At 44.2% G+C, this 144179-nt stretch overlaps 1 protein-coding gene and 2 long non-coding RNA genes across 8 annotated transcripts; 1 reads left to right on the forward strand and 2 right to left on the reverse strand.

Annotated features, from left to right (window-relative positions):
* Positions 1 to 2747: 2747 nt before the first annotated feature.
* IRF2 (interferon regulatory factor 2) lies at positions 2748 to 87480 on the reverse strand. Of its 2 annotated transcripts, XM_082680503.1 has the most exons (10): positions 87284 to 87480; positions 87011 to 87161; positions 43512 to 43607; positions 35446 to 35545; positions 34035 to 34211; positions 33670 to 33716; positions 24612 to 24729; positions 13312 to 13476; positions 5465 to 5511; positions 2748 to 4165 (listed from the first exon to the last, which is right to left on the reverse strand). In XM_082680503.1, exons 3-10 carry the CDS (start codon positions 43596 to 43598, stop codon positions 3857 to 3859), a joined length of 1050 nt encoding a protein of 349 aa, XP_082536629.1. In that variant the 5' UTR covers positions 43599 to 43607; positions 87011 to 87161; positions 87284 to 87480; the 3' UTR covers positions 2748 to 3856. The 2 variants fall into 2 exon arrangements, with proteins under 2 accessions (XP_082536629.1, XP_082536628.1); XM_082680502.1 differs by lacking the exon at positions 87011 to 87161.
* Positions 87481 to 87735: 255 nt separating this feature from the next.
* On the forward strand, positions 87736 to 98576 carry LOC309838840. 5 transcript variants are annotated; one of them, XR_014298396.1, is made up of 5 exons: positions 87736 to 87768; positions 89759 to 89857; positions 90679 to 90810; positions 96941 to 97104; positions 97353 to 98576. It is a non-coding gene; the product is annotated as an uncharacterized lncRNA (long non-coding RNA). The 5 variants fall into 5 exon arrangements; XR_014298400.1 differs by lacking the exon at positions 87736 to 87768 and adding an exon at positions 87797 to 87924; XR_014298397.1 differs by lacking the exons at positions 96941 to 97104; positions 97353 to 98576 and adding an exon at positions 92645 to 92924.
* Positions 95221 to 119751, reverse strand: LOC309838839. Its single transcript, XR_014298395.1, has 5 exons — positions 119662 to 119751; positions 109355 to 109446; positions 107857 to 107928; positions 105650 to 105803; positions 95221 to 95557 (listed from the first exon to the last, which is right to left on the reverse strand). It is a non-coding gene; the product is annotated as an uncharacterized lncRNA (long non-coding RNA).
* Positions 119752 to 144179: the final 24428 nt, after the last annotated feature.

The raw sequence follows: 144179 nt of genomic DNA on the forward strand, positions 1-144179 counted from the left end.
CTTCCACATGTGGGATGCAAATGTGACTGACACACAACCTTGAGAAGCTTCCAGTCCCAGGGACTGGGATCCCCTCAGGGAGGGGTCTACTGCAGCCTGGGAACAAGATGGAGAGCTGGTTCCCAGCCCCCTTGGCTGGTCAGGTTCAGGTCCCACTGGCTCTGACCATCCTGGCCCTGGAGGCGCCAGGGTGTGGCATTTCAAGATGAGATGGCTGAACACCATCAGGTAAAAACCAGTTTCTGCCTCCTTTCTCTTTGTAAACCAAAACGGCTGCTGAGACACAGGGTACCTGACACTGCATGCCAGGACCCATTTTAGCTACCTGCGTGCAAACTTCTTCCTAGTGTGCTTTTTTTGTCTTGCCTCAGTAGAGATTCCGCAAAATAGCGGGCTTCTTATTCTCACCTTTTATCTGGGTCTGTTTGTCCATAGCTAGAATAACAGGGGGGCTTTTAAAACCTAATGAATTCAATGTTCAAAGAATGGCCTCAAGCAAATGGAATGTCTAATGTTCCATTAGGGCAGGAGGCCATTTGGGACTTAACATCGTTTTCATTCACATGCAAAATACTTCCAAAAGCTCAAATTTGAAAACTCAGAACCCTGAAACCCAATCACGTACCTTCCTCATTCCTAAAATTTTGATCTCAGTAGTGGTTACCTGATAGTTTAGTACACTTTAGATTTGGGAGGGGGGGAGAAAAAGGACACTATTTTGGGGTTCTGATGGCCAATGGATTTGTGTGCATTTCTTTTCCATGTGTATTTCTTGTTCTCTATAAATACATTTAAATAGACTAAACACCTCCTTTGGCAGTTACTTCATCAAAACATGGAAAAAATGTTATGGTTGAGTATGGATTTATTTAGAGACTTGCAAACGGCGTTCTGGAAGCCCTTTGTGGTTCAGGATGTGCTGGGTTCTCTCAACCTTCTGAGTGGGCATAAGTTCCTGTCACTGGATTCACAGTTCACATCTGTACCGGGTCCTTCTTACCAAGGGGTGACCTAGGTGCTGTCTGCAGAGAACAAGACGCTGAACCTGCTAGTTACACACACACACACACACACACACACACACACACACACACAAGCCCATCATAAGAGCATATCAGCTCACACAGACGCCAGACGAAAGCAGCACGTGTCCCCAGCACTTCCTGTAACAGACAATGAGGTCTGAGGCTGCAGTCCCCGAGTCGCCCCATCTCATTTGTTTTTCTTCCTCAGGCCAACCCTAGGCATGGGCTGACTAGCTTCTTTTCCTACACTCCTCGCAAGTAACACTGAGAAACATGACAGCCTTTCTCAGAAATAATTTAAACATGATTCTGTTTTCCGTGGCCTGCTTGGCAATGGACGGTCACCTTCAGTCTCTCAGTGGTGCATTTCCAGATCCCCCATCTTCTCTCACCTGGTAAGATGCTGTACTTCCGGTCATAACCGTGTAGGAGGAAGCACGTGAGGCGGCGTCTGGGCCCTGCAGAGCTGCTGACAGGGGTCAGGAAGTGAGCTGGGGGTTCCCTCTGTATTTGGAAGAGGGAAGGGGGGCAGGAATCAGGAGCTGGCCTTAACCCTTTGATCTCCAGGCCATGTGATGGAGAGCCACCTTCCATTATTGGTTTCTAATTTATCCTAAAACAGGATGACTAAGTAGAAGGATTTAGATACAAGTCGCAAAGAACTGGACCTGTTTATTCAGGATCTGGGAGAAGGGTAGGTCTCCAGTGAAGAGCACAGAAAGCAAGGCTTTCCGTGAAGCGCAGGTAAACCCAGAGTCACCAGGGTGTTCCTCGCGGAAGCAGCCAACCATCAACTCTGGCATTTCAACCACAGCACAGCAACTAGTAAAATGCTTCAGTTAATTTTTGTTCAGGGCTGGATAATTTTATGGCCGCTAATTGTATCTGCAGCCACCCACAGAGAGAGGCATTAAAATTAGCCCTTTGTCCTTTCACTGAAGGAACCTTTTCAAATATTAACCTAGCAATCTCCTCCATAAGCCCCCAGAGGTAGTAGGGGGGCAGCTAAGTTTTCGTAGGCTGATTTTTTGGACATCGTGGAAGCATGAGGGGTGAGCGCCGCGGCCTTCTTTCCCAAGGTCAGAGACTGGGTGGTGGGGGGAGTCTGGGGTGTGGAATTCCCATTTGTCACTAGGAAAGACATGCCTTAAGTTCTGAGGGCAGGGCCTAGGTCTCAGAAAGAAGACTGACTTTGACGAGGAACCCAACAAATGTTTCCTGTTCTCAAAAACATTTTATCTGTGAGCCCGGTATGTGACATAAACACAGAATTTTAGTCCTATGTTTAAGAACAAGAAAAACACAGATGTGGGTGGAATTTGCTGACTGTAGAGAGTAGTGGAAAGGGGAAAAAACACTCCTCCAGAGTCACACCAGCCTTGGATTATGACTACCTATGTGACCTTGAGTAAAGGCATTTTCCTTTTAGTCTCCATCTTCTCCCTGTGAAACGGAGATAAATCTCTATCCTGTGCACAACCTGGATGAGTGAACAAGTGGAATCATCATGTAAGACACGCAGCACAACGTCCAGCTCCGGGCGAGCGCCTAACAGAGGAAGCCATCTCACAACAGAAACCTCCAGGGTCGAAAGGGGGAAAGTTCTGGTCCACCAGTCCAATCCCATGACTGTGCTCTAAGGGACACACACACAAAGCCAGGCGTGATGCCCATTAAAAATCTAACTATATATCATATTCATTTATTATCAATCCACAGGATAATTTGATTGCTACATGAGCTCATAAAAGCTTTTTCACCTTTACAAAATTAAAAAAAAAAAAATGTGCCACAAGGATGTAATAACAACTGCCGATAAACAAGAAAAGGAATCTTAAAATTATAAATTTGCTGTAGAAAAGATAAAAAACAATTATATTTTCTTTAGAATTTTACCTTGAATAAAATATTCCCCGGTATAAAAAATAAAAAAGCTTGCTCTGGTTAGAATTAGAGTATTTTTCTCTTCAAATCTGGGAATTTGCATAATCTCTCCATGATAGTTTTCCTTTGTACCGCGTGGCATTCAAGCATAGCAGATTAGAAAGATTTTCTTTTTTTCTTTTCTTTTTTTTTTGTTTTGTTTTTTAAAGCAGTCTTTTAAAATGGGACATCTGTGGAGAAGTTCATTTTCTTCTCCTCCTCAGGGATGTGGAACACAGCCTTTGAGGGCAGGAAAAGGAGGAAAGAAAATGAAGGGGATAGGAGGGCCGGGGAGGGGAGGGAGGGGAGGCGGTGGGATGAAGGGGAGGCAAACGAGGGGAGGGGCTGGGAGGGGAGGGGCTGCAAAGCAAGAGGAGGAGATGGGAAGGGGGAAGGGAGGGGAGGAGGGAAGAGGGGTGCTGACTGTGCTATGAAACAGAGCAGGGTCACGAGAAGGTCTATCTGTAAGTGCTTTAAGATAAGGTGCAGAAGCAGACTGCAACGTCGCTAGTACTGCCCTATGTACATATTCACAAGAATAAAAAATTCCAGCTAGTTCACATTTTCTCCTCCATTCAGAGGCATCCGTTCCACCATGCTGGCCTTGACCGCAGGCAATGCAGCACCTCACTGCCCGTGTGGGTGTTGGTCCTATGACGTCCTTGAACTTGAGGGAGCAGCCCTGGGAGATCCAGCAGGCTCTAGAGATATGCGTCTACCAAGGGGCTGGAGTCCTGAGTTAAAAAGAAGCTCCAGTACTGGAGTTGGACACAGCAATCAAAGTTCTATTGTCAAGGCTTTTTCCCTTAAGATTCGTCTAAAATAGGTGTCAGAAAGAAAAATATAATACAAACAAACAGTAAAACAAAGCCAAGAAATCCCAACAACCACCAGGGGAAGTGGAAGGCTTAACAGCTCTTGACGCGGGCCTGGGTGATGTCGGAGGTCTTCTTGATGACGCTGGCCCGGGTCTCCCGGTCTGGCCGGCTGCTGCTGGGCGCTGGGGTCACGGAGGGGGCGAGGGGGAGGTCTGGGAACGGGGGCCAGGAGCTGTTGTAAGGCACGGGACAGCTCTCCTCTTTGATGGTGACCTGGAGGTCGGGCTTGTTGGAAGTGACGAAGGTCGCCATGCTGGGTAGCAGGTACGTGCTTCGTGTCCCCATGTTGCTGAGGTACTGTTTGCCTTCAATGTTCCTCTTCCGCCAGTGTGGTCGGCCCTTTCAAAGAAAATAATCATGATATACATTTCCTTTGCCTTCTCTTGAATGGCTTTTTAAACAATGTGCCACCCTTCCCATGTGTTGGTGTCTGAGTTTCTTAAGAGGCATGGAATAAATGAGAACCTTAGCGACTCCACACCCCTGAACTGAAATCCATTCCCAGCCATGCATGCCCCAAGCACAGTTTCTCTTCCCTTTTTAATCCATGCCCATTGGCTACCTCCCAGAAATCTAGCCAAGGCTGTTCTATGAAGGCAGGAAAACAAGGCAGCAGCTTGGTTTCTGGTTCCCCTCTACTCCGGCTGCCCGGCCTCATGGTTAGGTAGCTTTGAGCCAGGATGGCTGATGTGTCACGGCGACTAAGTCCTCACAGATGGCCCGATCTGATCTTTGAGTCAAGCTGCATTTTCAGAGTGCCGGAAGCGAGGAACCCAATAAAAGACAGGGAACGCCCCTGGATTGCTTTCAAACGGGTACAGCTTAGCGCTCCAGAGTGCGCTCCAGAGTGCATGCACATAGCTGGCTTCAAGGGTGGCGTCATTCAGAGAAGGAGCTGGAATTCTGACCTTGAAGAAACAGGTTCCGAACGTATGTGCGCATCTCCACCCACTGTCTTTCAGAATTCCTGGACTATACTTTAAAGTATTTAGTACATTGGGAAATTACTAATTCAGACAATCAGTAGTCAGTCTCTGTCTGTCTGTCTGTCTCTCACTCACTAACTCACTCAAACACAGACACAAAGCAGGCTTCGCAGGAATGCTTCCCCTCACAGTTCCAGCCATTTCCTGCCATTGTCTGAGCCTAGCCAAGAGGAGAGAGATCAGAAGCAAAGCCACTTGGAATCCGGACTGAACACATACCTGGCCCGTGGGCAGGGATCACAGGGCGGGCTGGGGGGAGGGGACACTCCCGGTATCTGGGGAGCTACTTTTGCTTAGCACTTTCCGACACTGACTTCTCGTCATTGCCTTGGGCCACTTGGACCTTCTATTTCTGCTTGTGAATTAGGATGTTTACGGTGGTAAGCATATCAGCGTTTCTTGGCCTTTTCCTGCCGTCATAGCCTCCTTTCTCACAGTAACATCTTACCCCCTTCCCTCCCATCTACTTCCCAAAGCTTCATTTTGTAAGTCAAAAGCACTGTAAATTTTATGTATATTTTACCACCGTCACCAAAAAAAAAAAAAAAAATCCAAAAGTGAAACTCATGCTCAAAAGAAAAGAAACTTCACCAGCAGCGGGGAAACCAACGTGCCAGTTGGGAAGGCTTTGCGCCGGCGCCACCAGGCTTACCTCCGAGCTCTCTTCATCACTGGGCACACTGTCCGTAGTTTCGCTTTCTGTTCACAGAGAGAAAAACACAGGCCCATCATTCCTGCCACTCAAACTGTTTCGAGGCCCAGGCAGTGTTTAAAACAATACATCAGCACGTCTTTCTTCAAAAGAGAAATGCATCACTAAACTCATAACCTCCGTCCCCTTGTGTCAGGTCAGACGCGTGTGCCTGGGAGATGCTAGGGAGGAATTTAGAGATGAAGGGTGGCTCGTTTTCCCAGGGCCAGGCTATGCTTATTCATGGCCTCTCTTCCCGGGATGGGGTGCCGGGCCCCCGGGCTGCCCATCCGGGTTCTGCCCGCCCTGCCCCCCGGCCCTCTGCTGGCTCCACGTCAGGCCCTTTCCTCACAGCTGCTCCACCACAAGCCGCTCACTGGTCTGTTCCCATTCATGGCATTTGGTTCATTTAAGTCCCAGCCCAGCCTCCCCAGATGAGCCCCATTCTCCTCAGATCCCTCCTTTCCCTCACGGCCCTTCAGTACTTATATCCTGGGTTAATAAAGTGGCACCTTCCCCCTGGGTTACTGTGGGTGCACAGATTCTAGGGTGGCTCAGCTGCTGAGTGTTTACCCTCTTGTGGGGTTCCCTGCTCTGGAGGGCAGGCGGGGCCTGTGACTTGCTTTGAACCAACAGAACACAGTGGAGGCGATGGGATGCACGTGATGACGTTATGTAACCCTGCAACCTGTCTAATGAGGAGACCATCTCCCTTGCTGGCTTTGAGGAAGCCAGCAGCCATGGCGGGGAGGCTCACATGACAGACAACTAAGGACCGCTTCCAGCCAACAGCCAGCAAGAAACTGAGGCCCTCAGTTTGACAACCTGCCAGGAACTACATTCTGCCCCAAACCCTGTGAGCCTGGGAGCAGATCCTCCCCGATCCCATCCTCAAATGAGACAGCAGCCCTGGACCAGACCTCAGCTGCTGGTCTGTGCAGAGAATGCCCTGAGCAGAGGACCCAGCCAAGCCATGTCTGCTCCCCCGACCCTCAGAAACTGTGGGATAATAAATGTGTGTTGTTTTAAGGCACTAAGTTTGTGGTTACAGGGTCACGCAGCAATAGATAACTCACTCACTTACCATCCTGATCCATCCTGCCACCTGTGAGACACAAAGCAAGTTACTTAACTTCACTGAGGCACACTTTCCCCATCTGTAAAATGGGAGTATAAACACCTTCGAAAGAGGATTACGTGATGAGTGAGGGAAAGGCCTAGTACGGCGCCTGGAACACAGCCCACACCCAGTAAATGTTGGTGCGCCTTTGTCCTGAGCCTCATTCAACAGGGGATCTGCACCCCATGCTAGGGTGACAGGGTCACACTCAACAGCTAGCGATTACACATCACCTGTACATAGAATATAAGATTCTTTTAAGTAAAAAAAAATTTTGACTTTTTTTTAAAGCAAACTAATTTTTTTTTTAAGTAGAAAAATGTTAATTGTTTTAAGTACAGAATTGATGGTGTGCAGTTTTTCAGGGTTCACAGCATTGAGAAAATGAAACACAGTGGGTAGAACTTCCAAAATACATGGACCCTTAGAGAGCCCTGAGTCTGGGTCATTCACTTCGCAGACATGGCCTGAAGGGAAGCTGTATTAGTGAACGTTTTGGGGGCCCGTGGGCTGGTGCTCTGCACGCAGGTCTTGTTCAGTCTCTAAGTCAGGGAGCAGGTCCTGTCACCCCTTGATTGTGCAGAAGGCCTTACGTGTTCTTGTGCCTTCTACCCCTTCCATCCCAAACCTACAGAGGGACTGGCCTCCAGCCTCACGTCTTGCTGGTGGTACAGCTGTGACCAGGTGGCTCCCAGCCCAGATAGAGTCCTTCTGACGACCCGGGGCACCAGGACCAGACCAGGCCCTCCATGAATTAAAGGCTAAGGAACAAACGGACAAACTGGGGCACAGATTCCTTCCTCGAACAAAGAAACTGAAAGTTACTACACGGGGCCCACCCTGGGGTCTCTATGCACGTTTCTCGGCCACTGTTCTCCAGTGGCTTCACCTGGGCACAAGCGATTGCCGAAAAACCTAACCCCCAGCAGCTAGAAGACGGGCCCGTCCACTCCTCGGACTGAGCCGACTTCCCTAAGCATCCCCAGCAGGGGCAGCAGAAGCCCGGCGAAGGCCCAACCCTAGTTGTCAGGGCAAACTGGCAAGGCCGGGCACAAGAGAGGTTTCCACACAAAAGCAAATTATACACAAGAGCAAGGGAAAAGGCCCCTCCACTCAACCTTCAGGCTAGCCCAGGACCCTGAGGAGGCAGCAGTCAGCGCTGCCACTCCCAAGAAAAATGCGGAACAGAGATGTTGAGAAACCAGCCAAAGTCGTCGTGGACTGAGTCAGCACAGAGGAGGGAAAACAAAGCAAGCTTCTGATTCCAGGGCCCCGGGCGCTGAAGCTCTCCTGCTGCTCCAGCCTCTGGTGAAACTTCAAGATCCCCTTTCCATTTTTATGGTTAGCTTTCTTAGAGCTCCGGAGCCAAGGTTTCTCTTCCCTTCCTGTAGGTCTAGGCCCCCTCACGCCTAATCACCCTCCATAAACACCATCATCTTCTGTTCCTCTCCCCTTCACATAAAAACAAGATGCCATCAGGCTTGCTCTGGGCGCTGGAAATAGGCAAAAATGGGCAGGTTAGACCAAGGTTCTGGGATTCCACAGCCCAATTCACAGTTGTGGGAGGGGTGGGAAGGCAGACCCTGGGGAAGACTCCTTGGTAAGGCCTGGCACGAACCATGAACAGAATCAGAATGTTAATCGCCTGTGAGCACCCAGTTTTCAACTTCAGGGAGATAGTCGGAGACAAGACAAGTTCACATGCTCTGAACTTCTGTTTCCAGCTGACACAAACGGTGGCTGAAGAGCACCGTTTCTAAAGGAAGATCAACTGCCTCTGAAGTAGTTTTGAAAACTCTCCATATAAGCAAACTGGGAGTTCTCATTTTCATCGTTTAAAAGAATGGCCTTGAGGGGCTTCCCTGGTGGCGCAATGGTTGAGAGTCCGCCTGCCGATGCAGGGGACACGGGTTCGTGCCCCAGTCTGGGAGGATCCCACATGCCGCGGAGCAGCTGGGCCCGTGAGCCATGGCCGCTGAGCCTGCGCGTCTGGAGCCTGTGCTCCGCAACAGGAGAGGCCACAACAGTGAGAGGCCCCCGTACCGCAAAAAAAAAAAAAAAAAAGAATGGCCTTGAGCGCCTTGAGCCTAGGAGCAGGAAATGCTTCAAGCTCTAGCCTGAGGACCCCAAACCCTTCTCTCTAGAATAACAGTGGTGCTCGCGGCCACCCCTGGGTCACTGGCTCAGGGTGCTCTGTTGGGGACACTCATGCCCATTTTCCTCTGTTTTCTTGGTTTTACTCCATCATTGCCATTTTCAAGATCGGTTCTTATAGAACAAATGAATTCATGGCAGCTCCTGCTTCCAGATCAATGTTACCACCGACACAGCAACATCAGTTGTTTCATTTTTCCTTCTGATTACTTTGGACTTGGTTTCGTATTTGCTTTGAGTAGAATGGAATTTAAAAAAAAATTTTGGAGTTGCTTCCCGAGCACGGTCTGAGTAAGTCGCAAGTGTTTACAGAGTAATAACAGGTACCTAAGCAGTTTGTTTAATCTTTCTGGTCTCCGTTTCCCAGAAAGCGACTGGGGTGAGAGGGAAGGAAGAGGCTTGGATTAGATGACCCCAAAGATGCTTCTTCCAGAGTTGCAGTTTTACAATGATGCTAGTCTCAGGCTCACACTCCACTTAGCCCAGTTTTTTATCGTCAGACCATCTCAGGAACATGATGGGGAGGGAGATGTCTTCTGTCACAGCCTTTTTGCACTACGACATCCTGGTACATTTTCTGAAGGCTCTTGTTCAACAAGTTTTATTAATAAGATTGACAAGGATTCCTTTCCCTCAATCATTTCCTTAATTACTTTCCCTAGAAGGCTCAATTAAGAGGTTCAAATCAGAGTCCTCTGACAGCACTTCTATCTTTGCCGCACCCAACAAAATGCAAGCCTGCTACGGTTTCCAGAAGGACCCAAAGTCTTTCCCACTGGTCACTGGTCAGGAGGAAATCTCCCTTCTCTCAGTTATCACCAATCAATCCTTCGTCTTATACTTTCTTCTCCATACTCTTGTCCAGCCTTCCCCAAAATACTACTGTGGCTTTCTTTCACTAAACCACCCACAACCTAATAAAATCCTGGTGCCACACAGCAGGCAAGAGGCCACTTTGCGGTAGATCTTTAAAAATAAAAATGACTCGTCTCTAGAGTTTCCCAAGGTTGGGCTTTGGGACATCCCTCCCCAGGACATAGTTTTATGAATCCAACTAGAATTTCATGTTGTCTTAAAACAATCCAATGCAAGTACGTGCACTCAAAGGAACTGTCCCTTTTCTTGCTTCACCGTAATATTTAGACCATGGAGAAGACAGACTTGCAGAAATGAATGTGGTTTTTGTAATACTACTGGGGTTATATTTCAATGATCAGTGGGGGGGGGAAATAGCCAACAACCGCTTCCAAATACCGGTTTCTAAGTGAATGAAGTGGTTTGAGGAGGCTGCAATTCAGTTCAGTAGTCCACACAAAGGGACCCTGTCATGAGAAACAGGCAAACAGCCTATTCTCGTGGGGAACGTAAAGTTAGAAAGTGAATACCACCAAAGAGTTGCCTTTCCTAGTAGCAAGCTATGGGATCCCTGACTGAAAGATTTTAGCTACCCATGGTCAGTAACAGATAAGTTTCTTATGTGTCATAGGCTCTAGAAAAGTAGCAGCGATGACTTGTCTTGACTCTATCCAGGAAGCTTCCCTCCACAGGGTTCTAGAAAATTCAGACAGTGAAAACAATCGAAAGAACTAAAGGCCAGGCTGAGACACCAGGCTCCAACCAAACCCGCACTGCCCGCCAGCCTGGCACCAAAATCCTTCTTTTCGAATCTTGCAAATGTCCTGAAAAGGGTAATGAGATTTTCATTTCTCTCTGCATGAATCAGCTGTTCTTGGGACTCTTCTGCTAAAGCAAAATGCCAGTGCTGGCAGAACAGCAAGAAGACGCCTTTCCAGAATCCCCAAGAAGACTTCAGAAAAGTCTAACTCAATAGATAAATAGAAAAGTCTATTTTAAAGCTCCAAGCCCTTAAAAAAAAAAAAAAACAAAACACTTGGGGTGTAATAATGCCTGCAGCAGCATGATATAGAGGAAAGTCACACATTTGCAGCCCTCGTCAGTGAAATGTAAGCACAGTGGCTTAGTGTTTCAAGTTTCAGTTATCTCAACTGTAAAATTAGGGCATAAACATTCTGCTCTGCCTCCTTTGGCTGGTCCTTGAGATTCTGGGAGGTGGACTGTTCTGAATGGCAGAGCCCCACACGGTCCTGCAGGGCAGCAGTGCAGTCAAGGGGCTAAGAGCAGGCCTTTGGCATCAGCCACGTATGGGTCTGACTGTGCTACGGGTTGTCTGTTTCTGGACATGCTGCTTCACCCCACTGACCTCAGATACCTAACATTTTTTTTTTCAAATAAATTTATTTATTTATTCATTTATTTAATTTTTGGCTGCATTGGGTCTTTGCTGCTCTAGTTGCAGTGAGCGGGGGCTACTCTTTGTTGTGGGGCACAGGCTTCTCATTGCGGTGGCTTCTCTTGTTGCAGAGCACAGGCTCTAGGCGCGCAAGCTTCAGTAGTTGTGGCACACGGGCTTCAGTAGTTGTGGCTTGCGGGCTCTAGAGCGCAGGCTCAGTAGTTGTGGCGCACAGGCTTAGTTGCTCCGTGGCATGTGGGATCTTCCTGGACCAGGGCTCGAACCCGTGTCCCCTGCTTGGGCAGGCGGATTCTTAACCACTGCACCACCAGGGAAGCCCGATACCTAACTTTTTTTTTTTTTTTTTTTTTTTTTTTTTGCGGTACGTGGGCCTCTCACTGTTGTGGCCTCTCCCGTTGCGGAGCACAGGCTACGGACGCGCAGGCTCAGCGGCCATGGCTCACGGGCCCAGCCGCTCCGCAGCACGTGGGATCCTCCCGGACCGGGGCACGAACCCGTGTCCCCTGCATCGGCAGGCGGACTCTCAACCACTGCACCACCAGGGAAGCCCCCAATACCTAACTTTTACAGAGAGAATAATGACAGTACCCAGGCTGACGGGGTTATTCTCATGATAATTAAATAAGCCAATCGATTTCAAGCACTTAGCACAGTACCCTGGGTACAACAAACACGCAACAAATAGTAATTATTACGAGGACTGGCAGATATGCAAGAGGGACTGGCACACGCAGGAGTTCAAAATATGTTTCATGAATAAATAACTGATGACAAGCTTATCCTGTCTGACAAGATTATAGGCTTCTTGTAGCCAAGGTTCGTTCTCACTTTCCTTTTATGTTCCCAGCACAAAAGAAAGTCAGGACCTTGAGGACATCCTGCGAAGTGAAATATGCCCATCACAAACGAACTAATGTTGTAGGATTCCGCTTATACGAGGTACCTAGAGTAGCCAAATTCAGAGAGACAGAAAGTAAAAGGGGGCTGGCCAAGGGGCTGGGGGAGGGGGAGGGGGAGTTATTGTATAATGGGCACAGAGCTTCAGTTGTGTGAGATGAGAAAGTTCTGGAGACGGAGGGTGGTGCTAGTTGCACAATGATGTAGGTCACTTAATGCTGCTGCGATGTGCACCGAAAAATGGCTAAAAGTGGTAAATGTTATGCTGTGGGTATTTTACCACAGTGGAAAAAAATAAGTTAAAATGAAAGAAAGTTGGGGTTCAGGAAATATGAGGTTAATTTAGGGGCGGATAATTCACAAACAACTTGTCCTTTGAATCAACCTAATTCTAACGCGGACTCTGTGCCGCTCACTGGGGTGGCGTCCTGACTGAAGGACACGTTATTTGGCAACACATAAAGGACACTGGGAAGAATTCCTGAACTATTTATTAGAGCGACTCTGGTTACCCATGATAGGGCCTCTGCTTTTTATTTGTAATATCTGCAAGCAATAACCCTGCCTCAGAACTTATATGTCAGAATTGTAACTGAGTCACCAAAAGTTAAGTGGAGACCATGAGAAGGAGTGCATAAGGTGATGCAATGTTGGTGGGAAAAGGAGCCGCCACTATATCCCGTAAGGATGGAAGAACCCACTGAACCCGGTGCTAATTCTGTGACTGTCGGGGCCAATTCCTGCCATTCTGTGGCCATTCCCTGGGGAATCTGCAGTGGGCTCAGTCCCTGGCCCAGCTAGAAGCTGTATGAAATTGAAAAAGAAGAGGAAAATACGTGGAAGTGACAAGTAAACTTGCTGAACGACAGAATGGAACTTGGGGTCTGAAGGTTTAGTTTGAGTCCTGACGCAAACACCTACTGGCCGTGTGGCCTGGAGGAATCCCTTCTATTCCAACACAGGAACCGGAAGAGGTGATCCCTAAGGTCCTATCCAGCTGGGTCAAACTCAGATTCCATTAAAAACATCCTTCCGAATTTCTGATAACTTGCGCAAATAAAATGGACTCAGATGAACTACTTCACCAGAGAAATCTTCTTATTCGTTAGTCATGCGTGAACATGTTACGGGTGATCAAGTGAAATGCTGTGACTGGGTCTTCGAATTGAGAACAAAAATATCCTAGAAGATGTTGGTTGAAGACATTAAAGCAAGACTAGTTCCAGACAGAATAATCCTTAGGAAACAGGAGAGGTTCTCTGCTATGTTGGTGAAATCAGTGAGTGACCCTAGACTAAAGGACCGCCCTCCCTGGTTCCTTGCTCAGTTCCAGAGTTTCCGACCCCCGCCCCGCCCCCGCCTTACCTGCGTAGGAAGACACGGGGGAGATCTGCAGGGGGTAGAGCTCGCTCATGCTGACCGCCTGTTCATCACTCTCAGTGGTCACTTCCACAACTTGGCAGATGTCTGGTGGATTAGTGACAATCTCTTGATCCTCAATGTTGCTGTCCAGATGTGACTGTCCTACGACTTCAAAGAAAAGACAGCCATCATGCACCAACATCACCTGCCTTCACAATCCTAGCACACACTCTCGAGAAAGGAAACCTCCCCCCAGAGAGGCCAAGAGTCAGATTCCTGGTCACCAAATGTCATCTGCCATGAAACAAGAACAAGCCTTAGCTTTGGGTTAATGTCCCTGGAGAAGCAACTTGCCAATAACCTGGCTCGCCAGGGCTGTTTCCAGTGTGCCTGTCAATGGGGCTTACGCGTGGCAACATCCCAAACTCAACCCGGCCACAGCCAAGGCTGCAGGATGAGAGCTGCATCCAGACCTAGCCCCAGGGCCAGAGAGATAAACAGTGCTTTGAACCTGACCCATTTCTGTTCTCTGCTCTCGCTCTAAAGGAAGCTGCTGTGCTAGTTTCTGGGTCCTGGGGTCCAGAGAGACATCATCAAACCTTAATAATGAGGGAAGGGGCTTCCCTGGTGGCGCAGTGGTTGAGAGTCCGCCTGCCAATGCAGGGGACACGGGTCCGTGCCCCGGTCCGGGAGGATCCCACGTGCCGCGAAGCAGCTGGGCCCGTGAGCCATGGCCGCTGAGCCTGCGCGTCCGTAGCCTGTGCTCCGCAACGGGAGAGGCCACAACAGTGAGAGGCCCACGTACCGCAAAAAAAAAAAAAAAGAGGGAGGACCACCAAAATCCACCCTATTGTGTCATTTCTAGCTGTGGGACGCTCCGTTCATACTCCCAGCCTGCCTCCTCCTCTGCAGACAATGGATGTCATATCAAAACAATGGAAAAGAATGCTTTCCCAATTTTCTGACACACCTTCGGAGCATCAACTCCTCAAAACACTGATAATATGAATTCTGACCACCCTGCCTCTGAAATCCTGACTCAACTGTTTTTTAATTAAACTTTTCAGTCTGAGATCACGTGCAGTTGTAAGAAATAATACACAGATCCCACGTGCCCTTTACCCATGTGCAAAACTATCATACAGTATCAGGATATTGACATTTGACAATCGATGCATCTTGTTCAGGTTTCCTCCGTTTCACTTGTACCCCTTCGTGTGTGTGTACCTAGTTCTGTGCAATTTCATCACATACGTGGTTTCACGTACCCACCTCCGCAGTCAAAACACCAAACAGTCTCATCATCACAAGCATCTTCTGTAACTGTATCCACCTTCCTTCAGCCTCCTCCCCTTGTCTCTAACCCCTGACAACCACTCATCTGTTTCCCATTTCTATAATTTTTGTCATTTCAAGGATGCTTCACAAATGGACTCACACAGTAACCTTTTGAGATGGGCTGTTTTCACTCAGCAGAATTCCCTGGAGATTCATCCAAGTTTTTGGGTGTATCAGTAGGAACTGTAGGTTCCTTCAATTGGAGGAACCCAACTCAATTCACCTACTGAAGGAATTGTAGGTTCCTGTCCATTCTTCGGCTATCACGAATAAGGCTGCTATGAACATTCATGCACAGGTTTTATCTGAACATAAGTTTCCATTTCTCTGGGACAAATGCCCAAGTGTACAATTGCTGGAACACATGGTAATTATATGTTTAGTTTTACAAGAAACTGCTAAACTAGTGTCCAGAGTGGCTATACCATATTACATTCCTACTGGCAATGTATGGACAAGCTAATTTATGCACATTTTAGCCAGCTTTTGGTGTTGTCACTACTTTTTTTTTTTTTTTTTGCTGTACGCGGGCCTCTCACCGTTGTGGCCTCTCCCGTTGCGGAGCACAGGCTCTGGACGCGTAGGCTCAGTGGCCATGGGTCACGGGCCCAGCCGCTCCGCGGCATGCGGGATCCTCCCGGACCGGGGCACGAACCCGCGTCCCCTGCATCGGCAAGCAGACTCCCAACCACTGCGCCACCAGGGAAGCCCTGTCACTACTTTTTGACTTTAGTCATTCTGATAGATGTGTGGTAATACCTCATCGTGGTTTTAATTTGAATGCCCCTAATGCCCTGTCTTACTTTCAAACAGAGCTGACCTTATACTTCTGTTGACAATTGATTGGATGGAATATCCCTGAAAACTGGCACCCATAAACAAATGGGACCAATAATGTTTTTCCCAAGGGCCTCTCTCAAAGCACTTTGCCCTCATAATCAATGTTTTACTCATGCCTGTATAAGTTATTTTAACATTTCAACACATGGGAATGACAGGGAAAGCATCATTATCCTGTTATAAATGAAGAGTGTCAGGCACAGAGAAGTACAGTAGCTCGTCCAAAGTCACACAGCGTGGATTATGGGCTGTGCTCTACGTCCCGGGCCACCTGTAAAATGTTCAGATTAGGCGGGAAAGTGGCCACATTCCAGTCTCCTTGAGAAGTTAGCATCATGGGCCAGTTCCTGTTTTCACTGCTCAAAGTATAATATTTTGATTACTCAAGTATTTCTGTTTATACGTGGGTTTCTGTTTTAACTGCTTGAAGGGGGGTGATGAAGTGACTAGCAGTAAGGTAGGGAGAACATTACCTGATTTCTACTCAGGTAAGGTTTTAGAAGGCAGTGAGAATTCATGGATTTTCTAGCAAAGAAAAAAAAAGCACCGAAGAGGCTGGGAAAGGAGATTTGGGGATGTGATAAAAGACTCCACAAAGCCACAGCATACAGAATGGAAGGGAAACTGGATGCCGTGTGGGTTTTCCTGGAGGGGATAAAATTAAAGAAAAGGAAGGCAGGCTAAATATGGCAGGCAGACTCCCAAATTCTTATTTTATCCTTTGGACTATACTACTTGAGCCTGAGAGCATCAATTATGCAGCTCACCAGACACAGACTGAGCGCTGACACTGACCTCTCTCAAGTTTCTTCTGCCTCCTCTCCCAAGTAAAATAAGACGGCAGGAAAACAAGATGGGTCCTGTCCTTTCCCAAATTGGTGGGTGGAGATAGAAACCAAACAGGACGTGTGTGTGTGTGTGTGTGTGTGTGTGTGTGTGTGTGTTTGATGAGGGGGTGGATAAAACTGATACCTTACATACTAAGAAAATTAAGATCTTATATAGATTTGATTTAAATCAAGGCCCCTTTAACTTCCAATCCTCCAAAATTCATTTCTCCCTTGCACTGTCATTCCTGGGAGTATAAACTATGGCAGCCATTCAAGCATCTTCCTAATTATGTCCCTTTGTTCTGACCAGGAATTCTCTCCCTCAGTGTTTTCCCCCCATAAGTCCCAACTCAGTCATTCAACTAACAGAGATTTCCTGAGCATCCTCTTTGTACAAGGCACTGTTGTCAGGTAGGAAGGGTACAGGAAGTGTAATCTAGTCCAGGATCTGGCTTGTAAGAAGTCCAGTAGGGCTGGAGGCCAGCACACAATGATCTAGAGAATAAACTGAGGACAGTAGTGAAAAGGAAAAGCAGGGAGGGCGGAGGGCCCGTGATGAAAGTTCAGGAAGTGGGATATTTTTTTTCCAGTTACAGGAAATCAAAGGCTTCGGTGAGGCGGCAGCCCGGTGGGTGGAAGGGGAGAGTGAGTGGCAGGCAGGAGTCAGATGCCTCTGCTTTCGGGGGGCCTTTTCCTGACCCCCCAGAACAGACTGCCCTCTCTTTCCTGCGGGCCCCTCGCTTGCTGTCCCCATGGCTTGGCCAAAACGACAGCATGACGCGACCTTGTGCCGTGCCTTCACTTTCAGCCTCGCGTGCCCAGTTAAGGCAGCGGCCCTTTATTTAACCCTTTATTCGTACGTGTTGTCTCCCAGCCACACTGTGGCTCCCGAGAGTTGAGACCCTGCGTTAGAACTTTTTGTCTCAAGTCACAGCACACGTTCACGGCTTGTACCGGAGAGCAGCTCAGTGAAGCTTTGCTGAGGAAAGAGATGAATAAACAGAGCAGGGCTCCCAGACTGCAGCCAGAGGCCTGCAGGAGTTCAGGACCGCTAGTGAATACCAAATGGAACGATGAACGTTTTCTAGAAAATTTCCAGACTCCTGGCAAGCGGGCTTTTTAAAACCTAGGTGAAGGGATAAAGACATAGTAGGCCATAGCTGCCAGCGGCTGGAAGGAGGGAGAGGAAACATTTACGGGTGAGGAAAATGTCCTATGTCTTAAATGTAGTGGTAGTCACACCACTGAGGATGTCTGTCAAAAATCATAGACCTGTACACCTAAAGGGGGTTAGTTTTACGGTATTTCACTTAACATACATGCCTTAAGACAAAAAGTAGGTGAGCATCTCTATTCAAATTTTAAGTGTATCCCAAATGCTGGTGACCAGGATAGAAAAATAAGTTTTCGTTTTCTGGGCTACATCTGGATACCCAGTTAATATTACATGATCTCTAGGGCCAGACATTGCCCTAGGAGCATGTGGCTTTGTGCCTGGGACAGGGACGACCGCTGCTCTCCATCTGAACACGACTGAGGGCACTTTAGAAACTTCTGAACTCGTAAGTCGCAAGTCCAAGAGAGAAGCTGGGAAATCCCAGCATGTGAGATGCTCTCTGGAAGGGCTTTACGCACCAGCCCTAATCCATCTCTCTCTCTTTATCCATCTATGGAGATAGATGAGAGCTGATTTCCCCTGAACCACCAAACTTCGCCCTAAGGGACAACACAGACAGTGCCACTGACTCCTAACAAATGGAAAGTCACAAGAATAGCAAGCTTAGCAAACTGCTAGTAAGGTCAGAAGTGGGAGCCCTCTAGGTGCTAGAGTCTCATGACTGATAACCCATAATAACAAAACCTAGCATTTCCTGGGCCCTGAACTTTGTCTTTCCCACCTTGACCTATCACCTGCCAGACCTCACAATTCCACGGGGAAGACACAGTTATCACTCCATTTTAGACAGGAGGAAAAGCATCGTGGAGAGTTAAATAACTAACGAAGAGTTCAATGACTAATTCAAGGTCAGACAGCCGGAAGGTGGCAGCCTCAGGAGGCAAATTCAGCGTTCCCCTCTCAACAGCACCAGCACCGTCTCCCTGAAAGAAAGAGTTAAGGAAGTTCAAACTGAGTTTCCCTGGGCTTTCTAAGCCCCTCTTAGGATAAAACCTTTCAAATCTCACCTTAATAAGACTCTGGGCTCATAACCAATAGTGAAATTGCTTTTCAACAGTTCTATATTGGGTGCCAAGGAAATTCCTGAACGGTTAGGGAACTAGAAATCCACTAAGCTTCTCCAGATTATGAAGGTCAGCGCATCAGGAAGAGTCCCCCGCAGGCATGTAATTTTATCTGGACCTCGGTGCTGAGACTTACAACAATATTATTCATGGCTGGTTACTGATGAACTGGTTTGATTCCTTAAAAGGTCATTCTTACCTTATTAACAATTGTTGACAACGCGGGGCTCCACCTGCGAAAGTACTTGCCCCCAAGCCTCAGAGAAAGCTCTTAAAAGTAGACTATTAGGAACCGGAAAGTTCTGTGAAGGTGGGTTGGTCCTATCACTTTGCAGCTGAAACCCAGGGAGGTTGGGTAAATTGCCAAGGTCACTCAGGCAGCTGCAGGGTCAAGATAAAAGCCTATAAAAGCCGGCCATCTGCATGCTGCCATGGAGAGAAATTTCTTCTCGCCCTGATCTGAAACTTCGAGAATTTAAACTGTGAATACCAGCCCGATGACGCAGCACAGATGGAGGCAATGTCTCTTAATCAAATGTATTTTAATATGATTTGATAATACCACAATCATAATATTAATTTTACTACCTTCTAACCACACAGTGAGTTTTCTGTTCCACCCATTTGGTCCTCACAACACTCCTGTGAGGTAGGTGGGATCAGTTTTTATCATTTCCACTGTATTTAATTTTTTTAAAAAGATTTTGTTTTGATGTGGACCATTTGCAAAGTCTTTAATGAATTTGTGACCACACTGCTTCTGCTCTACGCCTTGGTCCCTTGGCCGCGAGGCACGCGGGATCCTAGCTCCCTGACCAGGGACTGAAACTGCATCCCCTGCATTGGAAGGCGAAGTCTCAACCACTGGACCGCCAGGGAAGTCCCCTCGTTTCCACTTTAGATAACGAGGAAATTGAGTCTCAGAGAGGTGAGGGAGTTTGCCTAGGATCATGTGATAAATAAAACCCTGCAGAACTAGTTCTAGAACCCCAGTCTTTTAACTTCTAATCTGGTGCTCTGTTTTCTTTTTTAAAATAAACTCTGGCCATGATTCGCTTTAGGCATCCAAGGGCGACGGTGGGAGACACAAGTCTCTACGGGGTTAGTACTTTCAGAGAAGGGGCCAGCCTGCCTCAACAGTGACAAGTTGACGTGGGTGCAGGGTGTGGTACACACACTGCACTTCCACGAGTAAACATCATCACATGCTGCTCTGCTATAAAGGGGGGCAAATAATATGTTCTAGTAAAAACTCAGTTGAGTTCATCACCGTGTCTCAAGGGTCAATGGTCCGGCAGCAGATACCTGCCTAAGACCTCACGGGTTGGCAGCATACCCCTCCCGACGGACCCGCCGAACGCCCCTTCCTTACTCTGCTGGGTTGACAGAGCTATAGCGTCCACCCCACAGTAACAAAACCCACAACCCAAACCTCTCTTTCTCGCTGGATAGGCACATGGAAGTCCAACTGTTCAGAGTAATTCGACTTCAAAAACAGGTATAAAAGAAGTGGACAGGGGCCAGGTCACCAGGACACTGGGGACATGCGGGTCTTTGTCCTGGGGGTTGGGGGCAAAGGTGACATGGTAAGACTGGCATTTTTTAACAAATGACTGTGTCTGGAGAAGGGGCAGCATGGAAGCAGAGCTGAGGCAAGCACGAAGGTGACTGGGAGTCGCATCTGAAATAGAAAGAAGGGGACGGATTTGAGGAATAGGACGGGGGAAGACAGGATTCGATAGTTAATTATAAATAAGGTGGAGATGTCAAGGCAGAAAAATATATACAGCCTCGTAAAAAGTTGGCAGCTTTCTCGGGTAAATAAAAACCCCTTAAAGGTTGAAAGAACCTCCATGTCCACTGCCCAGGGTTGCCGGTGCATGTGGTGACCGAGGGCACATCCCATGCAGCCTCACCTCTGTGACCTTGGCTTCTCCAAGGTCCAGTTCACCTAAGAAAAACAAGATGTATTATTGGTTGTGTCTGGGTTTACTGTGAGATCTGGGTTCACACCTCACATGGACTCTCCTATTGCTAAGAGTTTTCTAGGGGTCCTGAGAAAACTGGATGCCTTGTCGCTGGACCCCGCTCCTGAGGGATGAACCAGCATGGAAAGCCTTCACTCGCTCCTTCTCAAGAGGGGTGCCTTCCATCTAAACAACCACCCCAAATCTACTTTTTATCTTGTAGATGGAATTTTTCATATCTTAAGCACCAGAGAAAATGGCAAAAAACAAAAGCAAACACACAAAACAGGGAACAAAGGATCTGGAAAAGTTGAAGACAGTTCTACAGCCTGGCATCACCTTTGGCCATCCTCAAGTCACTATGAATTCTGGTACCAGAGGCTGCCAGGCTTGAGTTATGACCGTGAGGCCCTGGGGGTGCCCTAAGTTTGGTCTCTTAGTTGTGAATCTGTTTTCCTCCTTTTTTTTTTTTTTTTTTTTTTAACTTTTTTGTTGTTGTTCTGCTCCTGTCGATATTCAAGTTTCTAAGCTTGGCTGAAAAACAGCTACTCAAGGTTTACTTTAGATAAAGTTGGTCAAATTTGGAAGTAACTACCAGAAAAAGGTACATCCTAGAAGGTGCATTTTGGGCCACCAAAATCGACAGAATTCAAATTACATTATTTCCTAATTGTCTCTGTCTAGTCCCCTAAGGCCAGCTTGATTTACTTCAGGGTCATGAATAGCCTCCCTCATTTCACAGCAATCTTTGCTTTCTTGAAGGGTGGGGTTACCTTTTATCAAGAAACACAATGGGGTTATGAAGCCCCGCCTAGGCCAGGGAGAAAGAATGTCCGCACCTGCTAACTTCTCACACTGGCCTGGAGGTGATTTCAATACTGCTCAGCAGAGGCCCTGCTGACCTGGGCAAGAGGCCAGCAGGGTATTATCAGAACAATCCAACATGTTGCTGGCTTCTTCCGCTTCCTAAAAACAGAAGTTGCCGCACACACAAAATAATTCAATGTGAAAGAAAAGTAAAAATAAAAATGAGTCTTTTTCTCCCTCCCCTTAAAGGGATAGCAGGGAAGATCTTTGGAGGTGCTGACCTGTGCATTTAAACAGGAGGGAGAGATGAAACGTGAAAAGACCTGTTTTAAGCAGAGAGATGCTGCCCTCCTGCTTGGAGCGCACAGCCTGCTAAATCTGGACGTACATTCAGCTGTTCTGGACAAGAAGGCAAGACCAGGACACTGCCCATTGACCATGGGCGTGTGCACACTCGTGCATGCGTGTGTGTGTGTGTGTGTGTGTGTGTGTGTGTGTGTTTTCCTGCCGTGATTTGCCGCAGAAATAAAAGTAAAACACAGCAGCAATCCAGCAGGAGTTCATCTGTCAGGGTAACAGGACATTTCGTGCTTTACACCCTTACTGGATTCACTTACCAAACAGCACCCCTCCTCCAGAATAAAAGTGTACTGGGTGGCTGGCCTCCAAGGGATTAAGATATTGATTTTCAATCTATTTCCCTAGTGACAGAGCCTACTGACAACGAGAAAAATGCTCTCATAGTAAGGACTCGTTTCAGCTCCCATTTTTAATCTTATAATCATGGGCTTATAAGAGTAGAATGAAAACATCTTGAGGTTTTCATCTTGGTGCCTGGATACAAAACTGGCCGGAACTCTGGGTTTAGAGACAAATGAATGGAAAGCAAGAAATGGTTTCGTTTTTAAATAAAGCATTTTTTAAAAAAGTAAAGAGAGCCCGAAAGAGAATCTCTCAAATGCCACAGTGGCCTTGGAATCAGAACCCCTGTGCTTCTCATCTCGGTCCACACATCGCAGAGGCTGGGATGGCTAATGACTGGTCACTTGGGAGAGTGGAGACAAAGCTCTGCGAAGGGTTTAAAATCCGAGCGAGTGCTACTGTTAGCAATAATCACAAATGACCCACTCCTTTAAAATACGTGCATGGATCCACTTCCTCTATCATTACATACCTTCACAAGGGTCACTGACTAATGAGAAAGAGACATTCAAACTCATTTTACTGCCATCCATTATGATTTTATTGTCAGGAAGAGAATCATTTAATCCAGTAGGTGATTCTCTAACCAAACCTGGCCTTTGTCTTTGCCCCAGGATAATGACTCATTAAATTAGTACCAACACCATGTAGCCCCAATCATACCATAAGGGCAATGAACAATCGACCTGGCAGAGAATTTACCTACTGAAGGCTCAACCAAAATGTTAAAAAAAAAAGTAAAGAAAACTGGTCCAATTCTGGCTTTTGTTTGGCATTTTATCTGAGGCTGAGTTCACCTCCTCAGCGAAGGGGAGCTCCAAGAGCCAACCAGCTGCCTCGAAATAAGCTGAATCTTAAGAAAGCGTGCCTGGGAGATCGGCAACTATCTTCCTCTTTCAAAAGGGCTCAGTGGGCAGAGGCTTTCTGAGGACAGCCTGCTGAGAAAGGGATGATAAAAGCCCAGGTGCTGGGGAAGCAGCTCTCAGCCGTGGAAAAAAGGGCCCAGGAGGGAGGAGAGCTGGGCTTCCGGTCAGGCAAGTGGCCTCACTCCAGAGGGGAAGTGAGAAAGATACTCTCGGAGAGTCCGCTGGGCTGAAAATGACTGTAGGGCCATCTGTCTCTATGCAAAAGCACCCCATTCAGACGTGAGCCCTGCGAGGAAGCCATGGCCATCCTGACATGAGATACAGCACGTGCTGAGTCTCAACCCAGGCTTCATTCTTTCTTCACGCTGCTGGAGACCTCAACGTGCAAGGGAGACCCTGCACATGTGATTCTACTTCCAAACTCCAAAGCCCAGGGGAAGGAGAGGAGGCTGCGGCCTCCTGTCCCTACTCAGCTGAGAACCCACAAATGAAGGTCCTCGGATATGAGGCCTGCTCTTGGAACAGGATTTTTCCTGTTCTTACCAGCATCAGAAGCCCTAATTGTTTACAAAATGGAACAAAAGGTAATGAACCAAAAGGTATTGAGGGCAAAGAAACCGAGGTTCTGGATTCCAGGGCTGGGGTCAGAATACAAGGTCAAGCCTGGGCCTCTTCCACGCTTGCAAAGAGTCCCTACCCTCCGTGCTTGGCAGCATCCCAGCGGGACTTTATTGAGATATAATTCACACTTGTCACCCACCTGCCTAAAAGCCTCCAGGGGTGGTGTTTCCATGGTGTGTGTATGGAAAACATTTGGGCACTTTACTATCTGCTATACTTCAAGTTTTTAAAACTTAAAAAAAAAAAAAAAGAAAACCAAAAAACCCACACCCTCCAGCAGTCTGGGGATAAAACCCAACCTCTTTCCCAGGATCTTCGAAGGTCCCCATAAGCCCGCCCCGCCTCCCTTCTGAGGGACCTCACACGCCCTCCCCACGAGCACCGGCCTTCCCTCTAGTCCTTTAAGCGTGTTCCTGCATCGGGACCCACACTGCAGGTCCTCAGCCACTGGTGTCATCTCATCTCTCCACTCTTCTCCTCTGGCACATTTATCACACACGGTAACGCTGTTGTTACGTGCAGTTTTTATTTGTTTATTATGTGTCTTCTTCCATGAAACTAGGGATTGGGCCCGCCTTGCTCCCCAACCTGTTTCTGGCTCACAGCGCTACGTCTGGTATACAGAAGGCACTCAACACTCTTTGTGGGATCACAGGGTGCCCTCTGTCCACGTGCCTCTGTTTCCCCATCTGTGAGATGAGCACCTCTCTGTGGCAGGCCCGTCTTGGAGCAGATGCTGAGAGGACCCACAGGGACAGTCTCCCCCCTCCTTGTTCCCAAGTTAAAGAAATAACACTTTTGTCCACGTGACCAATTATTGAAAGACTGAGAACCGCTAATCCTTAGCCGCTGGGGGGAGCATCCCCATCTCATCTGCCTATTTTTTTGAGGCGGATCTGCCTCAGTTCCTTTACCTGATCCTCAAAGGCCTTTATTCTTCAGCCCTGAAATCTGGGGGCCTGAACTTGCATTTTGAGATCGTTCCAAGACCTCCTCCCGCTGACTATGTTATTTCAAATCACGTTTTACAAATTCTCGACCCCAGGGAGCTACTCGTGCGTATAAAAAAATGAGATGTCAAAACAGTTTACCTATGATGTTCACCGTACTATCCACTTCATTTTTTATAGCTGAAGTCAGGGCCGCATACTCAGGAGAAAGATCACTTACTCCATTACTAAGCCCCAAAGATGACTCAACTGGTTCTTGCTAGGAAGAAGAAAAGAAAAAAGAATTGAGAACACTTCCTTTTCCCTCCCTGTGCTTAGCTTAAATTCTACCCTCCGTCCACTTTCTTTAATGCCAAGGTCACGTTCGTCTCCCAAACGCATTCCCTACGTGTTTTAAATCAGCCTGGAGCTTAAGAAGCACATTTCTGCGTAGAGTGTCTCGCCAAGGGTTCCCTTTCTTTCCTTTTCCTTGGAGGAGACGGTATCCGTGCACCTGGCTTGCCCTCCTGAAATGCTTATCCCTGCGCAAGGTAGCCCTGGGGTTAAGCGGAGCTGGGTTACTGCCTAGGTAAAGCACCTTGCTGCTGAGATCCCAACTCATCCGTCTCTGAGGGAGGGGGTGCGTGTAAGACTCAGCTCCTGGCTTTCTCTCTAAGGGAGGAATCTTGCCACCTCTTTTATAACTTCGGAGGAAAAGCTCTGCCTCAACTATCAGCCCAAGGACGAAATCCAGAGGACGTGGTGGATGAATTCTTCTTGGATAGGGTTTGCTCCGGATTCTGGCCACTTGAGCATCCTGCCCCAGGGTCGGGGGCAGGTGGCCGGTCACACGGGCCAGACTCATAGCCAAAGCCTCCGCCACCCCGTGGAGTCCAGTGAGACAGCCCACACCCATGGCTCCGCAGGCATGCCTTCCGAATGCCCATGCAGCCCAAGAGGCTACACATTCATATTAATGAAACTAGGAGAGCAAACTCCTCTTCCTAAGCTTGGCTCTCAATTCTGCTTTATTCAAGTGCACCAGAGCCCTCCAACCTCTGAACGCGCCAACGGCTCTGGGAGAGCCAGCGCTGGAGTACAGACTGACTTTCAGCGTTTTGATGAGAGAGCTTCTCCTCAAGGGGAGGTTACACTGGCGTCTATGACAGCAACACAATCAGACAAAAAAAGCCACACGTGACAACTCCTGGGGAGACCAAACTGGAGAGGAGGGTGGAGGGGTGGCAAGAATAGAAGACAGGAGCAGAAGATCATGTGAGATGGATATGACTGTGCTCTGAAAAATTTAGAGAGGATGCTGCAAGACATGCAGGGTGTTCTTATCAATTTATGTGCTGCTTGGAACCAATGATGAACCCCCCCAAATCTTAGGGAAGGAGGGGGAAATTACCCCCTCCCTCCCAATCCCATCTGGCAAATTCCCGCCATGATAACCACGGCTTCAAAGACATCACCTCACTGTACAGCTCAGTTCTCAAAAAAATAAACAAACAAAAATCACACATGGCAGGGTTGACCAGATGTACCAAAGGTTGAATCCAGGAAGAACCCAGGACAGCCCCACTGGGCAGAATGTTTATCCCTTTCTCCTGCAGCATCTCTCTGACAAATTCCGAAGAGTTTATCCTTTCTGGGAAGAAACTCCCTCGCCTGTGACTTGAGTCACCACTTTTCTCTTTCTTTAGAGGCAAACTCCTGACAGTGCACCTGCCTTCCCAGCATCACCTCCTCACTGCACCACCATGAAGCCTGCAGTCTGGCTGCCACTCCACTTGTGGAATCAAGCTCCCAGCTCCTGGGGTCGGGGTGGTGAGACAGCCTGGCTTTGGAGTCACATGAGCCTGGGGTCCAAGTCTTCCTCTAGTTATAGAACTTTAGCCTCTTTAGTGATCTCTTAGGATGCTGCGGACAGCTGTAAACTGAGGACAGTAATAGGACCCATGTCATAGGGATAATGGGAAGATTAAATGAGATAAATATGCACCTGGCACCTATGATTAAATAAGCACTCACTATTATCTAAGGTCACCAATAAAACGCTACTATCCCAAATCCAGTGACCTTTGCGCAAGTCTCTTTCCCTCAGCCCCACACTCTGACATCCAACAGGAAGGCCTGTACTCTCCATCCTTGGTAACAAAATCTATCTGTTTCTCCACCTTTCTGATGGCATCCTTCTCCCTGGCTTCCTCAATGGCCCCCTTCCCACCCCACCCCCCATCATGCCCCACGTGTCTTCTCCTCTCCCTTCCACCTCTTCAATTCCCCAAAAGGAACTAAGAACGTTTTAAGGAATTATGGAAAGAACTGCTCGTTTTCGTGGGTTTCTTTCGTTGCCAAGTTATTATTCACTCGTTCTGCTTCTAGGCTTCTTATAAAGGTAACGAGGCAGTCAGACTTGCGTATATTTAAAAACCTAAATTATTCTGATTTCCCAGTTGGAGACTTCAAAAGAGTTTCACATGATCTACAGTGTAATTAGTGGCAAGTGATACTTCTATCACACTACACTTGAGAAAACTATGACTCACAGATGAAATTAGTTTTCCAAGACCACACTGCTTTTACTCTGAGGAGATACAGGAACTGAACTCACATCTTTGGTCAGGCAACATGGTCCAATTCCAGTAGCTTCTGTCTTAATAAACCCTTGGATCCTGTACTAATGCCAATGGAGATTGAGACTGAACTATTTTCAACATTGTTCTACTCCCCAGATCCCCACCTTGCCTCTTGCACTCCTGTAACGAAACAGAATACTCTACCAATGGAGACTGAGCTGGACTGCTCCGAACATTGTTTTACCTCCTCCCATCCCCACTTCCAAAATAACCTGCCGATCTCCAAGTCTTCAGCGCAAACCTTCTCACTGGTTTTAGAAGGACAATATAGCAGATTGTACAGTGAAATGTAGCCAGCACCTCCCTGAAAGGGCTCCATCCAGGGTGCGGAAAAACAGGGATCTTCACTACACTCAGTTGAAATTTTTGAAATGACTAGAATAGGAAGATCGAAACCTAAACTATGTTTTTTGTTTTGTTTTGTTTTTGCGGTACGTGGGCCTCTCACTGTTGTGGCCTCTCCCGTTGTGGAGCACAGGCTTCGGACGCGCAGGCTCAGGGGCCATCACGGGCCCAGCCGCTCCGCAGCATGTGGGATCTTCCCAGACCGGGGCACGAACCCGTGTCCCCTGCATCGGCAGGCGGACTCTCAGCTACTGCGCCACCAGGGAAGCCCTAAACTATGTTTTTTTTTTTTAAAAGCAAGGAACACAAATTAAGAAAATGGGTGAATATTTCTCTACGGAACATGTACAGAGAGATCCTGCAGGTCACGAATGGCCTTTGCCCACAGCGTCTTCTACTTCTCTGTGATACCCACTCCTGCCCTGTCCCCCGCCTGGCTGTACCATGACCTGTCCTGGTGAATCCTGAACTAGCCTCCTCTTTCTGTTCCCTTTCTTACTTTAGCTGTAGGCTCTCCTGTAAATCACCTTGCCCCAAAGAAAACCAAAAAACAGATTGTACTTGGGTTCAGACCGCTCCATGATCTATTAACTCTGCCAAATATTTATGCCCAAGAACCTTTCTTCTCATTATAGAATCCAAGGTTTGTTCTACAGTTTAAGGGACTTTAGGCAAAAGCAAACCAGCTCAAGAGAGCGTGCAGGGGCAGGGGCAGGGGCAGCCTTCCTTAGACCTCTAAAATAATATTCCTTTGGTTGGTCTCAAAGCCATGCTTGCTGGAGGGGCTTGTGGGTGGGCCGAATAGAGGACAACCAAGGCCACTCATTCTGTTGCCACAGCCCTTGTCTACATGTCCCCTCCTTAGAGGCCAAATATAATGGCTGTAAGACCATTTCCCATCCCCAACCTCCAGAAAGGCCCTAATTCATCTGTGCAAAGCCAGTCTCCTGAAAGCCAAATTTAAGGGCATCTCTAGGTCTCTCTACCAACAAAATCTCAGGCTGACAGCTGGGCTTCATGAAAGTCAAAGTCGGCCCGGGGAACTGCACACTCTATACCTCGGAGGCCCCGAGGCCACTAAGAACAGGAGTGCAGCTGAAACAGGCTGCGGCCTCCTGCCCAGCCCTAGGACACCTTCCTCCCTTGGAACTAGGCCGTCTTCATTCTCTTCCTCGCTGCTCCCACTGCAACTTCCCCTTAGACTTCTTTCTTTGGCTGGCTTTTCTCCTCGTCTTCTCCTTGGGTCTCCGTGTTCATTTCATGTAGCTTCCCTCTTGGGGAAGGCATCTGTTCCCACGGCCTCCAACATCGTTCTTGGGCAAATGACCACACACCTGGCGTCCAACACTCACCCGAGCTCGGTGCCTGTCAGATCCAACTGTCCACCTGGTGTCTGCTTTGGAGGGCCCTCTGCCCTTTCTAGCCCACCACGTCCACAGTTAAACTCACCCTCTTCTCCACAAAACATGCTCTGCTCCCAACAACCCCTCCAGGAAGCTTGAGAAGTCAGGGTCACCTCTTAGATCCACACCTGGCTTCCTCCTCCCACCTCTTCTTCCAGGGAAATGTCTCCTCTCCATTCCAACTGCCACCATCTTCACCTGAACTCTCTACTGCAGTCTCTGCCCCCATCTGCTGCTTCCCATCACGGTGAGAAAAACCTCCCTTAAATATCGACCCCTCTGTGCTCCAGAGCCTTCCCAAGGAGTTCAGCTGTGCCTTGTCTCACAAAAGCATCCACGGAGGTTACTCTGCCAACCAGTTTGCAGACTGCGCTCTGAGCAGTCCTCCCAAGAGCTACCAGGAGGAAAGCGAGGCACCAGAGTGGGCAGGACAGGCCCCCCACCTGCTCCCTCCAGGGCAGCTCTGATTTCATCTCTTGAAAGTTCAGGTGGGTTGCCGGCGTGAGGCTTAAAAAGTGAAGACCCCTTGCAACCCATGGACAGATCACTCCAGTATCAGCCCTGACAGGTGGTCGGTCATTCAGCCTGTCTTTGGACAGTGACAGGGAGCATATTGTTGCATACTCCAGCTCAAGTCACTGTGGGCGGTGAGAGCTCTATTAGAAAGTTCTGCTCAGCCAATACCTGCTTTTCTGTAACCTCCACCCAGAGGCCTGCACTCAGAACTAATACAGATCAGTCCTAGTCTTTACCAAGTGACATTAGAGACAGTCCCGGATCATGTTTTCCATCATCACACCGATGTTTTAATCTGGAAGCACTTCACAGCTTCGAAGCACGCATATGTTCTCTGCAAACAATCCTCTGAGGCAGGAAGTATTAATTCCGAATCCTCCCTACCTACATGCCTCTGTTTCCCCTTGTATCCTCACTCAGGCTCTGGCTCTAATGAAGCCGGTGTCCTGACTCATCCAGCGAAGACCAAACAGCAGCTCTGATCTCCAGGGCTTTACGTATGATCTGGTGCTGGGGAATGTCCACCGATATACTGGAGAGTCCCCCGAGGCCTGGATCAGAGCCCACAGCTTCCGAGAGGCTGAGAGGCACTGAGGGCAGTGAAAGAGCACAGGTTCTGAGGTTGGACTAACCCGGAATCAAATCTCAATTCCATAAAGTGGAGCAACTCTGGGAAAATTACTCAACATCTTTGTGCCTCCATTCCCACGTATGCGAAAGAGAGAAACCCTGCCCATCACAGGAAGAACTAAATGAGATAATAATCAGAGCTGAGAACCGGGTAGGGGCTCCAAAACGTCAGCTACCACCTCGCTGCTTTATCCACCTCTGTCCTTACTGATCTTGGCCTTGTGACATTTTCTGAAACACCAATATGCTCTGATGATGTCCCATCTCATACAGCTCACTACTGTGTTTCTTACTCTTATTTCCTTAGACAGCCAGTTACCTCCACGCAGGCAGGGCTTAGTTCAACTAAAAGATGGCTCACTGAGTGCACAGCATATACTCCCAAAGAGAACATCAGGGGATATAGGGGCAGCATTTCTGCACATATTACATGGTCAAGGAGCCTTGGGTCTCCCAGTTTCAGGGAAGCTATTTAGGGAGGACACAAAGAGCACGGAGATAAACTGCCTGAATAGCCCAAGAAATATTCTGACAGTGGGCCTGCGTGCTCTAAACGTCCTTTGCTAGTTAAAACTTCAACTTGATCAACTCTACTCCAATAAAAAAAATTAATTAAAAAAAGATTAGGACTTCTTCAGGTATCTTAAAAAAATTTAACTTGAATTAAAGGAAGATTGGGAAGAGCTTGTTTTAATAGCAAATTTTCATACCTAGTTACTACATACAAGACAAATTTTCTCTGCGGAAGAAACCAACCTAGTCTATCCAGTTGCACATATATATATATATATATGCACGGAACAGAAAACTCAGAGCTTAGGTGTTTGACAAACAATAAAAAGTAATGTATTAACTGCTCAGTAAGGATAAGGTCCTTTATATATATAATTCCAGAAAACCTAGAGAACTAACTTTGAACCACTCTACAGAAACATTAACACTATGCAGTCATGAACCACAGAACCTGGGGAGCCCGCTCGCCTTATCCACGTTCTGAGGCTTCGTCATAGGACAGATGCGAGATTTAAATTCAAAAGTTTTCCGATGAAAATCACCTGTCTTCTGCTGAAGGAACAATGTCTCTATGAGGGCCATGTTTCGGACACTGACCATGTCTACATCACAGGAGGATTTCTCACTGTACTCTCTGCTGGGCCCCACATGGCTGCACCTAAGAGGAAATCTCTCACTTGCTTCCCTGGGTCAGTGCGGTGTCTGGCCATGTGGAACACACTGCCATCGGTGATGTGACTGCAGATGTCCTTTACTTACAAGAACACCATGTGTCATCAATTCTAAGGGGCACATTCCTCACATTTCCACACCCCTGAAATGGGACGTGCCTTCTAATCAATTCTGTGTCATGATTTCACTGCAAGCAGTTTTTTCTTGCTTACAGATACATAAAATAATGGTGCCTCTTCCAATCGATGGCATCTGATGTCCAGTGAAGTCTGGTGGTTATGTTTGAGCAAAGCTGGTTGAAAAGTGAACATCTGTTACTCCATTTTCATTTCTCCATTAACTGAGATTGCAAAATTAATCTGCATTCTAAACCCCCCACTCCCTCCTCCCCATATATTACATTTATTTATGCATCTATTTAGTCAACAAATCTTCATCTATTCAGTGATCATATATGTATTAATTATCTGTTCTGTACCAGGCACTGAGCTAGATGCTGTGAAACTAGTAGCAAATATGATATAGTTGTACTTAAGATTATAGCAGATTCTTCAAAATCACATATTTGTGGAAGTTACACTTTTCTGACTAAACAACAATAATCAGAATGTAGGCCCTAAAAAGATCCAAACTGTGGGGAACTTGATACAACAAATAACAGGGTTTTTTCATTCCAAGAAAAAATAAATTTTTTTAAAGTAATCTAGGGGAAACCTATAGGTTAAAAAAACTTAAGAGACATATCCAAAAATCACAACATGTGGACCTTATACAGATCCTGATTCAAATAAACAGACTGTATCAAAATTATGACACTTACGAGACAAATTGGAAATTTGAACACTGACTGGATATTTGATGTTTTTGAGGAACTACTGTTAATTTTTTCGGATGCAATAATGATACTGTATTATTTTTAAAGAGTGTCTATCTTTTAAAGATATATACTGACGTAGTCATGAAAGAAATAAGATGTTTGGAATCTGCTTTAAAATATTGGGCTGAACCATATGAAATTGTTTTTGTAAGTCAAAAATGGTTGAACATCTGCAGTTTCATATTGGATGTATGGAAGTGGAGGGAGGTACTAATGAGACAAAATGGCCACGAGCTGATTAATGCTGAAATCGGGGTGACGGTCTATGAAGTACGTTTGACTCACTTGCCTCCTTCCTGTGTATAAAGTTTTTCCATAATAAAAACTTATAATAAAATGAGGCCTATACTATGCTATATTTAAAATAAGTCACCAACTAAAAATACTGGAAGTGGAAACTGGAGGTCTTACTGCTAAAACACTCTAGCTAAAAAATTGATTTTCCGTTGCAGGAGTAAATGTGTCTGAAACTTTAACAATTTACCTAAGTTTTCCCTCTACCTTCACAATTCAAACTGAAGTACATTTTTTGGGTATTTTTTCCTGATTATTTTGACTAAGTGGCTTGCTTTTAAACATTGTGCCGTCTGGGCAATTTGGTTTTTCCTTCAAGAGTTATTCTAGAGTAGAAACCGGAATGCTTGGCATCTCTTTTAAGTTCAGTTCTAAATAACCGTGCGAACTTGGCCACATGTTCCACTGCCCTTGGGTCCATGTCACTCAACTCTCTCGAGCCTCTGTTTCTTCATCTGCAAACAGGGCACGGTGAAACAATCTTCTCTCTGATGGTCTATGAGTCTGGACTGCAGTGTCTGCTCTTTGCTTAGCAACTTGAGCTCACCCTCGATTTTGCATGGGATATTTGGCAGTTCTCTGGCTATCTGACAAGGGCCACCTAATCTACACACAAAGACCCTCACACTGCAGTGGATTTCAGACTACACAGCCCACTGAAAAGCTCACACACACAAACGCATCCCTATGGAAAACTTTTGGAAGTTATGAAAGCTGGTTCTATAGTGGAGCAGGAAAAAAACTATTGAGATCCACACGAACAGAGAGCTTGAACAGACCTCTGTGTCCCCAAACTAATGGCTTGTCATGGAATATATGCATACATACATACATGCATGCATGCATACATACATACATACATTCATACATACATACTGGGTTGGCCAACACAATACATATATATAAATATAGGTAATACATTCTAATGTAAGTATACACTATTTAATATACTTTTAAAAATATTTAATGGCCTGAAAATCTACTTAATATCATCAGATAGTAGCTGGTGGCTGGAGCTTAGCTGGAACTAAGTGACATGCTGGCAACAGTTGCAGGGACCAGATGGAGGCTTGAGACTGTCAAGCTCAGCCTGGATTTGTGAGTTCATTCATAAATTGCTCAGGGAAGTTGGATGAAGCAGGGGATGTGTGTACTTGAGTCTACAAGTGGGTACATGCCAAAGAGGAGACGTGTAAAGCACATGAAACGCAACAGCAAAAGAAGCAAGATTAAATACTTCACAGAGATCACATCACTTATTTTTATGAGACAGAATATGAATCATTAGTATGATCACAGCTCTGGCCTCCTCTCTGAACAAAGATTACCTTGATGTGCTTCACTCTGTCTTCTTTTTCTGTCTTTGGTTTCTTTCCTGTGGCAACAAAAATAGTTCTGGATTAATTCATGAAGAACAGAGAGGCATTTTCCCTAAGTTAAATTCTTTCTGAAACTCTCAATGAACTCATTGCTTTAATCTGTACATGGCCAAGATCCCAAATGCTTCTTTGACTGCTTCTGGGGGGCCCTGAGAGTCATTTTCCCCAGACAGGTAAGAGCAGAATTATCATCCACAACGGGAACGAGGGTTGTATCCTTGCTGTGACTACAGATGTGGAAATAAAGAAATCACAAAGGCACTATAAGATATATCAAGCCATCATTGTTTCAGTCACTAAATATCGTTATCTACCTTTCTTAGAAGGTCGTTCAGATAAAGGCAACATTCGGTAGACTCGGAAGGCGTTGTTTCCTTTCTTTATGCTTTTATCTTTGACTTCTTCAATGTCAGGCAGAGAGTTCATGGCACATCGAAAATTCGCCTTCCATGTTTTTGGATCAGGTTTATCTACTCCTGGTTGATGCTTTCCTAACAAAATAGTTGAAAGAATCAAAGTTAAGAAAAAGAGGGGAAAAATTATTTCTAGAGTAAAAATGTCTGGAGACAGGATTGCTGGCAGGTAGTACAGAGAACCCTTTTAATTCTAGGCCACACCTACAGTGAGCAAACCTCCTGGTTTATTTGGGGCTGAGCAGGTTCTTGGGATGCAGGAATTTTTGTTTTAAAACCCGAAGGTTCCAGGCAAACTGGGACAAACTGGTCACCCTGGCTCTACGAAATAGCTTGAGAGAAAATTATAATGGTAGAAGAACGGAGAATCAGGGTAAGGAAAAGACAAAGCTAGGAGGCCAGTAGCCCGACAAGCACAGGCAACTGGAAGGTCTCTTTTTCATCTGACTCTCAAACATTAAGTAAAAGTCCGTTCCTGCAAATAGCTGGCTAGTTAAATTTTGTTATAAATAAATATAATCTTGACTACCTTTGGGGGAGATAAATTTGACCCAAGTTTATACGACGCAAAACAAATAAGTTCTATATTCCCCTGGTACACACCTGGGGAACTTCATCAGAAAACCACATTTACAGGAAATTTAAGGACTAAGTTTTCTATGGAATGGGTTGAGCATCACTTCTTTTTTTAAAAAATAAATTTATTTATTTATTTGTTTGTTTGTTTGTTTGTGGCTGTGTTGGGTCTTTGTTGCTGCACATAGGCTTTCTCTAGTTGCAGCGAGCGGGGGCTACTCTTCATTGTGGTGCGCAGGCTTCTCATTGCACTGTCTTCTCTTGTTGCGGAGCACGGGCTCTAGGCGTGCGGGCCTCAGTAGTTGTGGCGCACGGGCTTAGCTGCTCCGCGGCATCTGGGATCTTCCCAGACCAGGGCTCAAACCCGTGTCCCCTGCATTAGCAGGCGGAATCTTAACCACTGCGCCACCAGGGAAGCCCGAGTATCACTTCTGAGTGATGCAGGCTGTACCCCACGTGTCCTAGATGTGCCTGGGAACAAGTCCCAGGTTTATCAGAGCTATTTTCATGAAGTCATAAACCAGGAGATTTTATATATGTAGTAAAAATAAACGATAGCTAACAGTCTACAGTATAACTGAAATTTGCCAAGAGAGTAGAACTTAAACATTGTCACCAAAAAACAATGTACACTTTAAATATTTTGCAATTTAATTTGTCACTTATACCTAAAGGCATGAAAACAACCACAAAAAAGCAACAACGCCGGGCTCTATAAACAATGCGGGGTTAATACCTGTATGGATGGCCCAGTTTCTAAAGAGCGGTGCATCTTTTTCCACATCCCACCCGTGTCTAGCTGCATGCATCCAGGGGATCTGAAAAATCTTCTTTTCCTGAAAAAAAAAAATCAATAAGCACTGCAGCCCTGGGTTTCAGGCCACCATTGCAGAGGATTATAGCTAGTTCCAGCTAGTAAGATTCCCTGCTAAGTATCACTGGGTGTGCTGAGTATCTACTGTAAACCAAACCCACTTCCCCACTGGGCCCCAAACCTTGAGAGTCTACCAGGTGAGACTGAGAGGCAAGTGGAGTCTGGTAGGATAAAAATAAATTTCAAGGTCAACGGTGATGATTTGGGAAATGCCAATGTGCCTCCTTTCCTTTACAGGAACACAGGTAACTGGCCATTTACTGAAATTTCTAATGCTTAGTCTTATGATCTACTCCCATCACTTGGTAAAGAGGAACTCCTTCTGCCTTAGGTAAATTAAAAATTAGGCGACTCTCCAAATGAACACTCACTTTGCCGCTAAAGGGAAGTTGGGGGTGTCTGAGGCCATTGTCACAGAGACTAATTATCTCAATCTGCTCACGCAGCCAACAGAAATAAAAGATTTTGTTCTAATCCCTATGTGTCTGCTACCCTGCATGAAATAGCAATAAATACAAACAAAGATGTACCAATGATACGAAGATGATACTCCTTTTCTGGAGAGAAGTCCCTCGAGTACTGTTCTTCTTATAGCAGACCCTCTCCATCTCTCTCATATCCCAAGAGGTAACTCAAAATTGCTTAAAATCAATCCTGGCAAACATAGGATTAGAAACCAGTGCTTTGGAAACAAAGTCACACTTGTAGTAAAACTACTTATGTGAAACTTGGTTCACTTGGCATGTTCACGTGGTCTCAGTTTTGGTTTTTGCAACACCCTAACGAGCTGCGCGTATGTTATTTTTTTCCACTTTACAGTTGAGGAAACTGAGAGACAGAATTAAATTTTCTAGCCAAGGACCTTATAGTAGTAAGTATCTAAATTCAAAACCGAGGCCGTGTAATCCCATATTCAGTCACTTATTCATATCACCCATTGTCTCCCAGCGGTTAGATATAGAAGATTTCCTGTCCTACAACAGATCTGTTGACTTGGACTCCATGGAGATTAAAACCCAGGAAAACCATATTTTTTTAAGCTCTTAAGGTAGGTCTGATAATTTCTAGGTATGCGGATCTCTGCACAATACACTGGAGCAGGAAGGAAAATGTCAGTAGGGATTTTCCACCACTTTGGTCTCACACAATGCAAGATACAAACGGTCCCCACCGACCCAAAAGGGACTTGGCCCTCCCCACAGTACATATTGCAAAGCCTGAACTAAAAATATGTCAGAACATTTGAGATCTCCCTAGAACTGTTAAAAGGGAGAATTCTATGTATTTAAAACTTGGTCAGTAAAGAAGAACTGAAAGCGAGAGATTTTTCATAAATCCCTCCTTGTTCATGCTGTATCATCCACTGAGAGAGGGCAGGGTTTCAGGTTGGCCAGATTCAAAAGGGCAGTGATCAGAAGAGGGCTGAGTGAAACTTTATTTCTTACTGTAGATGAAAATAAGAGGGCAAAATCACTTAATGCAGTTTCTGACGTTCACATGAAAGGGAAAAACGTGCAAATGAATTTATCTCAGTGAAAGAACTTTTCCTGAACTACACAACCAGAATCTAAAGGTTTATGCTTAAAGGTACAGATCCTTAAAGGATCCGCTGTTGTACTTTCTTCTAGGACAAAGGAGATCTGGGGTGACACAATCTGAAATCTATCTCCTAAGACACAAAGTTGATTTTATAAGTAGATCTTTTCAAGCATTTGCGTGTCTGCAGGCACACACACACACACACACACACACCTCCCGAAACTAGTTTCCCAGAAACCATGCTCAAACCATGAAACCACAAAAGTAATGACTGAACCTAGCAATTATCCACCACGGATCCTCTTTAAATGGGCAAAGGATGTGAATAGACCTTTTTCCAAAGAAGATAAATAAATGGCCAAATGAGCACATGAAAAGGGGCTCAACGTCACTAATCATCAGGCAGATGCAAGTCAAAACAGCACTAAGATACCATTTCATATCCTCTAGGCTGGCTAGAATTTTTAAAAAAATAAACAGAAAATAGTAAGTGCTGGTGAGGACGCGGAGAAACTGGAACCCTCACACATCGCTGGTGGGGATGGAAAATGGCGCAGCCATTCTGGAAATCAGCTTGGCTGTTCCTCAAAAAATTAAACACAGGGCTTCCCTGGTGGCACAGTGGTTGGGAGTCCGCCTGCCGACGCAGGGGACACGGGTTCGTGCCCCGGTCCGGGAAGATCCCACATGCCGTGGAGCGGCTGGGCCCGTGAGCCATGGCCGCTGAGCCTGTGCGTCCGGAGCCTGTGCTCCGCAACGGGAGAGGCCACAGCAGTGAGAGGCCCGCGTACCGCAAAAAAAAAAGAAAAAAAAAAAAAACACCAAAAAAAACAAAACACAAATTACCACATGATCCAGTAATTTCACTCAAAGAATTACAAACAGCTGTCCATGCAAACATTTATACATGAATGTTCATAGCAGCACTACTCAACAATAGTCAAAAGACTGAAACAACCCACATGTCCACCCACTGATGGAACAGAAAAAGAACATGTTACACATGCATAAAATGGAATATTATTCAGCCACAAAAAGGAACGCAGTATGATACGTGCTACATCAGGGATGAACCTTTAAAGCACTGTGCTAAGGGAAAGACACCTTCCACCAAAGGCCACATGTTGAAAGAGTCCATTTATATGAAATATCCAGAAAAGGCAAATCCAAAGAGACAGAGAGCAGATCAGTGGTTGCCATGAACCAGGGAAAGGAGAATGGTAAGTGACTACTTCATGGTACAGTGCTTCCCTCTGAGGTGATGAAAAAGTTCTGGTCGTGACGGCTACATAATATTGTGAATGTACTGAATGTCACTGAATTGCACATTTTAAAATGGTAAATTTTTAAAAAAACTACATGTAACTTTTAACTAGTTTTTCAAATTGCAAAACTACGTTGAAAGATAAAGATGGCAAAATTCATTTTAAACCTGAAAGAGATTCTGACCAGTAAACATTCTGGTTGTATGGGACAGGGAGGGCGTTGCTCTGCGTAGACTCTGTGACATCAGGCTGTGCCATCAGAATCCCAAGCGCCGGGTCCCCACCCCTGGTGTCTACACACAGCGTGCACGGAAGGACTAAATGCAGTAGCGGAGCTACTCAAGTTTAGATACATAGAGACCTCTGCCCACCTGCAGGCAGGAGAGAGAAGCCCGGCTCGAGTTGAGAAGACGAGATGATCTTGAGCAAAGCAGAGCAAACACAGCTTGGCCCCAAACGGAAACTAGTCCTCTTATCTCCCTGTGCCTCTTCACTCCCCCAATATTTACAAGATGTTCCGATGTCGTTTGCTATTTTTGTTTGGATTTCTTACTTTGTTCCGAGATGACCTGATATTTACACAAGCACAAGCCTGCTCTCAAAGTGCAGAGCAGGAAAAGGTCGGGAGCTACCTGATGATCTCCCAGGCTTGGGGAGGGGCCTTGGTGCCTGGTCCAGGCAGATCTCCGGTAAGAAATAAGAACGTCAATAACCAGGGTTGGGGGGCTTCCCTGGTGGCGCAGTGGTTAAGAATCCACCTGTCAATGCAGGGGACGTGCAGACCTGGTCCGGGAAGATCCCACGTGCTGCGGAGCAACTAAGCCTGTGAGCCGCAACTACTGAGCCCACAAGCCACAACTACTGAAGCCCGCGCGCCGCAACTACTGAAGCCCGTGCACCTAGAGCCTGTGCTCCACAACAACAGAAGCCACCGTAATGAGAAGCCCGTGCACCACAACGAAGAGTAGTCCCTGCTCGCCGCGACTAGAGAAAGCCCGTGCGCAGCAACGATGACCCAACGCAGTCAGAAATAAATTAATTAAACAAAACAAAACAAAACAAAAAAAAACCAGGGTGTGAATCAATCGGAGCGACAAGAAAAACGGTGAACCTGAATGCGACCACCTCCTTCCTTCCTCAAGAAACAGCCCAGGGAAACCACAAGCAAAAATGAGGACAAATCCAGAACTGAGCTGGTCTCTTCAACAAGCCAATGGAGAGACGGAAAAAGGGAGAGCGCACCATTCATAGTCAGGAACCAAACACAACCTGCACACATTCTTTGGCTTCTGATTGAACAAATCAATTGTAAAAAGATATCTGGGGAATACTCAAGGCATTCTGAATACGAACAGGGCAGTAATGACATTTTAAGTGACGATTACTTACGATTAATTTACGATTACCTATAGTGGTATTGTGGCTCTATAAGAAGCCTTCCTGGATCTTACAGATGTACGGTGTCAGGGAGCTGCTTTACCACACACCCCACAGATCCTTTTTAAATGTTAATGATTGTTCAATCTAGATGTGAGTTTTAAATCTAGATGGGAATTTACTGCGCTATTCTTCCTAGTCATTAGATCATTCAAGCACACTATGTCTATTTGCAAATATTCATAATAAAAAGTAACTGGCCCAAGCCACGACCCCTTTCAAGAACTAGTTCTAATATTGCTTTGCCAAACTTCCTCACCGCTCCTCCAGAGGAACCCAGAGGACCCGTTCCATCACCCTCCACCCCTCATGTATTGAAAGGAGGAGGTGGAAACAAATTTAAGGCATTAATTAACCACCTATGTGTCTCTTACTAAGAATGCACTGGGTTTGACGGTGTCCCCATTTGAGAGGCACGTGACAGCTGCCAACCCCGTGTTCTTAAGTCTAATTATCTTAACAGAACAAAAACAGAGTCACTGATGTTCCTCCCCTTCAAGCGCCCATCATTCATCCATTCATTCTCAGCACGATGTTACCTCCTGGGTGTCGGGCACGAGGCCTGGCACTGAGCTCGCAGCAACAATCAAGACAGCCCTGGTACCCGCCCTCTGGCACGGCCAGCCTGGAGTGCCTCACCGTGAGGACCGACACTTGGAACACAGCTAAGGCACAAGTGAATGACAAAGCGCCGCAGACAGCACAGGTGTTCCAGGAGTCACAACAGGCTCCAGCGGGAGAAGAGAATTTGGAATGGCCTCAAACCACTCAAAACACGAACAGGGATTCTTTTTTTTTTTCTTTGCGGTACGCGGGCCTCTCACTGTTGTGGCCTCTCCCGTTGCGGAGCACAGGCTCCGGACGTGCAGGCTCAGCGGCCATGGCTCACGGGCCCAGACGTTCCGCGGCATATGGGATCTTCCTGGACCGGGGCACGAACCCGTGTCCCCTGCATCGGCAGGCGGACTCTCAACCACTGCGCCACCAGGGAAGCCCACGAACAGGGATTCTTAGGCTTATGAATGGGCAGGAAATAACAGTAGGGTCTGAGTGAAATATTTCTGTGGACAGACGAACGCCAGCCAGCCTGAGTTGGCAGAAACCTATAAATAGATGCCCTGGGGAGGTGTGGGTACGGAGAGGAAATGCCCTGAGGCCACCTGAGGTCTACATGGACAGGCACGGCTCTGTCCACATTGGGCGCTCAGGCAGCCCACAAGCTCCTGGGACAGCGCCGTCCTGAGTGGTGCCGTGTGCTGTAGCCACAGCACACCCTCCTTGCTTCAGCCTGGCCCACACCCAGCCCAGCAGAGGACAAGGGGACAGTCTCCTGTCCCTCTGGACCAGGGAAGGGAACTCACGAGCCAAGAGCCGGAGAGGGGTCAAGTGCTCACTTGCACCAAGAGGCATCCATTCACTTTCTGGTCCTCTATCCGAAAAACACGGGCACAGTGGCGGGAGGAAAAGGTGTCTCAGTGCAGAGTACCGGTGAGGAAGCTACCCTGCGAGGATGTGTAAGTTCCCTACAGCCATCGTAACAAACTGCCACCCGCTGGGCGGCTTTACCACCACAGAAACGGATTCGACCACAGTTCTGGAGGCCAGCAATCCAAAAGCAAGAGGGCAGCAGGGCTGCGTTCCCTTCAGACGCTCTGAGGACAATCCTCCCTTGCGTCTTCCGGCTTCTGGCGGTTCCAGTTGTTCTTGGCTTGTGGCTGCATCACTCCAGTCTCCGCCCCCTCTTCCGTGGATGTGTGTCTCCTCTTCTGTGTCTTGTAAGGACCCTTGTCGTTGGATTGGCCCAGCGGGATAATCCAGGATGATCTCATCCGCAAATCCTTATGTTAATTACACCCGCCAAGACTCTTTTTTCCAAATAAGTTCACATCCACAAGTTCTGGGGCTTGGGATGCGGACCTATCTTTTGAGGGGGCCGCCATTCAACCTACTACAGAGAAAAAACTGTAGCACGTCAAGCACCCACCTGGTGCAGGAGACGCAGTGACACTGTAAGTGCGCCACTGCATCGAGCCAGCCAGAACGGGTGGGTGGGTTTTAAAAAAAGAAAAAGCAAGAGCAAACTTACTTCTCTTCGGAAATCAGCAACATCTGCTTTAATTTCACACCCTAAATCAATAATAGGCAATGTTACTTTGTTCTTCACAATAGAATCCTACTAAACCTACAAGCCTTGGTTTCCTTGTCTGCAAAATGGAAAAAATAACAGCATCTACCCCACAGTGGGGATTATGGGAGTGAATGCACGATCTTGCGCAGAGAAGGGCCTGCACTCCATAAATTAGCTTTATCATTATCACTATCGTTATTCTTGTCCTTGAGGACCCTATGTCTCTTCAACTCTCCTTTGACTATCATCTCCCCTTTACTGACACCTCTGCATGCGCCCCTGCTAACCCAGCAGGACGAGGGGCAACCTGACTTCTCGTCTGTTTCTTTGCAACAGGCTAATTACAAAGCCCCTCCAGGATATAAACCTAAAACACTATAGACATTGCAAGCCTGGAAAAATATATTGTTTGCCATTAGACCTTAAAATACATGACAGGTCACGTGAAGTGAGCATACGCTTTACTTAAAGTATGTCTGTTTACTTCTACCCCATCTTGTTTCAGAAGGGACTCAGATCCATTCAAATACATACACTGTTACACTTAAAATAAGTGAAAAAATAGGTAAATGAGGGGAAAAGAACAAAAAGAAATAAGATTTGAGAGATAACTGAAAAAATAAAATGAAGCAAAAAAAAAAAATATGCTGCAATATTTTGTACACTTGTTAGGAGCGGCCACAATCTGGCTCGAAGCTCTGGAGCACGTGATACAAAGGTAAAGCCTGACCTGCTAAATTATTCATCGTGTCCTTAAGATTAAAAACACAGGGGGGAGGCAGAAGAGGAAAAAGACATTTGCTCCGAAGAACTGCAATTCCTGGTAGTGCGAGAGCAATCTCTCTCGGGCCATCTTAGAGAAAGCATGATGTATTCGTTGCTTTTCTAGATTTTAACTAAATGTTTTCAGGTGGTCTTTACTTTTACATCCCATGTCTTCCTGATTCCGCCCATGAGAGGCAGGATCAACTACACTGAGAGTTCTCAGGTTGATAAAAGTAAGGAAGTATTTATGTATAGATAGGGGGTGTAAATGATGCAATACTGCTTTTTTAGGACAGGGAGGCACACAAACAGGATTTCATGATAAAAATAAAACCATTTTTTAAGACAAAAACAAAAGTTTTCTTTACATAAAGAGATACTGAAAAGAAAATCAGTATGCTCCATTCCCAGCAGAAAGCCCTACAGGTTCCATGTCCTCTAATCCTCGAAAACCAGAAGCAAGAACGGAATTTAGAGAAGGAAAAGGGTAAGAATTACTGAACAGAAATACAGCAAGAAGCTTCCCATCAACAGTCATCCACGAGACCAGAGCCTTACCTCGGGGTCGAGGCTACAGTCTGAGAGGATGATAAGTCTTCCTTGTACGATAATTTCATATTTTCACGATCCTTTTTGCTTGGTTGTTTTTTGTAAATAATAAGCATAATATTTTGGACACGAAGAACAGTTTCACTTGCGGTGATCCACAGGCACCGGCTTAGTCAGGGTCTCTCTCACACAGATGCACACACCCATGCGCATACAAGCAGATGCGCACACACACGCGCACTTACCTTGTTAAGCCACTTCAGCCCTGGTATCGTGTTTGAGTTGATCTGTTCTTCCAGCCACGGGCGCATGCGCATCCTCTCCACCGGCATGGTGCCCTTCTGCAGAAGAGAAGCAACACATCAGGCATTTCTGCTACCCACTGTCATGTCTGCACCGTGAAGTCTGACACCCCTGCCTGACCCTCTTCTATTTTCCTCTTCCTCAAAACCGCACAGCTTATGGGGGCTGGGGGGCCCTGAGAGCTTATCAGGGGATTTGCCCTAGAGCCCCCCGCCCCTGCTTGAGTGCGGTGCTCATTCCCCAGAGGCCGTCTCGGTGGGGTGGTGGTGCAGGCCACCCCTGCTCTCAGCTGAGAGGGTCCCATGACGCAGAAACTCGGCCAGTCACAGGGCCCGGACGCCTAACGCTGGGCTGTGTTTACGGCAGGTACCTTCAGTGTATCAGGTACTCAGAGGACCAGGGCCTGACAAATATCTTTGGGTATTATCCTTCCAAGAGCCGAGGGTGGACAGAGTAACCAAGTCATTCCTCGAGGGTATCTGGGTAACAGACACGCGTCGAAGCCCCGGCATGGGCACTTGCAAGCGCTTACAGAATCAATTCACGCGGTTCCAAGGCCTTTCACCCACTGGCCACCCCTCCTGATGTCGTCTGTCTCCCTGCAGAGTGCACCAGCCTCTAGCTCTGGCTTCAGCATCGCTTTGACCTGGAAGCATCTCTTTCTTTTTTTAGTACTTTTTTAAAAAGATTAATTAATTAATTAATTTATTTTATTGGCTGCGTTGGGTCTTCCGTTGCTGTGCGCTGGCTTTCTCTAGTTGCAGCGAGCGGGGGCTACTCTTCGTTGCGGTGCGAGGGCTTTTCATTGCAGTGGCTTCTCTTGTTGTGGAGCACAGGCTCTAGGCACGCAGGCTTCAGTGGTTGTGGCACACGGGCTTCATTAGTTGTGGCACGTGGGCTCAAGAGCGCAGGCTCAGTAGTTGTGGCACACGGGCTTAATTGCTCCACAGCCTGTGGGATCTTCCTGGACCAGGGCTCGAACCCGTGTCCCCTGCATCGGCAGACGGACTCTCAACCACTGCGCCACCGGGGAAGCCCGAAAGCATCTCTTATTTGGAATGTTCCCTCAAGGGTCTTTCCTCACTGCCATCTGCCTCCTCTGGCCTGGGGTCACCTGTCCTCCACCAGCCCACATAACACCTCTCTCCCCTCCTTCCAGATGCATTTCTAGACAGTCTTTCCCTTGTCCACCTAAATACACCCAGAGCGGGGTCACTAACACAGTGCCATCTATCACTCATCTTCAGCCTGTTTACACGGAAGTTTAAATTCGATGCAGGATTCAAAAGCAGAGACAATGGCGAGCAAGCATCCCTTCCACAGGACTTCGTGCACAGCGGGACATCATCCTCTTTTCAACCCTGGGCTGCCTCATCTTTCCTTTATTCATTTTCTCCTCCAAAAACGAGCTCTGAATATTCTATTCAGATGACTTCAGGCTGAGATGGTCAAAGTCTCAGTAATCTCCTCGTCCAGCTCACAAAGGCCTTCCCGTCTCCCCTACGTGCAGCTGCTCTGCCACCTGGGGCCCCGCCCTCTGCCTGTAGAGCCTAATTCAATTCTGGAACTAAATCCTAGCCCCTGCCTTTCCCTTGGCCCTCTGCCCCACTTCTGACCTACTCGCTGTCTCAGACGCCGCCTGCCGCTGCCTCTCTGTTCCTCCTTCCTGGCCTTGCCAACCCCCAGCAGTCCTCCAAGACGCAGCCTCCGCCCTCCTCCACCACGAGGCCCCCCCGGACGCTCCAGCGGAAGGAAGCTGTCCCCCTCCAGGCCCCACAATACCCAGGGATCCTGTACTGCTCATTTGAAAATCGAACATTGCATCAGGGCAGCTATTCCAATGTTGTCTTTCTTCTTATCTAACTCTTACCTTAATTGCAAACTTTTCAGCTGTGCTCAGCCTCTCTTCCTAACCAAAGTGTAAATTCGCTGGGAGTAGGAGCTCTACCTCTTCTAGGTCTTTGGCTAATCCTACTAAGCCTAAATGCGGCCGTCCCCCCACCCCGCCCCCTCCGAGATGTGCAATACAAGGACCAAGCCAGTTCTGAAGATCAGGCAAGGTGCCGTCACCATGGCAGGCTGGCCCCGCCCACTCATCTGGTGGCTTCAGGAGTGACGGGAACTGCAGGGACAGTCCAAAAGGACATGGAACGGCCACAGGGAGCCCCCAACACAGCTGCTCTGAGTGGGTCTCAAGTTGTTCCACTCACTCACTCTTTCACCCACCCACTCAAAGATCATATATCAAGAGTGATGTTCCAGGAGTAGGAAGAAAGAAGACAGTCCCTGCCATCTAGGGACTCCCAGTCTAGCGGGAGACAGGAGAGAAGATAATTCCCACAGCCCACGGAGCATCCTGTGTCCAGGATGATAAGAGGAGTTATGGAGAGTTCTGGGAGCATCAGGAAAAGCTGTCCACATTAGATGCACTGGGTGAGTGTGCACTGTAAGGGCTCTGCCCAGTCAATCCGATCAGATCCTCCTTCTTGAGAAGATCTTAAGACACAGAAAGGGCGCAGCTAAGTCAGGGCAGTAGGAAGAGGAGCTACGTAGTGACACGCGCTTCCGAGGGGACAAGATGACAAGCTCAGCAACACGGAAACATGCCCCTGCTTCCAATCCGTCATTATAATAACATATTCCTCCCCTATTTTTTTTTTTTTTTTTTTTTTTGCGGTATGCGGGCCTCTCACTGTTGTGGCCTCTCCCGTTGCAGAGGCGCAGGCTCAGCAGCCATGGCTCACGGGCCCAGCCGCTCCGCAGCATGTGGGATCTTCCCGGACCGGGGCACGAACCCATGTCCCCTGCATCGGCAGGCGGACTCTCAACCACTGCGCCACCAGGGAAGCCCCCTCCCCTATTTTTTTTCACAGACAACCCATTTGGAAAAAACGGTCACCTGAAATAGTTCAAAAAGCTTTCTGATCCGAGTAGGGAAAACTCTATTATCAAGGGCTTCACTTATTTCAGGTTCTATGGTATCGCTGTTTTTAACGGCTAGGACATGCCTGATGATACACAATGAAAGGTAACCCTTTTACCTGGAGGCACGTCCTCTGTCTTACTTGATTTTACAGCCTGCTCCCCCGCCCCCTGCGACAAACACACTGAACAGGTAATGAATTACCAGTGGTCTCGCCACACAACCCAGAACAAAAAGGTTGCCGTTTGACATAGATTTCTCATGACTCTCAAGTATGCATCCTCCGGTGAAAGAAAGGAAAGGTAGAATTCTACACGCAGCCAGCACCAGAAACTCATGCCTACGTGGCATGTGTTTTCTAGCTTCTATCAGTGAAATTCAAGATGATAGACTGGTCTTCCTTCTTTAAGGCAAGTTTCCCATGGGCAGCAACACCCAGGCCAGCGTTGCTTGAACAGAGCTGAAGAAGGCATGGAACTCGGTAGAGAAGACAAAGAGGTGCTATTTTTGCCAAGAGGACCAAAATACACCAGAAATCGGGACGCTCGTGTTCCAGTCCTGGCTTTGTCATTACCACTGTGTGTCCTCGGGCCAGTCACTCAATCTCTCTGGTGGATACTTTGATCATCTAGAAAAAGGAGAGGTTTTACAAAGATAATTTCTGAGGTTATCTGTGATTCTAGGAATCCGTTGGTAACATGAAGGCTCATAATCTGATTTATCTTTTCTGTAAGCTTCATTTCTTGTACACTGTGCTGTTTTTAAAAGTGAAATGCTTAAATTTATGGTTCTATAAACCTAAAATATGAAGCTTCTACCCTCAAGCCTGACTTTGGAAAATCAGCTATCCTTACATCTTGGAGATTTCGGGCTGGGATCATCTTCAAAACCATGGCATTGGCTACAAATCAATTCAGTACGTGGCAAGTATTCAGAATATTACTGGCACCAGGGCTGCTCCATAAAGGCACGTGAGCTGTTCACTGTGATACACAGGACATAAATCGCATCCTCCATGAAGCTGACCATGCTAACTGTGGTCCTGAGTAGTGTCATTAACAGTGATCTTGAATTCTAACTTAAATAACTGAGGTTCGGGTCTTGGAATAGTAACAGCAATGGCTACTACTACTGAGCACTTCCTATATGCCACGCATGAAAACCAGGGTTTTCTGGGAGCTTCTCACTTCTCTTTTAACCCTAGGAGGTAGGGACTTTATTACCCCCTATTTCAGATGAGGGGATAGGTTGGGGAACTGCCCAAAGGCAACCTGCTGGTCAGTAGGAGAGCCCAGACTCTCGTTCAGGTCTGTCTGCAAATCCCCAGACTCAGAAACCGTAATGCCTGCCTTACTCTCACTTCGGAAAGTATTCAGTTATGATGGTCTTTCAACTGTTCTACTTATGGAGGTATTCCCAAGCCCTCTCTGTTTTGCATACCACTGACGTATCAGTCATCCTAAAATACCACTTAAATCATGTTAGTGTTCTGTATTACAGACTTCTAAACATCTCTGCTAGATTTTAGATAATAAAATCCTTGGCTGACGGGGTGCTGCTTCTGGTAACGGCATGGTAGGTAATTCAGACCTAACTCTCCTGGTGAATACCTAAGAAACCTAGACAAAGTGTGTGTGTTTTGTTTCGTTTTGTTTTGTTTAGCAGCATTGGGTCTTTGCTGCTGTGCGTGGGCTTTGTCTAGTTGAGGCGAGCGGTGGCTACTCTTCACTGTGGTGTGCGGCCTTCTCGTCACAGTGGCTTCTCTTGTTGCGGAGCACGGGCTCTAGGCGTGCGGGCCTCAGTAGTTGTGGCACATGGGCTCAGTACTTGCGGCTCGTGGGCTCTAGAGCGCAGGCTCAGTAGTTGTGGCACATGGGCTTAGCTGCTCCGCGGCATGTGGGATCTTCCCGGACCAGGGATCGAACCCGTGTCCCCTGCATTGGCAGACGAATTCTTAACCACTGCGCCACCAGGGAAGTCCCACAAAGCTTGTTTTTAAAAATATGTTGAGAAACATCAGAGAACTAAGATGGTAGTAAAGAATTAGAAGGGCAAGATCTGGGAGAAGAAAGAAACCCAGGATGGTAAGCCTGATGTTTGGGGCATCTGCCGAATCCAGAAGAGGAGGCTTTAGGGCATCAAAGCTGAGCAGAGCTGTTGACACATTCGTGACTAGGAGGATAAGACCTGAAGCTAAAGAAAAGGGAGTCCTGGAAACCTCCCTCTTTCCAAACATGCAAGCTTTGTAAGGGATAAAACTAAATGGAAATAGACTAACCTCAAAGACTGAAGCCCAGCTTTGATTAAGCTCAATCCTTGACCCAATTAAAATGATCTGGAACTACCAGAAGTTAAGTTAAATCATATCTTGGGGAAAGATGACATTATCCTAAGACTCATATTCTCTCTGCTGTTTTTCAGATACAATGGCCAGCATTCAATCAATACAGCTAGGAATACAAGGCTAAAAGACAAGAAAATAGAAAACCAAGGGAAGTAATGAACAATAGAAATGGACCAATAGGGATACATACACAGATTTTATACAGATATAATGAATATACACATACCAAATGTTTCCAGACGTAATCTTTAAAACAGCTATGCCTAATACATTCAAGGAAATAAAAGGCAAGATGGGAAATTTTTTCAGAGAACTGGAGACTATAAAACAATAGAAATTCTACAACTAAAGTATAAATAATTAAAATTAAGAACTCGATGGATGGGTTCACCAATAGATTAGACATCACCAGGGGAAAAAATAGTGAACCAGAAGAGAGGTCACAATGAAACAGACAGAATGAAGCACTGAGACAAAAAAGTGGAACATGTAAAAACAGACCTAAAATCCATAAAAGACTGTATTTTAGATCTAAAAAGGTCTAAACATGGGTAGTTGGAAGTTCCACAAAGATAAGAGAAAGAATGAAGCAGGAGCAAAATTTGAAGAGACAGTGATCAATGACCACCTAACCACAGGTTTAATACTCACTACAGACCCCAAACTGGCAACTATAAATAAAACCACACCTGGGCATACTGTAGCACACTTGATGAAAACCAAAAGTATAGAGAAAAATCTTAAAAACAGCCAGAGGAAAAACAGGCTCATGACCTTCAGAAACCAAAAAACACAAAACCCAGAAGGCTTACAGTGACTCCTCAACAGAAACAATGGAGAACAGAAGACAATGGAAAGATGCCTTTAAAGCACCCAAAGAAAATAATTGCTATTTTAAAATGTTACATACAGTGTGAAAATTTCCTTCGGGAACGAAGAGGAAATAAAGGCATCTTCACTCAGAGGAAAACGTAGAGAATTTCTACCGGAAGCCCCGCAGCGCATCAGTTCCCAGTTAACAGCGTCACAGGAGATAAGCCGCAACCGGGCAACAGGGAAAGCAAAGGGATGGGAGCTGAGTTGCTAAGCACAGGGCCTAACTTTGAGGCTGTGTCACAGAAGCCAATCACAGCTGTGCTCAGTGTCATCTCTTCTGCAGCTGCATCATTTGTTTTAAACATGCCTGTGCAGGCTCCTGTCACCTAATAGTTCTCCCCACATAGCCATGCGCCACCCCTCGTATCAACCTACATCAATGTTACCCTCCCAGCAAAAGCCAGCTCAAGTCTATTTTCATCCATTAAACCTTCTCTCACAACTCTAAGCACTGGACCCTATCCTCCTGTGGATGTGCTGTCTGCAGTATCCAGTCATCCAGTGTACCGACAAATATTTATTAAATACACGTTATTACAAGGAACTGTGCTAAGTGCTGTGGAGGATTCAAAGACGTGTAAGACAGGATCGCTACCCTCAAGGAATTAATAAATTACCTGGGGGCATGAGACATAAATTATATAAAGCTAACTGATAATACTATAATTATAATAATAAAAGACTGCAATAGAGATCCGAAGGCAGTATATGATTAATTGCCAACTAGGTGAACTCGTTCATAAATCATTATTAGATGGGTTCGTAAGCGAAAGCTTTATGGTAAAGGAGGAGCTTATAAGGTAGGGAGGGATCACTTCGGCAGAGAAAAGGCTGCAGGTCAAGTTAGGCAAGGTAAAGGCTGGTACTAATGGCCAAAGCAGAACTGAGGAAGATGTCTCTGCTGATGTGGGCAGAGCAACTGATGCATGTACCAACATGGGGGAAGCTTCATACGAGCCAGCCAGCGTGTGAGAAGCACAGACTGGATAGTGTACAAATATCATCACTAATCCTCACAGCAGCCCTACTCAGTTAAATATTATTATCCCCATTCTAGAGATGAGAAAAAGGATAGCCTGAAAAGGTAACTTTAAAAATAGAAAAAAGTGTCCAAGTCACACAAGCCCCCAGATGGGGAACCAAGATTTGAGCCCAGGTCTTTCTGGAGGGTCTCCAATGCCCAGCTAGATACTCAGCTTGTTTACAGGGGCTACTAAAAGCTCTGAATGGCCTCGTTTCATCATGAACCAAGCAGCACTCTATGCAGGAACACGTGGAGGCAAGGAAGCCAGTAGCCAGAGCTACAGCTCTGTCCAGGATGGTGGCTATGGGAACACGCAGGAAAAGAAAAACGCACGCGCAAGTGGCAATACATTTGTAGGAATATAATAGCAATTTTTAGTGGTGATTTTTCCTGAATATGCAGTAATCCTTCCCAAAATATAAGTTCCTCTTACATAACATCCCACACTGACTTTTGTGTACCTTTTTGAAAAAATAAGAATTTCAGTTTAAAATTATGTGAATTGAGAGGAAGCTGTAGTTGAAAACTGAATATCACCACCACCACCATTCTCATCATCATTCTCTTTAACCCCGTCACATTGGCTCAGGCCCTTATTAAGAATGGGATACCAATGCTTTTCATGCATTATTTCATTCCATCTTCAAACAATCTATACGAGGTACAGTATCTTATCTCCATCTCTACAGATGAGGAAATGAAGCTACTTCCCAAGATGCAGAGCTGTCAAGTGGTAAAAGCTAAGATTCAAACCCAGATCTTCCTGACTGGAAGAATATGCCTGAAACCTCTAAAACAGTTTTTATTCCAAACATCCAGTAGCAACCCATTAGAGGGTCAGGAAATCAGTTTATTGGATTAAGATCTGAATTACAGGATGAAGATAAGCACTTTAATGTATGAGACTACAGAACAGAAACTATGAGAGTTCCCCAAATAACAGTAAGCATTGTTTCATTAAACTTTTGTTTCAACTTTACATTATTATATTGGTACTGTGGCCAAAAAAGTATAAAAAGCATCGTACTGTGCTAGACTGGTTCCCAGCTGTGTGTACAGATGTGTGTGAGCATGTGGATGGTGGGGGAGGCAGAGGTCATGGTGGAAAGCAGAAAACGGAAGAGAAGGAAATAGCAGAGAAGAAGTGGCAAACCCTTACAGCGGTAACTGACTCCCAGGAGACAAGTGAAATGTACGAGCGAAGTTCAACAGCATGTGCTTGGCATGAAAATACCATGTTCAGAGCTAAGATGAAAGGACTCTGCATTATGGAGGGGGCCTGAGACTTACCCATTTGGCTATACTTAATACTTCTCTGCCTACAATATTCAAATCACGCTACATACTCTGGTGGGACCGTAGGGCCAAGTCAACAATTAGCAGTCAGGAAATCAGAAAGACATTCAGCATTTGGATGGAGCGCTCGACGCAGAAAAAAGCTTGCCTCTCGGCATAATGTTATCCACACCAATGCAAAACCAATTTTAAAGTTTTGTTAAACTTCAGGAGAGTTAGTAGGTAATGGAAATCAATTGTATGCTATCCATTGTATCACGGATGTAATTTCATGCACTTACTGTTTTACTTTATTGAACGTTAAAAAGACACGTCATAGATTCATTTAAGTATTTTAGTCTCTAGCCCCGTGTTTCTCAGGTTTTAAGCAATTCAACCATGAATTCCCTTATTATATGGATTTTTCAGGAACCCAACCTTGAATGATGTGGCAGGATTGCTATAAATAGCTCAATATATCATAACCCAGTATTGCTCAGTATATCATAAGCATACTTTGCTATATTTTCTTTTCACCTATACCAGCATCCCAAAACTGCCTGTGCAGCATTATTACCTGGGGAATCAAAAAAAAAAAAAGGTTCCCTGGCCCCATCCTAGAACTACTGAATAAGAATCTCCAGGGTTTAAGAATCAGTTATTTTTTATTATCCTAGGATAACTGTTATGCAGCTAAGTGTAGGTATCACTGCCATTTAGTACCATTAGCCAATGGCCTTCCAGGTCTCGTATGTTTCATGAATATCTCCAGTTGAGTCATGGGAAAACAGGGAGGCCGATGGGGAATAGATTTCACCATGAATGGAATATAAATGCATATGAAATTAAAAGTCTAAATACTTCTAAATACCACAGAAACAGTTTCCCATACTGAGAATCACCCAGACTATAGTTTTTGCATATTTGCCATTCTACCCACAATTTTCTTATTAGGCGTGTTTTCTATACCCTTTTAGAAGACATTACCATAGCTCCTTTACAAAAATTTCCCTGCCTCTGACCACAGTCTACCCTGGTACCTGAAACAGTACGATTTAGCCTCTGAATCACAACCATAAGCTGACAGAGAAATTGACTTATGGCCTCCACACGTGTGCTAGAAAGACACCAAAATATCTCTGGCTTTCAGTACTGCAGGTGAGCCAACGGTCATTCTAGAAAACAGTTCTCAACGCAGCCTAAAGAGAACAGAAGTTCTCTACCCAGGGAGTCAGCCTTAGAAACATATGGCACACGTTGCATCTGTGCATCTGCACTTTTCCAAGAGAGGGTCCATCTTTGCCCTTCAGGCTCCACTTCCCCGCTTCCTCTCCCTAGTATGTCCACTCTCTGGTCCCACTCTTCCCAAACACAGCTGCCCAACCACTTTACTACATATGGGTCTCTCCCTCTTGTTTGCTCCGGTGGCAAAAATTCAGGACTGGGCTGAATAGTACCCTGTCATAATAATAATAATAATGCCATTATAGATTTATGGTTTATCACCTCACCAGAGCTTTCAAAAAGTCTCTGCAGGTCTTTTTTTTTTTTCTTCTTCTTCTTCTCCCTCATCAGTGCTTCCTGTTCCCCATGGGAGCACTTTCAGATTTTTCCAACCTCACTTCCACACTCATCAATCCCAGCAAATGATCTTGTCTCCAGCTCCAGAGAAAAAAACAGAGGCCACCACTCTTCTTTCTGAATGTCTGACTCCCTTCCTTCTTCAAACTTATCTGTGACCGCCTTTTGTCCTTCTGTAGACCACTCTGCAACAGGGAACGTGGAAGGTTTAAGAGGAGAAATACCTTGTATGATCATCTTTGGGCCCATCCATGTTGCTGCAAGTGGCCCGGAGATGGTCATACTGAGAGAAGTAAGTCAGACAGAGAAAGACACATATCATATGATATCACTTACTTGGGATCTAAAAAAATGATACAAATGAACTTATTTACAAATCAGAAATAGACTCACAGACACAGAAAAGAAACTTATGGTTACCAAAGGGATAGTGGGGTGAGGGGAGATAAATTGGGAGTTTGGGATTAACATATACACACCACTGTATATAAAACAGATAAACAACAAGGATTTCCTGTATAGCACAAGGAACTATATTCAATATCTTGTAATAACCTATAATAGAAAAGAATTTTTTTAAAGTATATATATATATATATATATATGTAAGCTGAATCACTTTGCTGTACACCTGAAACTAACATGATATTGTAAACCAACTATACTTCAATTTTCAAAAAACGAGAGGAGAAATACTGAGATTGGTTTCAGGTCTTCTGAATTTGAGATATCTTTGGGATAGCCCAAGAGACGTTGGATGGGCAATTAGATATCTGAGGCCAGAGCTCAGGAGAAAGGTCTTGCCTGGCAGTAGTCAGGCACCCCTTTATAGACTGTTCACATGCCATCTCCTCCACAAAGCCCACCCTGGCCAACTCACAACTGCCCTTGAATCCATGAAACACACTGCCTCTGGGCTTCCCTGGTGGCGCAGTGGTTGAGCGTCCGCCTCCCGATGCAGGGGACGCGGGTTCGTGCCCCGGGCCGGGAAGATTCCACATGCCGCGGAGCGGCTGGGCCCGTGAGCCATGGCTGCTGAGCCTGCGCATCCGGAGCCTGTGCCTCTGCAACGGGAGAGGCCACAACAGTGAGAGGCCCGCGTACCGCAAAAAAAACAAAAAAACCACACTGCCTCTAACACGCATCTTATGCTGCCTTACATTCTTTGCTGCAATTTTATGTGCCTTTGTCCACTGAAACAAACCTCTGTTAACACTGCTACATATGTTAACATGTAGAACTAGCCAGCCTTGCACTCTGCACCCAGCAGGTAGCCAATAAATGCAGACCAGCCCTATCCAGCAATACTGGACATGTTCTATATGCACACAGCTCAGCAAGGTAGCCACTGGCCACACACTGCTACCGAACACCCGAGATGTGGCTGGCGTGAATGGGGAACCATTTGTTCCCAAAGATAGACACACAGTTTCAAGGCCGGTTCTAGTCTTTCCAAATCACAGTGAGTTGTCCAGTGCCAGGTAAAAACAAAGTATCTTCAGAAGACACCCCTGTGGGGTTCCTGAAAAGGCAAGTTACCCACCTGAAACTGCGCTATTCTGAGTTTTTAGTCAGGCCAGTTTGAATAAGGCCTGACTCACCCTCGGCAAGCTGAATTAACTTTGGGAAGCCAGCCTGATGTTAAGTGGGGGAGCTTCTGTTGTGAGCCATCCTATCCCGCCTAGACCTGCGAGCCCTGGAAAACAGGGATTGCCCAGAGTATCCCATGCCACACCACCATGACACTAACACTAGATAACAAGGATGAAGGGTTAGGAAAGTTCTAAGCTGGCCAGGGGTATTACTTCACTTGATTCACAGCAACCTTGTAAGGTAGGTACTACTAAAATCCCCATTTGATAGATGAAGAAACTGAGGCACACAAGGTTAGTAAGTAACTTGTCCAAGCTCACAGCAGGTGGTAGAGCTCAGATTTAAACAGGAGTCCTAGGCCCTTACTTAGCCTTTGGACCATGAGGCCAAACTGGGGACCACATAAAGAGGCATTGAGAGCCCAGTGCCTCCCAGTCTCTCCCGGCACCCGCCCTAGGAGCCCTGCCAGCGGGAGCACCGCTCAGGCTGCACTCACCGGGCCTAATGAATAGAAAGCAGCGTCCCAACCTGGTTACCCAGTCCACCCCCTTCAATGCACACTTCCTGCCCCTTTTACTACCTTCCTGGCTGGTGGAAATCAGCAAGACGCACTGCATATCCTGTCCAGCTGGAGCTTTATTTTTGTAATTGGTACTAGGAAAACAGTATTTCTCTATTCCCATACTCCAAAATAAAAATATTTTTCCACTCTCTACCCCTTTACCTCCATCCCCTCTTTAGGAAGCAACAGGAAAGAATTAGAGGTTTTTTTTTTAACTTGAGTCACTGGGTGTGTTCTCCAGTTGTTTCATTTTAGTCTCTCCCTCTGCCATAAAACAGGGTCACCTGGCCCCAGCACTGGCCACCTGGGTCCTAGAGGGGTCTTATAAAACCAGGCAAGGAGGAAAGTGCACCCTGCCTGTCTCTGCCTATTACTGATTCACCTGGAGAACTATTTCAGGAACACAATTAAATCCCATGGAAGCCATGGTCCACCATCTCAGAGTTAATTTCACAGGAATACTTTTGTAAGGTACTGAAAACCAATAAAGTGCTAGGCATTATGGGTATTTGTCAATTTCCACACCCTTCCGTGTGTATGAAGAGCAATCGCTTGCCTATGAGGCCTTTTTTCTCCTCCCTCATTTTTAGTTTCAGGACCTCTGAAAAGTGCCAAACCCCCAGTCCACAAATTCCACTCCAACCAGCTTCAATCTCTCAGCGCCATTGTGTCCTACACGCTCTACACCAGCTCACTTCTCTCTTGGAATTCGGGGGCCAGTTTTAAATCTACCCTTCCAAAAAAGCTTTCCCTGACCAATGCAGATTCAACTATTACCACAAGGATCATTTTGTTCACACTGATATGACAGCCCCAAGAAATATCTAGATATTAATGATAATCGATCTTGTCTGACTCAGCTAATTAATTTGACCTGGAACTTCTGAATACGTGATTAGATCTCCACAGGGCCTAGCACTGTCCTTATTTAACTTGGTGGCCAAGATGCAGGACATTATTGGAGGTCCGACTGCCACTGTGACTCTGGGACAGCGTGGCCATCCACAGGTAGGTGGAGACTAGGGATGGCCTCGGCAGCTCCTGTGTCCACCACAGCTGTGGCTACTGCCACCTCTTTATCACCATACCTTATGTGAGACAAGGACTGGGTAGTTGTGCCCTTAAATGAGAAATCGATGTGCTATTCCCCTAAAACTTCAGAAATTCCTTAGTCTCTGCCACTATCTCCACTCCTGTAGGAGTCGTCCAGGTCTGGGAGTATTTCCATCAGTACCTAAGGCCGCTCCCCAGGGCAATGCTTCAGGAACCAAATGCAGAGGGTAGCAGGACCCAAGATCCTTATGCCTCGGTTTTCTCATCTGTAAAATGGGGATAATTTCCTTAGGGTTTGTGGCAATGCTTAAATAAGACATGCAAAGTGCCAGTCTACTATTTCGCCCTCAGAATGGGAGAAAATATTTGCAAATGAAGCAACTGACAAAGGACTAATCTCCAAAATTTACAAGCAGCTCATGCAGCTCATTATCAAAACAACAAACAACCCAATCCAAAAATGGGCAGAAGACCTAAATAGACATTTCTCCAAAGAAGATATACAGATTGCCAACAAACACATGAAAGGATGCTCAACATCACTAATCATTAGAGAAATGCAAATCGAAACTACAATGAGGTATCACCTCACACTAGTCAGAATGGCCATCATCAAAAAATCTATAAACAATAAATGCTGGAGAGGGTGTGGAGAAAAGGGAACCCTCTTGCACTGTTGGTGGGAATGTAAATTAATACAGCCACTACGGAGAACAGTATGGAGGTTCCTTAAAAAACTAAAAATAGAACTACCATACGACCCAGCAATCCCACTACTGGGCATATATCCTGAGAAAACCATAATTCAAAAAGAGTCATGTACCACAATGTTCATTGCAGCTCTATTTACAATAGCCAGGACATGGAAGCAACCTAAGTGTCCATCAACAGATGAATGGATAAAGAAGATGTGGCACATATATACAATGGAATATTACTCAGCCATAAACAGAAACGAAATTGAGTTATTTGTAGTGAGGTGGATGGACCTAGAGTCTGTCATACAGAGTGAAGTAAGTCAGAAAGAGAAAAACAAATACCGTATGCTAACACATACATATGGAATCTAAAAAAATGGTTATGTCCTAGGGGCAGGACAGGAATAATGACGCAGACGTAGAGAATGGACTTGAGGACACGGGGAGGGGGATAGGTAAGCTGGGACAAAGTGAGAGAGTGGCATGGACATATATACACTACCAAATGTAAAATAGATAGCTAGTGGGAAGCAGCCGCATAGCACAGAGAGATCAGCTCCATGCGTCGTGTCCACCTAGAGGGGTGGGATAGGGAGGGTGGGAGGGAGACGCAAGAGGGAGGAGATATGGGGATATATGTATATGTATAGCTGATTCACTTTATTATAAAGCAGAAACGAACACACCACTGTAAAGCAATTCTACTCCAATAAAGATGTTTAAAAAAAAATAGTGGCTATTTAATAATAGTTTCTGCAGACACAAATTTAAGGTCAAGGATGTTTGATGGAACATTATTTACAGTAGCAAAAATTTTAAGTTGACCCAAATATCAGACAGTAGGAAGATGGTTAAATAAAATGTGGTAGGCTCAAATCATGGAATACTGTAACTATGGAAGAATATTTCATTGGCATGGGAAAATGCTCCGAATATATATGTTGATATAGTTAATAATCATAATTATATACTCTGTGTATGTATTTTTATATATTCTATATAAGTAATATATAAGTTAAGACAGCTCAGAATATAATACAAGGTAATAAGTGAAAAGAAGCAGGGAGTGGGGTCGGTTTTCAAGCATCGGGGCAGTAAACTTCCAGGGCAAGCTGGGCGGGGGTGGCTGCCCCAGGCTGCTGGGTCCCAGCACTGACAATGCTCCCTTCTCGGACGGTGCTGATGACAGTCAGGGCTCACCCTTCCCAACTGCTCCAGCGATTCTTCAGAGACAGCCGGCAGCACCGCCTAGTACGGGACTGACAAGGGGCACCAAGACACTGTTGCTTGGAACTGGGCAGCTAGGGGACGGGGGGTCAGGGAGGGGGCATCCCAACCCCAGGCAGCACCATATCAAGCTCTTCCTGAACAGTTAGAGTAACGGGCTGCAATGCTTTCCAGAAAAGGTATCGTGAGGGGTGCAGTCCCCGTGGGGACTTGTAAAGTCCCACGACATGACAGTGAGTGCCATCCTGTGCTCTCTCCAAGTCCTGTGTTTTCCAAGAGTCCTGATGTCAGCAGAATGCCCTAATTTTAGCTTAGAAAATAAGAATATGGCAACAGAGAACATTCTTCTCAAAACTACTAAGAGAGTTCCTTCTACCCTTCTTTCCTCCCTCCCTCCCTTTATGAACGATTTAGTCCAAAAGCACATTAGGTGGAACTGAGCAAAGCAGAGGCAATGGATTGAACAGTGTTCCCCCAAATTTATGTCCACCTGGAAACTGTGAATGTGACCTTATTTGGAAATAGGGTCTCTGTAGATGCAATCAAGTTACAATGAGGTCATTCTGCCATAGGACAGGCCCTAAATCCAATATGACCGATGTCCTTACAAGAAGAGGGAAATCTGGACAAAGGCCCACAGACAGAGGAGAAGTGAAACGAAGACAGAGATAGAGACTGGACTGATTGAAGATTGGAGTGATGCGTCTACAAGTCCAGGATTGCCAGCAACCACCAGAGTCAAGGAGAAACTTCTCCCCATGGAGACTTGTGCTTAGAGCCCCAGAAAGAACCAACCCGGCTGACACCTTGACTTAGGACTTCTGGCCCACAGAACTGTGAGACAATAAACTCCTGTTGTTCAAGCCACCCAGTCTGTTGGTACTTATGGCTGCCCTAACATACTTAATATGGCAGACATTAGGGAAGCAGGGCAGAAGCATCCCAGTGTGGAGTACTGGCATAAAGAGGTGGGTGGGAGGAGGCCTGGAGTGCTGCAGCCCACGTGTGGCAGTGAGGATGGGCGCAGGAGGGAGGGACAGCCCAGAGCGGGGTTCAGGGCCCAAGCAGAAGGAAGGGTCTCCTGTACAGGAGGGCGGCAGCTGTCTAGTCCAAAGTACAGGAACCCACAGAGTGAAGTGAGGTGGGGCAGCCGTGGGAACATGAGATCAGAAACATTCAGGCAGTTGAGTAGATTAACTGATACATTAAGGATAATGGGACCCAGGTTGCTCACTATGGGAGAAGGAAGTTCAAATACAGAAAGAAAACGAGACTAACCCTGGGTGTTGCATTAGAATAGGACTGAATTCACGGTTTTTCATATATCTCCATAAATACAGAAATAAACACAGATATAAATAGTGAGTGTATGTGTAAGTATACATATAAACAGTACAGATATTCCCTAACCCTGTCCACTAAGAGGGTCTGGGGACAGCAATACACCAATGGTGATGAGCACATGTAATGCCCAAGTCTTAGTTTCTAAATACCAGTCTCCACTGAAAGGAATCAGGGCTTCTTGGGAAAATGGCTGATTCCAGGGCTAGAGCAGGGAAAGCAAAAGATGAACCTGAGCCATCTTGGGAGCCAGAACGTAAGGAACTGATCAAAGAATGCCGGGAACACATCAAAAGAACACAGCAGTCAACCTAAAGGGGCTCCCACTGGCCAAATCTGAGACAATCTGAGCATCGAAATAATGATAAAATTGTGTTATAGCCCACTGAACGAAATAGGGATCTACGGAAAAACTAAATAGGGAGAAGAGGAAGCTTTTCCACAAGGTGCAGTGCCTGCCACAGAAAGACGCTGGAACTAGAAGATCGCCTCTGGCAGCGATCCAAGTAGTAATTATTCAGTTAAGAAACATCACGGATGTTAAAACCAGTGGGTGAAAGGTTGATGAGAAGAGGACACCTACATAGACTCAAAGCACCTCCCACAAAATATTTTTTATTACAAAGGGGAAAAGAGTAACTTTACAATGGAGAAGCCTGACAGATACCTCCGTACTCAAACAATCAAATGAACATCACCAATAAAGGAACAAGTCAAAGACATACACCACCTGAGAGGAGGCAAAAAAAGAACAGAGCATCACGTCTGAAATATCCTTGCAGAAAATGCATAATCTGAATCTAACCATGAGGAAACCACCAACAAACTCAAACTGAAAGACATTCTATGAGATAACTGGCTTATAATCATCAAAAATGTCAAATTCATGGACGTTATGGAAAGGTGACAACGGCATGACACCTCAGCCTGGATGGGATTTTTTTTTGCTACGAGGGACATTATCGAGACAACTGGCAAACCTGAATGGGGTCTGTGGGTTGGATGGTCCTCATGTCAATTGCCTGATTCTGACGGTCACGTGGAGTGTGCCCTTGTCTGCAGGACAGACACGCTCAAGGATTCAGGAGTGATGGGACTTCAGGTTGGCAAGTTACTCTCCAGAGTTTCAGAAAAAAAAAAAATTCTTTACAAATATTTTTGCAACTTTCGCAGTCTTAAACTAGTTGCAAAGAAAAAGACTTGGCACGAAAGACAACAGTGAAGCAAGTGATTTACAGTCCAGAGGGAGAAACGACAGCACTTCTGCAAATATGACAAACTCTAGCAAATTCCCCCTGTGGTGCTGAAATTAAACTGTTGATAGTTTTTTCTTAATCCAGGCACGGCGACTGTATTAAGTACACGCGTCAATCACTTTATCCGTCCATCCATAAGGGGCCGCGCGATCAAGTGACAATGAACTGAACCAGGAACCTCGCAGCTTCATTTCCTGGGGAAGATGGTCCACAAGTCATTTAAAGTGTTGGGTGTGTAGAAAACAAAAAGTGAGATGACCCAAAAGCCCACCTGCATATTTTATTTTACTTTTTAAAATAAACTTATTTATTTTTGGCTGCATTGGGTCTTTGTTGCTGGGTGCGGGCTTTCTCTAGTTGTGGTGAGCGGGGGCTACTCTTCGTTGCGGTGCGTGGGCTTCTCTTGTTGCAGAGCACGGGCTCTAGGCGCGCGGGCTTCAGTAGTTGTGGCTCGCGGGCTCTAGAGCGCAGGCTCAGTACTTGTGGCTCGCGGGCTTAGTTGCTCCGCGGCGTGTGGGATCTTCCCGGACCAGGGCTCGAACCCGGGTCTCCTGCATTGGCAGGCGGATTCTTAACCACCCGCGCGACCAGGAAAGTCCTCCGCCTGCATATTTTAGAGAAGGCTCTCAGATTTCAGCATCAAAGATTTACCTCCAGTTAAACTTCTGAAGTAATATTTACATGAAGTTATTTAGATTCTAAAACATGAGGTTGGCTTCCAAGTGACACTGCTTCACCTCGTAGGATAAGTCAGCAGCGGAAGAAAGAAGTCATAAGCACGGGTCCCTGGGCTGCCAGTGACGCAGGGTTTAGATATTCAGTCTTCAGAGGCCCCACGCCACAGGATTCTCTGTAGGGCATTTCAGGCCAGTCTGAGTTGTCACCAGAGCCCCCAAAGCTGGCATTCCTGGCATAGTTTCATTTTCTTTCATGACAATAGTTCCGGATCCCACAGCTTTTCCACCACTTGGCTCAAGAAAAGCCCACCATGAATAAGGGTTTTGCTTTTTGTTTCTTTTTTCTTTCTTTTTTTTTTAACAGATCTTTATTGGAGTATAATTGCTTCACAATACTGTGTTAGTTTCTGTTGTACAACAAAGTGAATGAGCCATATGCATACATATGCCCCCATATCCCCTCCCTCCCACCCTCCCTACCCCACCCTCTAGGTCATTGCAAAGCACCGAGCTGATCTCCCTGTGCTATGCGGCTGCTTCCCGCTAGCTAGCTATTTTACATTTGGTAGTGTGTATATGTCGATGCTACTCTCACTTTGCCCCAGCTTCCCCCTCCCACCCCATGTCCTCAAGTCCATTCTCAATGTCTACGTCTTTATTCCTGCCCTGCAACTAGGTTCATCAGTACCATTTTTATTATTGTTTTAGATTCCATATATATACACATTAGCATACAGTATTGGTTTTTCTCTTTCTGACTTACTTCACTCTGTATGACAGACTCTGGGTCCATCCGCCTCACTACAAATAACTCAATTTCGTTTCTTTTTACGGCTGAGTAATACTCCATTGTACATATGTACCACATCTTTATCTAATCATCTGTCGATGGACACTTAGGTTGCTTCCATGTCCTGGCTATTGTAAATAGTGCTGCAGTGAGCATTGTGGTACATTCCTCTTTTTTTTTTCTTAATTTTTGAATTTTATTTTACTGCTTTTTGTTTCTTATTTACAACTCTTCCTCAACTTGGAGAAAACGGAAGCCTGAATAACCTGCTCCCACTTGGCTGATCATTTCAGTAACCACTTTGGCCTCCAAGTAACAAGCAGAGCACGTATTTACTGTTTCCCAAGAGAGTCACTATAACACTGTAAGAATAGAGTGAAACCAGCGGCTCCAGAACAATTCCTTCCTTCAGCGAGGCCGGCACCAAGCAGCCATTCTGACGTCTCCCCACCACCTCCCAACCCCGGCCTGCTCTCTGCCAGGCAGCCAGAACGCTCTCGTAAAAGCATAAACATGATCTGCTTAGAGCCCACTGTTGTCGCCCACGCTGGCTCCAGCTTCCCCTCCCTCTGCTGGCCTTACTCCCTGACCCTCCGGCCAGCAGGGCAGCCCAAGGCCTCTGTACCTGCCGTCCTCAAGGGCATCGCCTTTCACTGGCTGACTCACACTGTTCAAGTCTTAGCTTCAAAAGCACGTCATCGGCAGGCCAGGCCAGGCCTCAAATCCGTCTGCCTTCCTAGACAAGAATCTCCACAAGGCCCAAGACCAAATCTGCCTGCTCACCACTCTGTTCCCAGGGCCCAAGGGTATGGCAAAGACTGATGCTAAGTTAATAAACTAGGACCTGACTGTGGAGGCCAGGCATCAAAGATAAGGTGAAGGGGAACAGAGAGGGGGCTTGCAGTAAAAGAAGGCTGGTACACAAGCAATTACGATAAGGAAAATGATGATTTGCCCTTAAGAAAAAAAAAAGTGGATATTTAAATACTATGGAGAATTCGTCGAAGAAAGCAGTGGATATGTATTTTTACATTTAAAAGATTATTTCTTATAAACACTGCTTTACAGTATTTTAGGCTTTCAAGATATAATCTGGAAGCTTATTTCAAAGTTGTACATATGGAAATTCACAAGAAACTTACTGAAGCCCACCAGCATTCCGTTACCCAGAATGCACAGATGGTCAGCATGGTGACCAATCATCTATCGTCCAAACTGGAACACTTTTGAGCGTGAATGGGGCCTTATTAATAATTATACCTTTCCTCTAAACAGATGTAAAGAGAAACTGTCCCTGGAAAAACCAGGATGAGGGGATGTTCAAGTCATGGGAGATAACTGCTTTTATTCAAAATCCTTGGACCAGATACGTCTCAGAATTCAGCAGCCTGGGGATTTTCGAGAGATAATACGGTGGCTATACCATATAGAACATAACATCCCCAGCAACCTCCAGAGCAGAACCCCTTAATCTAATACAGTAATATTTCTGCAGTAAAACGTGAGCATTCACACTGATTGGGATTAGTAAAAGCTATAAATAGCTTCATGCCAATTCGAGGCAGACTCTACTGACAAGTGAGTCATGATAAAAACTTTCAGTTTTCAGAGCTGTTTGGATCGCAAAGAAGGGATTTGGGATCTGTAATTAATTTCAAGTTATTTCTATCCTTGGAATATATTATTGTTCCCATGTTATACAAGAAAATCAGCATCTTCTTCCTTAAATTGTACTTACATTATAAATTAATCTGGCATGCACTGTGCTTGAGTTAGTGAATAACGGCACATTTTTAGTCCTGAAATGGAGAACTTTGATGCAAACTGCTTTTGCAATATTAAAAAGTGAGGAAGTACTTTTGCTGAATATTTTTTTTAATTTGACATCTGAGGTAGCCATTTAAAAATTATTACTGCCTTTACAGTAGTTCTACCTAGCAATATATATACATTTTTCTTTACCAATCTAATAAAAAAAAGACATTTATAATATAAGAAAGCTTTAAATAAGATTGAAAATTTCTTTAAAATATCCTCCCTAAGCTTCCCTTACAATAACATTGGTAATGACATCATTCCTCTTCCTACATTTTAAATATTTGATTTCAAAAATTAGATGTATTACAAAGAATACTTTCACGGGTATCAAGTTAAATCACTTTTATTTGTTGCTGTTCACTATAGTTTATGCAGCGTGAGAACTGCGTCATCTGTTGAGACGGGTACATGCACCACCCTCCCACTTCTTATAAGCCCTACTGCTCTGTGGAAACCATCATGTGAAACAAGAAGACTAAATACTCCAAGTGGCACAAATGTAAATTCACTCAAGGAATTGTCTGGAAAGTTTAACTCTTACAATTAAAATAATTTTGAATGAAAGCACAGGTATATCATTGCCACGTGAGATGTCTAACGCACATTGAACTGTTTCGGTTCTGCAGGACTTGGGTAGAGATTCAATTCAGAGATCCTTGCACACACACTTCCTCCAGGCAGTGTGAAGAAAGAAAACATAGCAAGGCTAACGATGGTCAAGGTGAAGGAGCCCCGGAGACCTCCTACCAAAAGGGCCAAGGCACTCACACCAGAGATTAATTTACATGCACTGAATTGCATTGCTTATAAATATATGCATTGAAAAAGTCGAACTTGCCTCCAAAAAAATGCTCTCCTGATTCCTCAGCAGGTAAAGATGGTGGTGGCATGATGATGGCAACGACTATGGTATGTACCTGGTATTAAACTCTACGCTCTTTCTATATTATCTCCTTTAACCCTCACAACAACCCTATGAGGTAGGTACTATTATTATTATTTCCATTGTCAGAGAAGGAAGCTGCGGCTTAACCCCTGCCAAAGCTGATTCTCCATCGCTGAGCTCCTTTATCATGAGACCCCAGCATCCAAGACAGGCTTCAACCTTGAGTGGACAGGATTCCTCTACACGTGACCTTTGGGTTCTCAAACATACACATTAGAAAACCGGTGTGTGGACACCATGCTAGTTCTGACAGTTGCTTCCTCACGTCAGGAACATTTCAGGAACATGAACGTTTAAGTCCTGCGGGCCTACAGATCCAGAAAGAAAACGCAGAGCCGAGTCGTGGTGGCTTTTCCCTACACTTTCTGTTTTGCTGGGTCTCTGTTCTGAGGGCGGAGCAACTAAGAATACAAATCATCCACAAACAAGGATGGAACAAGAAGACAGTGAGCTGTCTGGGGCTTTTCCTAAAAGAGGAAGTCTTTTGACCTTGTATGACTCCAGGGCTGCACTGGTGAAAATTGTGTGTGTGTGTGTGTGTGTGTGTGTGTGTGTGTGTGTGTGTGTGTGTGTGTGTGTGTGTGTGTGTGTGTGTGTGTGTGTGTGTGTGTGTGTGTGTGTGTGTGCGCGCGCGCATGCGTGCATGATCCGTCTCACCAGATCCAGCAGCAAAGAGAAGCAAGGGTGTAAAAGCTGAAGTCCCCGAGCAAAACTCTGCAAAACCTTCCCACCTCTATTCGACACGCCCCCCGGGGGAGGCTGGCAACCACTTGAGCCTCCCAATAGGCATCCATGGTGGGTCCTACCAACACCTCCGTGAGGGAGAAGGAGGCAGGAAAAAGGGTCATAAGGGTAAGATTTTAACAGTCTCCTGACTGTCTAAGCCTGCAGCCAGCAGAACAAGGGGGCAAGGAAGAGCTGAGGAAAGGGGCTGGATTTCAAAAGATCTCTCTTTGAGAACACTGTCTGTGTACAGTTTCTGAAAGAATGTGAAGACCAAAGTTTTTGCCTCAGGAAAATCATTCTGCACCTCTCTTATCTGATGCATCCACTATAAGGGTTAAAGAAGAGCTTCTATCCACACCCAAGGACTCACAGAAGGAAGAAAGAGTCTCATCACAGCACCCCTTGGTTAATTTCCTCACAAGGCCTGCCATGGCAGTAACAGAGCAGAAAAGGCAACAGTGTGAACTCCAGCCTGGTTCTAAATCCCAGCTCTATCACTTATTAGCTGTGTGACCTTAGGCAGGTTATCAACCCTATCTGTTCCCAAAGGGCTTTGCAAGGATTAGATAAGGAACCCTGTAACACATCTAGAATAGTGCTTTACGTCTCATATGTACTACGGGCTGGAGTACAAATAGGTACAAATTTTCCAGACAGTAGCTTGGCCATGGGTATCAAAAATTTTAAAGGATACCTTTTGACCCAGCCGTGGGTCAAATGTTTCCTAGACGATTTAACCACGTGTGAAACATGTTTTCTAAAAAAATAAACAGGGCTTCCCTGGTGGCGCAGCGGTTGAGAGTCCGCCTGCCGATGCAGGAGACGCGGGTTCGTGCCCCGGTCCGGGAAGACCCCACATGCCGCGGAGCGGCTGGGCCCGTGAGCCATGGCCGCTGAGCCTGCGCGTCCGGAGCCTGCGCTCCGCAACGGGAGAGGCCACAACGGTGAGAGGCCCGCGTATCGCAAAACAAATAAAATAAATAAATAAACAAACAAAAAAACACTACAATGATCTAAATCTATATGTATGTTACATATACAAATGTAATATTCTTTCTTATAAACAAAATAAGATGAGAAAGCTGTGTGAAGTCACACAGATAAATTACTTTCCAGATACAACTGAATTATGAAACTCTAAGAGCATTTTTTTTAAATCCATCACCTTCTAAAAGAGTATTTTCTAGAAGAACTCATGGAAGGCAGTGAGGACCTAAAAGCGTAGACTGACTTTTAAAAAATATGTCATAAATTGGAAATCATGGTGGGACCACTGGGTGTGTTTGGCCCCAGACCCAAGTACCTAGATGGCATCAGATTCTGCAATTCAGCAAAGCAAGAATCATGGACAGATTTCAAAGCATATGGACTCAGGCTCATACTGCATGTTCAAACCTTCTTTCCATATGGAAAATGGGAAAAGAAGCGACCCTAGTTTTCCCTTAATCAGCATGTCCTCTGAGCACTGCCTTTGCTGTAAAGCAAAGTGAAAGGCACGACTTCTCCTTTTGGCAGTTAAGTGGGGACTTCATTTCAGACTGTCCCTCCTTCCATGAATAGATGGGTGTCCCTGGAGCCATCCAGCTAAGTCAGCAATACAAAAGCCCAGAAAAGACATCTTGGTCCTCAAGTACATGGGGAAAGTACACGAAAAGTTAAATAAGATGGTGCATGTGAGAAAACTATGGACCACAGAGTGGATCACTGAGACACACAAAGTAGCTTGGGAAGGAGGAACATGGCAGGAAATGGGCAGGACCTAAATTCTCTGAGCTGTTTATATCCCCCGCAAAAAAAAAAAAAAATTTAAAAATAAATAAATAAATAAACAAAAAACCCACTACAATGATCTAAATCTATATGTATGTTACATATACAAACGTAATATTCTTTCTTGTAAAAAAAAAGATGAGAAATCTGTGTGAAGTCACACAGATAAATTACTTTCCAGATACAACTAAATTATGAAACTCTAAGATATATATACGATGGGTATATTTTGTCTCACAGGGAACACAGGAAAGACAAGGGGATGTGAGGAAAAAGGAGATGGCAATGCTTTCATTACTTAAGTTTGAAAAGTCATATATCAGGGATTCTTAGAAAGGCCAGCATACTGGAAACTTCTAAGAAAACCTATTTGCATAAAATGGCAAAATTATTTGCTACCATCTGATTTCAAATCCATTACTGGCCGATGATGTTGAAAACCAATGCTTCCCCTAAGATGGTTGCCTGAAAATAATTTGCTCTGAAAAGGGTTGGCACTGAAGGGCAATGTCTATCTCTTTCCCTGGATAAGAATAAATGACTCCCTCCCTCACGCCACATCCACAGGGTCCCTGACAACTTCCTTCTTGCTGCCATGTTTCCTCTGGGGATTTCCTTTGAGTTGTCCCCTCAGCCAGTAAACTCTCGGTAAGGTTTCTACTGTTGCTTCTTCTTTTTCTCCTCCTCTTGTTCTCCTTCTTCTCCCTCTTCTTCTTTTTCTTCCTATTCTACTACTTATTATTATATAATATTATAGAGCCATTCAATTCAGCTCTTTTTGTTCAAATCAGGTTGAGATCCAACACACAAACTATAACCGTATACACTAATGATTCTATTCCTACAATAAGGCATCCTGATTACCAATGAATTCCACCTGGAAATGAGAGCCAGCATTGCTAGCCGCCCTAAATACAGTAAGACCTCTGAATCAAGAACACATCTCTCCTCTACAAGCTGCATAAACATCTTCAAATATTTTTAAAAGATACTTACTGCCACTAACCAAGTTCCCAACGGTACCTGAAAATTGGATTTGGCATCCACTGTATTGTTAGCATTTCTCCCTCTCTGCCAACCCCTCCCAGGACCACACTGGTTTCCTTCCCCCTCCTTGCAGAAGCAGAAGGTGCTTGCAGAGAGCTCAGGTTTGGTGTCAAGCACACCTGACTGGAACCTCACCACTCACAACCTGTAACCTCTCCGAATCTTAGTTTCTTCATCTACACACAGAGACCTTAATAGCAACTTGGCAGAGCTACTGTGAGGAAGAAATAGGTAAAAAGGCAGCTTCTAGGGTTTCCCTGGTGGCGCAGTGGTTGAGGGTCCGCCTGCCAATGCAGGGGACACGGGTTCGAGCCCCGGTCCGGGAAGATCCCACATGCCGCGGAGCAGCTGGGCCCGTGAGCCATGGCCGCTGAGCCTGCGCGTCCGGAGCCTGTGCTCCGCAGCGGGAGAGGCCACGGCAGCGAGACGCCTGCGTACCGCAAACAAACAACAACAACAACAAATAAAAGGCAGCCTCTAGTAAAAGGAAAAGTACAGGATGACTGCTTTGGTCTCCGCTAAGACTTCCTCAAAGAAATTCCGAAGAGTAGAGCCAGTGCCTCACCTCATAGCAGAGTGGACCCAGCCCGAATCTCTCACAAGGAGCAGGACGGTGCCCAGGGTCCATGTTCTGGAATATCAGTGTCATCTCCACCCTGCAGATCAATCTTCCCAAACATCTTATCACCTGACTCAAAACCCTTCAGGGGCTCCACAGTGCCCACGGAATAAAACCTGGACTCTCAGCCACCATAACTCAGCCCCGTCCCACCTTTCTAACTTCTTATCCCACCAATGCCTCCACCTTCTAAAACTCAACCAGAGCTCACAGCTTCATGTACTTGAAAACAGGCCGAGCTCTGGCTAAAGTCCTTGTGAGCAGGAATCACATCTTACTCGTCTTCAGAACTCCCAAAACATCAGGTAAAGCTCCTTGCACATAATGATATGTAGTAATTATTTATTGATAAGAAAGTGGATAATCCCTCCTGGAGAACCCTCTGGGGACAGGGAATGGGGAGGAAAAGGCAGATGACATGAACTATATGTTGTGATGGATAAAACTTAATATGAACAAGTAATAAACACGCAGGGGAAAAATGACTGCAAAAAAGCATGCGACCCAAAGAAGAATAATTTCACTATTTTTATGACATTTTCCAGGTGAGTCGAGTTAAGTATGTTAACAACTTTTGAATTACATTTATTTAGCATTTCATTCAAAAAACCTTATGGAGCTGAGTCCTGTGAAAAGCTCTGTGGTGGGTACAAAGATGATGGGGACGTGATTTCTGTCCTCAAAGTTTACGTGGTAAGGATGGAGGCTGGAACCTACACAACTAGCTCGAAAACTAGGCACCATGTTCTGAAGGTGATACGAGAGAAACAAATCACAGACGATAAAACTATCCAGGATGTGGCTGATGCTACAATACACCCCGATTCTTGAACTCAGGCTTTCAACACAACTGTTTCTTGGTTCATTCTCTGCATGGGACTCACCCCAATCATTTCATTAACCTCCCAATCAAAGGATCCTGCATTTTATATAGGTGAGTTTTGGGGAAGGCATTTCGGGGGAGTTTTACTATATTATGTCAAAGCCCGGAAGAGAGAACACTGGAAGGCTTCAAAGAAGAGGGGGCATCTGAAGTGGGCCTGGAAAGGTAGGGGATTCTCAGGCGGAAAGGAAGGAAAAACATTCCAAACAAAAGGAAGAATAACAACAAAGGCAAGAGGGAGGAAGTGTGATAGCAGGTTTGAACCATTAGCAATATGGAAAAGCTGTGCCCCAGGAAAACTGGACAGATATGGTAGAGAAACAAATGGAAGGCTCACTAAGGCTGGCTAGTTAACAGAGAGACATTTGTCCTCACACCTCAACAAGGGTCCCTGCCGACTGATGAGGGGAAACACCCTGGTACACCCTAGGGCACATGCACACGTGGCTAAGGTGCCTCCCACCTGCTGTCTTGTCCTCCTTTCTCACTAGAAAACCCAGCACATGACCCCCATTAGCTCTAAGGTCCTACCAAGGAGTCTGTCTGGAGAGGAAATTACAGATGCAGAACTAGGTCAATCATTACGATTTAATTCATCCAACATTTCTTGAGTACCGGGTAGATGCAAGTCATTTTGCTGAGCCCTCACATAACGGCACTCCAAAATTTACAATCAGGTCAACAAGGCAGTCGTTGATAATAAATGCAGAGCATATGATATATTGAAATATAACACAGAAGTATCTTGGGCCTTTGAATAAGATCTTCAAACCTAAGTGAAGAGCCCAGCAAATACCCAATAGATGCCATCAATGCAGCCATCAACCATGTTATGGCTTTCATACCGGATGGTGGGGCCACTGTCACCTGTCATGCTGGGGGGATGCATACGGGAAGAAGCCCCACCTGGTGCACCAATACTCCTGGCTCCCTCCAGGCTTCCTAAGCCCCTGTAGTTGAGGCTCGACTCTAAGGTTCCATAAGCCAGCCCTTCCAGGGTCTTCCACGGTGTCTCTCGGACAACATGGCCAAGCACACCGCATGTCCTACCGCAACTGGCAGTCTCACTGCTGAGATGACAGCAGATCCAGTCACTCTTAGAGCCACGGGGATGCCTTGTCCTAAACACTTCCGCTGTGCGAAGCTGTTGTTTGGGGGCACCTTGCCGTCGTCTTGGTCCTCTAACTTGGGCTTCTCATCTGTATTAACGGCAGCCGTCTCTATATCTTCCTCACTTAAGAATCGTAAACCTATTCATAATAACTTCCCTCTCTTTATAAACTAAATCAAAACAAACAAAAGAGGGTACAAAAAATATTTTTGTACCTGTGTATCACTTCCTCTTACAAACGTATGAAAGCATCTCAAAGACAGGTCTAGTTATTATCAAAAGCACAGTCTGGTCCTTCCTGCAATGCCCATGTGTCTATGAATGAAATGCATGCGTCAGTCTTATACCTTCTTGTAGCTCCTCTTAAGTGTGGCAGGCTCACAGCTCTGCCACATCCAGCTGCTAGGAGTCATTACGTATCAACTTCTAAAATGTAAGGGAGGTAGATGTTCCAAATCCTCAATAACCCTTCCTCCCAAAAGCTTGCTCTATGCTCAGAATAAAGCCTGTCCTTGCTAGAAAACACAGGAACACATGCACTGAAGGAACTTTTCGTGGCCACCAGGAACGGTCCCTGACACTCCCTTGACCTGCCTGTTCCCATCAGACCAGAGAACTCTCCATCCTCCAAGAGCATAAGGAATCTCCAACCCTTCATGGTTTCGCTCTTACTGCTCTTTCGACCAAAGATGCCCTGAGCACCCATGAGCCACCAGTTGACCCTGCCCTCCTCCTACCACAGGTGGGAGTTCATGGTGAAGCGCATCCCTGGCCAAAGATAGAGCTCCTTCCTCTTCCCTCCCGTAGCCTTCTGCTGCTGTGCTTCTATTAAGCACATATTTCATTCTTTTTGTCCCTATAGATGTCCCTGCCTGTCTCTCTAAGTAAATGATAAGCTCTGTGAGCAGATGAAATTGTCTAGTTTGCATCTCCACGCACCGGGCGTCACACCAGCAGTCCAGAAACATCTGTTTGAAGGAATTAACTCTTCTGAGAGTTGTATTTTAAAATACTTGTTTGCAGAAGGGAGTCTTCAACTTAACTTCATCATCACATTTCTTTTCATATTACTTGAGGCTAATTTTACAGACTTTTTAAAAGGCTTGGGGGACTTCCCTGGTGGCGCAGTGGTTAGGAATCCGCCTACCAATGCAGGGACACGGGTTCGATCCCTGGTCCAGGAAGATCCCACTTGCCACGGAACAACTAAGCCCTTGCACCACAGCTACTGAAGCCCAAGCGCCTAGAGCCCGTGCTCCGCAACAAGAGAAGCCACCGCAATGAGAAGCCCACACACCGCAACAAAGAGTAGCCCCGGCTCTCTGCAACTAGAGGAAGCCCGTGCGCAGCAACGAAGACCCAACGCAGCCAAAAATAAATAAATTTATTTTAAAAAATAAAACAGAAGCTTTGGCCCCAAGCCTGAAGGGAATACAAATTTAATACAAATTTTCGCAGTTATCTATCTGCTTCCCAATTATTTACAACTGACTCCTAGTTATAATCTGTATGTTAGCTTGTCAGGCTACCTTATGCAATAAAGACCAACTTCTCAAAAGAATTGAGTGAAGTGAAAATTTTGAGCAGAGCATAAAAGTAAACCAACAATTAATTTGCTACTGTAAAGTTGATATTTCACTGCGTTTTTTCATCTACTATAGCTCTTTTAAGGACAAATAAATGGCTTCTCATTCTGCTGATTATTCACAGTAAATACACAAATGCTTTTATTCATTTTTCCTAAGAGATCTGTTATTACAGCAATATTTTTTTTCATCCACTCAAGTAGTAGTATTGAACCATTACTGAATGTATCATGTTTAAATTCTCAAGCCCCCAGATGTTATCGGGAGGCTGCTGTTACTCACTTTTATCCCGAAATACCGCAATACTAGGGCTTTTTGATGAGCCCCAAGTATTGAAGGTACCATATGAGAGGCTGCTACGATTAATTCACTACCATATTCAAGCACTGCTATGTTTTTCCCCTCACCAGAAATTTTAGAATTCAAAAATACAACAGAAAAAAAAAATTAACTCTTTACTACAGAGTTCCACAAAATGTACTAAGTACTTAATCCAGCCACCTGACCCTGGGCAGGTTGCTTGATTTCTCCAGCTGTAAAAATGAAGGAACAGACTATAATCTCTAGGAAAACTTCCAATTCTAGTACTCTCTGAGAAGGTTAAGTACCTTTAGCTGACTCCCCATTTTCCACTCCACTCTGATGTACTTAATTCAGTCTAATTTAATTCCTCAATAGGTGCTTGATCAGCTCTGTAACATCTCAAAATTTGAAAAATGGTTTTGTGCCACATGCTACCCATACAGTAATGATGGAGAATCTTTTGAGTTTTCAGACCATACTTGTATGTCACTTTGGAACCCACAAAAAGAATGACTCAATCCTACAACTCAACGACAACAAAAAAACAAATAACCAATTCAAAAATGGGTATAGGGAGGGTGAGAGGGAGACGCAAGAGGGAGGGGATATGAGGATATATGTATAGCTGATCCACTTTGTTATACAGCAGCAACTAACATAACAATGTAAAGCAATTATACTCCAATAAAGATGTTAAAAAAATGCGCAAAGAACTGGAATAAGCATTTCTCCAAAGAGATATACAAATGGCCAAGAAGCACATGGAAAGATGCTCAACATCACTAGCCATTAGGGGAATGCAAATCAAAACCACAATGAGAGACCACCACACACCAATTAGGATGGCTATTATCCAAAAAAAAAAAAAAATTAAAGAATTTTTGGCAAGGATATGGAGAAATTGAAACCTTTGTGCATTATTGATGGGAATGTAAAATGGTGCAGCCTCTGTGGAAAATGGTTTCTCAGAAGGTTAAACCTAGAATTGCCGTATGATCCACTGGATTGAAAGAACTGAAAGCAGGGACTCAAAACAGATACTTTTACAGCAGTGTTCAAACCGGCAAGGTTCACAACAGCCAGTGGTGCCCATGTGCCCATCAACAGATGAATGGAGAAACAAAATGTAGGAATATGAATCAGTCTTAAAAGGAAGGACATTCTGACACATGCTCCCACATGGATGAACCTGGAAAACGTTCTGCTAAGTGCAATGAGCCAGACACAAAGGGACAAATATTGTCTGATGCCACTTACATGAAGCACCTAGAGGAGTCAAGTTCACACAGACAGAGAGTAGAACGGTGCTTCCCAGGCAGAGGGAGGTGGGGTTCTTTTTTTGCGGTACGCGGGCCTCTCACTGTTGTGGCCTCTCCCGCCGCGGTGCACAGGCTCCGGACGCGCAGGCTCAGCGGCCATGGCTCACGAGCCCAGCCGCTCCGCGGCATGTGGGATCCTCCCGGACCGGGGCACGAACCCGCGTCCCCTGCATCGTCAGGCAGACTCTCAACCACTGCGCCACCAGGGAAGCCTCGGAGGTGGGGCTCTTGTTTAATGGGTACAGAGTTTCTGTTTGAGATGATGAAAAAAAGTTCTAGAGGGTAGTGGTGACAGCTGCAAACACTGTAAATGAATTTGTTGCCACTGGACTTGATACTTAAAGATGATTATAAAAGCAAATTTTCTGTTAGGTAACTTTTACCATAATAATAAAAAAAAGAATGACAAACACGCATTTATGAATTCACTACTTGCTGTCACTGTTTCTTTGAGTCCTACCGTGGACAAATCACTCTTTCCTTCCAGGTAACTTGAAGGTAACTTACTGACCCCTCCCCTCCAGACACACACAGAGAGAGAGGGAGACAGAGGGAGAGAGAGGACAGATTTTCAAAATTAAATAAGGGCCAATTTCCCCTTCATGGCGATGCCATCTCAAGCCGTGTGAGGGAAAAGCCTCTCCCGGATGGTATGTGAAGGGAGAGGTTCTCCCAGCACAAACCTCCAGGGAGGGCTTCAGAGCCGTCTGTTATCAGCAGTACTGCCAGTTACCATCTCCCCTCAGGGAAAGGGAAGCAGAAAGTGGAGATAACTATAGAGACTCAGCCACTTCGTGACAAAAGACACCAGACAACAGGCAGCCAGCTGAATTCGACGTGCCAAACTGAGGGGGGGGGGGGAACGGTAGAGAAACAGCCAGAACAACAAAACAAGATGCTGTTTTATGCCTATTATATGATTTACGAAGACTCTGTCCTTTAGAAAATAAAATGTACACAGTTGGCCCAAGAACGTGCCATGTTAGCACTGTCACCTCCCCTACAATCTGAGACAACCCCCTGTGGCCCACTGATGGGTGGAAGAAGGCCTCTAAAAGGGATGCTCAGACACCAAAAACCACTGCTGGAACTGAGGTCTCAGCCGCCCAGACGAAGGCCCCTCACTGCAGGGAGCACAGGTCACCTACCGAGCTCACTCAATGCCAAGCTGAGGACTTCGCCACCTTTTTAGACCTACTCCCTCCACATGGAGAGGAGTACACACCTGTTAGGTAAGCGACGACTGGATGAATGATCAGAGCTGTCCACTGTTTCCTTTCAGGGCCCAGACTGCAGCCCAAACTGCACCCTGACTTTGAAAAAAAAAAAAAAAGTCTTGATGCATTCAAAGCACCTGTAAGAGAGGCAAATAAATAAATCCTCTCCTATAATATTTTAAACTCACCCCGACTTCCTGAATCACCAGCAGAGCCACACCCAAAAGTGGAAATAGCAGTTCATCCACATTCCCTCCTGGGGCCTTTGGACTTCGCTTTTGTAATGGACAGAAGAAAGGGGACCATCTGGGTCGGTGCTCGGAGCCACCTAGAGCACCCCACGTGCCCAGGGCATCCTCTGGGGGCACCAGCTTCTTGTCTCACTTCTCTGTCCCTCATCCCTGAGGACTTTCCAGGTCAGCTCAACAGTGCACATGAGTTAAGTTTTCCCATACAAACAAAATCCCAACATCCCCACAAAAAGTCAATAAAGGTTTACCTTCAGGATTACGATTTTAAAGTGAGATTACACTTTCCTGTTCTTCTGTCAGTTGCAAATCCCCAAACCTACTAGAATTCACTTAAAACTAATCTACAGTGTTTTCATTGGAAGAAAGCAATCACGAAAGCTCTGACCTGCTGAGCAGCTGGGAATTTCTTTGCTGAAGGTTTGGTTTAGTCTTTATTTTTCTAGCTGCTGGCCCTGCTAACATGATTCAGTGAAGGTCGTATTTAATCTCACAGAGAAAAGCTACCTAAGCAGTTCTTAGGTAGGCTTCGGTAAAAATAAATTGCCTGGGCTCTGTGGATAAGTCTATTGCTTCTCCCCAACAATTACAGTCACAGGGAACAAATGAAGGCAACTGTAAGACACCGGTGCTTGATTTCAAAAGGACTTCCCTGCACATAAGTTACGGGCTGAGTGTTTGTTAATAACGAAGTTATTGTTAATAACTAACCCACCAAGAAAGTAGCAGCTCCCAAATGTATACCTTGGGTTTATCAGCAAATACAGCTTATTTACATGTACAGGAAGGTATTACTATCAGCATTGGGACATAAATGTCAAAGGAATAGACTGATAAGACTTTTGTTAAGCCCTCGGTAAAAAGGAGAAAACCGAACAATTTTTTCACCTTCTAGATGTTGAACGCCTAATACAAAGTGACAAATCCTATTGCAAAGTGACAAATCCCAATGTTTACGTGCTCAATACATATACCATTAGGTTTCTAACACAAAGGAGATCTAGGCCATAGGCCCCAAGCTGGAATTCAGCCTTTGAAGCTAACCTTTGCTTTAGGGCTGAAAATCAAATCAACAAATATTTATCTAGTGCTCACTGTGTATCAAGCACTAGTGGAGAATGCAAGGAAATACGACACAATCCCAGCTCTCAGATAACCTGCCCGTGGAGGTGTTGCAAACGGGAAAATCCAAGGAATCGACCTTTTTCACAACAGTTCAAAGGGTGGAAAAGATTCAAGATGTTTGTAACTAATCGCCAAAGGAATGGCACACACAGTGTGTTGCTTCTGAAGAGATCCAGAGCATCTTATTATTTTAAGCTGATGAGATCAGGTAAGGTTTGTTGAGGGAGGCACAGTGAGATGCAGTTATAACCAAACGACCCACCTCTGCTTTCCTCTGGGTTTTTAGGTTTAGCCTTGTGTTACAATGTTTCCCTGTATCTGTCTTCACACCTTGCTTCAGTTCCTAACCCTGCACCATCCAATATGGTAGCCACCAGCCACATGACTACTGCACACTTGAAATGTGACCGGACTGAACTGAGATGTGTTGAAGGTGTAAAAGATACCTTGGATTTGGCAGATTCAGTATAAAAAAAAGAACGTAAATAATCTCATTAATACTTTTACATCCGTTTTATGTTGAAATGATAATATTTTGGACACACTGGGCTAAATAAAATGGTATTAAAATTAACTTCACCTACTCGTTTTTACTTTTCTAACGTGGCTACTAGAAAATTAAAAATTATACCTGTGGCTCACATTCTGCTTGTATTGGACAGTGCGGTCCTAATCAATACTCATTTTTCTCCGCTGCGCTTTGGCATTCTGCCTCTTAAGTCCTTAGGTTACACCCAGCCCTAGTTTCACAACAAATGCAAAAAACGTCTCCCGGATCTATAAAGGGATCAAAACTATTCTAAATTTTTTTTCAGACACAAATTCAGGATTTGGAAGCTTCTTCAGTTACGGAAACTCAGAAGTCACACTCTGATTGAGTCACACGAAGTCATTCTCCCGTGGGGACTTGTAAAGGTTGCTGTGTGGGGAAAATAAAACTTCCCTGGATTCCTCAGTGCTCCTGTAAAACAGCTGAGCCACCTGAGACACAGGAATGAACACAACATAAAGACAGTGAATGAAAGATAATGAATGTTTGCATTCACTTCCCCTAGAAACATTTTACTCTTCACCTACCATGAGAATTGGATCTGTAGCCATTTGTCTAAATTAATTGCTCTGATCCAGAAGGATAATCAAACTTCTCTTATCTCCGCAAGAGGGTCAAATGGTTACAGCCTTGACTAGGTTCCTGGGTTAAGTTTGCAGGGTCCCAGGAAGACCTATGTCTCTAAGCATGTACATTTCAAAAGGAAAGAAGCCCAGACCTTAGCCCAGGCCTTCCAAAAGGTTAGGATGGAAACCCTGGATCCTTTCCTCGCTGGCTCAAAGGAGCAAAGGCGCTTGCTTACTTATGCGCGCTCTCTCTCCCCCCCTCCCCCGTGCCCCCTCCTTTGGCAGAGGAGGGGGATGGTTGCTCTGACCGTAGCACACCCACATTCCATCAGCTTTCATGGCATCACTTATCACTTCAGGGACTAGGTATGGGGGGCCAACACTGCAACATCTCTCTGGCCACTGATCTGGTTGTAGAGCTCCATAAAGAACTCTTTCCTCAAACCCCCATGTCTGGGGCCTCTGCAGTATTCACATACATAGAAAACATATCTGTGAAGTGGGGTAACATCTCAGACCCTCCACAGCTCTTCAGAAAACAGTGTGTCCCAACCTCACCACGGAGCCATCGATCTCATTGTCTCCAAGGAGTAACAGGTGAATGGGGACAAGGGCATCTCTCAGCACTGGCTGGGAAGGCCCTGATTCTAGAGCCTGGCTCTGCACATCAAGGCACAAGGGGTCCAGGAAGGGCCAAGTTCACACGCAACATCCTCCTAAGCAACATCCAACTTACTTGTCCTCCGCCTACGTTTACCAGACGTGAGGTCAGAGGGCACACTGCAGAGTTGTCTTGAGAATATTTTTCTGGTTATAAAAGTAACTGTGTTGTTGTATTAAATTTGGAAAATACAAGTGTTTCAAGGGGGAAGAAAGAGCCAAACATCCATAATCACACCATCGAAAATGCTTCCTCCCAGTTTTTTCTTAATGATGTGTATACAGATACACACACACGTTTTAAAAATAAAATTAGGGTCACAATTGAATATCCTCTTCTTCTCCACTCAGCTTTTCCACAAACATCTTCCCATCGTTATTAAATACAAAAACATGAATTTCATCGGCTATCTATACTCAGTGTGTGGACCGTGCCATAACTCATTTAAACGCGCTCCTCCTGTTGGGTGTTTAGGGTGTTTCCGAGTTTTCACTATTACAGAAGCTACCAGTTAAACATCCTTGTACATAAATCTTCACTCCACCTCTCGTTACCTCACATATGTAGGTTCCTAGAAGTGGAATTACGGGAGCAGAGAGTTCAACATTTTTAAGACATTAAGTGCACCCCCCCCCAGATAAAAAGGCCAAACTTCAAAGTCAGAAATGAAGGGTCCTCCGGCATTTCATTTCAACTTGTCCTGCAGTCACTAACTAGCAATCTATCCCCTCTACCTCAAGACGCCTTCAATGACATTTGTGGCAGACACAGGGTCTACCTGCCTGACTCCCTCCTGTCCCCCATTCAAGAATTCAGGAGGCATTATTCTACTCTCCACCTTAGTCTCTTTTTTCATCACCTCATTCTCCCAACTGTCACCTTCCAACACCCTCCCCACTCACATTCCACCACCCCACACACCCACTAACCTCTTAACCACGTGCCAGGACACTCTGGTCCACCACTGTAACTTTTCTCATCATCTTCAATAATTGTAGGGTAAGGAGAACAGGAAAAGCTCTCTTCAAAAATAACATGATAGATATTACTTGAAACAAAGTTATTTGTATGCACTTTCTTCTCACTCAAAATGTCAACCTCATGAGATGGGAAAATCAGTTGGATTCTAAGCTTACGGGGCCAGGACAGTGTCTTCTATCTAGAAGGTATTTCTTTGGTTCCTACAAAAACCTGACATCCATAAGCTCAAAAAGAACAAATTAAATAGGAAGCTCATCTTTTCTTTGATCACATTAGGTGTGTGAGTATCAAATGCTCTTACACAGATAGCAACAGATTGCTAAGGACGCTGGAAAAGAAATTATTTATGAAAATGACAGAGCAAGTAGTTAACTCTCAAAAATGTTTAATCAAATGGGCAGAAGACCTAAATAGACATTTCTCCAAAGACATACAGATTGCCAACAAACACATGAAAAGATGCTCAACATCACTAATCATTAGAGAAGTGCAAATCAAAACTACAATCAGGTATCACCTCACACTAGTCAGAATGGCCATCATCAAAAAATCTACAAACAATAAATGCTGGAGAGGATGTGGAGAAAAGGGAACCCTCCTGCACTGTTGGTGGGAATGTAAATTGATACAGCCACTATGGAGAACAGTATGGAGGTTCCTTAAAACACTAAAATTAGAGCTATCATATGACCCAGCAATCCCACTACTGGGCATATACCCTGAGAAAACCATCATTCAAAAAGAGTCATGTACCACAATGTTCATTGCAGCTCTATTTACAATAGCCAGGACATGGCAGCAACCTAAATGTCCATCGACAGATGAATGGATAAAGGAGATGTGGCACATATATACAATGGAATATTACTCAGCCATGAAGAGAAACAAAATTGAGTTATCTGTAGTGAGGTGGATGGATCTAGAGTCTGTCATACAGAGGGAAGTAAGTCAGAAAGAGAAAAACCAATACCATATGCTAACGCATATATATGGAATCTAAAAAAATTGTACCGATTAACCAACTGGCAGGGCAGGAATAAAGACGCAGACGTAGAGAACAGACTTGAGGACACAGGGGAGGAAGGGGAAGCTGGGACAAAGTGAGAGAGTGGCATGGACATATATACACTACCAAATGTAAAATAGATGGCTAGTGGGAAGCAGCCACATAGCACAGGGAGATCAGCTTGGTGCTTTGTGACCACCTAGAGGGTGGGATAGGGAGGGTGGGAGGGAGTCTCAAGAGGGAGGGGATAGGGGGATATATGTATACATATAGCTAATTCACTTTGTTGTACAGCAGAAACTAACACAGCATTTTAAAGCAATTATACTCCAATAAAGACGTGAAAAAAAAAACCTGGATAGGCTTTTATCACACAAAACCCTGAAGTAAGATATTTTGTTGAACTAAATTGGTCTTGCCCTTGATATAAAAATGCTTAGAATCCATCACCAGAAAGAAAAGCACAGCCTTCTGTTTCTCATAAACATGGGGCTACAAGGCATGCACACAGGGCACGGGACATACGGAGACATTTTTTGCTTTGCCTCTTGTTCTTTCTTGCTTATCGAAGCTGAATACTAAATTGATAAAGGGGACTATAAGCCAAAACAGAAACAAACAAAAAACAAACCCATGACTCTGTGGCCTTCCTAGAGAGCGACACACTCGTGAAACAAAGTCCTTCTTGCTTGTTCAGAATGGAAAATTCAAAGTATCACAACTGTACCGCGAATCCCATTTTTGTATGACAAGCAAGGTCAACATGGGCAGAGCCAACAGGGAGGGACCACAGATTCCCTATTCAAAGCACTGCCTAAAAGGTGGAGAACAAGTTCCATCTGCTTGTTTTCCTGCATAGCCTGGCCTCAATGAAACAATGAAAAGGTTTGGCCCTGGGAAGAGATCCCTGACTCAGTGGTTCTCTGCCTTTGCTCTGGCCCACATACCTGAGTGACAGGGATCCAGGATACACTGGTGAACGTGAGAGGCTTACTACGGGGTCGGGGGAGAGACAAAGAGAAGAGGGGGCTGCAGACGGTCTCAAGTCTGAAGGTTCTGTGTGGTTTCTAAAAGCCCCCTCCTCTCCACGATTCCGATACACACATAAGTCCCGTCCCTCGAAGATGACAGAACCATGCAGCCCCATTTTATAGATGTGAAAACTAAGGTCCAGAAAGGAGAAGTGATTGGAGAGTTAATGAAAGAGCTGAGTCAACTCTGGGCCTCTGGACTCTTGAGTTCATGCACCTCCCACTACCCAGAGCCTTGTACATAGCTGTCTGTCAACAAATATTTAATAAATAAATGAAATAAGGACTCAGTGTTTGCGTTCATTGAACAAAATAATCGCCTGAGTTACTGCAATGGTTCATATCATGGGGTCCCTGGATCCCCAGTAGAACTCAAAGTTACTGATGGGAGTGGGAAGGTGGTAACTAGTTTTAGGACCTCAGAAGGCCCAATAGGTCTAACAGCTTATCTAAGAAACTGCTGCCCAGGTTGCCTACAACGTCAAGTTTCTCTACTTTGGGCTGGAATTAGATCAACTAGATTTGCTGATGCTGGCTCTCTCAAGTCAACCAGGAGTTCTGACTGCAAGTCTAACGTGTTTCTAAGTAATAAAAATGGGCATATGAAGTCTTCCTAACTACACACAATCTGTTTCAGAGACCATCTGTCAAAAGATGGAGCTGGGGAGAGGGGAAATCATTTTAAAAGGCTCTCTCAAGGCAAAACGCTGGTGACTGTGCGTCCTCTGGACGGGTCAGAGCCCAGCCTCAGGTGCCTGTGGACGTGACTTCCTGCCTGTGTATTTCTCTTGGTATTTTATATAAAATACTGACTTCAGGTTTAAATCTGGACCCTATAGATAACTTACCATTCTTTGCTGAAAAAAATCAACACTTAATCAAATCTCGTCACTCTCAAGCCCACCAGCACCCCTCCACCGTGAGGGCCGGGCCACTGCTTGACCCTGCCTTGGGCAGACATTACAACCAAATACTGATCAGACTCAGGCCAAAAGTAGGGCACGAATGGGGCCAACAGGGACAGAAAGCCCTAACTTCCTACCCCTGTGTGAGAAGGGGTCCCATACAGACCAAAAGAAGAACTGATTTTATTGTTAACAATAACTATTTCACAGCAATTTATGTTATTTTCATATACCACTTTATGTATTTTATATCTCTTGTAAATATATACTATCTATTATATTTATTTTCACATATGCTGTCACATATCATTTTCACATATATAGTGTTAGGAACATAGTAAGCAGTCAATAAATGCAAGTTCACTGAGTCCTTTTAAAGATGTTACAGCAAAAACTAAAATCAGTTAAGGGCATACAATTAATAACAGATAATGAATTGAAGAGTCTTCAGCAATGATGAAGAAAATTCAGACTACAGCAAAGTGAGCTTGGGAGGGTTTTTTCTTGATATGAAGACGGAAAATACATTGGTCCAATCATTTTTATTTCCATATCATTTGGTCTCCATGGACACCATCTATCTTCTCTTCTGACAGAAAAAAAACTCACTGACAATATCTTATGTCACTGTTAAATACTTTACTGCTTTACATAAAATAGTTATGCTGTGTTTAATTTCTTACCATTATTATTTTCTCTCAGAACAAGTAAAATCCCTTCTTGTTGAAAATTCTATAAGAGAAAGTCAGTGCTTAATCCACAGTCATGATTCCCTGGCTTTTCAAGTTAAGAATAATCTGATAAAATTCTGAAAATGAATGCCTTACACATTTGTAGAGTGCTATAACTTATGCAACCTTCTTTCATAACAGTATCTCATTTGTTCCCAAAAGCAACCCTATCAGATATACAGTTAAGTATTATTATCACCTTCCACAGCACTCACCCCTAAAGGTAATTACTGTCTGTATTTTTTAGCTGGGTATTGTCAGCTCACCAACTAGAATGCAATCTCCCCAGAGGGTAAAGAAACTGTCTTCCTGTTCCCAGTTGAACCCACAGAACGTAGCACTGTGTCTGGGGCATAGTGAATGTTCTAGGAATAGTTATTAAATGAATAAACTCCCTTATCTGCTTTAAGCCTTTTTTGGTATAAAGAACATAATAGAACCATGTCCCAGATACCCCATTTAGAGTTCAGTGGTCTGTTCTCTATCAAAAGGAAACTGTGTAAAAATGCTCTAAAAACAAGGAAGCTTATATGCCATAATACTAAGAATAAAAGTACAGTGTCCTTGGAAACAAGAGAAAATCGATGCATGTCAAACATCCAAATGTTAAACATCCAAAGTTTCAAATTTTCCACTACTAGGTTTAAATGTGTTTAACTAGCTTTGGTATACTGAATATTTGCCTAATAAAGCGGGAAAGTCGAGGAAGAGAAAAGTTGGGTCATGGTTCACTGAGCTGTCAGGACTTTTGTTTGCCATAATTGGCTTCCAATTTAACCACAAATGCTTACTTTTGATTAGGATGACATTTTTACAGGTAAGTAAGTCTGAAATATGCAGAGTTATCTCTAACTTTTGAAGGTCAAAAGAAAAAAAAAACCCGACTCATTGAGAATAACATATGTAAATGTTTAATATTAAGAATCAGTTACGAATCATAACAGACAAGAACCCGGATCTAAGAGGCCAAAATCTAACTTCTTACACAACAGGCTAAGTTATAAATTATAATCATTCACTAATTACAGTGAAATTCTGGACTCTGCCCCATCGATCAATAGATTTTTCAAGGTTACCCCTTAAAATTACCAGGTTAAGTCCTAAATATTCCATCTGCTGAACTTTCCTTAGAAAACACAAGTTTTTCCAGGATTTCACCCTGATTGGGGGGGGGGGGGCGGGTGAGAAAACTAGAAAATCCTGAATCTGTGTGCATGAAGTTAAACAGGGGTCCCCCTCCAAGTCGTGGCAAGGAGCGTGCATCTGCCTAACATCAAGACCATCCACCTTTCCCATTCGGTCTGTCACCAGGCCCCTGTCTGCACCTGCCCCTAAGCACCAAAAAGCGCAGGCTGCTAAATCCCAATGTTATCTGCAGTCGGTCTGAAACTAATAAATAAATGCAGGCTTGACAGCAACCTTGGTGATTCCTGAAAATCCACAACAGGAAATGTAACTATCCTTCACCCTCCCTCGCCATTCATCAAAAGCAGACCGAGTCACAGCAACTGGGAGGCCGGTGGAAGAAGGCAAATGCCAGCACTTTTCCTCAAGGAGGAAGCTTCTGCGTTTTCTTAACCAAGGACAGGGCGCACTACCCGTTGCCCACACTGCAGGGAGGAGGCTGAAGAGGGAGGGAGCAGGTAAAATGTCCCCAAGTTCCAAACACTATACTCTGGGGGCAAAAACGACTGAAAGCCACGCCGCTCGCATGTGGCAACCTCGACTGCTAGTGCCAGGGGTCACATTCAGAGCGATGACCAGCGGTCCTGCCTACACCGACTGACCTCAGCGCCTCGCCTGGTGCCCGGAAGGCTGTTTCTGCGCCCGGCTCGGGCTGCCAGCCTCCTTTCCGCTTCTCCCCCTCTAAAGGGGTAAGGGGGTGAGGGCGGCCCACGCATCCACACCTGGGGCCCAAACAGAGATGCCGGCGCGTCCCAGGAGGGGGATGAGCTGCATCCTGAAACCCTCTGAACTTGGAAAGGCAGCCCGAGCCCTCTCGGGGCCGGCTTCCAGGCCGTAGCGCCCCGAGCGGGCGGGCGCCACGATCGGCCACGACTGGCATCGCTCGGTGGGCGAGCCCGGCCCGCGAGGCGGAAAGGAAGTGGCTGCCGCGGCTTTGCACCAACCACGTTCGGCCGGCGGGCGAATGCCACTCGGCGCCCCGAGCGGGGTCGGAGGGCGCGGGGCGGGCACTCCTGTCCCCACCCCGCCGCCGCCGGCGCCCCGGGACCCCCAGGGGACGCCGGCCCCGGGCCTGCCAGCAGGGCGCCGCTCGGTCCCCGGAGGCTCCCCGCCCCCACCTCGCCCGCTCCGTAGCCAAGGCGGGTCAGGCCCAGCGCGCGAGTACGGCCCGGGGGCGCCCGCGGGGACCCGGAGGCGCCCGGCGCTAGGCCGCGGCCGGGCCGCTGACCCCTGGGCGCGGCGCCCTCCCGGGACGCGCCGCCCGAGCCCCCCGCACGCCGGGACAAGTGCAGTGACAAAGCCCCAGGGCCAGGCCGGGCGCTGGCCGGCGGGAAGGAGGACGCGGCGTGCCTCCCGGGCGGTGGCGGCAGCGGCCCAGCCCCCAGGAAGCCGGGCGCGCCGGCCAGGCCCCGCGCGCAGCCCCGCTCCAAGCCCGCCCGCCGGCCCCGGCCGCTGGCACCCGACGCCCGCGACTCTTCCCCGAGCCCGGCGGGCGGGCGAGCCCCGGGACCGCCGCTGGGCGCCCCATCAAGTTTCCTCTGGCCGCGGCGGGAGGCGCCTCTCCCGGCCCGGGCGCGGGGCGCAGGCTGAGGGTGGACTGCGGGTTCCTGCCTATTTACGCCAGAGGCTGCCTGGAGAGAGGCACCGCCAGCGGGCAAGGAGAAGGACCCGCTCCCCTCCTTCGGACCTGGTGGCGACGGCCTCCGTAAACATACACACGCACACACATGCACGCGAGAATTTTGTTTGAAAAGGAGGCCCGACTCCAGCGGACCTGCACCCCCCCACACACCACCTGGGGCGCAGAATCACACAGAGCAGGTCTGTGTCCATGGAGCCACCTCTCCGCATCTGCAAATCCAAAAGTGAAATTAAACCTCCACCAACCTCCTCCTCCTCCTCCTCGCAGCCTCAGCAGCCCCAGTAGCAGCAGCAACAGCAGCAGAACCTGCTTCCCCTAAAATCAGATGATCCATAACAGCGCCGACTGTTCCTCCAAAAATCAGTATTAATATTTATGAACCTCAGCATTTTCCGTCTGCAAAACATCGTGTCAAACCATCAGGACGCGCGCACACACATATCCCCTCCAGTCCTCATAAACATGCCCTCGAGAAAAACACACACGCACAGTCACAACTATTATTTGAAAAATGTTACCTCTCAGTGTGCTTTTTCACGCTATCAATACAATTCCGCAAGGCTTAAGTGTTGCTAGGATGTGTGAAATGGAAATGAAAGCCCGTCAGTTGAATAATCGCAGGAACAAAACTAAAAGTTACTCCCCGGCTTGCCTGAGAACAGTCCAGATCGAAAGCAAAACAAGGAGAGGAAACTGCGAAGCGCTGAGGCTGGAAATCCCCCCACCCCCCGCCCTCCCGGTGCCTCGCTCCCTCCCTCCCTCCGTCCCTCGCTCGCTCCCCCCTCCGCCCTCCTCCCTCCGCCCTTCCTCCCCAGTGTTTGTTTCAAGCTTGTGCAACTGGGAGGTGGAGGCGGAGGGAGGGCGCGAGCTGCCCGGCCTGGAGGTGCGGAAGTTCGCCGCCGCTGTTCATTGGCAGGCAGCGCCGCTTTCATCATTTCTCAGAAAAGTCAATTTCATTTTCACTTACCCACGTCGCGGCAGCGGGAGCAACAAGCAGCTGCGCGTGAGTCTGCTGCTCGCACACCCGGGCGCTCACACGCGAGTAGGGGTCCGGGGGGTGGGGTGCTGGGCGCGAGCTTGGGTTCCGGCCGTAAGCTGGCGGCGGTAGGAGGGGACCGCAGGTACCTACCTGACTCTCCATCCTAAGGGTCACCTGAAGGTAGGGAAGGAGGGAGGAGGAGGGCGTGTCGGGGAGGCAAAGCTCTTGACATGCAGTTGGTGGGGCAGGTGTCAGCCGTGTTTAGAGCCTGTTTTCTGAGTGAATAAAAATTCACTTTGTAACACTGCCCACTTCCAAGGAATACAAGGAGCAATTAACTGACGAGAGAGCATTACTTAGATACTAGTGCAGTAACTGGGCCAATAACGCATCCTTAACTTTATTTGAACCCTTATCAGTAGCTGAGTGTGTAACCATTTGAAGGGCAGCTGTCATCAGGGACACCGCCTGGAGCTCTGTCTGGGGGCGAAAAGGAAGGCCTTCCCCTAGTAAGTCACCAGCAGCGTCCTCCCAGACTGAGTGTGCAACAGAAGTTCCCTCCCTGCAGGATGAGATGGGCAAGGGTGAGAGCTAATTTTCCTGAAAGATGTCTTAATGTGGCTGGTCCAGGAGAGGGGTTTTATACTGTAGTACATGCAGCTAGGTTCAAATCTGGCCTCTTTAACTTACTAGCTGGGCATCCCCAGTCAAGTTGCTTAACCTAACGCCTCAGTATTCAATGCCTTGAAATGAGGATGAGTGAGAGAATGCAAGAATACAGGGGCAGCACCCGTCACCTTCAAGGTGTGTTAGCTCAAACTAATACAGTTCACTTGGGACCTGCCGTTTCTGGGGTCCCTTGTTTTAAAGTATAGATTCTCACCTGGTTATACCTGTTTCTTCCCCCACATGCAGTTTCATTGGCCTTCTCCCAAACTTCTCTCCCCGACACAGAAAGTCCCTTCCTGAGAGGCCAGAGCTACATATATGTAAACACTTTTCTAAAAACATAGCTCCAACACCCTCTTTGTCACAGAAGTATTCAGTTCTATGGACTGGAAAAAGAAAAGTATCTCAATGCTTTTGGTGAGGAGACAGCTGAGGGTTTATGCTTCTGTTTTGTGGCCGTGGTCTCAAAAATAGATTTCCCATGCACCATTATTTCTTATCCCCTCATAGAATACTATTTGACCCAGCCAGCCACTTTCTTATTTCGTAAAGCAATGACTATTATAGGTGATTAGAGTAACTGTATACAAACTCTGTAGGACAGTTGTCCCTCTTTACCACCCATGGGCCCAAGTTAAAAACCCAGTAGTCCTTAATGTTTTCCTTCCCCCCAACACACATCCAATCGGTAGTATCCTACTGACCCGTTGATGCTGATCCCAAATCTCTCTGGGCCTGGCCCCTCCTCCATCCCCTTTGCATCGCCTTTATTCAGCTATGGCAGTGGCCTCAGAACTGGGCTTCTGAACTAGGGCTCATCCAGGTTAACAGCCGGGTTAAGCAGAAAATCAACTTCAGTTGAAGCACGATTGCAATCCAAACTCCACCCCTCAAAAATCTCCCCAAAGCCTTCAGAATAAAGTCCATATTATTTGACAAGACATAAAAAGCCCGTTATAATCTGGCACCAAACTTCCTTTCCAGCCCCATCTCTTGCTACTGTGCCCCACAAGCTCTACACCCCTCCCTTGTCAACCCAGCTTCCATTCCTTTTGGTAAAACAACAGAGCCATCCTCTTGTTCGTTGTTTTATCCCTAGCATGGTGTCCAGCACAGAGGCACTCGACTACTTGGGAATTAATAGTTCCTTGCCCTGGGTTCTCAAAACATATTTTAGACTTTATCAGAGTATTTTTAATATAAATGTAATCGATATCTATTGTGCAGAATGCAGGAAGTACAGAAAAGTTGAAAAGAAAATATGACACCTGCGATCTTACCAGTAAGGAATAGACCTGATGATATTTTTATGTATTTTTTTTTTTTTTTTGGCTCCACCACGCAGCATGCAGGGCTCTTAGTTCCCTGACCAGCAATCGAACCTGTGCCCCCTGCAGTGGAAGCATGGAGTCTTACCCACTGGACCGCCGGGGAAGTCCCTCTAGTAAGTTTTCTCAAGGGCCATTTCCAGTCCTCATCTGCTCAGCGTCTCTGTGTCATTTAATAATTCCCATCATACTGCCTGATGCCTATGTGACAACCTTCTCCTGTTTTATTTCTCGGCTGGCTCCCCTTCTGCTGCCAGCCTCCTAAATTATGGTGTTTCTAGATATTCTGTCCTCACCCCTCCTATTTTCTCATTCTACATGCTTTCTCTTTGAGTGCTCTCACCCACATCCAAAGCTTCAGATAATCACTATTTGGTGATAACTCCATAATCTATAATTTCTAAGCTCTGGATGCATTTATTCTAGATGTTCCTCGGGTACAACAAATTAGTTATGTCCAAAACTAAACTCATAACATCTTTCCCCACCATCTTGTATTTGTCACTTCATTAACCAGCCAGGAAACTGGGAGGCATCACCAACTCCCACCTTTCCTGAGCCCCTGGAGCTCCCTGGACATGGGTATGTTTCCAATTTCCAGGCCCCTAAACTCATAAAACGTAGACTGAATTTCATTCTGTTCTTATGCGCTGGAAGACATGTATATCTGACCCCCAAATCCACTGTGTATTGATATACATCATCAAGAAATATTTTAGCCCTTTGATGAGATGCATACAGTCATAAATCTCTGTGGAAAACGGATCAGTATAGCAAAATATAACCTTTTTGAAAGTTTCTGGAAAAAACAGCCTTGGCCATACCAAAGAAATCTGACCAAACACCTGATCTAAAGCAACAGATGTTGTTTGAGCAGTGTAGTATATTGAAACTAGAGTGAGTTCCTGAGTGAGGCATGTTTATGTTTCACCTGCAGGATGGACATCCTAGGACCGTCTACCTGGATGCATCAGAACTCATGTCTTTTCAAGGGAGTCGAGAAAGGACTGCTTACTTGGCCATGCAGCAATTGACCTCTCCATGATTGAAGCTTAAAGATACATTCAAGGTTAGCCCCTCTCAAAAGGGTTTTTAATTTATTTTTCTGATAAATGAGAATAGTTTGATAAAATAATTGTTCAAGCAATAATCCTTTATTGAGTCAAGTAATAATAATTTATTGAATCATTTATTGAGTCAAGTAATAATCATTTATTGAATGTCCAAGAACTTTTCTCGTGAACAAAACAAATGAAAATCTCTGCCTTTCAAGAAGTTTTCTTACAGTCTAGTAAATTGGAATGTTAATTTCCATTGTATCATCCTAGTAATGACTCGGACGTCACCTCCATCTATAATCGCAGTCTTTACAACTGTACATTAAAGTTATGAATGTAGAATATGATGGCATGCTCACTAAAGGGTTAAGTATTTATAGCTGTGATTAAATCAGTGCCCCCCTCATCAGTCTGTCAGTTGATGCCCTAATTTTCCCCACAGTATCTCTGGTACCACTTCGGTCCTGGCCACCAAGGCTCTCTTCCACGTTGCTGTAATTTAGCAGAGGTTATAAAATCATGGAAAATGAGTGTTCCACACTTGCCAGAGCAGTTGGCCAATACAAAGCAAAGAATATCATTGTGAAGTCCACACTGAATAAATATACAGCCACATTAGATTGCAGTTGAAACAGTAGAACTGCAAAGATGTTGAAAAAGCCATCAATCAAAGTTCAGGGACCATAGGCATCAAGTTGGAGAAATTCTTATCTATTACCTCATGTAACAGTTTCTTCCATTTTGCTAGAAACTCTAAAATGAGGTGCATTTTGTTGCAATTATTCTCTGAAAATAATGAATTTAAATTGAGCAATATATTGCCCAATCCTTAGTAACAAATATTAATTTTGTCCTGTTCTTTTGATGACGTAAGGGAAGAAATACTCTTTAAAAGTGCCAAGATGATTGTGTGTGTGTGTGTGTGTGTGTGTGTGTGTGTGTGTGTGTATGGGGGCAGAGAGGGAGAGCGAGATGAGTGAATTTTTCTCGTCCAAAAGGAAGGCTTTCAACTTTGAAAACTTCAAAAAAAATTTTTTTTGCTATAATTTCTCTGTCTCATCCCAAATGGATTTGAAATATTCATTATTTCTCTAAGGTAATAAACTATAAAGTACTGCTTTTAAAGTCAGAAGGAAAAAGTGCCTATAGCCTTGCCTTGAGGTTCTTTAGAAAAAATTACTATAATAGTTTCAAGTATTAAAAATATTTTAGGGACTTTGCTGGTGGCGCAGTGGTTAAGAATCCACCTGCCAATGCAGGGGACACAGGTTCGAGCCTTGGTCCGGGAAGATCCCACATGCCCCGGAGCAACTAAGCCTGTGCACCACAACTACTGAGCCTGCGCTCTAGAGCCCACGAACCACAACTACTGAGCCCGCATGCCACAACCACTGAAGCCCGCACATCTAGAACCTGTGCTCCACAAGAGAAGCCACTGCAATGAGAAGCCCGCGAACCGCAATGAAGAGTAGCCTCTGCTCGCCACAACTAGAGAAAGCCTGTGCACAGCAATGAAGACCCAACGCAGCCAAAAATAAATAAAATTTAAAAATTTTTTAAAAATAAATTTCCAGTTTGTAACATAAATTCAGCAAACCACATAATTCACTGAATCTGAATATTTGAAGAAGTTCTGTTACAGCTTCCACCATTTCCCTACAAGCTCATTCACAGCATGTGAACCTTGATGATGTTCAGTCTGTTCTCTTTGTCCCAAAACTTCTGAGCATTTTGAATAACACACCTTATCCTATTGGAAAATGTTTGGAAGTTTGCCAATCAGAAAGACAGAAGAGTCAGAAAACAAAGGATTGACAGTATTTTTAAATACTCCTACTTCCTCAGAAAGTTTCATCTCCACTACATCCAAAAGGTGCACGTACACCTCTCGGCGCTGCCTCCTTCTCCTGGATGCAACTCCAAGACATTTCCTAGCCGTGCTCCTCAGGTAAGAACATGGCAAGACCAACCCCTGCTCTCCTGGAGCTTACATTCTAGTGGGGGTGATGTCAACAGACAGACAAACAAACCAAGAAAATAGTTAAAGATTTGTATCCGTGTTCTGAGGGAAACAAACACGACTTTGGATAGAAAATACTGGGGGATCTAGGTGGTCAAGGAAGGTTTCTCAAGGAGAAAATGACATTTAAGCCAAAACTTGGAGGAGAGGAGACTGTATTCGTTTCCTGGGGCTGCCATAACACAGTACCACAAGCCAGGTGGCGGAAGTAACAGAAACGCATTGCCTCCCAGTTCTGGAAGCTGGAAGTCCCAGATCAAGGTGTCCACAGGGTTGGCTCCTTCTGAGGGTTATGGGGGAAGGATCTGTTCCTTGCCTCCTGGCTTCTGGTGTTGGCCAGCAATCCTGGGCGTTCTTTGGCTGGTAGCAGCATCACTCCATCTCTCCCTTCATCTTCACGTGGTGTTCTCCCTGGATGTGTGTCTGTATCCAAATTTCCCCGTTTTACAGGGACACTAGTCTTATTGGATTAGGGGCCCACCATACTCCAATACGATCTCATCTTAATTCATTACATCTGCAAAGACAATCTGAGGTATTGGGGGATTAGGATCTCACTATATGAATTTTGAGGGGGACACACTTCAACACGTAACTGATATCAATTGTGTGATGAAGCCCCGAGCCAGGGGGAAGACTGAACACAAAGGCCATGAAAAGCAAAAGGGTCTGGCATATTCTGGAAACCAAAAGAAGGTGAATGTGACTTAAGAGTTCTGAATGAGGGTAAGAAGGACACAGGCAGGTGGGCAGAGGCCAGATCAAGGACTTTGGATTTTATTCTAAGATCAATGGGAAGATTTTGAAGGGTTCTGTGGTTTTAAAAGGTCATGCTATAAATTTCCCAACTGTCTCAACATCAATGAAATGCAAGGATTTCTTAATTTGTGTATTTCTCAGAAGAATTTGTAACTGTTCTTGCACTGACCTCTCAGTTCATTACATGATGAATTTGTTGAGGAAACAATGCATTGGGGATATTTTGAAACAGTTTAATTCTTTTTCATTTCTTTTTGGCATTCCTAAGGTATTTCCTTCCCTTTAACTTTCTGTCTGATTTTCATCTCCACAAATAAATGAAGTAAATTTTTACTTCATTCTTTTTACCCTATCCCCATAAAAACTTCCCTTAAAAAAAAGGAAGATATATTCAACTGTGGATTCCAGGCACGTGCTATTTTCCTGTTTTGAGTGAATGATGATAATTTTCAGAGATTGTGTCACCACAAAATCAACATTCATTCCAAAATTTAATGGTTTCAAATGTATTTCTTTTTTTGATTTCTAAAAATTTTCAAATTTCTTTTCCATCAGAAACCCCTTGTGTGTAATAAATAGTTTCCACAAAACTGAATTTTTGTTGGCAGAACAATCGGCATAAGTAAAACTTCACGATTTGCCTTGGATGTTTTGTAATTTGAAAGCAAATGTTGGTTTAAACAGCCCACCATATATTTTGTCAATGTCCAGCTGTGGATGCTGGGTTTTTAGCACCACTTCTTTCCGGACAGCCAAAAAAAAATATATCACTTTCTTTCCTGTTTTACATATTGAGGTTCTGCGTAAGATTTCATTTGGGGAAAAGGTTCTGTCGCTTTATAAAAAACATGGAAAAAAGATCAAAGCCACCAATACTACTGGCAGTTTGTTTTGCTTCATTTTCCTATAACTGGAGATAAGAAAGAAAACACGACAAACCATAAGTGAAGAACCTTAAGACTGAAGGAGAGAAAGAAATACGCAGACCCAGGAACAGACGCCCGAGGGAGGGTTGATGGGTGAGTTCACGCTGGGTGGCTGGGCGGAGCCAGCCTCTGCGAAGGGGCCAGCATTGTAGGTTCACCCTCACGTGAGTTGCTCAGGTTGTCTCCATATTTCCTTGTTTTTATTTCCTACCTTGATGAGAACTTTTCATCGTTTCAGGGATGCAGAACCAACAGATTCATGACGACTCGTTTCACAATGTATGTGGTTGATGCCATGTTTATATGACACTTTTGACCAAGCCTTTTCCCTCATTGAGAAATTAGAGGAACACTACCCTAGCCCTGTCATTTTCCACAATGCTTACAAATATTTTACCACATATACACTCTTACTGGTATTTCTGCTTATGATGAACTTAAGTAAGATAGCAGGAAATGTATGCTCCATTGAGGGTAAAAGGAAAACAAAGTTTTATATGTACAGTAAGGTCACCCTAAAGATGTTCATATAAGTAAGGTGAAAAGGAACTACATCAAAACATTAATAGTGGTTGTCTTTGAGGGATGGAACTATGGGTGATTTTTTTCCTTTTGAAAAATTAACATTTTTAAGAATAGATTTTCCTTTTATTAATGTAAACATTTTAATATATTTTTATAGGTGATTTCAGAAAATTATTTCTTGATATGCCTATGATTTTTATGTAAAGGACTTATAAGGTTTTTTTAAAATTAATTTATTTTATTTTTGGCTGCGTTGGGTCTTTGTTGCAGTGCGTGGGCTTCTTATCGCGGTGGCTTCTCTTGTTGCGGAGCACGGCCTCTAGGTGTGCGGGCTTCAGTAGTTGTGGCTCGCGGGTTCTAGAGCACAGGCTCAGTAGTTGTGGCGCACAGGCTTAGTTGCTCATGGCACGTGGGATCTTCCTGGACCAGGGCTTGAACCTGTGTCCCCTGCATTGGCAAGCGGATTCTTAACCACTGCACCACCAGGGAAGCCCGACTTGTAAGTTTTAGCTAGTTTTATCCTTGGGACTTCAAAAAACAAAGCACTGGTTAATACATCTTATATTTTACACTACATTCTTATAAGAATTTTTAAATCTCTGTGTAGAAGATAATTTTTTCCTACAAATGCTATATAGTTTCTCCCAGTTTTTAATTTTATCAAAATATTCATTTTTAATGACTCTCCAAACAGGACTCTCCAAAGGAACATATAAAAACAAACTAACGTGTGTCCAGATCAATGGCTATTAATAAGTGATACATTCCATAATCATTATTAATATTTAAATAAGCTTTTGCTTTGATTCACATCATGTTTTAAATATGCCGTTTGAAAAAGTTTGACTTAGGAGAAATCTATAACAACTAAAGAATCTCTTCTACTTGTAGTTTCATTTCATTTGTATGCAAGAATATTACTATATTCTTAGCAATCAAATTCAAATTCTTAGATCTCAAACATGAATGAAGACTCTAAGCAAATTATCAAAATTTTATGTTAAATTTTTTCTTTTTTTGCCTTTCTTCTTTCTGGCACTTCCACATTTAGTCATCATATTTCCTATTTTACTTGCTCAACTTCCACATATAACAGGATTGGCAGAAGGGAGAGAAAACAACTCATTGGAAGGCAGTAAAGGGTAGGATGTCTCTGTCTCTCTCTCTGTCTCTCTCTCTCACACACACATACACACACACACACACACACACACACACACAGTAGAGGAGGAGTCTCTGCATGCAGAAACTCAATTCAGAACATTTTTCCCACAGAAATAATAAGAAACCATGATGGTAAAAGTATATAGTTTTCCTTCATTATGGGTTAAAATAAGAGTTTGTGGGCTGGCCCGGGAATACACCATTTTATAACATCGTACACATGGGAAACTTGCATTCTGAAATCTAGACAGCTGTTTTCAAAAGACACTATGAGGGCTCAGTGCGTTATGTGGGCCTGCGGCTGCCCACCCTCCGCAGGACCGTGCTCAGCAGTTTGGAGGCGATGAGGAAGAAAGAGGCCTGCTTCCTGATCTTGAGGCATTTGCAGTCCACGTTGGGAGTCAGGGCCCACAGTGCAAAGATGATTATTTCAAGGTAGAAATGGCATGTGGCCCCACTCCCAGGTAACATTTTAATACATTCATTTATCTGTTCATTCAGCATCTGTTTCTTGACTTTATAGTAATTATCTCTCTATTTTTATAGTCTAAATGATATTTTCTAATATAAATAATACATGATTATAGAAGAATATTAGAGCAATACAGACTTCTCTGTAGTGACAAAATCAGAAAGAACTTGAATGTTGATAACTGAATGATTGAATAAACTGGGGTTGATCCATTCTGTGGGGTGTTATGCACCAATAAAAAAGAACAAATTAAGAATATCTGTTGTTCTGGACAGGGGACCAGGATGTATTATAAAGAATGAAGATCGAGATGAAAAGAAAGGTTCCTATTTTGATCTCCTTTTTGCAAAGACAACAGTGGACACCCCCAAAAAAGTTTGAATTCGAAAGGATAAAGGTGTAGATATGAAGCTGTTAATAATGGTCACCTTAAGGACAGGTGAGCTACTAATTTTTTTCTTTATTTATTTTTGTACTGAGGAAAAAGATGCTAATTTTAAAACAAAATGAAAATTTGGAAATACAGAGCAGATTAAAGAGAAAGATTAAAATCACTTTGATTTCTGATTTCTGTTTTGCTTGGTATTATATGTGTGTCAGAGAGAGAGAAGGAGAGAAAAAGAGAGAGAAACTGCCCTTGATAATTATCAATAGACTTTTCTTTTTTTTTTTTTTTGCGGTACGCAGGCCTCTCACTGTTGTGGCCTCTCCCGTTGCAGAGCACAGGCTCCGGGCGCGCAGGCTCAGCAGCCATGGCTCACGGGCCTAGCCGCTCTGTGGCATGGGGGATCTTCCCGGACCGGGGCACGAACCCGTGTCCCCTGCGTCGACAGGCGGACTCCCAACCACTGCGCCACCAGGGAAGCCCAATAGACTCTTCTTGAGTGTCCACTATGTTTATGTCACTTCAGGGCCCTTCTGGTAAGAGTGCTTTAACCCAGAGCCACCTAATAGACCCACGATGGAGACACTTTTAAGCAGGCTGGCATTTCACTTCCCTATAAGAGCCTCCTGCTTTCCCTATGGGAAAGGCCCGTCGTGGCCCTTTCTGTGTATATCTGCTACCTGAAAGGTAAGGAGGAGTTTCCTGAAGTGTAAAGCTGGGGGAATGAAGGCTGTTGCTCTCATGCCAGCCTGAGCCCTGCTCTTGTTAAGGGTTCTCTGCTTCACCCTGATGGATTCTCCTACAGCATCTTACAGAACTGACACGGCTTCCCCTCCAGGCAGGCTGGATGCACTCACCGGAGGGAAGCAAGCAGCTGCTGGAGTCTGGCCCACTGAATACGCTTTGAGAAGGTGTTGTGTGCGTTTCTGTTCAACATTACTTGTATGTCCATGATACCAGTTCAGTGGCCTCAGCACAAGTAGGGACCTTAGTCCAGTTTTCTCTGTACCTATTCTGAGGATGATTCACCGAGTGATAGGTGCCCATTACATCAGCATGACACCTTCATCAGTCAAGCACAAAAATAAATGATTCCACGTGGTAAACAACGAAGCATAGTAAGGATACCAAAGAACGGCTCAGGCTTCCTGCAGGTAGTGGGATTTGAGCTGTACCTTAAAGAATAGGTTAACAATAAATAAGCAATTAAAACAACTATACCCCAATAAAAAAATTAAAATAAAAAAATGCTCACACAATAAATAAATAAATGAGAAATTAAAAATAGATTGGTGTGTGTGTGTGTGTGTATACTTAATAGCCAGCTTTAAAAATCCTTCACAGAAGCTTTCAGACTTTAAAATGTCCTCTCATCCCACACAGAACACCCATCTAACAAATTCATCTGGTCCTACAGTCCACGCCAGTTCTGTGTTTAGGCCAAAGGGATTTTGTTGAATTATACATTAAATATATTGGTATAGTTAGGAAACTAGTTTTTTCAGTTAAAAAGTGGATATGGGGGCAGAAAGACTCCTACATCCAACATGTGGAAGAAATATGTGCATTTAAGAAGATCGCTAAGGCAGCTCTTTGGCCTCTAAAACTATAGGCTGAGAACTATTTCCTTGGGATACTTTAACTGATTCCATGGAATGAAAGCGAAAGGTGACAGTCACCAGATGAGTGCCTGCAGATGTGAATTCCTTGGACGCTCTTAGGTTAGGGCGTGTATCAGCGGACGGGCTGATGTAATGTAGTGGATCTGTCCATGGCTACGTTCAGCATGTACAGAAGAGTAGCCTCAAGTTATTTGTTAAATCAGCATTCGGCTCACAAGTTACTTTAATTACATGGCTATGATGATTCCATGATACCAGACACCTGGTGAAAACTGAAGAAGAAAAAGTCTAATGCTCAGATGTTTAGCTTGTGATCAGGTAGGCAAAACACCTGTGCACTAAGCTAGTGTTTTATGTAGATGTTTGATGACCTCTAACCCTTTTTCTATACACTTCATTTCTTCCTGTTAGCCAGTATAAAGCTCAGATTAGATTAAAATTTAATTTATCTCCAAGTTTAGGCTTTAATGAAACAAAAATAAAGGAATTATAAGAGTGCTGTTTTCTGCTACAAAAATGTGGGAGACTCTGGTTTCAGAATGACAGAATAAAGACATACCCACCCAACCACCTTCTCTCAAAATTCACCAAGAAACATCAAGGAAAACAGGTAACAGAAATGCATATCCATCATTCAGAAACTAGGAGATGTCTGTGCCCACAGTACATGGAGAGAGAATTTGGAAAGATGCATATCAAAGACTAAGCAGAGAGAAGGAAGGTCGAACCTTAGTGGCTGCAAAGGGAGTTGAGAAGTGAGCTACTTTTTCCATACAGAACCCAGAAAAGCACAGGAATGGGAAAAACTGGGCAGGGGCAGCAGGATTAAATTGATCCCTCCAGTTCTCCACCCCCACCCAGTTCCCAAGCAGTTTGTTGACCTCTCTTCTCCCTCCAGACTCTGAGGTGAGCAGAGGTGGAATTCCATCTGAAGCAAGAGAATTGAGGGAGTCTGTGTGTGGAAGAGTGAAATCTCCATTTCTTTTCTACTGCTCAGACCCAGAACACCAACACCCAGAATAAAATTCCAAGAGAGGAGACTGGAGGGTGCCACCCCAGAGAAAATACTTGTAAACAGTGATATTTGCAGGGCCTCGGTAAAAACAACAACTGGTCCCCCGATCTGCCTCAGTGAAGACCACCAGTGTATAAGACCAACACATGTATGCTGAGCTTCTGGTCAGGTGAGCTTTTTGGTGTCTTACTTTTAAGAGTGAACACTCAAGGGCCAAGAGACACTCTAATATAACCATGATGAAAAAAAAAACAGAACAAAGAACTCAGAGGAAACAAAGATGGTGCAGGAAAGAAAACGTCAAAAAAATGTTAATGTCATTAAAGATGTGAGAGAAGATATTACATCTACAAAAGAAGAAAAAAAATGATATTAAAAGGAACAATTAGAGAATACAAAAAAGTTCCTAGAAATTAAAAATATGATGGAACATTTTTTTAATTCTATAGAATAACTGGAAGATAAAGTCAAGTAAATCTCAATATAAAGCATAATAAAATAATAAAGAAATGGACAATAGGAAAAAATAATAAAAAATGGATACTCACTGCAAGAGATCCAGTATCTAGTACAAATTTTAGAAGATGAGAACTGAGATAACCGTGGACAGGAAATTAGTAGAGGCATAAGAAAATTCCTCAGGAAATTTTGAGGGACATGATTTGCCAAATTTAAAAGGCACCCCAATGTCTAACTCAATATGTAAATGAAGATATGATGTGAAGATCTATATCAAGACATCATCACAATTAAGAAAGGAAGAAAAAAAAAAAAAGAAAGGAAGGGATAGTTTGGCCATGAAAGAGTAATAAGGACTAGACTTGACAACCTGCAGTGAACAACTAGAAAACTGGACAAAACATATGAAACAACAGTTTTTCAGGCAGCACAGGACAATGATCCTTGAGAAAAGGGAATCAGATGAAGTGAGCCCTGGGCTTTCTGTTGGAGGTGATTTCCATGCTGCAGCTGCAAGGATGGGGGGACCCAAATAGAAGCAGGGAAGAAACTGAGGAAACAAAGATCAGACATCAGAGAAGCTTAGATAGATGGAAGTTGTGAGGCAGAGTTCCCAAAAAGACGTAGTTACACAGAAAAAGAGCTCCAGAAATTTGTACGGTCCCCTCTAGCGTTTGCTGTGTTCTGGACTAGGCATGTGGAAACCAGAACTCCAAAAGGCTGGACAAAGAATGACTGGGGCATGGTAAACGAAATATTCCCAGAGCTTACACAGACCTTGGAATTGATCAAATTCCCCACAGGCAGAATGGAGATGCCAAGCCATTTATGCCTCTCTGGTAGGGCTGAACAAATGCTGGAGCGGGGCTACTTTCCATATGTCTTAGAAAAATTAAAATCAGGTCTTGAAGGGATAAAGCTGAAATGCGAGTAAAACTATTTGCCTAAACAAATCCAAAAACTCATTAAAAATGAAAAATCAAGCAAACAAAAATTCAGACATTCAGCAACATAAAATACACAATGTCTAAAATCTAATAAAAAATTACTAAACATGCCAAGAAGTAAGAAAACATGACCCATAATCAAGAAAAAAAAAGCAATAGGAATAGATACAAATAAAAGCCAGATATGATGGAAGTAGAAGACAAAGATTTTTTTTAAAGATCTTATAATTGTGAACACATATTTAAAGGAAAATATGAACCTAATGAGAAAAAGAAAAGGAAGATATCAAAAAGAAATAAATGAAAATTCTAAGATAAAAAGTACACCATCTGAAAGTTTAACTGGATGAACCCAGAACCAGATCTTGGTTTCTAAATCCATTCTCCAATAAAAGAAACCAGGGCTTCTTGGAGAAATGAGATTCTAGAGCTGGGACAGAGAATATACAGAAAGCAAGAAAGTTCTCAAAAAAACAAAATGATGGAGGCATGTCAAAGGAACAAAGGAGCCAAATGAAAGACCTATGCTGAGAGAGTTTGAACAAAAAAAAAAAGAAAGAAAGAAAGAAAAAGTATTGGATTATAACTCAAAGTATAAAAGAAATATTGATGAGTCCATACTAATAAAAATCAATGATAATAAATAAATAAATGCAAATATGCATATAGAAAAATTTCAAATAATTTTATGTAGGTCCTACTCCCTCAAGGAGGCAGAGCATAATTCTAATCCCTTAAGTGTGGGATGCGCCTAGTGAATTCCTTCTAAAGAGACCAGTATGGAAATAGAGGCAAAGATAACTTTATAGTGGAGAAACTTGACAAACTACCTCACCCAAGTGATCAAAGTTAACATCATCAGTGATAAATCATGTTGGTAGCATGAACCCTTAATATGTAATGAAAATGACTCAGTGGCCTTTGTATCAAAAATCCATAACTACAATGTGGTAGGCAGAATAATGGCTCCCAAAATGTCCATATTCTAAACCCCAGAATATATTACCTTATGGGAAAAGAGACTTTGCAGATGAGATTAAGGATAGGGACCTTGAGATCCAGAGATTCCCTGGATTATCTGGGTGAACCCAGTCTAATCACATGAGTCCTTAAAAGTGGAGACCTTTTACTGTCCTGTCGCCAGAGACAGAGAGAGATGTGACGATGGTAGCAGGTCAGAGACGGAAGGTCAGAGAGAGTTGCTCAGTTTGTAGAAGGAGGAAGGGACCCCCAGCCAAGGGGTTGTAGATGGCCTCTAGAAGCTAAGACAAGGACACACAATCCCCCAGAACTTCCGGAGAGGAATGCAGCCCTCTGACACTTTGATTTTGACCCAGTGAGACTCACGTCGGACTTCTGACCTACAGAATTGTAAGTAATATATTTGTGTTGTATTGTTTAAGCCACTGAGTTTGTAGTAATTTATTACCACAACAACAACAAAAAACTAATACACTCAGTCTAACCATGAGGAAAACATCAGACCAACCCAAACTGAGGGTCATTCTGCAAAATACCTCCTCAAAACTCTCAAAGGCATCCAAAACAAAAAAGTATGAGAAACTGTCACAACCTAGTGAAGCCTAAGGAGGCATGATAACTACATGTAATGTGGCATCCTAGAGGTGAAAAAGGACATTAGGTAAAAACTAAGGAAATCTGAATAAAGTATGGACTTTAGTTAATAGTAATATACCAACGTTGGTTCATTAGCTGTAACAAATGTGTCACAGTAATGTAAAATGTTAGCAATAAGGGAAACCGGGTGAGGAGTATACAGGAACTCTGTACTATCGTTGCAGTTTTTCTATAAATCTAAGACTCTTCTCAAATAAAAGTTTATTTCAAAAAAATTCACTGGATAGGAATAGCAGCAGATTAGGCACAAAAGGCCAGGGAATATGAAGTGATAGCAATACAATCTATCCACAATGAAGCACAGAGATAAAAAAAAAAAAGACTGAAAGAAAATGAAAATAAAGACTGAGTGATCCTTTGGGGCAATGCGAAGCAATCTGACACACATATATTTAACTGAAACCCCAGAAAGAGAAGAGAGGAGTGGGGGGAGGCCAGAAAAACATCTTTGAGGAAATAATGACCAAATATTTTCCAAGTCTGATGAATCCCATAGATGCAAGAAGCTCAACAAACCTTAAGCAAGACAATCAATCAAACAAACAAAACACAGGCAAATCATAACCGAATTTCTGAAAGCACATGATAAAGAGAAAAATCTTAAGAGCAGCCAGAGAAGAAAAAGGTATTATATAAAAAGGAACAAAAATAAAGATGACAGGGCTTCCCTGGTGGCGCAGTGGTTGAGAGTCCGCCTGCCGATGCAGGGGACATGGGTTCGTGCCCCCGTCCGGGAAGATCCCACGTGCCGCAGAGCGGCTGGGCCCGTGAGCCATGGCCGCTGAGCCTGCGCGTCCGGAGCCTGTGCTCTGCAACGGGAGAGGCCACAACAGTGAGAGGCCCGCATAACGCAAAAAAAATAAAAAATAAAGATGACAGCAGACTTGTCATCAGTTAAGGATCTGGAAATGAGATCATTCTGGACCTTCCTGGTGGGCCCTCAATCCAAAGACAAGTGTCCTTATAAAAGAAGAGAAGAAGACACACCCACAGAGGACAAAACCACGTGAGGACAAAGGCGAGACTACAGGGATGCAGCTGCAAAAGCCAAGGAATGCTCGGAACCACGGGAAACTGGAAGAGGCGAGGAAGGATTCTCCCCAGAGCCGTCCTGGGCCAAGAACTACGGTCGTATGTATGCTTTGCTGTAAATATAATATTAATAACTACTGATTAACCACCTCTACCTTTCTAAATACGTAAAATCAAATAGGTCTAAAATCTTTAACCCTACAACTGCCTACTTCATGCCCAGATTCTGGGTTGGTTAGATTTTTATCACACCTCATCTCAACCTCATGGTCTTATGTGGTCCCATATGGGATCCAGGGTGATTCATCCCCCTTTTTCAAGTTGATAATTTGCCAATATCAGGCAAATTCGTGACTTTGGTGTTTCTTACATTTTTATGCTGATTCAATGTCAGGTAAGATTAAGAGATTGGGAGAACATGGAATGGTGTATAAAGGTTGGTTTTTGTTAATTCTGGCAAAAGGATCAAGTTTGTTTTTTTCTCTCGGTACTTAAGGATAATTTTTAAAAACTTTTCAATATACTAATTCTTTTTTCCAGTTTTATTGAGAAATAATTGACATACATCATTATATAAATTTAAGGCATACAGCATGATGGTTTGATTTACATATTAATACTTTTAATGAGGACAACTAAATAGATTAAAACTAAACGTATTTTCAGAGCACCAATAAGGCCAGTGATCTCGATAAACCTTAATCAGTAGAAAATTTTAGCTATTCCATGTGGCTCAACAAAAATATGAATACACACACACACACACACACACACACACATAACCTATCACAGAGTCATTAACAAAACTTAAGTGTGTGTCCACTCACTTTTCATGATATTATCTGACTTATTTTTAGTAGAATGACTCATTTTTCTGAGAGTGGTGAGAGATTTGGACCAAACCCATATTCCAGCCTTTTTATCACCAAAGAAGGAAGGAAAGTGTAGGGAACGTACATTTACTGAGAACATGCTATGTAGCAGGTGCTCCGCTTAAACACCTATCCCCCCCGGTAGGCCACTCCCTGTGAGGTTGGGGATCTAGTTCCCATTCCAGGATTTTGTCATCTCTTCCTGGTCTGATGGGGAAGGCTCCTAAAAATTACTGGTATCTCTGCTTCTACTTTTGTCTCCTGGCGGTCCACTCTAGACTCAGATGCACCAGAGTGTTATTAAAATATAACACGTCACACTCCTGCCTAAAGCCCCTCAGGCATTCCCCATAGCAATTAGAATAAAATCCTCTCTCGCTTCCATGGCCTACAAAACCCCTGCATGGGGTCTGGCCTGCGCCCACCTCCTCTCTTACTCCGTCTGGGACTAATCTTTCTCCCACTCGCTCCCCATGCTTTAGCCCTGGGGTCAGCAAATGACAGCACATGGGCAAAACCCAGCCGACTGCCTGTTTTTGTACAGCTCCTGAGCTGAGAATGGTTTTTACATTTTTAAACGGTTGGGAAAAAAATCAAAAGAAGAACACTCTATTGTGACATGTGAAAATGATAGGCAATTCAATTAACAGTGTCCACAAATACGGTTTTATTGGAACAGAGCCATGCTCATCCGTGTGTGTATTGTCCAGGGCAGCTTCTGTGCTACAACAGCAGAGTAGCTGCAACCAAGACCGACTGGCCTAAAAGCTGAAGATATTTACTAGCTGGCCCTTTGCAAGAAAAGTTTGCTGAACCCCGCTTTCGTCACACGGGTCTCCTTCCCGTTCCTAAAACTCACCCTGTTCATTCTCTCCTCAGGGCTTTCTAGTTCCTGTTCTCTCTTCCTAGAACGTTCTTCTCCAGCTCTTTGCATGGCTGCTTTGTTCCATGAGGTCTCACTTAACGTGGGCAAAACCAGCAGAAGGTCATACACTATCAGACCGCATCTCTTACCTACAAGAGGATCCTGGCTAGAGAGGTTGGATTGAAGGTTCCTTCTTTCCTTTCTGGCAGCAGCGAGGAAAGGAGAAGCTTTCTGGAGGCCAGGCTCCGAAGTGCACTGAGCTGCTGATCCCTCCTGCAGTCGGTGTGAATGGATGCTCCTAACCTGCAAAGTAGAGCCTACGGAGCTGCAGGAAGGGAGGGAGAGCTCCATCTCCCAGGCTCCAGGGAACAGAGGAGCCTTCAGAGACCCTCCCCGGCCCCGTCAGACGATAGCCAGCGAAGCGGTGGGCACTGCCCAGAACTCTTGGCGTACTGTGTGAACAAGGAAGGAGGGTGAGGTGTTCTTTCATCACAGCGCCCTGGTCCACAGGAGAAGTCAGTCGCCCTGTGGATAAAAAGGAACCTAGGGGCAGGACAGGAATAAAGACGCAGACGTACAGAATGGACTTGAGGGCACGGGGAGGGGGAGGGGTCAGCTGGGACAAAGTGAGAGAGTGGAATGGACATATATACACTACCAAATGTAAAATAGATAGCTGGTGGGAAGCAGCAGCATAGCACAGGGAGATCAGCTTGGTGCTTTGTGACCACCTAGAGGGGTGGGATAGGGAGGGAGGGAGGGAGACGCAAGAGGGAGGAGATATGGGGATATATGTTCATAAAAAAAGAGAAAAAAGGACCTGAATTTAGTGTGAGGTGGAGTCAAAGTGCACAGCTCTTAGACCAGAAGGCCTTCTCTCTCCACATCAGCTTCAGGATCACGGACAGTCACTCTCCCTCTTCTGTGAAATACCAACTTGTCTAAGCCTCTGAGAGATTCTTAAGGGGCCAGTGAGAAAACATTTGTAAAACTGCCTTGTAAATTATGACTTAAAGGAACATAAAGTCCCTCACTCATCCTCTCTGAATACGGTGAAACGAGAACACAAAATTCTACCAAATACACACCGCTGTGACAGCCCCACAATTAAGCCTATTTGGTTAAATTGGTATGTTCTTAAGTGTATTATTTTGTTCTTAAAAAGAAAAGACGTGTGTAAGATTTTAAGGGGTGTTGGCTTAAAATGCAACTACATTCTGTGAGATGGAGGGTGGGCGTTGCTGGACGCAGCGATGAGAAAGGGAGATTCTGAAAAAGAAAAGGTGCAGACGTAACAGATCAGATCGCGGCCAGCCAGGGAGAGAAATGCACCAATACCTCCCCTCACATTTATGTGGCGGTTTTGATTTGGAAACAGTATATTTCCCAAAGCAACTCAGCGAACCGGGCTCGGGGTACGAATGGTTTTCATGGAACTGAGTGTACTGAATTCCGAGGGGAGCATTCTGACAGAGGCTATGGCCGCGGGAGGAGAGGCACTCACTCGGAATTGGGATTTAGAGGGAAATGCAGTAATTCCACAGACAGTGAGGACAATGCTGTGCTAAGGGCTGCTTTAACATAAACCAGTATGTCTGTGAAGGCTCGTGTGAGGGCCCGGGCCCTGGAGTCGGGAGCCAGGGGCCCAAGCTGATGCTCTGACGCGCTCTAGCCATGAGAAGCTGCTCTCTGGGAGCCCATTTTCTCCGTAAAATTGGGACAACGTGCTCTCTTGTGAGGAGTAGAGATGCAGCATGTAAAGCAACTTGCACCGTGCCTTGCTCAAACAAAAGCTGTTATTGCTGTGCTAACCTGCCGGGTCAGTCGCTGTTGAGACGCACACTTCGTTAAAATCATATCATCTTCACTAGGCTGCGAAGATACCAGTTTGAAAGCTTAGCTGACATTAGAAGCTGACAAATTCTACCTGCAATGCCTGGAGATGATTCACAAGGAGAGCACGACAAGAACAGAAAGAACCATCTGCTTCCGCAGGTGCCAAGGTAGCGGGGAGGGTCCTCCCCTGGCTGAGGTGTGGGGTGAGTCTGGGGTCTGACTCAGATAATTCCTGCAAGGCCAGAGCCACAGGAATTGCTCAGAATGGGACACAGGGCCCAGGGAAAGAACTCTAGCTGAAATGAGCATTAGGCTGGAAAGGTAAGATTAGGAAGCAGAAAGTAGGCCATGGACCAGGAGAGGCCTGAGCAAGTGGTATATACAGCTAGATGGCTGACTGGGCCCTCTGGAGCTGGGCTGTGGCCAGGGGCTCTTTCTTCCACCGCCACTGCACAACTAGCTGCCCGTGCAAGCCAGTAACCTTTGTCACCCATCCCCACCCATTGAGACCTAGCCTCACCCTCCTGGATGGATCCTTGCCCAGCTGCCTGTCACACCCCAGTGGTGTCCACAGCTCTGTTCCTTTCCTCACCTGCAAAGAACAAGAAAACAAAGAAGTGAGCAGAGCCTGGGCCAGGTGAAAGGCCAGCAGCTATAGGTGAGCAAGGAGACTCCAGGTCCCTAGCAGTCTGGAAGATCCCCTTGGTACAGTCGGAAGAGGCAATTCCATGTGGCAAAGGCCAACCCTTTTGCCCCCTTACAAAGCAATCTCTCAGCATAGATCTACAGAAACTCACCAAGCATCTTCAAAGTTTGAGGCTTGGAGGGGCCGAAAGAGCAGCACAGGTTCTGATGAGAGTTGGACCTGTGTTCTAGTTTGTACTTGCTTTCCTCCGCCTCTCGTGCATTTCCCTATCTGACTGCCACCACCAGCTGGCAGGTAGGATCACCGTGCAATTGTTCAACATTACTGGCCAATGTATAAGAGACAAAAGATGGTTTAGGACTATCGACAAATGTATAAAATGGTGGGGTGTGTTAAAGATGAATACTAGATATTTTTCAAGACTTTGTATAATCTTTCATATACAAATAGACTTTGTGGATTTCCAAGAAGAAAACAGAGCATGTAGTATTGCTCAAACGTTACTGTACTACAGAAAATGTTATGGGCTGAATTGTGTCCCCCACTCCAAATTCATATGTTGAAGTCCTAAACCTCAGTACCTCAGAACGTGACTGTATTTGGAGATGGGACCTTCAAAGAAGGAATTAACTTAAAGTAGAGTCATCAGAGTGGGCCCTAATCCAATGACTGGTGTCCTTATAAGAAGAGCCTAGGACACAAAGACACCAACAGGCGCACCCACAGAGAGATGGCCATCTGAACACAAAGCAAGAAGGCGCCGTCTGCAAGCCAAGGAGAGAGGCGTTGGAAGAAACCAACCCTGCTAACACCTCGATCTCAGACTCGGAACTGTGCGAATGTACACTTCTGTTGTTTCAGCCACCCAGTCTGTGGCACTTTGCTGTGGCTGCCCCAGCAGACTAATGCAGAAAACCCATCAGCGTCTTAATGATCAGCTTGCTATATGCTGGGACAGCATTAACCATCACTTTAATAGTTTTATTAAAATTTATTCTGGACGTTTATTCATTTTTATTTGCTAGTTTCGTAGTATCACTGGTTTATAAATACTAACTTTCCTACCTTTACGTGTGTTGTTTGCACGTGATTCACACACATCCTCAAGTGGCCAATCTCCGCCATTACAGAGAGACAAACGCTTCCTGTGCATTCTCGAGCTATACCCCTAACCCCTGGCCAGCAGCTTGGAGACTGTGGTGGTTTTGTATGATGTCAGTGTAGCTAAGCTGGAACTATGGATCCCAGAAAACCTGAGCAACATTTGGAAGGTAGAAGTGAGACGGGAGCAGTGTTTGCAGGAAGTCAGAAGGTCCATGTGGGGTCAGGTGCCGCGGCAGCTCCCAGCACAGCGGTGCCTCCGCTGGCTCACCTGGCGATGGAGGGCAGCAGCTCCAAATCCTCTAGGTTTGCGTGTAACTCCACAGTGAAGCGCACCAGCTCTTCTGCAGGTCGCCTTCATCACTGAAGTTGGAGGATTGGAGGCATGAGAGACCGAGGTGGGACACATGGGTTCCCATTCATCCATCCACACAGGTTCCAGTTTGTCCCTGCCATCTTCACTTTTCCACTTAGCATCCTTCCCCCGCCTCCCCCCCACCTACCCCATGAAGCTTGTCCATCCCGCTGACTCAGGCCCAGGTCTTGACTCAGCATGGACAGATTGCACAGACTGCATAACCAGCTCCCATAATCATGTGTGTTCTAATCCCCACAATATATTCCTTACTTTGCTTAAAGTGGTTTTGCAACTCTGATCAAACTTTAACTGATACAGAATTTGGAACCAGAGTGAGTGACGCTGTAATAAAAACCTAAAACACATGCACTGGCTTTGGGACTGGCCTTGAATGTCTGTCGGTGGAGGCTCAAATAAACATGAGGAAAATATTCTTGGAATCTGGAAGGAAGGAGACATTTTTATACAGCGGTGGGAAGTTTAGCAACGTTGACATCCATGGTAACTTGGAAAATAGAAACTGTACCGATGAACCATGTGATCTAGCCACAAAATTGTCCAGGCACAGTGTTGACAGTGCCACCTGGCCTCTTCCAACTCCTACATTAAAATGAGAGGGTATAAAGATAAGCTAAAGAACAAACACTTCAATATAAAGGTGACAGGTCTTGCTGAGTTTGAAGATAAAATTGTTTCTCATTCTCAGATGACAAGCAAATCTAAAATTAAGAAATGGCTTCTGGATCTGGTTCCAGTCAAGATGGAGTAAGCAGACTCCACGGTCTCTCTTCCACTGATTCCATCTATAAACCCTAGACAGAACACATAAAGCAACTAATGAAGACTGAAAGGAAATAATAGCAGGTAGATTGGGGAGGGAAATCAAAACTCCGAGAAGGTCCAGTAAGATGGTGAGTGTCCTGGGTTTTTTTCCTTCCACATTTCTTGGCATAGATGCAGGAAAACCTGGAACTCAGAACTGCTTAAGTTGCACACACAGGAAAAAGTGCAAGAGAAACTCACTCTTTCTGATCAAGGGAAAGGACAGAGAGAGCCACAGTCCTTGAGGGTCTTGGGGAGGGGAAGGGGTGTGAGTCACTGTGGCAGAGGGCAGCCTGTGGCAGACTGAACAACCCGAAGACGGCCACCACAGTATCTCCCTTCCCACATGCTCCTTTGACAATGTGATTTTGTCATCTCCCATCGAGAGGTGGACTCTGCGTCTCTTCCCCTTGAACCTGGGTGGACCTTTGTGACTATCTCAACCAACAGAGTATAGCAGAAGTGATACTTTGTGACTTCTAAGAGTAGATCATAAAAGGCAGTGCAGTTTCCTCCTGGATTTCTCTTTGAATACTTGCTTTTAGAGCCCAGCTGCCATACCGTCCAGAAGCCCAGATACACGAAGAAGTCACATGTATTTCTGACTGACGGCTGCAGCTGAAGTCCTAGCTGACAGCCAGCGTTAACCCCAGATTCCAGCACCAGCCCCCACGTGACTGCACCCCCATGAGAGACCCCAACTGAGAACCGCCTGCCAAAACCCAGTCAACCCCACAATTTTGAGAGGTAATAGCACTGACTGATTTTTGTTGTTTGATGCCACTGAAGTTGGGGCGGTTTGTTACACAGCAACAGGGAACTAGAACAGGGATCATAAAAACAGCTGTTTTGGTGTCTTGCTCATGAGCTCTCAGACTTTCTCCAGATCTACCATCCTACCTCCCACCTACATCTCAGTCGCTAAAGTTTCCCCACCCTGTTGTTCTCATAGTGTGGTTTGCCCTTCTCATCTTGGTCTTTAGGAAAACCACTGACTAGTCAATCCCTCACTGACTAGGGATCCCCATACCCCAGACGCCGACACTAGGAATACCTCCAAGATCCACCCCCAGTAACCTTAGCCATCAGGTGTGGAACCAGCAAAGTAGGAAGTTCCTCACCTGTCACGAGGTGGGAATGATAAGCCTCAATAGATCAGAAGCTCAGCAACCCCTTGTGAATGTGGGGAAGAGTAATGAGTGTAATTATTATAATCGAAGTATCACATTATGGAAATCTAAAGAAATGTTTTAGAGAAATACAGAATAAATAATGACGGAAGAGAGAAAAGGAAGAAAAGATAAAAGAGGAAATTAAAAGAAAATGGGCAAAAAAATGAAAAAAATAGATACAGGGTCAGAGAAGTACTGAGGGAAGAGATAAAGATGATTAGGTGAGAAACAAAAACTGAGGAGAAAGCAGGTCAAGTAGAGGCCCTAACACGTGAGAGCTATGCCAAAAATACCTGCTGAAGGGGCGGTGCAAAACATGTACTAGCACTCACTGTACGTAATCTATACTTCATTTAAAAAGTAAACAAGGGACTTCCCTGGCGGTCCAGTGGTTAAGACTCCACGCTTCCAGTGCAGGGGGCACGGGTTCAATCCCTAGTTGGGTAACTAAAATCCCACATGCCTTGTGGCCAAAAAATAAAATAAACAGCAAGAAAAAATTGTACTAACTAGACTGATGCATACTGATCTTACATCTCTGCTCTTAGAACGGTAGCATTCAAGTGAGTTACTATCTATTATCAATGCAAAATTATGACATTTGGAGATGGGACCTGAAATTTGAGTATATTATTAGAAAAGACGTTATAAGGATGACTCTGCTTTTTATGGTACATACAGAAAGACTGAGAGGATGTATTGAATGCTGGAATTTCGCTTCCTGACCAGCTGTTAGGATGTTAATCATTAAGGAACAAAGCGTACTATACCATTAAATAAAGCATGCTGAAAGAAGACAATAGTCATGATAAATGTAGAAATAAGCAAGAACAAAATAAGCAACAGTGTAGAAGCCAACAGTCCTCCCTTTACAGAGAGACACCAAACCAAAGAAGCATATTCTCTCCTACATGCAGCCTTTGTACAATAAACCATCACTGTATGTGGAGCACAAAGGGAGGTTGTGACCTGCATCTCCAGTTTTGGGTGAGGAGAAATTATCCTACCAATAAGAGACAGATGCCAAGAAGAGAAGATGACTTAATCTAGTTTTACTCCTGGTAGCACCCTGGTTTGAGAGGGCCCATGACACAGCATTCCAGACAGTGTATTTGGGCACATGGGTTACAGGCGGGGCCAAAACATTGAGTCCCTCATCCCTTGGGGTGGCCACGTGCAGCTCCACACATTTACACAAATACAATTTTCTATCATCATCACTCTCTATATGTGTCCAGTGGGATGAAGAAGGTTGGGAGACTGTGTTGCGGTTGAAATCGTTCTTGATTTATGAGGACTTCATAGAGGTAACAAAATTCCGTGCATAATCTACCCTGATTCCAACCAGTTAAGGAGAAGGAAAATCCCCTTCAGACTATCTCACTATTCCCTTGGGACTCTCCCTGCCCTCACTAACCCACACTCTGCTCCCAAATTTACAAAGAGAGAAGTAAAGTTGGAGGAGGGTAACTGGGTAAATGTTCAGTTGTCACTGATCAGCTTAGTGACCTTGGGCAAATTACCAAGATCATATAGTGAAATCCCTTCAACGTATAGATGAGGAAACCTAGACCTAGGTTAAATACTTAGAAATATCAAAGATGTGCCTAGTGGTAGCACCAAGGCAAGAACCCCTATTTTCTCCAGTCCCAGTATGCGGCTGCAGCTGCCCTTGAACCAGACTACTGCCCTACATGCCTCAAGTAAATTAGTCATTTAAATAAAAGAAAAAAGCACCACGTGCACTGTCACTATGGGAGATCAGCAGAGCTGTGATCCAAGGATGCTGGCTTCCACCAGAATGGGACGGTCAAAACGGGCAAAGAGCCTTGGTATGCCCATCACACTTAAAGATCAGGGTTCTGCTTTGCTGATGCAGAAACCCCAGAACTGGTTGCATCATGGGAGGACAGACTCACACCAGCTATACCCAAAGACCTGAAATCTAAAGCAGAATGCTAGTTTACTACTGTACGCTAGTTTACTACTGTACGCTAGTTTACTACTGTACGCTAAGGGGGAATAGGTCTTTCCAGACTGTTTACTCCAATCTCAGCAGCCCCTTCTCATTTTCCAGGTCCCTTAGAGGCTGCTTGACGAGCATGAAATCAGAGCACAGGGATGCCCAGGCCCCAGAACACCTGATGAAGCATCCCGTGCCACAATAGTGGATTTCAGTGACTGCCAGTTACTTCCTTCTCCCACCCCCTCACCTTCCCCCCACCCTTACTGCCGAATTCCGGCTTGAGAGGGTGGTGTTCAGCCACCCGCCTCCTATTGACAGTCATTCTTTCCTAGATAAAGCAAACACAATTGATTCGTATTCCTCCAGGTTAATAACACCTATTATGTTCAGCCTCAGATAAGTTCGTACAGATGTCCTGATATACAGCATGGATTAGCTTAGGGCATCTCTATCTCCTTAGGCAATAATTTACTGACTACATTCATTATCTTTTGATACTTCCTCATTGACGTTAACGTTATCTCAAAGTTGTGTCTTATTGTTACTCCATGTACTAACTACAATATCTGCTACAAGCAATGCCTAGCAACTAGCTAGGGTGTCAACCAAAGAATTCTCGTAGCACATATTATAGCTGTTCATTTCATATTTTCACCCTATGGCACATGGGGCTGATTCTGCTGCATTGAACCACACTTTTCCATAACTTCTCTAGTTATTCTCACCCCCTTTTAGCCCATTTTCCATATCTTTTTTTGTTTTTCTTTTTTAATCTTCCAGCTACCTTTCGTCTCCATACTTATACCAAGGCACACACACACGTATCGTCTGTACTGACAAACAGCCTCGGCTCCTTCTGGAAGGCAGCAAAGATTAAATCCTTACTTTTGGTGCAGAGTGCCACTGCCAATTCTCAGCCCTGAGACCTTGGAGCCTCAGTTTCCTCACCTGCAAAATGATGACAGTCACTTCTGTCACCTGTTTTCTTCACAAGGTTGCTGAGAAATTCAAATAAGATAATGCAGGTAAGAACACTGTGAAAGGCTCAGCAAGCCACACAAAGGTAAGGAAAACATGCAGATAATTTGCAATAAAAATAATTAGGCAGGGGGCTTCCCTGGTAGCGCAGTGGTTGAGAGTATGCCTGCCGATGCAGGGGACGCGGGTTCGTGCCCTGGTCCGGGAGGATCCCACATGCCGCGGAGCGGCTAGGCCCGTGAGCCATGGCCGCTGAGCCTGCGCATCTGGAGCCTGTGCCCCGCAATGGGAGAGGCCACAACAGTGAGAGGCCCGCGTACCGCAAAAAAAAAAAAGAATAATAATTAGGCATTCATGTTCATTCATTTAAATGTGGCTTTGCTCCTTTTTTGCATCAATTAAATCAAGAGAAATGTCAGGTATGATTCTTAGGGACCAAGATTATGTTTTTGCTGGGCAAGAGGAATATGCCCTCGAGTGCCTTGGGGATAGAGTTAATTTGGTTTTTCTACGCTTTAGAATTAAAGCCCTATCCGGAATTCTCATGCCTTTTTATCCTTCTAAGCATTTTGATGCTAATGTAGGAAAGTTCAGAAGCGATGACTATTCTAAATATATATTACTTTATTTAATGAGTATCTTCATTAATACTTATGGTTCATCACATGACTACCTTTTTCAAAAGCAAGAGTAGGTGGATGGCAAGCCAACCCTTGTGCCTGCACACACAAAAAGTTTGGAGACCCAAATAAGTAAATTTAATTAGAGATTGCACATGGCATGATTGTGGGATGCAGGCAAATTTACCCTGCCCTACAGCAGGAGGGCTTTGTCCTGGTGTGTAACATTTCAAAGGCCCTTGTTCATGGGAACCATTTCTCCCTTCTGCATAGATGAGTTTGCAGCTGCTGTCAGGTGTAGAGATTTCATTTTAAATACTGAATGTTCTCCAGCTCCTGTAATAACCTGCAGCTGTTTGACCACTCCGTGCAAGAGGCTGAATGTTGTGCATTGTCTCTGGAGCTGCTTCAGACCAAAGCAAAATATTTTCCACTTCCAAGAATCAGTGAAGGGCCACCTATCAGTGGAATTTAAAATATTTCTCCAATTAAGCTCCAGACCTACAGAGTCAGTTTTGAATGTGAGAAGAAAGGGACAGCAAGTCAGCAGAGTTGCTCTAAAAAGAACTGTTCTTGAGATGACAGAGTTGTCTGTTTGGAGCAGCCTTCGGCCCTCTTTCTGAATAAGGAAACACCTACGTGCAGCAGGGGTGCAAAGCCCTCATTCCCTCCAGGCAAAATGAGAGAGAAAAGTCTGTGGATTTTTCAGTGCTGTTATCTAACGGTCAAGAAGTGAGTGCCTAACTAACAAGCAGCGCATATAGTGTACAGACAATACATGTTAGTTGAATGAATTAAGTACTGAACACCATAATTTTAATAATATTTTAACATTGCAAAACTCCATCAGTCTGAGTTCGAGTTTTTTCCTTAAAATTCTCAAAATACATGCTTGTGAGGTTGTAGCACCGCTCCAAGAGGGGCACCCACAGATGGGTGAAGGGAGAAGGTGCATATCCGCCTGGCAAGCCAGATCAGTGGACCCGAAACTGGCTTGGCACTTAACGGGATCAGAGAGATCCTGGCAGATTTCACTTATATCCCACGTCCTTTTCTATCTGGGCATTTCAGGAGCAGACATTAGACGCTGGTTTATTGCTCGGCTATTACTTTTTCTTCTTTTTAGATTGTTCAGGATTGACCACACTAGACTTGGTCATATTCCAAATACTTGCACCAAGTATCTGTAACAATAAGTGCAAACCTAATGGTATTTAGTTGTGTTCTGGAGGAATTTTGGGTAATGATTATAGATTCTAGAATTAGGAAAAGAAATAATGGGTGTGATTATCATTTCCTTCTGTTATCTATTCAACCCCTCTGTCTTGCTTTTCTTTCCGTCATAAAAATAGAATAGAAACAAAATGTCAAGGTTTTGTTTTTGCCACTGGATTGTCATATGTATTCATTTAATTTTTCTCCACAGAAACAAGATGTCCTTGACTGAGGGGACATTTAGGGCCTAGAATACAAGGTTACACAATAGGGTTTGGTGCACAGAGTTGCTGAAGTTGACCCCTTCTCTGTCCTTGTCCCAAACCTGAGGACCTTACTCAGAAGAGACTCTGGGATTTGTCATATTGTAATGTCCACAGGAAACAAGCTGTGGGTCTGAGAAAGCCAACCATGCTGGGGTTTCTCATGTGAATGCTGGATAGTATTCATCTGTGTTCCCTTATAGGGACACAGTAGTACTGAAGCCTGCAGAGTTGGACACCAGGATCCCAAGAGCAAATGTCTTTTAACTCAGAGCTGTGACTCAGGGGCCTCAGTAGAGGGTCTTCATCTTAACTGTGTTTGCCCAAGAACTGAAGGGCCCTTTACAGTAGAGTCCTTCAACCACGAAGGGAATGACAATTTGGGATCCTTGTAGGATACACTAAGAGGATACAGGAAAGGAGGGCAATGGAGAGGAGAAAGGGAACATTCCTTCATTTACGCCCCTGCGTTGTACCTAACCTCACAGCCTCACCAAAGTCACGGGCCACAGCTTCCGGCAGCAAAGCTGCGGGATCCAGGAGTCTCCCGGGACAACTCCTGATGAATGGTTATGCTGAATTGTTGATCCAACCTGGAGCAACTTGCCTTTCCTTCCCTCTACACCTCTGACGTCTCTGAGCTTCTTTCCAATGAGATCACTAGTTTGAGGGCAGTGCACATGAAACCTAACCACACTGCTGTGCCTCTTTTTATTACAAACTTTTTCCTCCCAACAATTTTTAGGGTGCGGTGTGTAAATGTACACGCGAACTTTTTTTGTTGTTGGAACTGAGAAAGACGATGAAGCATTAGGGATGGCCTAGGTTTGGATATGCAATAGCAGCAGATCCTTCCACTTAACCCCATGCAAAAAAAAAAAAGAGAGAGGTTCTGTGTATTCCAGCCTCTGTCACCCTGGCAGCACCTCCTTCAGGTCACTCCGGTGAGCTCGGACTTATGACCAATTTTCAAAGACCATCCCTGCGCGGAACCGAGAGGCTAAGGTACAGTTTCCAAATGTGGAGTTTCCTCTTCAGGACCTCCCGACTCATTTGTGTCCCAGCCCATTTGGGGGAGGACGGAGAGAGTCACTCGCTAAAAGGCTGAGTGCCCACAGCTGGCCGCGCTGAGCTGTTTCTGAAGCTCAGAGCAGCTATGACTCATCCCTCCCACAGTCCGTTAACTTCTCACTCCTCTTACGAGACCAGCTACCCTTCTCACTCTGACTCCTACAAACCCACCTATTTTCAAATTTGCTCAATAACCGTGACATTCAAACCCAACCTGCTCCTTGCACAGGATGCTGAGAAAACACACAGGGGAAGTCGAGGGTCTGCAGTAAATACTAATGACCATAAGGTGAGGACTATTTTCTTGGACTCTGGGTGGTAAGAAATAGGTGCTAGGAAGAGACTCCAGCACGTTTTAGGACATGTGCCCTCTTGCCGAATCAAGTTAAAGGAATTCAGTCATCCTAAATGGTGATTTTCAGGAAGTCACACCAGATTTTAATTGAATTCACAGGCTCCTGCATGATTACGAACATAATACTTTGGGTACCCAAACAGGATTGAGCTGGTAACAATAGAGCTAAAATGATTTTCTGCCTTAAAGTAGTAATGCTAAAGTTATTCTCCCTGTGACACTTTCAGGCCCTGTTGCCAAAGTCACAAAAGTTAAAAAAAAAAAAACAAAAAAACTTTTTTTTTCAGAGAAGGTTCAGGTCTTTCCTCCATGGCTCCAGGTGCCAAGGCAATTAAAAAATGCAACAGGGGCTTCCCTGGTGGCGCAGTGGTTGAGAATCTGCCTGCCAATGCAGGGGACGCGGGTTCGAGCCCTGGTCTGGGAAGATCCCACATGCCGTGGAGCAACTGGGCCTGTGAGCCACAACTACTGAGCCTGCGCTTCTGGAGCCTGTGCTCCGCAACAAGAGAGGCCGCGATAGTGAGAGGCCTGCTCACCGCAGTGAAGAGTGGCCCCCGCTTGCGACAACTAAAGAAAGCCCTCGTACAGAAACGAAGACCCAACACAGCCAAAAATAAATAAATAAATAAATAAATAAAAAGTATCAGGATGAACTTATTAAAAACAAACAAAAAACCACACTCTAAATGAAAAACATCTCTCTGTATTGCTATGGAGTGGTTTCCAGAATACAGTGTGAATAAAGCAAGGTGGAGCTATATTTATATATGTTTTTAAATAGAAGGATAAACCACAAATAAATTTGAAAAAATAATTCCCTAGATTGAGGGAACCAGTTAGAGGTGAAGGGTAGAAACTAGATTTCTCTGAAAAAAAACTTTGTTTTGTAGATTTTACTTTGGAAGCATGATTATAAAACAAAATTGAATAAAAGAGAAAAAGACAAAACTCTTAGAATAAAAACAATAGGCTCACAAAATCATACAGATGAGCAAACTTTCTAAGCAAATACAGTGCTTTGTATTTGCTTAGGAAAATAAACACGTGTTTGTTCATTTGGACCTTCTTAAAAGAAGTACTGTGGCTTAAGCTGGCAAACTAGTTTTTCTCTGGGATCCATAGACTAGAGATGGGAATATAAACCCTAAATCTTAAAGAGAACATTCTGTAATGAGAAATGCCTATTTGCTCATTCTTTTCCTATGTAAAATTTTTAAATTTCCATTTTTCATAAAGAAAGTAAATCTAACTGAATCATTCCTCTGCTGAAAACCCTCCAAGGACTCCCCACTGCTTACCTGAACAAGCATGGTACACATTCCCTCAGGGGTATCTGAGATGATTTTCAGTGATCCAAGGATAAATATTTTCTAAGTTTTTAATTGTAATGCATTTATTGTAAAGTGTATTAGAAAAATAAAACTGGTATAACAAAACTGTGATTTCGGGGATATTACTGCTTAGGCCAAGGTTAAGTAAAAATGAACTGATTTTAGTATTAAATAATATTATAGAGACAACACGGATACGGCAAAAATTTAAAGAGAGTGGGGAAAAAGCTGTTTTGGAAACAATGGCTGACAAGATGGAGTTCAAGTTTTTCCACATGGCACACACGGTGCTTACCTCTCCAACCTCATTTCTTGCCACCTCTTGCTTAGCATTTTATGCTTCAGCAACAAACACCAAATACCACTGGTTTTCCACTCTCCCATCGGTGTCTTGGGTTCCTAAGCCCACCTTTTTCTACTCACCTACCTTCTGAACTCCAAATTATCCTTTAAAACAGCTTTCAGGCAGACCATACACCTGTACTTCTGCTCTAACTGCACTTGCCCACAATATCTGGGAATGATCTCTTTGTGTGTTTTTAACCCACAGGACTTTGAGCTCTCAGGGCAAGGACTGTCTTATTTACCTTTGTATCGCCAGTGGTAACACAGTAATTATTAACTCAATAATTTCTTGCGTAAAACCTAGAGTCGGTATGGAATAAGTTTAGTCATAAAATGGTAGTGCTTTTATTGAAATCTCTTCTATGTGCAAGGCACGGTAATGGACAATTGGAATCAAAGAAGAATGAGAATAAACCGTTCAGGGAGGTTATAATGATCTCATTTAAGCCTCAGAATGATTTTATGGGTTAGGAATTATTCTCTATCTTACAGATGAGAAATCTGAAGCTGAGTGGCAGCAATATAGCATAATGGCTAAAGGATTGATTTCTGCCATTAGAAAGCCTGCGTTCAAATCCATTTAATAGCTCTGAATGGGTTACTCAACCCCTGTAAATCTTCGTTTCCTCTTCCATAAAAGGGAATACTGATAACAATACCTATCTCTTAGGGTTGTTTTCAGGATTAAATGAGATAAGGTTGATAAGGCCACTTCAACAGTGCCTGGCACATAGTATTTATTAAATCTGCATATATATATCACATTAATTAAAATATATATCACAATAAGTATAATATAATAAATAAAAAAGACTGTTGTGCTGCTTCAAGGTCTGCCTCAGAAACAGAAGACAGGGCTTCCCTGGTGGCGCAGTGGTTGAGAGTCCGCCTGCCAATGCAGGGGACGCGGGTTCGTGCCCCGGTCCGGGAGGATCCCACATGCTGCGGAGCGGCTGGGCCCGTGAGCCATGGCCGCTGAGCCTGCACGTCCGGAGCCTGTGCTCCGCAACGGGAGAGGCCACAGCAGTGAGAGGCCCGCACACCGCAAAAAAAAAAAAAAAAAAAAAAAAACAGAACACATAAGTAAATTATATCCAAAAATAATTTAAAAGCAACTTAAAACTTTATATCATCTTTTGAAAATGCCATAGAAATTTTCCTTTATAATACACAACAAAATGTCTATAACATCCTCCTCATCCAGCAAAAAAGCCCTACTGATCACAGCATTCAACTACATCCAATTTTTTTTTCCATGTCTCAACCCCGTCCCCCCAAAACAGAACAAATCTCTCTCTTCAAACACACCCTATGCTGGCTCTTTTACTTTTTAACCATCTCATCTCATCTCCCAAACCCTTTATCTTCTTTCCTCAAGTAACTTTCTACCTGTTCATTGTAAATCAATTTTGCTGTGAACCTAAAACTGCTCTAAAAAATAAACTCAATATTTTAAAAACATCTTCAGAGCCTTCTTGGTGTATATGCTACATCACAACTCTTCAGCACAGTCTGGAGAAAACCAACTATATTTTTCATCAGAGTAATAATGAAATTATAACAGCTAGTATTTTTTGAACGTTTCTTATATGACAACCAGTGTTGTAAGTACTTCACATATATTATCTCATTTAGTCCAGACCACCCCATCCCCACGCCACCAGCCATTAACTTCACTCTGATCTGTTGAGTAAGGCAAAGATACCAAGATGGCAAAGACAGACTTATCCTCAGCGGGCAGGACCTTATAAATATGTTACCTCTCCTTTCCATGTCTCATTAAGTTAACCTCCCCAAATCACATACTTAGTAATGGAAGAGGTAACATTTCTCTCTGACCCAAAAACCCACAGTTTTCGCAAACTCCATGAGGATAAAAGACAAAATTATTCAAAGCAGAGCTGTCTCAAACTATAGTGTTGAAGAACAGATCAGTGGCTGCCAGAGGTGAGTGTGAGTACAGAGATACAGCACAGGGAATTTTATGTGATGGTAGAATTGTTCTGTATGCTGACTGTGCAGCTGGTTACATGAATTTATATGTGTTAACATTCATACAAAGTCCATTTACCTGTAGGATGATTTTTTTTCAAAGCAAAGCTGTTTCAACACTTAGAAATTTTCTCCTATACAATGTGGATAAAATTGAAATCGATTCCAAAATTAAAAAGTAAAAAAATCTAAGCTGTCTTTCCGTTCTTCCTCTAGCAGAGCTGTACCCAAGGGTCAGCCCTTGGTAAAGCTGTGACTAAGCAAAGGCTCCTCTTACCCTCCTCCTCCCTTTCCGAGCATCTGTCTTCCTCTCCCGATTCCCCACACCCCCCAAACCACAAGCAGGGAACCCATGGGTTCATACTGCCCTCCCCACAAATGCACAGGCTTTGCTGTGTGCAACATCCAGGCCCACTGCCCTTGAGCCCCTGCACTGGGGAGCTCCCCCATTCCACAACTGTTTATCAGAACTCATTTCCTTCACATGAGGTTCCGCTCTCAGCTAACTGCCAGAGCAGGAAGGATCCAGTAACCCCATCTCACCAGTGGAGGTGTCAACAACCAAAAATGACTGAATGGGATAGAAGTATCAGTCGGGAGGAGACAGATCACAGGGAAATCTTGGACAGAGAAGCTTTCAGAACATCATTCAACTCATTCTTTGCAGTATGAGAGGCCTGCCCAGTCCGGCCTCAAAATATACACAAGCCATCTCAGAAAGATGTCATTCCTCAGAAGCCTTCAGAATCGTAGGAGAGGCTGTATGTGTGTTGGGGGGCAGACTCTCTGTACTTTCTGCCCAATTCTGCTGTGACCCTAAAACTGCTTTAAAAAATAAAGTCTATTTAAAAGAGGTCTTCAGGGCTTCCCTGGTGGCGCAGTTGTTGAGAGTCTGCCTGCCGATGCAGGGGATACGGGTTCGTGCCCCGGTCCTGGAAGATCCCACATGCTGTGGAGCGGCTGGGCCCGTGAGCCATGGCCGCTGAGCCTGTGCGTCCGGAGCCTGTGCTCCGCAAGAGGAGAGGCCATAACAGTGAGAGGCCCGCGTACAGCAAAAAAAAAAAAAAAGAAAAAAGGAGGTCTTCAGGGACTTCCCTGGTGGTGCAGTGGTTAAGAATCCGCCTGCCAGTGTAGGGGACACAGGTTCAATTCCTGGTCCAGGAAGATCCCACACGCACGGAGCAACTAAGACCGTGCGCCACAACTACTGAGCCTGCTCTCTAGAGCCCGCGAGCCACAACTACTGAGCCCACATGCCACAACTACTGAAGCCTGTGCGCCTAGAGCTGGTGCTCTGCAACAAGAGAAGACACCGCAATGAGAAGCCCGCGCACTGCAACGAAGAGCAGACCCCGCTCACCGCAACTAGAAAAAGCCCGCACGCAGCAACGAAGACCCAATGCAGCCCAAAAAAAAATAAATAAGTAAATAAATTTTAAAAAATAAAAAAATAGGGCTTCCCTGGTGGCGCAGTGGTTGAGAGTCCACCTGCCGATGCAGGGGACACGGGTTCGTGCCCTGGTCCAGGAAGATCCCACATGCCGCAGAGCGGCTAGGCCCATAAGCCATGGCCGCTGAGCCAGCATGTCCGGAGCCTGTGCTCCGCAACGAGAGAGGCCACGACAGTGAGAGGCCCACATAACGCAAAAAAAAAAAAATAATAAAAAAAATAAAAAAAATAAAAAATAAAAAAATAAAAGAGGTCTTCAGAGCCTTCTCAGGATATATGCTACATTACAATTCTTCAAAACTGACTATATTATTCATTAATAACGATAGTAACAAATATTATACTATAGATAGTATTTATATATTATATTTAATAATTTTAGTATTATAAAATTATATTTATAAATTATATTTAATAATATATAGTATTATAAATAATGATAGAATAATAAAATAATAACCGCTAGTATTTTTTGAACACTTATGACAAGCACTGTTCTAAGTGTCCCCTATGTGTTGCCTTATTTCGTTCTCTAACGATCCTAACAGGTAGATAGTATTATTATCTCAGTTTAACAGGTGAAGAAATTGAGGCAAAAGCGGTTAAAGCAATTTCTTGTGATTGACATGGAGATGTTGCACCCAGATGTCCGGTCTTGCTGCCCACCTGTGGGAAGCAGAGTGGTCAGTCTTCTGCTATCAGCTCCTTCAGAGTCGGCCGCAGGTGCAGGGCACCCCTGGCCTGCAGTCCTCCCCCTCTGGGGCAGCACACACCAAACTTCTGCACAAGTTCCCTGTAAAAAAGGCCTGGCCATTTCAGCCCAGTGCAGGATACTGACAGTCGGGGTTGGCTGAGGCTGTGTCAGACCTGCATCTCACTTCCATCCCTTCCTCCAGCCAGTCCTGCTCTTGCCTTGCCTTCCTAAGTCCTGATCCTTCATAAACATCCTGCACTCCAAACTCTGTCTCGGGATAGGCTTCCAGAGGACACAACCTACAGCACTCACCAGGGGTCACGCAGCTGCTAAGCGGTGATGCCATTTGGCAGTCTGATGAGCTTAAGCTCTGTGAAACGCTGCTTCCAAATATAAAAACAAATACAGGACACTCTAATAGTAATTTAGCAAGGGCTGAAACCATTACTTGGAATATCTGAAACTGTCTTTAATTTTTTATATCTGCTTTATTGAGTTAAATTCACATATCATAAAAATTCACCCCTCTCAAGTATACATACAATTCAGTTTTCAGTATATTCCCAAAGCCGTGCAACCATCGCTACTATCTAATTCCAGAACATTTCATCACCTCAAAAAGAAAGTCTGTACCCTTGAGCAGTCACTCCCCATTTGTCTTCAATTTTGGTCTTCCTGAACAATAATTAAACTATTCATCTGTTTGTGCCAGTTATGAAATTTATCTACCATCATCCAAGGTACAAACTTTCCTAATTTCACTCTCTTTTAAAGTACCAAAGACATAAACATGTTCAAATTCTTGTTTGGTAATCTCATTCTTTGGAATTTATTCTTTTGAAAAAAATTACAAAAGATGGGGGGAAAATCAGTTTGCATAGTTTATAAAACTGAAAAACTGGGAAAAACTTTTGTTCATCAAGGGGATTTGGTTAATTAAATCACAGCACATTAACAAAGTGGAATATTATGTATCCATTAAAGACTAAAGAGCAACAAGAAAAATGCCTGGTATAACATTAACCATAAAAGCAGAATATAACATTGCATCTACAACTATGTGAAATATGTACACATGGATAAGGATCGAAAGGAAATGGAGAAAGATGAAAACAGTTGCTGAGGCAGGATGTTGAAAATGAATTATTTTCATTCATCTGAGTTCCTTTATTATTGTCAAAAGGTGGTCCCTTGCAATGAATAAGAATTAGAGGGAAATTCCATATAATCTACTCTTGCCAGTGAAACTTCTCATTCAGAAGGGGAGGTAAGTACAGCATACAATTCTTGTTAAGAGCAAGGATTTGGGGGTCATACGGACTTGGATTTTAATTCTGGCTCTGATACTTCGGAGATGTGACCTCAGGCAATAATCTAACCTCTGTAAGACTCATTTTCCACAACTATTAACAGGGGCTCATGGCACATCTGCCCCATAGGGCTGGTGCGAAGATGCAGTGAGATAGTCGTTTCGTGTCTAGCATCACTTTGGTAGCTACTGCTAGTTTTGCTGCAATGGTTCTGGGGGTGACGGTGATGGTACCGACAAGGGGACAGGAGAACAGAGGTTTTGGTTTATGAAAATATTACTGACACTGAAAAACTTGAATTGCAGTAAAATTTTACACTGAATACACAGGCAGAGGACTTTCCATTCTCTCTATCAATGGATTACTCCAATTCAGACCAAATGAGCATTGCTTCAAAGGAGAGCTGGAGTTGCAGGCATTATTATCCCTTCTCAGCTGGAGACACCCAGATATCTGTACCAACAAGATGCTCATTTGTGTCCTGGTTGAAAACATCATCAAAGAAAATCAATTCCTGCGGAATTTGTGTGACTCATTTTATTAATGAATACAGTGCCTACTAACTGTTCTCATTGTTGTAATTGTTGATATTATCATTACTAACAAAGAGCCAGTGTGGGCATCAAGCAAGCCTCACTCTTGCCTTTGTCTTTACTCCCTTTGTGGATGAGCTGTCCTCTTCTGCAAGGCCCATGCCTCCTTCGCACACAGGATACCAGCCCAGACTTTCCTGCCCACTCAAGGACTCTGTCAGTTCCTCTTACTTTTGCGTCTGTGTGTCCTCTCCCCTCATCAGAATATAAACATGCTATAGCATAGCCCAACTTAATAAAAAACCAAAATCCATGCTTGATCCCATATCCCCTTCTAAGTACGCCGCATTTCTCGATTCCCCTTTACCCCCAAACTCCCTGAAAGAGAATAGCAGAATCCTGAAAATTACTGAAGCTATAATTGGCACACAGTAAACTGTATGTATTTCATATGTACGATTTAATAATGTACAGTGGGCATATGTATATACCCATGAAACCCTCACCACATTCAAGATAGTGAACATATCATCCTTGAAAGTTGCCTCATGTCCCTTGGAAATCCCTTCCCTCCCACCCCTTACTCCCGGCAACCACTGATTTCATTCTGTCACTATGTATTCATTTGCGTTTCCCAGAATTCTTATAAATGAAATCATACAATATGTACTCCTTTTTTTTGGTCTGTCTTCTTTCACATAGCTTAATACTTGTGAGATTCATCCATGTTGCAACATGTACAAATGTTTCATTCCTTTTTATTGCTGAGTATTATTTATTTATACCACAGTTTATCCGTTTACCTGTTGATGGACGCTTGGGTTACTTCCAGTTTAGGGCTATTACAAATAAAGCTACCATAAACATTCATGTACAAATCTTTGTACAGAGATATGCTTTCATTTGTCCTGGGTAAATACCTAGATGGAATGGCTGGATCATTTCAAAACAAATGCAAAATTGTTTCCAGGTTGTTTGTACAATTTTACATCCCCACCAGCAGTGTAGGAGAGTTCCAGACCCTTCACATCCTAATCAACACTTGGGATGTTATCAGATTTTTTTTTTTTTACCATTCCAATAGTTGTGGTTTCTCATTGTGGTTTTAATTTGCATGTTCCTACTGATGAATGAAGTTGAGCATCTTTTCATGTGCTTGTTTGCCATCCAGAAACTTTTTTTGGTGAAGCGTCTGTTCAAATCTTTGCCCATTTTTTATTGAGTTGGTTTCTTTTTGTTGAGTTTTGAGAGTTTTTTTTTTAATATCCTGGATATATATCCTTTCTTGGACATAATTTACAAATATTTTATCGCAGTCTTTTCATTCTCTTGACAGTGTCTTTTGAAGAGCAGAAATTTAAATTTTGATAAGTACAATTTATAATATTTTTATGCATTGTACTTTAGGTGTTGTAGTTAAGAAATCTGTGCCAAATTCAATGTCATAAATGTTTTATCCTATGTTTTCGTCTAGAAATTTCATAGTTTTAGGTTTCATATTTGTCTATAATCCGTTTGAGTTAATTTTTGTATATTGTGTGAGGTATATGGATTGAAGTCTTTCTCTTTTCTTTTCTTTTTTTTTTTTGGTATCTAATTGTTCCAGCACCACTGGCTGGAAAAACCATCCTTTCTTCACAGAATTCCCTTTGCACCTTTGTTGAAAATTCAATTGTTCATATGTCTGTGGCAATACTTCTGGTATCTTCATTCTGCTCCACTGATCTATTTGTCTCTGTCTATGACAATATTACACTGTCCTGATTACTGTACCTTTATAATAAACCTTGAAATCAAGTAGCGTTAGGCCTCCAACTTCATTCTTCTTTATAAAAGTTGTTTTGATTGTTTTAGGTCCTTTCATTTCCACATGAATTTTAGAACCAATTTTTCAATTTCTACAAAAAATCCTGTTGAGATTGTAATCTGGATTGTGTTAAATCTATAGACCAATTTGAGGAGATTAACATCTTAACGATATTGAGTCATATATATGTATGCCATTGAATAAGGATCCTCCACACACTTAGGTCTTCCTCTCAGCAATGTCTTATAGTTTTCAGTGTACAGATATTCCACATCTTTTTCAGATTTATCCCAAAATATTTTATATTTTTGATGCTATTATAAATGGAATTGTTATTTTTAAATTTCAATTTCTGATTGTTCATTGTTTATATATGTAAACAAAATTGGTTTCTGTGTATTGGTCTTGTATCCTGCAACCTTTCTAACTTCACTAGTTCTAGTAACTTTTTTGTAGATTCCAAGAGATTTTCTACATAGACCAAGGGTTGCAAACTATGGCCCATGGGCCACATGTGGTCTGATGCTTGTTTTTTAAGTGAAGTTTTACTGAAATACAGACATGCTTGTTTGGTTATATATATTGTCTATGGCTGCTTTGGCACTACAATGGCAAAGGTGAGTAGTGCAACAGAGATAATACAGTTAAGCATGTCACATGCAAATAAAGACAGTTTTGTTTCTACAACCTTCAGTACAATGCTGAATATGACAAAAAGCGTTCCTGTAAGTATTCTTGAGCTTTGTCCTGCGATGTTAAGATACTTGGAAATGATTTGATCTTTTTGGATCTTGCCTTTAAGATCTTGTTCTTGTCAGGCAAGAGCACAGAAATGTTCCAACTATGGCTAATTAGTCTCATCACTGAGGCAAAAGCTTCTGGGTACAGTACCAAATGCCATGTGAATCTTGCTGTTTTCCACTGTGGATAGAGGAAAAAGGCACTGTTACCAATACTGTGTGAGCACCAGACACTGTTTCTGCTAATCATTTTAGAGGGACCATATTCGGATGAGTATTCGGATAAAAAATCAAGAGGGACCCTCTGCAGATCTTTGAAATTCTCTCTCAGTGCTCTCTTCTCTCCAGTACTCTGTCTTGTGACCTCCAGCCACCTTGGTCTCCCTAGACTCTCAGCTCTATCTCCTCAACTCATGGAGTCCACCAGGCTCTGTCCCCCTCCCTGTGCTGAGACCTGAAAACTCTCTTAAGGTAGTAAGCTGTAGCAGTCATATGTCTCACTCATTTATTTTCTTGCCTCTCAGGCATCATTGTCTTTTGTTGCCTGTTGCCCAAAGTCTTTCAAACCACTCTTTCCTATATTTTGTCCATTTTTAAATTGTTTCGTGCAAGAAAGTAAAAATGGTCCCTGTTATTCCATCTTGGCTAGAAGTGAAAGTCTCCCTTCCTGCTACTTTTGTTCATGAAAATGTCTGTAAGTAAAACAAATTAAGAAAAAAAGGAGGGGGGGGAAGAGAGACTCCTTGAAAGAGTCTTCCATTTCCACTTCATTCCTTCCCGTTCTTTCTCAAACTCACTCCAATCTCTTGTCCCCAACACTGCTGAATCAAGTTCTTCGGTGAACTCCAACACACGACTCTCAGTCCTCATTTTACTCACGCTCACAGTTTGTGACACAATTAATCACTTCCTCCATCTTTTTCCCCTTCACATCCAAGATACCACACACACACTCTCCTGGTTTTGCAGCTATCTGCATCTCTTTTATTGCACCCTCTTCCTTTTTCCAACCTCTCAAAGTTGGGGTACCCTGCAATCCATCTTCAGAACTCTTCTTTTCTCTATTCATACTCCTTCCTTTAATCACTTCATTCAGTCCCAAGATATCGAATACTATCTGCACACTCACTTATATTACCGCTCTGATCTCTTCCAGAATTATACACATATAATTTTTTACTTGACAGTTCTATAAGGATTTCTTTTTTTTCTTTTTGCGGTATGCGGGCCTCTCACTGTTGTGGCCTCTCCCGTTGTGGAGCACAGGCTCCGGACGTGCAGGCTCAGTGGCCATGGCTCACGGGCCCAGCCGCTCCGCGGCATGTGGGATCTTCCCGGACCGGGGCATGAACCCGTGTCCCCTTCATTGGCAGGCAGACTCTCAACCACTGCGCCACCAGGGAAGCCCTATAAGGATTTCTAATAGGCATCTCAGACTTGCATGTAAAAAGCAAAGTCTTGATTTTTTGTCCTCTAACCTGCTCTCTTTCATGAGGGTTCCCCATATCAGTAAATGGCAACAGTGTCCACTCAGTTGCCTACATCAAAACCTTTAATCACCCCCAGTTCCTCTCTTTCTCTCACACCACAATCCATCTACAAACCCAGAGAGTCATATCTTCAAACTCTAACCACTTATCAATTCTACAGCTAACACCCCGCTCCAAGCCAATATCATCCTTCACCTGGACTACTAAAAGTAACCTCTTAACTGGTTTCTCTACAATATGTTCTCCATGTAAACAGCTGTAGTGTTACTTTTAAAGCATAAGTCATCCGAGTTGGCTTTTTTACAGAAATTGATGAGGTGATCATAAAGTACATGTGGAATTTCAAGGGACTCAAAATAGCCAAAAAAATATTGAAAAAGAAGAACAAAGTTGGAAGGCTCATATGTCCCAATTTCAAAACATATTACAAAACTACAGTTTTCAAGACTGTGTGGCACTGGCATAAGGATAATACATAGCTCAATGGAAGAGAATAAGAATCCAGAAATAAACCCACACATCGATGATCAATTGACTTTTGACAAGGGTGCTAAGATAATTCAATTAGAGAAATATTCTTTTTATTTTTTTTATTTTTTATTTTTTGTGGTACGCGGGCCTCTCACTGTTGTGGCCTCTCCTGTTGCGGAGCACAGGCTCCGGACGCGCAGGCTCAGTGGCCATGGCTCACAGGCCTAGCTGCTCCGCAGCATGTGGGATCTTCCCGGACTGGGGCATGAACCCATGTCCCCAGCATTGGCAGCCGGACTTTCAACCACTGTGCCACCAGGGAAGCCCCTATTTTTATTTTTTGCCCATGCCGTGTGGCTTGTGGGGTCTTAGTTCCCCGATCAGGGATTGAACCTGGACCCACGGCAGTGAAAGTGCCGAGTCCAACCCACTGGACTGCCAGGGAATTCCCAGAAATAGTTTTTTAAATAAATGATGCTGGGACAACTGGATATCTATGTGCAAAAGAATGTATTTGGGCCCTACCTCACACAATTTACAAAAATTACTTCAAAATGGATCAAAGATCTAAATATGAAAGCTAAAACTATAAAACTCTTAGAAAGAAACGTAGATATAAATCTTCATGTCCCTGAGTTAGACAATGGTTTCTTGGGTAGGAAACCAAAAGCACAAGCAATCAAAGAAAAAATAAATAACTTGGACTTAACAAAATTAAAAACTTGCTTCAATATATACTACCAAGGCAGTGAAAAGACAACCTACAGAATGGGGAGAAAAAACCTGCAGATCACATGTCTGACAAGGGTCTATTATTGAGAATATATAAAGGACAAAACTCAACAATAAAAAGACATAATCCAATTAAAAAATGGGCAAAACATTTGAATAGACGTTTCTCCAAAGAAGATAAACAAATGACCAATAAGCATATGAAAAGAAGCGCAACTTCATTTTTCATACTTATTAGGGAAATGCAAAGCAAACCATAATAGGATACCATTTAACACACACTAGATGACTATAATCAAAAGAAAGAAAATAGTAAGTGTTGGTGAGGATGAGAACCCTCACACAGCTGCCATGGAAAACAGTCTGGCAGCTCCTTAAGACGTTAAGTATGGAGTCACCGCATGATCCAACAATTCCACCCCTAGTTATATTATCCAGGAGAAGTGAAAACACACAGCCACACAAAAACTTATACCCTAATGCTCATAGCAACTTTATTCATAATTGCCAAAAAGTGGAAACAACCCAAATATCCATCACTGGATAAATGAAATGTGGTATATCCATATAATAGAATACTATTCAGCTGTAAAAGGGAATGAAATACTGATACATGCTACCACATGAGTGAACCTTGAAAACATTATGCTAAGTGAAAGAAGCCAGACACAGAACACCACATGTTATACGATTCCTTTGTGAAATGTCCAGAATCAGTAAATCCATAGAGACAGGAAGTAGGTTAGGGGTTTCGAGGGCCTGGGGGAGGAGAATGGGGAGTGACTGCTCGCCGGCGCTGCTAAGAGGTTTCTCTGGGGGATGACAAAAGGTTCTGGAATAATATAGTGGCGGAGGTCGCACAATCACGTGACTGTATGAAAACCACTGAATCGTACACTTTAAAAGGGCAGGTTTTACAGTATATGACATACATCTCATCAAAAGTAAAATACGGACTATAAGCCACATCTTGTTACTCTCCTGCACAAAACTCTCCAATGGCTTCCCATCACACTTAAAATAAAATCCAAAGTCCTTCCTTAGACTATAAGACTCTATATGATCTGGCCCTTGGTTTCCTCTGCAGTGTCTTCACCCAGCACTCTTGCCATCTCTCATGGGTGCCAGTCACTCTGCCCTCCCTGCTGTTCCACGGCTCCCTCCAGCTTCAGGCCTTTGGATTTGCTATGTCCTTCTCTGCAATGTTCTTCTCCAAGATGTTTGTGTGGCTCATTTCCTCACTTTATTCTGGAACCCGACACTTGCTCTAAAAGACCTTCCCTAGGCATCCTATCAAAAATAACAGTCCCATCATTTTCTAATCCTTTACCATTGCCTGTCATTATATAATCTGTATATGTGTTTATTGTACGTCTCTCCCTAGAATGTAAACTTTATGAGGGAAGGGACTTTTCTTGTGTCCTGTTCACTGTTATATTCCCATACCTATTATCTTTGCCTGGGACCTAATAGGGGTCCAGTATTTATTTATCAAGTTAAATAATGAAGAGGATAATCTATCTAGCTGGGTAAAAAGTACTTTAAATTAAAAAAATTACTTGTCTTCTTTTTAAGGAAGTATAATTCATATCAGCTAGAAAGTAAGACTCGTATCCACTTAAAATAAATGATAGAGAAGGGAGAAAAGACTCAAAATTTTGAAACTCTTGTCAGTACTGAGGGGCAGATGAACCTTGGCGAGCAGGACACGTTAATATGATTTTTGGATATACAAACATAAAGTCCAAAGCTGAGGTGGGCATGTAAGGCTAAACCGCCCTGTATGCTAAAGACGAAAATTTTAATTTCCTTGGAGAGCCTAAATGAAAAGAGGCCCAAGAAGTAAAACCTTGGACTCCATGTGAGTTGGAAAGGTGAGGGGAACCACACACATGAAAGGAAGCAAGAGTTCGAAAAAAAGATGTCTGGTGAAAATCTGGCAAGATAAAACAAAGGGTCCTTCCATGGAGGCTGAGATAGTGAGTCAGGTAAGCACAAACATTCAGAGCCAGAGCGTCCCTGGAAAGTGGAGGGAACCATGGGAACTCAATCCCAATTTCACTCAAAAAGTGACCACAACTGTCATATCTCAGGAATGAAAAGAACAAGGTAAAAATAGAACATCAATTATCCACCTTTTAGGAAAATGATGGAAATAAGTCATCAAGGTCCCCTCCTTGAAAAACACTCACAGTTTGATGTGGATGACACCTCCTGGGATTATGCAGTGAAAGGCCTGAGGCTTTGAAACGAGGTTAACTCAGGAGGTGAGGCTTCCATCTCTGCTAGGTGCTTTAGTTATCAGAAAGGATACAGATATGGACAACCTACCACGAAAACAAAACGAAGTGTTAAGTCCCACCCAATCTCATCCAAGGTTATTCCTATTAGAAAAGGATTTATCAAGATATGCTAATGCTTTGGACAGGACATCAATCAGTCTTAATCTGACATTGAATTAAACTGACATTTGATTATCCTTAATTTGAAAATAATAAATGTGAAAGTACTGTTTTGATTCTTTATTATGAGCATGTCTCAAACAAAATACACAGGAAAGCAAGGAGGAACTCCATTTAAATCAGTGGGTTTTTTTTCACTTGGGAAGCAGCACAGAACAGTGATCCTTTTTTGACCCACCCCTAACGGTTAGACAAGAAATTATCTTGTAATCTTGAAGGAAGGTCGAGGTGACCACTATTCCCCACCAAAGCCCAGCCATCCACAATTGGATGACACTCAAAAAAAATGTTACTCCAAATTCCACAGTCCTCTATGTGAAGAAATGACCTTGGGTCAAAAAAAGAACTGCTGAAAGAATCTATCATTCTTAAACGTGGCTCTCACTCCCGTTTATTTCTTATAACAACGGAGCAAAGCAGAAATCAAGAAGCAAAAACATAGCTCAGAATGCTGCAGCCAACTGTCTATTTTTTCACAATCTGCCCACTCCTTAAACAAACATGAAACGTTGTAACTAGCTGTAGTCAGATACTATGGGAAGCAGAAAGACCAGAAGAAAAACCTCAAACATCCGGCCTTCATCTTTCTTCTACATGAAATCTACTTGTCTTCGTGACTATAAATATTTCCTCCCAAGAAGCTAAAATCAGACATGATGTCACAGAATGACCAGGTCCACACTGTGTTTTTCAAAATTAGTATTTTTCTGACGAACACACAACCCACATATCGGAAAAACTATTATGTTTTATCAGAGGGGACCAAAACTAGAAATTCTGTTTGTATCAATAGGTAAGCCACAAGACATGCACTGGGTTCAATGTGAGTATGTATTCCTTTGGATCTTTTTAAAAACGCCTGTTAGCTGTATATGGTAATAATTATGGTGGAGTTGGGTCAGGGTAGATAGAAAGCTGTTTTGGAATCTACCATCTCTCTTGTTGCCCAAAGCAAGAACCTCAGGAGAAAACAAAAGAATCCTGGTGAGCAAAAAACGTCAGCAGCAAAAATGTACATTTTTCTCTCAAGTGTCGGCAGGAAGCAAATGAATGGGACCTCTGACCTGGAACCAATTAGCCCTGCAGTTAAAATGGCAGCCTGGGGCAAACTGAAGGGTTTGGTGTCAATTAATCTGTTTTCTGGGCTGCATACACTGAAAGACGTTCATTCTGTTTTGAAACAAAATTAAAGGACCCTGACCTAAAGTGAACTATGCCCCTAACTCTCTGCAGGACCCAAACTTGTGTATTAACATCACTTCAGACTTTAGCATCCCAACCTCACAGGCCCTTCATCTTTTAAATTCCAATAATTTTACTTTTAGTCTACTTCAATGATTCTTATTAATGTCTCCACTTTCATATTGAATAATAATGATGACATTGACAACAGCTACCTCTTACTGCTCACTATGTGGCAGGTCCTAGGCTAAACCTATTATTACATCAATTCTTCATTATTGGAACCCTGTGTACTAAGCATTATTATTCTCAGTTTACCAATGAAGAAACTGAGACCCAGAGACATTAGATAACCTGCCCAAAGTCACACAGCTAAGTAACAGGGCAAAGGGAACGCACACCCTGATCTGCTGCTTCTTCACTTCTTCCACCTCCTAGATATGAACTCTGAAATTATTCCTTTTTTTCCTGCAATCTACTATCCTTCCACCCTTCAAGAGAGTCTGTTCAGGAATACTTCAGGATGAAACCCTCCAAGTATTCTGCAAGTATTTACTGAGTAGCCACCTTCAAAATTCCTTCAGTCATTCACAAAGATGTATTGAGGGCCTACTGTGCGTTAGGTACCATTCAACGTGCTGAGGATACATCAGTAAACAACACACACAAAAATCCCTGCCCTGTGGAGCTTATATTCTACAAGGGGCAGAAAGACAGTAAACATAAGAAATCAAAAATAGGGCAATGGATCAAAGATAATAGGTGCTAAGGGAAACATTAGAAAAAGAAGAGGAGAGTAGGGAATGTAAGGCTGTGTGTGTGGAGGACTGCAATTTTAAATGTTATGAAAACATAATATTGAGCAAAGACTTTCCAGGATATGATGGTCAGTTTTATGTGTCAACTTGGCTGGAATATAGTATCCAGCTATTTAATCAAACACTCACCTAGATGTTGCTGTGAAGCTATTTTGGAGCTGTGGTTAACATCTACAAGCTGTAAGGGGGAGACTACCCTCCATAATGTGGGTGGGCCTCATCCAATCACTTGAAAGGCCTTAAAAGCAAAACTGAGGTTTCCCCAAGATAGAAGAAGTTTTGCCCCGAGACTGCAACATTAGCTCCCACTTAAGTTTCCAACCTGCCTACAGATTTCAGACTTGCCACAATTACAGAAGCCAATTCCTTGAAACAAATCTTAGTATAGCTTATATATGTGTGTGTGTATGTGCTACCATATGTGCATATATGTATGTGTATACTGTATACATATAGTATACATGCATATATATAGTGAGTATACATATATGTATGTATACTCATTAATATATACATATATGTGTGTATACATACACACACACACACACATTTCCTACTGGCTGTGTTTCTCTAGAGAATCCTGACTGATAACATGGGGTAACAGTGTTCCAGGCAAAGGGAAGGTAAGAGCAAAGGCACCACGTGCTGGACACTGTGTCAGACATCAAGCAGACAACTGTGAACATCAGATGTGGCTCCTACCTTTCTCAAGCTCAGCAACAAGACAGAAAGAGAGAGATACTGCCAGCTGACCCATCTGTCTTCTCCCAGAATCTCAGGCCCTTCCCAGATTCATTTGCTTTATTCTTCAGCCTTGACCCCATTGTCATTAGTTTCACCCCTTCTTTTAACTGGTGTTTCTAGTTGCCCTGGCCTTTCATTACACTTGCCACATTACTATCATTACCAGCTCACTTTTGGGTGATTATGGAGTTTAAGAAGTATGTTCACATATACTTTAACTTGCCTTCACAAAAACTGTCATGTGGGGAGGAAAGGTAAAATCATCCTTATTTCACAGATGAGGAAACTGATATTCAAAGAGGTGAGCAAACGTGTACGAAATTACAGAGTTAATAAATGGCAAAGCTGGGTCTCAACCCACCATCCAGCTTTCTCCTCAACAAGAACACATTTTTTGAAAAAGCAATTTGTGGTCACCTGTAATTGTTCACCTCCCACCTGCCATTCGCTCTTCAGCCCATTTCTCTCTGACATTCCCCACTCGGGAACTGGAGCGTTTCTGCTTTCAGCGGGATGGGGTGGGGACTGTAGTTTCCCACGCATTACATTTATTAATCATGTCATATCACATATATTAACTACATATATCAAGGGTGTCAGTCAAGAGGTGCGTTAGGAGACTTATTTCCCCTTGAATACAGGCATTCCTCCAGGATTCTGTCTTCAGAGCACATTAACAATTACTAGTTGAAAGATCATGAAAACAGGGATCCCAGGCCCAACCGAAACAAAGTACGAAACTATAGGCGCAATCTTTCAAGAAACGCGCGTGGATTTCCAGGGTAAAATATCTGACTTGCAGCCTCCTCTACAGTCTACTAATTTCCCATGAAATGCCTGCGAAGATATAAAGAAAAGAAGGAAAAAAACCCACCACTCCAGTAAAACCCAGGACTGTCAGCCTGTCCCGCGCCCTGGGAAGGATGTTGGACAACTCCAAGGACAAGCTGACTGCAAGGACCAGCGCAAGGCGTGACCACCTGTGCAGGTGCCTGAAAGACCCCTCTCCCGGTTCAGAAAAGCCAAGCCCGTGCACACCCGATATCTAGGCAGCTGCACATCAGAAATCTGCTGCAGACCTGCTGCTTTCTTGTGACAGAAAGAAAGTAAGCAACTCCTAACGGCCTCCCAAGCAGCCCACAAACTCCGCCCACCTTTAACTTTTCTTGGACTCGCAGAGACGCTGTCACTCACGAAACGCCCCAGCAGGAAGTAGAGGGGCGAGGGCGGCAGCACGATGCAGTCTGGGAGTTGTAGTCCATGCTCAGAATGCGCAGGCGCAGGGGTGGAGGCGTGCACCCAGGAGCAGAGCCCCGCGGGAACTGTAGTTTCTCCTGCATTACGTAGACTAAGAGTGTCAGAAGGTCAGACGGTGCCGTTCTGAGTGTTCTCATTTCAGACAGCGAGGGTGCCCTCAGCGAATGCCAGACGAACAGGGAGACTTGGTTTGGCAACTGTGCGTGTCGTCTTCCGTTCGACAGTAGATCTCAGATGGGTTGAGACAGCCCCCAAGTGGACTGAGTGGGGCGAAGGACAAGCCACCAAATCTGCAAACAGGACTGTGGAACTGTGAGAAAATAGTGTAGAATTAAGGTAAGAAGCCGTCCCAAAGAGAGGAAAAACGGACTTCAGTATCATTCACCTCATGAATCAGAAGAACATTTTTGAGAAATTTTGGCCTCTTCGAAAAGGATACCAAAAAAATTATGTATATAACATGCAGGCTAATGAAAGTATGGCACATGGAAAAATATGCAGCAAAATGTAAACATTTATTTTTTATTTATTTTATTTTTTTCGGTACGCGGGCCTCTCACGGTTGCGGCCTCTCCCGTTGCGGAGAACAGGCTCTGGACGCGCAGGCGCAGGCTCCGGACGCGCAGGCTCAGCGGCCATGGCTCACGGGCCCAGCCACTCCGCTGCATGTGGGATCTTCCCGGACCGGGGCACGAACCCGTGTCCCCTGAATTGGCAGCGGACTCTTAACCACTGCACCACCAGGGAAGCCCTAACATTCATTTTTTAAAATGAGGGATTACTTTTTTTTTTTAACACTATGTATTTTCTGAATTGTTTACAAGGACTAAGTATTCGTTTTTTGGTATAAAATACTTCAAATAGGAAGAGAAGTATATAGAGCAATTTTTAATCCCCCTGGAATCTACCACAAAGCTTTGTCTTACTTTAGGTCCTCCCTCCCTTCCTTCCTTCTTTCCTTCCTTCCTTCCTTCCTCTTTTACTCCTGCCCTCCCTCTTTCTTTCCTAAATTCTGAAAGAAAAAAATTACGGGGGGTCAGGAGGGAGGAACGCTACAAATAGAGATGTCCCTTATGTAGTCCTTTCTCTTTTGCGGAGAAATACACACACACACACACACACACACACATTCTGAAGAGTTTTTGTATATGTGTATATATCAACATACAAGTGTGTGTATATTGTATGTTTTTCAGATAATGGTATCATACATACTATACGAATCATTATGTAATTTGCTTTTCTCACTATGCTGCATCCTGTTTTTCTTTTTTTTAGGTTTATCAAAAAACAGAATACATATAATTCTAATTCATTTATTTTAACTTCTATAGGCTATTGCATTGTGTGACAATGACACAATTTATCTAATCTGATAAGGGATATTTACTCTGTCCCAAATATTTTGCTCTTGTAAACAATACTGTTATACAGATTCTTAAGCAAACGTGCAAAAATTTCTCTAGGGCATTTACCTGTGAAATTGCCAGGTCTTGGGAGTATACCTGCTTTTACCTTCACCGGATGCTGCCAAAATGCTCTACAAAGTATTTGAACCTCTTTTCACTCCACCAAAATAGACTGTGAATCTCCTCTGATCCACATTCTTGCCATAACTGAGTGTTGTCATAACGTCTTCTTTGTTAGCCTGATAGACTTACAGTAGTATCTGGTTATTATTTTAATTAAAATTTACTTGATTTTGTCAGAATTTTAAAATTTTGAAAATGGGGCTCTTATTCATTTTCTCCTTTGGTTCATCTAGGTATGGTAATTTTCTACCAGAAACATATTATTTATGTAGTAATCTATTTTAGATTTACATTGTGTTTAGATAATGGTGTCTTTCTCTTTATTCTAAGTTTTCCATAATACTTTATATTATTTCTATATTTTAATTATTTTAAATTTTATTATAGTACTTCTCAATATCTTTCTTTATGCATGCCAAGGACTGAGCAACATTTCCCTGATAGTGTAGAGGGCACCATATTTCTAATGAGTTCTGCTTAAGGCTGTCTTAAGTTTTTAGCTGTTATAGCAACAAACACAGAGCACTGTGTATTGTGTACTCTTTAGTCAGAGTATGTGTATGTATTAAACCTGTAGCCCACAGAAAGCTCCTGATTGTTTTCTCCTGAATGGCTTCTCACCAGAAACTAGCTTTTCCTATTTTTGATTACTTTCAATATTCCTAATTATTTATTATTTTGTTGTCTTTTTCTTTGCCCATTTACATCTAAGCCAGTTCATTGTTCTACTCATTTGTTTTCCAGGCATTGACTTTGTATCTTGCTGTCATACATAACATTTTTAGGGGTCAGGTTTATTGAGATATAATTTACACATAGTCAAATTCACCCTTTTTAGCATACAGTTCTATAAGTTTTGACAAACACATATAGTGATGTATCCACCACCACAATGAAGACAGATCCATCACCCCCAAAATATTCCTTCGTGCCTCCAACGGCTCCAACCTGAAGCCCTGGCAACCACTTAAAGGCTTTCTGTCCCTGTAGTTTTGCCTTTCTTTGAGTCTGTGATTGTGTTTGCCTGCTCTGTTTGCTATAACAAAATATCACAGACCTGGTAGCTTAAATAACAGACATTTATTATTATTATTATTTTAAATTAATTTTATTTATTTATTTATTTTCGGCTGCGTTGGGTCTTCGTTGCTGCACGCGGGCTTTCTCTAGTTGCGGTGAGTGGGGGCAACTCTTTGTTGCGGTGCGCGGGCTTCTCATTGCAGTGGCTTCTCTTGTTGCAGAGCACGGGCTCTAGGTGCGTGGGCTTCAGTAGTTGCAGCACGTGGGCTCAGCAGTTGTGGCTCACGGGCTCTAGGGCGCAGGCTCAGTAGTTGTGGCACACGGGCTTAGTTGCTCCATGGCGTGTGGGATCTTCCCAGGCCAGGGATGGAACCCGTGTCCCCTGCATTGGCAGGCGGATTCTCAACCACTGTGCCACCAGGGAAGTCCTAACAGACATTTATTTCTCACCATGCTGGAGCCTGGGAAGTCCAAGATCAAGGTGCCAGCAGATCTGGTTCCTGGTACGAGCCTGCTTCCTCACTTACAGACATCTGCCTTCTCACTATGAGAGTTCTGGTCTCTCTTCCTCTTCTTATAAGGACACTAATCCCATCATGGAGGTTCCACCTTCATGACCTCATCTAAACCTAATTTCCTCTCAAAGGCCCCACCTCCAAATGCCATCGAATTTGGGGTTCAGGTTTCAACATAATCAATTTGGGGATGGGGGATATGAACCTTCAGCTCACAACAGTGATACGAGCGGAATTATACATTACATAGCCTTTTGGGTGTTGGCAAAATGCATTTGAGATTCAATGATGTTGTTGTGTCAATAGATTTTTTATTGCCGAGTAGCATCCCCAATACATAGATGTTCTGTAATTTGTTCATATAGTCATAAGTTGAAGGAAATTTGGGGTTGTTTACAGTTTGGGGCAAATACACATCAAGCTGCTATAACCATTTGCATAGAGGTTTTTGGGTGAAGATTAGCTTTTATTTCTCTTGGGTAGTTACACAAGAGTGGGTTTGTCATGTCGTATTTTATTTTATTTTCAGAAAAGTGTAAATTTATTCACTGCCGCATTATTCACAATGCGGAAAATAAGAAACAATCCAAGTGTTCATCCATAGGGAATAACTAAATAAACTGTGGTACAATCATACAATGGAGTACTTTTCAGCAATTCAATGAGGGAGCTCTCTGTATACCTATATTGGAAAGCTCTTCAGTATACCATTTGAGATTTAAAAAGAAAAGGCAATGTCCAATTGTGTATGCTACCTTTTCCATAATAGAAAGTAAAAGTAAGAACATATATTCATATTTGCTTATTTTTGCTTAATAAAGCAAAGCCATGTCATAAAGTGTATGTTTAGGACTTCCCTGGTGGTGCAGTGGTTGGGAGCCCGCCTGCCGATGCAGGGGACACGGGTTCGTGCCCTGGTCTGGGAGGATCCCACATGCCGCGGAGCGGCTGGGCCCGTGAGCCATGGCCGTTGAGCCTGTGCGTCCGGAGCCTGTGCTCCACAACAGGAGGGGCCACAACAGTGAGAGGCTCGCATACCGCAAAAAAAAAAAAAAAAAAAAAAGTGTATGTTTAACTTGATAAGAAATTGCCAAACTATTAAGATGGATCAGTCAGATTTTTCCTTCTTTTGCCTGTGTAAATGTTTGTGCTTCCTAGTATTTCCTCCTTGGATTTCTTCTCTTGCTACTCTTTGCTCTCCCCTTGGACAGTCTCAGCCACTCCCTTGGATTGTGCTAACCATGGATGAACCTTACTCAATAGCTCCAACCCTGATTTTCTTGCTTGTATATCCACCTACCTTCAGAATACCTATCTCCACATTTCTACAGCCTTGACCAGTTTGTCCAAATGAGCTGGCTAACACTATGACCATCACTGCTGTGTTCTCCTCTGTGGCTGACCTCAGTCATGAAAACCAGTCATCGAAGCCAAAAATCCAGGAAATGTTCTGAGCTTCTCTCTTTCACAATTCACATTCATTAAGTTCTATAAATTTCCACTGCTTAAATAGGTCTTGATACTCTCCCTTCCTTTTCATTTTCCCACCATTATTGCCTCAGCTCAGAACCTTGCCTATATTACCGCACTAGCCCATTTACTGACTTCTCTGCTTTATACAACCTCAAATGCTAAACAAATCCTTGCCCAAGTGTGTCTCTAACCTGCCTGCATCTCCAGCTACCTCTTCCACTTATGCCTACCTCATTCCCTATGTCCCAGTTGCACTAAACTATTAGAAGTTCTTTGGAAAAATTATGTTGTTCATCATATGACATATTCCATGTCGTTGTACATGCTGGCTAAGGGATAAGGTTATAAATCAGAGAATTTGGATGAAACCTAGTAAATTCAGAGAAGAGAAATTTGGAAATTTTTGAAATTTAAAACAAATAAGGAGTCCAGTTAGAGCCTCTGGCTTGTGATTTTTATTTCTTTAATTATTTAATATATGGATACTCTTCTGCACTCTCATTGGAAGGGTGTATTGGGGCTATCTTCAAGGAAAATTGTCATATTAAAATTATAGTCTTCAACTCAGATATTCAGCTTCTTGTTATTTATCCTAGAGAAACACTTGTACTTATGCATAAAGGGGCATGTACAAGGATTTTCATTGCTTCTTAGTTGTAATTGTGGAAGATTGAGAACAACCTAAAAATTGGCAATAGGAGAATAATTAAACTATGGTGCATCTATAGAATGAAATGTGTTGCAGTAATTAAAGATAACATGTTAAATCTGACATAAAAAGCTCTCAAGGGTATACAATTTAGTGGGAGGGAGGAGAGAAGTAAGCTGTGGGATAAAATACATGGTATGATATGGTTTATGGCATTTTAAAAGGTCTAGAAGAATCATTTAAGACCAATGACAGTATTTACCTCCAGAGAGAGGATTGGGATTGGGGTAGTGATCAAAACAGATTTTGCTTAGTCTTGTTGTGTGATTTTTCTAACTGGCGTGTTGTCTTAATGTATTATTACTCACATTTTTTTTAAATTTATAAAATAAAAAAGCATGAAGAAAAGAGGGCAAAGCATTCAGACAGGTTTGGCACAAAAGGAGAAATGTAAATAGCAAAAACAAAAGTTCCAAAAATGTTTTGAAGAAAATTTATCAAGAATCAGTGATAGCTCTGTTTGGATGATTAAGCTATGAATAATTCATTTTTGGCTTTCTACTCTTTCTACCCAGCTATATTTTTCAATCTTTTTAAATAATGGAAATACATAGATATTTTTAAAGGGCTAAGAAATGGCTGGAAAATCCTAACTACATCCACCTTTAATTCTCACTCTGCCAGGTGCCATTTGGCATATGAGGAAGTTTCTGATGAAAAACTCCCATGGAAAAGTGATATTTGAGGTGAGTGGCCCTCTCTTGGTGTCATGTGACAGACCAACACACTGATATGCTGGAAACCAACTCCCCCCTTCAAAAAAGCCCTGACTTGTGGCATTTGCTGATTTCCGCAGTGTTATTTATGCTTTGAATTGTCACACCCCCAAAATATATGTTGAAGTCCTAACCCTCAGTACAGTACTTCAGAATGTGACCTTGTTTGGAAATAGAGTCATTGTAGATGTAATTAGTTAAGATGAGGTCATACTGGGAGGGCACTTAATCCAATATTACTGGTGTCCTTTTAAGAAGAGGCACAGAGACAAAGACACACAGGGAGAATGCCAGCGACCACAGAGGTGCAGATTGGAGAGATGCATCTACAAGCCAAAGAACACCAAAGGTTGACAGCCACCACTGGAAGCAGTGAAGAAGCAGAGAAGAATTCCACCCAGCATCTCAGAGGGCACAGAGCCCGGGTGACACCTTGATTTCAGACTTCTGGCCTCCAGAACTATAAGGGAATACAGTACATTTAAATCACTATATTATCCTTTATAATATCAATTAGTTGCATTATTATATTGGTTAAGAAAATAATTTATACTGCATACTAAATAACTAATAAACACATAATAATAGTTAACTCTCAATTATGGTACTTTATGTTAATTTTTAAGGCAGCCCTAGGAAACGAATACACCTGCTATAAATACTTCTGTCATGGCCAACTGACATGACTTCACTGGATGCAGAGTTAAAAGGGCTGTCCACAAACAATTCTCATGAGCCAGTATAAGCTGTACCACTGAACAGCTGATTTCGGGCTCATCTAAGCCATAGAGAGTTCCAAGTGTGTTCAGAGAAGAATTTGACATAGGTTCAACCAAGAACTTTCAGTATAGAAGTATCATCAGTGGACATTGTCTTATGTGGTATGCACTTTTAAAATCTCCATGTTGGGTTCAAGATGTACATTAACCTATTTCAATTCTGGAGAAGCAAGT

Source organism: Grampus griseus (genome assembly GCF_964374135.1).
Source record: "Grampus griseus genome assembly, chromosome: 21".
Classification (NCBI taxonomy): Eukaryota; Metazoa; Chordata; class Mammalia; order Artiodactyla; family Delphinidae; genus Grampus; species Grampus griseus.

What these genes read in the sequence shown, in the direction of transcription:
- IRF2 (XM_082680502.1), bottom strand. Translation starts at nt 43,598, where the DNA reads ATGCCGGTGGAGAGGATGCGCATGCGCCCGTGGCTGGAAGAACAGATC. An exon ending in GGCTGAAGTGGCTTAACAAG is followed by an intron (nt 35,546 to 43,511) that starts GTAAGTGCGCGT and finishes TTTTTTTTTCAG; the next exon opens with GAAAAGAAGATTTTTCAGAT. An exon ending in TGAACGACCTTCTAAGAAAG is followed by an intron (nt 33,717 to 34,034) that starts GTAGATAACGAT and finishes TTGTTGCCACAG; the next exon opens with GAAAGAAACCAAAGACAGAA.